The sequence below is a fragment of the Lepisosteus platostomus genome, chromosome 5 (genome assembly GCF_059453375.1).
Source record: "Lepisosteus platostomus isolate fLepPlt1 chromosome 5, fLepPlt1.hap1, whole genome shotgun sequence".
Taxonomy (NCBI): domain Eukaryota; kingdom Metazoa; phylum Chordata; class Actinopteri; order Semionotiformes; family Lepisosteidae; genus Lepisosteus; species Lepisosteus platostomus.
This window is the reverse complement of record NC_142615.1, coordinates 30,584,372-30,728,550: the sequence shown is the minus strand read 5'-3', so window position 1 is coordinate 30,728,550 and position 144,179 is coordinate 30,584,372. Positions and strand designations below refer to the sequence as shown.

Sequence of the window (144,179 nt, the reverse complement as noted above, 5' to 3'; positions counted from 1 at the left end):
TTGATTAATGTGAAAGTTCTTTAGTCTTTGAATTAAAAACAGCCTCTACTTTGCTTTCTTGAAAGTAGTCTATATTCTCAGTGTAGCTCGACCTATGGTCAATATGTGTTCCCAAATATTTAAAACTCTCTACAACATCTACAGACTGATCATTGAGTACTATTGGCTGCATCAGTTGCAACATTGGAAAGAAACTCTTTAGTCTTGGTCACATTTATTTCCAGTACATGGGATTGGCACCAGTTAAGGACACTGATGTGTTCAAAGTAAGTTTCCTCACTTAGAGGTTGGTACTTGAAATGGTACCATAGTGGAATGGCCATGTTTTAGGGGCTTTGTGTTTTTTTGGAAGGAGGTAGAATATTCTCATTCTGGGTGATTCTTCTCCCCTTGTTTCTTTGTGAGGTATTTTTGTTCTATTCATATTTATAGGATTTGCCCTATCTCTAGTGCTGTTTTTTTGTATAGGGGTTCTTCTAAACTAGCATAATGTTCCTGATTATTTAATCCTCTGTGTGCCTCTGCAATGCATCTCTCCCTGTCCATGATGACAACTGCACTCCCTTTGTTTGCTGGTTTTATGACTGTTTATTTTCCTCCTTTATGGTTTCCTCCTTTGTTATGTTGTGTGAGTTTCCTTTGAATTCTTGTTGTCCTCTTGAACTATTTCCCAGATTTCTGTTGGAAGGTGGTTTTTGCATGGTTCTTGGCTGGATTTAGAAAGGAATGGGATTTTTTCTATGTCTTTATTCTCAAAGAAGGCGGTCAGTTTCAGGTGACGGTGTTGTACGATTATATTTTGCATATCTCATTCACTAATTTTGAGGCAGAAAAGGCTTGCTGTTCCTCTTCTTGACAAGAGTTCTTGGCTCCTCAGTCTCTTTCTCCAGGTTGTCTTCCTCAACTCTTTTTTTCTCCAGCTCCCTGCTGTATTATCTACCACAGTTTTCTGCCACCATGTCCTCTATCTTCTTCAGCAACTCAGTGACCTGAGTGCGGACACCTCTGTTCTTGTTGTTGAGAACATGATACCTGTTTCCACATTTCTCCACTTGCCACTGAAGCTTCTTTCCTCCTCTCTCAATGTGCTGCTCAATGCCTGTGTCTCTCAGCTCATCCCCCCAGGTGAACAGCACTATTGTGTTTCTCCAGAATGACTCATTGAAGAGTTCCAGTTGCTGCTTCACTGATGTAACATGTTATTCTGTAAATGATGGGGCCAGTGCAGGAATCACAAGGAGGACAACATGAGGTCCTGGTGGACATAGCTGCACACTGTCCACAATCTGCTGAACCTGCTCTGGAGACCTTGAGGTACTGACCACAGTGACTTGCCTCCCAGCTACTTCATCCTGGCTCTTCACACACTGGACAGTTCCTGCTCCTCCAGTCCCAAACTCCTTTCTCCCCAGGCTGGTGTTTCCTGCAGAACTCTTTCCAGACCATTGTCCCCCGAGCAGCACAATCCTGACCTCTGAGATACACTGAGCCTCATGGGGAAACAGCCTGTGTATGTGAAGCATAGTAGAGCAGTTCTGAAACAAAAACATTTCCGAGGATTCACAAATAAATGATGTGACAGTCGAATTACATTTGTTATTTATTCTAAAATGCGACCTTTAAAATTAGTACACTATACAATTCATAACTTATAACTTATTAATATGCAGAAATGGATTGCAGTAAGCTTTTAGTATGGTAATTTTATAATTATATAGGGGTATATTCAATGGTTTCAGAAACCTGTAATTTCTGATAAAACAAAGCATTGTAACTCTGCAGAAGGGAGGATAAATGTGAATTACAGATCGCCTCAGAGTAGAATCACTATTGCTAGTGTTTGTGTGCTCAGGGATATTATTAACACAACCCCCACTTAAACCCTACAATTCTGTACTCTTCTTTCTGTACTGTGCTCAATTCCTCAAGGTTCTGACACAGGGACACAGACAATGAATATTTTAATTTGTAAAGGTTATATTTCTGCATATCCATTTGTTCCCAAATTCCACCGTGGATCTGCACTCCTGGCTCCAGTTCCACACGTGCGGTACTATCCATGTGTGTGGGTTTCTTCCCAGAGACATGCTGGTGGGTTAAATTGGGGCCTGGGGTGAGATGGTCTGTGTGTGTGAGTCTCTATGTCTCGTTGTTTCTGCCTCGTTTCTGTCCGTGTGTGTATGAGTCTCTGTGTGAGTCTCTTTGTGTGTCTCTTTGTTTCTGTGTCAGCCTGTGTGCCTCTGTGAGTGTGACCGTGGCAGTCTGTGCATCTCTGTGAGTGCGAGTCTGCGTGTGTCGAGATAGGCTGCAGCTCCCCTGTAGCTCTGGAATGGATGAAGCGGAAAATGGATGGATTTATTTAATCTCTTATCTGGGAGATGCTTCTGTGTCATTTGGTATAACAGTAATAGTATCAGGAAATCTTCATTCCTCCCTGCAGTCTCATTCTCTTACAATGTAAAATAAATGCATTATGACATTATTCATAAAAAATATATTTCTGGTAGTAGCTGATACATTAATGCTGCACACTGGTACCTTCCCAGGAGTGAATAAGATGTGCATATAAACTGGGCATCATGTGATACCTGTCAGTTACACCTTCAACAGGCTGACAGGGTTAGCTTGAGAATACCAGCAGTGTTAGAAGATGAGTGTTAGTTTTTGAGAAGCAGGGTTATGAAGTGGTTTAGCTTCTTCTACACTCTACAACAAGGTTGTGTTAAATCCTGCTGGACATTAAGATAGCTTTTGACTTGTGTTTTTGTGTGTGTGAATTCCCTGAATTAGGGTCTTGTTACAGAAGGTGAGTGTATATACAGTGCCTTCAGTAAGTATTCACCCCCTGGATTTTTTTTGCATTTTGTCCCCGTTATACCACCACATTTTAACACATTGAAATATTTTTCCTCGTTTCAATAGCACAATAAATTCAGCACATTTATGAATCAAAAATAGTTTTTATTCAAGAAGATTCGTTTTTCCAAACTGAAAGATTTACATTTCTCATTTACAAAAGTATTATATAACAAGAGATTGTTCGTGTCTGCGGTTTCTCCCATTTCTGCCAGAGAGCTCTGCAACTCTGTCAGTGTTATAGCTGACATCTTGGTCACTTTTCTGACAATCACCCTTCTTGTCCGGTTGCTCAATTTGGTAGGAGGGCCTGATCTTAGTAGTGTCTGGGTTGAGCCATGTTTTTTCTATTTTGTTACAATGGGCTTTTACGGTGCTCCTAGGAAGGTTCAAAACTTTGCCAATCTTTTTATAACCTTCTCCAGGTTTTGTCCTCCTAACAACTTCATCTCAAAATTCCAAAGGCAGCTCCTCGGTCTTCATGACAGAAGGACTAATCTGATCTGCTGTTTCAGTTGTGAGACCTGACAGTGATAGCTATTGTGCAATCAAGCAATTGAACACCAGTGAATTTGAAATGAACACAGGTGTACCTTGTTAACATATTTAGTGTGATCTCTCAAGAATATTGACCCAAATTAGGTTGTTAAAACAAAGGGAGCGAAAACTTATCAATTACATTTCCATTTTTTTAAATAGATGTCTTCAGAATTATAAATACTTAATTTCATTTTAACATTATAGAGAATTGCTTCTACAGGAGTGGGAAAAAACATTTAAATATGATTTAATTTGACTTTGCAACACAGCAGAACAAGAAATAAACAATGGGGCGTGAATACTTTCTGAAGACACTGTATATATCGCTTGTCCTGTCTTGTTTAAAAAACAATAGTTGCATTGAAAAAAAAATGGAATTATTACTAACGGTGCCAAAATAGATTTTTTTATTAAAAGAGATTCATTAAGTATCTTATTCTTTATTATTATTCTTATTTACCCTTTAATGCATACATATTTCTTGTATTTGATATATATGCTCTCTTATCCACATAAATTAAACTCCATGACAAGAACTATTTCTGTTTTAGTCAACTGTAAATAAGAGTATGGTCAGAATGTAACTGACCAGAGGAACTCAAAAGTGGGTGACTACAAAGTGACTATGGCTAATCGACATTTTGGGAACAAGTAAAGGTTTGTTCCATGCTGAAAAGAGAAGAAAATAAACGTTTCGGCTGTGGAGCCTTCTATGGATGTCACATGCTGACGCATCTACCTACTTGAACTAAAAGACATTTTAGTTGACTTGACTGGTGACTAAACTGGTGTGTTTTTAAGTTACCTGACTGGATAAAACTCTTCCACACTAACTGTAGCTGAACAGTGTCTCTCCTGTGTGAATGCACTGGTGGGCTATTAAGCTACTTGACCGACTAAAACTCTTCCCACACTGACTGCAGCTAAATGGTCTCTCACCTGTGTGTATCCTCTGGTGGGCTATTAAGCTACTTGACCGACTAAAACTCTTCCCACACTGACTGCAACTGAATGCTCTCTCCTGTGTGAATGCATCGGTGGGCTATTAAGCTACTTGATTGACTAAAACTCTTCCCACACTGACTGCAGCTGAAAGGTCTCTCTCCTGTGTGAATGCGCTGGTGGGTTATTAAGTTACTTAACTGACTAAAACTCTTCCCACACTGATTGCAGCTGAATGGTCTCTCTCCTGTGTGGATGCGCTGGTGTGACTGTAAGTGGCTTTTCAGACTAAAACCCTTTCCACACTGACTGCAGATGAACGGTCTCTCTCCTGTGTGAATGAGCTGGTGTGTTATTAAGTTACTTGACTCACTAAAACTCTTCCCACACTGACTGCAGCTGAATGGTCTCTCTCCTGTGTGAATGCGCTGGTGTGATTGTAAGTGGCTTTTCAGACTAAAACTCTTTCCACAATGACAGCAGCTAAACGCTCTCTCTCCTGTGTGAATGTGCTGATGTCGTTTTAAGTGGTGCGAGTGACTAAAACTCTTCGCACACTGACTGCAGCTGAAAGGTCTCTCTCCCGTGTGAAGGTGCTGATAGGGCTTTGAAATGCTAGACTGACAGAAACGCTTCTTCTCCCTGTGCCATAATATCAGTTTGTCCACTCCATCTGAGCAAGGCCTTGAGTGATTCTTCCTCATCCCCTGATCGTGCTGGGGTCTCTTATTCTGCAAATGCTCCATGGAATGGCCTTGCTCTGTGTGCTGAAACCGAGCTGTGTTTTCTCCACCGTGTCCTTCAGTGTGCTGCTCACCAGTGTGAATCATCTGGGGCTCCTTCTCCAGCTCTCTGAAACTAAAACCATCCAGTTCATTCAGTTGTTCCTCTCTTTGCCCAAGAACAGACATACTCTCCAGTTCGTTAAAACTTTCAACGATTTTCTCAGTAACCAGATTATTAAACCTGTGTGTAAAGCCATCAGATACTAAGGTATCATATGATTGTTTGAGACTCTTGAATGACAGTCTCTCCACTTGAACAGAACAAGGCCTAATTATTATCAAGCCCTGTAGGAGCTGCTGTTGCTCCTCCCTGTACTGACTCTTCTCAGTGTGCTGTGACTCAGTACTGTTCTCTTCACCAGGTACATCAGTCTGCTGCTCTGCAGAGTCAATCAACTTGGGCTCCATGTCCTGCTCTGTAAGATTTAAAATATCCAGTTCTTCACTGTGCTCTTGTACAGAAACACAGCCCAGTTCATTACAACGCTGTGTAATATTGTTTGTGTCAAGATTATTAATCTTCTCTGTAAAATCATCACATACTAAGAGCCCAGGTGTCTCACTCTCAGGTTCTTTCTTCATCATGGGCACAGAGTCCAGATCTTTAACAATCCGTCTGCTCTATGTGTGCTGCTCACTGAGTGTCTCTTTCCCTTCTGCGGCAGTGAGCTCGGTCTCCTGCATCAGACTGAAGCCCCACTCCTCCTCACTGTGCTGCCGTTCGCCATAGTCAGAGAGAGCACTGGCCTCTGAGCCTGTAAACAAAGGACAAGAAGACAAGACCTTTATTATAATAATAAACTTTATTTTATATAGCACCTTTATAGGTGGCTTCTCAAAGCACTTTACAGAAGGCCAACAACAAAAAATACACAATATAAGCACGATGAGAATACACAGTTAGACGGGACAGCAGATGGTGGTACTAAGTACAGTAGGAGCAGAGGGGTAAAGAACAGTTAAATAAAGGCTCTTCTGAAGAATCTGAAGAACAAGGTTTTGAATCTGGACTTGAAGGAGTTTAGAGAAGGTGACTCTCTAATATCCTTGTGGAGAAAGTTCCAGAGCTTGGGGCAAAACAGGAGAAGGCCCTGTCACCCATAGAGCGTAGAGGGAATGGGGGGACAAATAGTTGAACACAATTAGAAGAGTGAAGGTTGTGAGGTGGGGAGTAGGGTGATAACTCAGACAGGTACTGAGGTGCCAAGCCATGGAGAGCCTTATAGGTGAGCAGGAGGATTGTTAAGTCAACACGAAACTTGACAGGAAGCCAGTGCAAGGAATCCAGGATAGGAGAAATGTGAACACTTGCACTAGACCTTGTCAGGATTCTGGCTGCCGAATTTTGGACATATTGGAGTTTGTTCAATGTGGATTTAGAAACCCCAGAGAGTGTAGTGTTACAGTAGTCGATTCAAGATTAGATAACACTTTTCAGCCACAGTTAGTGACAATATAGGGCATAGTCAAGCAATATTTCTGAAGTGAATGAAAGATGTTTTGACAACATGCTGCACATGTGGGTCGAACGTCAAATATCATCCCCATGTTTTTCCAATATAGACTGAAGCTCAAGTATAAGACAATCGATGGATAGTTACAGCATTGGTTTTACAAAGTTGATGAGTGGTGCCAATAAGCATGACAGTTGTAGTTCAGGTGGGTAGCTGCGTCAGCATGCGTAGGCTGCAAAGGAAAAAGTAATAGGTTTAATCCATGCTAAAAAAAAGAAGAAAGAGAACACAACGTTTCGGCCGTGGAGCCTTCTTCAGGTGTGAGCTCATCTTAATTTTCCAATTAAGATGAAGGACAATTTGAGTCATCCAAGATTTTATATCAGAGATGCAACTAAATAGAATAGAGACAGCCACATCAGCGTCAGGTTTTGTATGGATGTATATTTGAGTATCATCAGCATAGTAGTGAAAGCTGAGGCCATGTGATCTTAAAAGCTTTAAACTACACACATGTACTAATACACTCACAACCAATTTCGGTTGTTTAAACATAGCAGAATACATGGGTATAAGGGGATGTTCTGATTTAGATGGGTAAATACAGACACTGACTGGACATAACAGTACATTAACACTGTACTAAGAGAGGTATTAATAAATGCATACTGACTGGACACTGCAGCATATTAGCACTGCACTGAAAGGAGTTAATACATACATGTTGACTGGACACTACAATGCATTAACACTGCAATGAGAGAGAGGTGTGAATACAGACAGACTGCCTGGACACTCCAGCACATTAACACTGCACTGAGAGAGACGGGTTAATACAGACACACTGACTGGACACTCCAGTATATTAACTCTGCACCTAGAGAGAGAGGGGTTAATACAGACACACTGGATTAATATTCCAGAGGAGTTAATACAGACACAGACCCTGGAGGACGGTAATATCTAAACAAATCAAAATATTTTTTATTTACACAATCATTTGTGTACATAAAAAATCTAGACCGATACAACGTGAATACAATATTTATAAATGGTGTTTCCTAATGACGTTGGATTACAAATTGATTGAGTGAAACAATTGTTGAATCTGAACGAAGTGTTTTCAGCACCGTAACCGGACAAAACAGTTCAGTTTCCACTCAAGAATCCCGTTGCTACATCACACATGTCTTTCCCACTTCACTCTGCATCTTTCCACTATACTCTCACCTCTTTCGGAAAGTTCATACACGATCTATCTGAGAAAAACCTGCATGAAAGAGTCAAGCTGGGTTTGCAGATTTAACAAGCACTCCGCCATCCTTCTTCAGAGTCGGTCAGAAACAAAGGCTGACTTGCGAAGTTTAAACAGAACAGCTTATTTTTATTCCTCACAGACTCTGTTATCAGGGCTGTGCTCTGTTCAAGCATAAACACAGCCGACGAGACGTTACGTATTCAGAACCTGAAGTCAAGAAAAACAACAACTTTCTTTATCTAAAGAAAAGAAAATGATTCAGTCACCCACATATGGGTGAATTACACGCAGTATGATGACGTCATTCGTTAGCGCGGCTGCGGCTTCAAGACAACCGAGAAGCAAAAAAAAAAAGCAAAAAAAAAAAAAAAAAAGACAACCGAGAAGCGGAGCTGAGAAAGAGGAATTTCTGCAGCCAGATATAAACTTCACTGCACCTCCTAGCGCCACCCAGAGGAGTGAATCACCTGCGACCTTCGCCGTTCGTAACGGAACAGATTCATTTTTTTGCCCTTTCACAACCCTCCTCCCCAACGAAAACGTCTCAAGCGGATTTTTGTTCTACATCTCCCTATGCAGGTTTTTGGTTAAAGAAAAAAAAATGCTGTCGTTTTCTTGCCAACTGGCAGTATTTCTCCTGCACCAATAAGCAAGATTTCTATTTCATATTTCACAAATTGTTTGAATTTTTCTAAAAACAAGTGGTTCCAAGAAAGGAAATAAATACTTGCATTTAACAAAATCGAGCCCTGTGATTGTCCTTAATGAAACATTCTGTATGACAAGACAGGAAGAAAGGCACCTCAAGATTTTGGACACAGGATCTCATTTACTTTTTAACAGTTTCAATAAGATCGATGAAAATTGTTGCCCTGCTTTTTGTCGTAAATACACAAGCTCTTTACGTCATGTGTCGGGAAAAAAAACTGCATGAAATTCGTTAAAGCAACAAAAAGCAAGCGCCACAAAGAGGTCAAACATTTGAGTTTATGGTGCAATATTATCTCGTGTCTTTAAAATGACTTTAAACGCAGTTTGTTTTTCTCTGTGGCTCTAAGGCTTTCTTATTTAGCTGTACTGTTTTCTTCTACATATTGTAAAAAAATCATACGAACAATAAAAATTCCAATTGTAAACAACTGACCATTCATATTCCTGAATTTTAAACCCATGGAGTATTCATACCTTGTCTTAGTATTTGTGAATATTACAGAGCTCCTTTTCAAAAACTGTCTGCAGTCTTGTTAACATATTATTAGCATTTTAATGTCTTTTTAAATTATTTGAAATCTCTAAATCACCCAGGCGGACTGGGTTCGACTTCTGGTATAGGAGCGCGTCTGTTGCCTTTTGGATTTCAAACGAGCAGCTCAGTGCAGAAGAGAGCCCCGTAAAACAGCATGCGGAGTGCAAAAACGAGTAATAATAGTTATCGCTTTGGTGTGTTAAGAGAGATACATTGCGTGAGGAGGGGAGGGGTGACTGGCAGAGAGTGCTGACCTTTGAAAAAAGGACTCGTCTCTGTAAATATAATTCCTCATCCTGAAGAGGAGGTTATCCCCATTTCTCTAGTCGGAATGCCTCTATTGCTAGAGAGCTGTAGAATGTGGAGTCTTCTATCCTGCTCTGGGAGTAGGGTGTACTGTCGTTTCCGTAGCGTGGTGGTTATTACGTTCACCTCGTTTCTTTGGCCTTCTGATAGGCATGTTTTTTTTTTTAAGAAACTCTTCTGTATAAAAAATAGAGAGGAGCTAAGATACCGATAATGGTTGCGATAATGAACAGTGTTTTTCTCATGCAATTTCATACTATAATGTGGCACATACTGTATTAACTGCGTTTATCTGTCCTAGTGTCTGGTGAAAATTCGTTGAGAGCAGAGTCCTTTATTCATCTACTAAAGGAAGGAAAGAGATTTGCTTCTTGATAATCATTAGTTGGACCAAATACATGCATTGCCATTTAGTGCTAGGTACCATTAAGGTGGTTAAAGACCAGCGGGAACTTGTGTAAGAAAATGACATACACTGCAGCCAACATGGGGCTGGAAACCACGACGCTGGGATTAAGAGTCTCAGGCTCTACCGATTGAGTTAGTCAGATGATGACGCCTGAGTGGATCTTCTGTCGTCACTTTGAAGAGGTAGCTGGCTTATAATTATGTGGTGATCGGGATTCTAGTGTCTGTCACGGTATGGTGTGTTGATTATTCAAAACAGAGCAAATGTCTGATTATTCAAAACAGAGCCAGCAGCTCTGCAACTCACCTTGCAACTCACAACTGGGAACCCACTGAAGCTAAGCAGGTGTGAGCCTCGTCAGTACCTGGATGAGAGACCTCCTGTGAAAAACTAAGGTTGCTGCTGGAAGAGGTGTTAGTGGAGCCAGCAGGGGGCGCTCACCCTGCGGTCTATGTGGGTCCTAATGCCCCACTATAGTTCGGCTGAGATGTAAAACCAAGGTCCTGACTCTCTGTGGTCATTAAAAATCCCAGGGCGTTTCTCGAAAAGAGTAGGGGTGTAACCCCGGTGTCCTGGCCAAATTTCCCATTGGCCCTTACCAATCATGGCCTCCTAATAATCCCCATCTATGAATTGGCTACATTACTCTGCTCTCCTCCCTACTGATAGCTGATGAGTGGTGAGTGTTCTGGCGCACTATGGCTGCCGTTGCATCATCCAGGTGGATGCTGCACATTGGTGGTGGTGGAGGGGAGTCCCCATTACCTGTAAAGGTAATTTGAGTGGAGTGTCCAGAAAAGCACTATATAAGTGTAAGCAATTATTATTATTAAATGTCAGTAGTCATTGAAATTAATGGTTGTAATCAAAAGCGGTTAATTCTTTCACACAGTAACAGATACGCATATAACGTGGGAAGGTCCTCATTGTGTTTTCTGTGTACGATACTGGACAAAATACCAAGAGGCAGCAGGCAATATGAGAAATACATTTTAAATACCGAAAGTATTACCCGGGTCACCCTGGTGAAATCGAGGAATACTAACCGCTAGACTATACGAGAGCACGCAGCCTCACCATGCCGTGCATAACGCAGGCAAAGTGTAATTCCTGTCTCTACGGGGTGCTTGTTAGAGAGCTAGCTGGCATCCAGAGGGCTGCAGGGTCTACTTACTGAGACTCAGTTAAGTACAATGTCAGGATTTTCCGGTTTTCTGTCACATGATGAGATCCCAGCATGTGTACAGTATGTCGGAAATCTCAGTAAAGTGCAGAAATTATAAAACCCTAAATATTTTTTGTACAACATACCTTTAAATAGATGTAACTGAAAATCAATGGTGCAAATTGGAGTGTAGTGAAAGATTTAAAGCACACTTTATAAAAAGTGATATACTAACTGCATGTTAAAAAAAACCTAAGTATAATTTAATAAGGTAAAAAATAGGTTTAAAATGCATGATCAATTATTAATTTATTATGATGGGTGTTGTTTGTCTTTCATGTGATTTAGATTAAAAACAATCATTAAGAAATACATTCAAAAGACAACAATGAAATGAAGTCTCTTAAAGAGACCTTCTCTTAACAACTACTCTTCTTCTAAATTTTCTCCATTCATTGGAAGTTTCATTTCACACCTCTCTACAGCCATTCTGACTTCACACCTCTTGATTGGCCTCTCTTTCTGTTCCCTGCTCCCGCCTCTCACTCCTCCTCCCTCCCAGCCTTTGTTCTCCCGCTGCATTACCTTTGCCTACTGCTTTGTCTCTCTCACACCTGAAGAAGGCTCCACGGCCGAAACGTTGTTTCCTTTCTTCTTTTTTTCAGCATGGAATAAACCTGTTACTTGTTCCTTTGCAGCCTACGCATGCTGATGCAGCTACCCACCTGAATTGTTACTGCATATATGACCTTCTCTCCTACTCTTCTTTTCTGTATTCTAACATAGTGGGTCAATATCAGCTTAAGTGTACAGATGCAGCTATTCAAAATGGGTGAGGTATTTCGCGGCATACCCCGGTGGGCGTGTCGCGGTATCACGCGGTATCACGCATTTCACGTGTGTCACGTGACTAACTATCCGGCGTCGCCTTGTAAAACCGCCAGGGGGAGCTTAACCTCTCATGTACAGCATTTGAGCCTTTAATTTTGAACTGTGTATTACAGCATGTTAATCATCAGTCATTAAAATGTTGGTATATTTTATGAAAGCAAGATTGCTCAGTTGGACAACAGTACACAACCTACCTTTATCAGAAATATTTATGCATCAAAGCCTTTACTGAAAATATTACTAATAGTATTAATAATGGATGACTTTGGACAAGCTGTATACTCAAAGTATAATTTCTTTAGCACATTTGTACAAGCACTTGGAATCTGTCCAAGCCATACTTTGTCAGGCATTTTGTTTTACTTCAACGGGCATAAAAACTTCCTTGCTTTTAACAGGGCGTTTCATAATTTCTAGCTACGAAAATGATTTAAAATGCGACACCTATCATTCAACTAGAGCTTAAAATATCACAAGGAAAAATACACACCGGTATTCCATTTCTCCCTAAACATTGTAAGCTTCGAAGTCTTTAACTAACGTGATACCGGAGTCAACAAGCATACTTTTAGAATTTGATTAAAAGGGAATATAATATGGAATCGCGTATCTAAAGAATTTAATAACGGTATGATTATATCCGTGTACTGCGACAGGGCTGTGTAGGGCTGTTTCGCCTGGCTGATTATGCGAGCTGTCTTGTAGCCTACTGGTCTAGGTGCGTGACTACCAACTGGCAGGTTGTGTGTTCGAATCCATCGGTGCTGGACTTTTCATTTTTATTTATTTATTTTTTAATCGCGTAACATAAACATATTACCGTATGCAAACTGTACTGTATACAGTATGTATATGTATATTTAATGTCTTAACTGTGCCCATTTAATTGAATTTAAAAAAAATATTTAACACGAACATTAAGCTGTTTACATCTTCCGCCTGAGAACAGTTACCCGTTGCTACCCAACGCAGAATGGTGATTCGCTGACACTATCTGACACCCCTCTGATTGGAGAAAAAAGACGTGCTGGTTTGCTATACATACTGTACCAGGAAGAGGATTTCTTTCTATTCAAAACGTGTATTTTAAAAGTTTAAGAAGTAAAAACCTTACAGCGTACACAGATTTCTAAACTGATCAGGATCGTTATCTTTGTCTTATGCATAATAATGTTCACCGCTCTGTCCAGCAAATTAATAATAAACTTTATTTTATATAGCGTTTTAAACGAATAAGTAATTCGATTGCTCATAAACCTAATCACTTGCTTTTTCTTTTTATTTAGGCTCAGATTTCAACTATAGATCGTATAATTAATAACCATAATAACAACCAACCAACAAAAACAACCATATAAACATAATGGTGGTGCTGGACCTTCCAGTTTTATTTATTTATTTTTTAATCGCGTAACATAAACATATTACCGTATGCAAACTGTACTGTATACAATATGTATATTTATATTTAATGTCTTAACTGTGCCCGTTTAAGTATTGAATATTCATATCTAATTTTACCACTGAAGGGAAATCTTAACATAAACATACAGTATATGGCTTGTCTCGGTACTTTAAAGAAAAAAATACACACCGGTATTCCATTTCTCCCTAAACATTGTAAGCTTCGAAGTCTTTAACTAACGTGATACCGGAGTCAACAAGCATACTTTTAGAATTTGATTAAAAGGGAATATAATATGGAATCGCGTATCTCAAGAAATTAATAACGATATAATTATATTCATGTTGCAAAAGAACTGCAACGGACATAAAAACTCCCTTGCATGGTTTCATTATGACCAGAATTGGTCTTGAGATATTTTTAACTTGATTTACAGTATTTGAGAGGTATGTCTTAACACCGATACTACAGTGCTTAAGTACTGCTCACGTATATGTTTCTAGGTTTATATTATGCATTTCATACAGTCAAATTACTTTTGAGCAACTAATAAGAAGCGCCAAACGGTATGCGTTTTAGTTTCGTTTTGTGCTGGGACCCGTGGATTGATTAGAGATATCAAGTACATACAAGTCATTTTTTAAATGTTGTAGTTCGTCTTGAAAAAATGTTACGAGTACATCATCTATCAACAATTACACAGGTTCTGTTTCCATATTGCCGATTTTGGTTACGTAATATTATTTTCTAGATTTCACGTTGTGAATATGATGGGATGTCTGATGGGATGTTTCTAAAAATCCATCCTCTGTAAAACGTCTTCTTTAGTTGTCCTCCATATGTATTCGCTAATGAAGCTGTGTGTTCTGAGCCTGGATCACTACATTTCTGTATGAACCAGCTTAGAGGGCTAAAGACAGCTTGTGTTTAAATTGAGTGTAAGGCAATTTATGCTTCTAAAGTCATGGTCAGCATTTATTTTTGTACTGTGCTGTAAACTTGTTCTGTGCCAAGTCACATTATTTTATAGCGTTTTTATAGCGTTATCAAATACGGTGTTACTGTAGTTTACTGAGTCCCATGTCACATGGTCTGTGATTGAAACCTGTAAAACCGGTTTAATTCGTCACAGCCAGCACTCTTCAGGTGTGAGGGTCTTCTGCTCAGAATGAAACGCTAAAATGTTTGTGTATATTCTAATGGTAGTGGGGGCGGGTTGTGTGGGAACAGGTTTGGTTGAAATTGCATTGGAGATCTATGTTCTTCACACCTGAAACATTTTCTCTGAAAGCATTTTCTTCGCAGTTTAACCGATCTTGTTACAGCATGTTACAGTTTACTATTATTAACCATATTAATTTTAAGTGCTTAATGTAAAATCTTGTAAAAATATATTTTCATTGTTCAAATATACATTAATATACATTAAGTCTGACTATCATATAATAAGTTAAATACAAAACTAAAGAAAAAATAAGGTTAAATATAATTCAAAATATTTTGCTAACAATGTTAACTGTTTATGAATAATAAAATGTATTAACTAAGGAGTAGGATGGCACAGTTGTTAGTATGTTTTTTGTTTTGTTTCTTTTTCATAAATACAACAGTAGTACCTGATGTCTCAGTGGCTTTCAAAATTAAATTATGCATGCAAACCTGTGAACTAGAAAGATAACTAAGATATCCATCCATTATCCATAATATCCATGAAATATATGGCGCTGAAAAACAGTATGTGTGACGCATAAAAGACACCAAGGGATTGGGTGAGCTCCCATCACAAAAAAAAAAAAACTGCGAACCTGCACTACAGCGACCATAGTACAGTATGGAGACCAAGGCGTTTTACGGGAAGAGACGGGGTGCTTCTGCTGCCCCAGCTTCCAAAGAGCGAAGGGTAAGCAAATACAGCAGACTTCATCTGAAATACACGATTACAGCGCATATTACAAGGTATTATTGCCGTTTTGAATTTTAAATTCAATTATAATTATTTCTTCGTAGCCTGTTCTTCAAGAAAACACCGCACGGGCGAAACGATCTACCACCAGGAAAGTAAAAAAGAAAGCGGTAAGACGGAAAAAAAGAAAAGTTTATTTTGACTTCTGTTCCGCGACTGATGAGTACTACTGTGTGACTTTATTTCTTACATGAATTATGTTATTTTGCCACAGGCCGTGGGTCTCTGCTCTCGGCCACTGGCCAGGGTGCCAACCTGTAGAAGCAGCACCTGTATGGAGACATTTCAGCAGCAGCGGGAGCATTACGATGCATTACTGGGGAGGATTGGGAGGCTAGAGTTCCAGCAGTCAAACAGTTGAGCAGCTGTCTCCCGAAAAGTGCCTCTCCCCGCCGCGCAGGCTGCAATGCCTGGCGGAAGCTCTGCCCCCCGCAGAGCACACACCGCCTCAGGACACTCCATCCCGGCCTCTCAGTTCACCACCGCGCAGGAATCTGTTGATGCTGTCCCCGCCGGCTATCTCCCCCAGGAAGCACAGCGGAATTCACAGATGCCAGTGGGACGAATAATTCTCCCAGATGTCCAACTGCTACCCATCACCCAGGAGATGGAGGGGGGGTTGTACTTGCAGTGCATCGGCATAGACGGGAAAGCAAGAGCCGACCGCTACGCCACCCTCGTGTTTCGAAATCTTGTGACTTTACTGGGGGTGGACCACGTCTGTAAATTTCGATGGGTCCAGAGGCAAAAGTGCCTTGCCTTGCAATCTCCGGGAAACAATTAGTACGATGGTGAATCGGAGATTCTCAACCCTTGCTGCGTACGACTGGAAAAGAATTCGTGATCGGATCAACGAAATGCTTCGTAGGAGGAGGCGGTCTTTTCCTCTTGTCTAACAGTCTGTCCACAAACAAAACATTCCTGTTAGACAAGGGAAATTGAAAAAAAACAATTTTGTCAATGAAAACCGGTGTGTGTGTCTCTCCCTGCTGGATGTCCCTCTCACAAACTGCTGAATGAATAAAATAATTTTATTGAAAACGAGTTTGCGATTGTCTGGTCTTTAAATTCTTGAGATACGTGATTCCATATTATATTCCCTTTTAATCAAATTCTAAAAGTATGCTTGTTGACTCCGTTATCGCGTTAGTTAAAGATTTCGATGCTTAAAATGTTTAGGGAGAAATGGAATACTGGTGTGTATGTTTTCTTTAAAGTACCGAGACCAGCCATATACTGTATGTTTAAGTTCCAAAATTAATATCGTTTATGGGCTTCACACGCGTTGCAGTATGCTCAGGCACTAAGTAAAAGGAGATGCTTCGTATTGCTGGACTAATTTTAAAAACTAAGTTATAAATGCAGACGCTCCCTCGATGCGCTGCTCTAGTGCGTCGGCTCCTACACAGTGCCTGTCTGCCGTAAGCGTTACAATATACTAAATGCTAAATACTAAAGCCAATACTGGCTCAATGGGCTTTGACGTGCTAATGCGTTGGTTTAACAGTCCGGGTGTGGCAGGCTTCCAATGTCAACTCGACTCGATTGGAAGACAATGAACGTATTTTAGCCCTAAATGAATTAATAGCAAACATGGTTTACATAAAATACATTTTTCCAAGAAAGTTTATAATAATACGATCTATAGTTGAAATCTGAGCCTACTTTAAAAATAAAGGAAAAGCATTTTCAGAGAGCAATCACGCTGTGTTTATGTAGAAAAAGTGATTAGGTTTATGAGCAATCTAATTACCTATTCGCTTAAAACGCTATATAAAATAAAGTTTATTTAGAGATGAATGATCAGTGTCGCAGTTTAAATAATGTGAGTCAGGAAACTAACACAGCGCCACCGGATTTAATAACGCAATAAAAACGCTATAAAATAATGTGACACAGTACAGCACAGTACAATAATACTGACCATGACTTTAGAAGCATAAATTACCTTACACTCAATTTAAACACAAGCTGTCTTTCTGTATGAACCTCTAAGCTGGTTCATACAGAAAATGTAGAAATGCATTAGCCTGATTATGATTAAAAACACATAATTAAACACGCGTTTGCGATTTAAATCAGAACACGATTTAAATCAATATAAATGTTTATATTGTAACGCATACTGTCCAGCCTCCATTTCTCTATAAAAATTTACTGTTGCACACACACACACAATAGAAGCAGGAACCGCTGTCAGAAGGGAAGATATGTTCAAAATATCGCAAATATCGATCATGTTGCGATATATTGAAATATAAAAGTCAATTGATTGTCCATAATATCGCTTACCTATTTTTTCAAAGAAATGTTTGTTAAAATGAAAGTCCAGCACCAGCTGGATTCAAACACACAACCTGCCAGTTGGTAGTCACGCACCTAGACCAATAGGCTACAAGACAGCTCACATGATCAAGCAGGCGAAACAGCCCTACACAGCCCTGCCGCAGTACACGGATATAATCATACCGTTATTAAATTCTTTAGATACGCGATTCCATATTATATTCCCTTTTAATCAAATTCTAAAAGTATGCTTGTTGACTCCGGTATCACGTTAGTTAAAGACTTCGAAGCTTACAATGTTTAGGGAGAAATGGAATACTGGTGTGTATTTTTTTCTTTAAAGTACCAAGACCAGCTATATACTGTATGTTTACGTTCCAAAATTAATATTGTTTATGGCCTTCACACGCGTTACAGTATGCTCCTATTCTTTTTATGCTCAGCTACTAAGATTTCCCTTCAGTGGTAAAATTCAATATCTACAACGGGCCAACGTACCACGAGTGCCCCTGTCGGTCAACCAATCACGCACCGCGGTACCCCGTGTCATCATACCTGCGGTATGTGTCTGTACCGCTCACTTTGAATGGCTGCATCTGTATGTAAGGTTTTTTGTCAACTTCTCTTTAAGCACATTTTTGCAGTTGAAAATAAACCCTGTGGATTTCCAGGTTTTCTTCCTGTTTTGTTAGTGTCACTCATATTGATAATAATAATAATAATAATAATAATAATAATAATAAAAATAAACTTTATTTTATATAGCACCTTTAAAGGTGGCTTCTCACAGCGCTTTACAGAATGACAATAACAATAAATAAGAAGACTACAACAATAAATAAGAAGAATTCACAAGATAAGACACAATTACAATTACAACAATACAACAATAACAATATACAAATGCAGCTATTCAAAATGGGTGAGGTATTTCGCGGCATACCCCGGTGGGCGTGTTGCGGTATCACGCATTTCACGTGTGTCACGTGACTAACTATCCGGCGTCGCCTTGTAAAACCGCCAGGGGGAGCTTAACCTCTCATGTACAGCATTTGAGCCTTTAATTTTGAACTGTGTATTACAGCATGTTAATCATCAGTCATTAAAATGTTGGTATATTTTATGAAAGCAAGATTGCTCAGTTGGACAAAAGTACACAACCTACCTTTATCAGAAATATTTATGCATCAAAGCCTTTACTGAAGATATTACTAATAGTATTAATAATGGATGACTTTGGACAAGCTGTATACTCAAAGTATAATTTCTTTAGCACTTTTGTACAAGCACTTGGAATCTGTCCAAGCCATACTTTGTCAGGCATTTTGTTTTACTTCAACGGGCATAAAAACTTCCTTGCTTTTAACAGGGCGTTTCATAATTTCTAACTATGAAAATGATTTAAAATGCGACACCTATCATTTAACTAGAGCTTAAAATATCACAAGGATCCTCAAGAGCACAGCAAAGAGTGTATTAAAAGACACTTGTATTTATCAACGCTTTCTTTTCCGTATACCAGATTTTATGGAACCACTTCAGAGGGGTGTCAGCCAGTCAGATTCCAGGAATCGGAAAAATACACACCGGTATTCCATTTCTCCCTAACGATTTTAAGCATCGAAGTATTTAACTTGCATGTGAAATAGCGTGTGAAAAAGTGGTAGTTTTAAGCTTTTCTGCTAATATAATATGGAATCGCGTATCTAAAGAATTTAATAACGGTATTCGTGTGCTGCGACAGGACTGTCTAGGGCTGTTTCGCCTGCATGTTCATGTGTGCTGTCTTGTAGCTGACTGGTATAGGTGCGTGACTACTAACTGGCAGGTTGTGTGTTCGAATCCAGCTAGTGCTGGACTTTTCTTTTAACAAACATTTCTTTGAAAAAATAGAATAGCGATATTATGGACAATCAATTGACTTTTATATTTCAAAATATCGCAACATGATCGATATTTGCGATATTTTGAACATATCTTCCCATCTGACAGCGGTTCCTGCTTCTATTGTGTGTGTGTGCAACAGAGTAAATTTTTATAGAGAAATGGAGGCTGGACAGTATGCGTTACAATATAAACATTTATATTGATTTAAATCGTGTTCTGATTTAAATCCCAAACGAGTGTTTGGGATTTGAACCAGCTTAGAGGTTCATACAGAAAGACAGCTTGTGTTTAAATTGAGTGTAAGGTAATTTATGCTTCTAAAGTCATGGTCAGCATTTATTATTGTACTGTGCTGTAAACTTTTTCTGTGCCTAGTCACATTATTTTATAGCGTTTTTATTGTGTTATTAAATCCGGTGGCGCTGTGTGTTAGTTTCCTGACTCCCATGTCACATGGTCTGTGATTGAATCCCATGGAACTATGACTTTATTTTTTAACAAACATTTCTTTGAAAAAATGAAACGTTTCCCTTGGTCAGAGATTAAATAAAACCTCACTCGCACCAAACAAATTTATATTTCTAAATATCACAAAATACGTTCATTGTCTTCCAATCAAGTCGAGTTGACATTGGAAGCCTGCCACACCCGGACTGTTAAACCAACGCATTAGCACGTCAAAGCCCATTGAGGGTATTGAGCCAGTATTGGCTTTAGTATCGCCCCCCTCTCGCCTGAATTAAAATTCAATTCAAGGTGTTTTATTTGCATGACAAATGGGTACAAACAGTGTTGGGTATGTTTATTGTAACGCTTACGGCAGACAGGCACTGTGTAAGAGCCGGCGCACCAGAGCAGCGCACCGAGGGAGAGTCTGCATTTATAACTTAGTTTTTAAAATTAGTCAAGCAATATGAAGCATCTCCTTTTACTTTTAAGTCCCTTAAATACATTTACACCATTTCCTTTTTCTGATCACTCACTTTCTGGATACACATCTCCCCTGTCCTGTTCTTTGTTTTCCTGGTTTGCTGATTATGCCTGCTGCGGTCCACTCCTACCCTCACACCTAAAGAGTACTATTTTAAATTTCTTGGCGCAGTTCATTAACCCTTGTATGTCCTGTCCGCGCCCAAAATGCAATTAAAAAAAAATCAAAAACCGCGCTCAAAATGCAATTTAGAGCTTAATAAGATACACTCCACAGGCAAAATTAAAGACAAAATTAAAGACGATTAAAATCTGTAATCTTTCCACTTGTACTGTGAGTCAACGGACAGTTTCTGCTTTGTGTAAGGATGGTGAGAAAGCTGTGCATAATGTATTTAAGGGACTTAAAAGTAAAAGGAGATGCTTCATATTGCTTGACTAATTTTAAAAACCAAGTTATAAATGCAGACGCTCCCTCGGTGCCCCGCCGGGTGTAAATATCAAAGTATACATTCCCAACAAGAATTGTACCCATCTGTCATGCAAATAAAACACCTTGAATTAAATTGAATTGAGGGAGAGAGTGGGGTAGTGGGACAGATATACTGTAGACAGACTCAAGGCAAATAAGATACTTATGGGTACGCAGGCATTCACCACAGCAACATACGAAACGTTTGCACGTACTGTATAGTTAAGTTATTACTTGGTTTTCAAAGTGCAATGAAATACAATATTGTTGTTGCTGCTGTTCTGGTTGTTTTTATCCCGTAAAGCGTTTTGAGAAGCCACCTTTAAAGGCGATATATACTGTAAAACCGCTGATTCTTATGGAATGTGTTCCGCAGGAGATTCAAATTTTTATTTATTTATTTTTTAATCGCGTATCTTAGGAAATTATTTATTGTCTTCATATTTGGCCAGGGCTTTAAAGAGAAGGCGCGCCAAAAAATGTCGGTGCCGTCGTCTCCGCTTTAAAGGTACCCCCGTGCTGGAAGAATTTGACCTCAGAACGTTTGCCCAGCGTAGTTATAGTGGACATAAAAACAAGAGTTCGCTGGCATTATATCCTAGAAGACACAGACCTGCGCCAGACCGGTAAATGCTTGGTGAACTAGGGATTGGACAGTTTCCAAGTGCTTGTACAATCGATGGAAATGTTCAAATAAATGTGCAAAAGAAATAAACAAAATAATCATTTATTTCTTTATCATATTGGCTAGCTAATGTCCTCTCTTTGCTAGTTAGTGGCTGTGTTTCTGCGTTGGGTAGCAACGGGTGACTGTTCTCAGGCGGAAGATGTAAACAATAATTAAATGTGATAAAGTATAGTTTGGATGTTTATACATTCATGTTAATCATATTCTTGATTTATTTCAATAAGTGTTCATGTTTCATTTGCTAACTTAGAGCATATTGTGCAATGAAGAATAAAATAGCTGCATGACAAGTGACTTCCTTCTCTCAGTGGAAATTAAAAGGTAGCCTGATAAATTATAAGACAGTAAGAAAGGTTCCAATCAGGAGGAGACAATTCTTTCCATTTTTTTTGTTTGATTGCTGGTAGCAAACTGATCTGTGGATATTCTGAGTGGGACAGATACATTTTTTTATAGCGTTTTTATTACATTATTAAATGGCGTTGTGTGTTAGTTTCCTGACTCCCATGTCACATGGTCTGTGATTGAAACCCATGGAACTATGACTTTATTTTTTAACAAACATTTCTTTGAAAAAATGAAACGTTTCCCTTGGTCAGAGATTAAATAAAACCTCACTCGCACCAAACAAATTTATATTTCTAAATATCACGACATGATCGAATTTAAGTCTTTTTAATAACAATGAATAGTCACCTATGCGTTACAAAATATACATTTTTATTGATTTGAATCGCGTTTTGATTTAAATCGTGAACGTGTGTTTAAATATATGTGTTTAAAGGCGATATACTGTATAAAAGCACTGAAGGTGTTTTATTTGCATGACAGATGGGTACAAGCAGTGTTGGGTATGTATATTGTAACGCTTACTGCCGACAGGCACTGTGTAAGACCCGGCGTACCAGAGCAGCGCACCGAGGGAGCATTTGCATTTATAACTTAGTTTTTAAAATTAGTCAAGCAATATGAAGCATCTCCTTTTACTTTTAACTCCCTTAAATACATTGAGCACAGCTTTCTCACCACTTAAGATTGTTTTTGATACCATCCTTACAAGGGAAATCTTCTGCCCCTTATGCAAAACCAAACCCTCCTCCCATCCCAGTTTACCCTCTTGTAGCGGCGAGGCTTATTAATAAGGCAGAGTTAAGTGTTTCTGAGCTTTCCCAAGTTAGGCCTCATTTCTCTGTTCATCTCTTTGGTGCAGCCACAGAGAAACCATGCAGGCTCATTTAGGGTTCCTTTGATAAAAGACAGCTCCCAAAGGGGGATGCACTTAGCTAAGCCTGGCTATCATGATCAATGGTCATCCATTGGCGCTTATCTATCTAGGGAGTGCCAGTTGGACATCTGGACTGTATTACTAAGTGTCAGGACTAAGTGACTCATATCTCACCTTGATCAACCAATCAGGGACTGGTAGGGCCGAGTAACCCACGTGGGACTCTGATGCCCATGGAACTTTCAGCCAATCAATGAGCTGAAGTTCCTCCAGGTAAAAACAGGCAACACAGAGAGCCTACAAGATTCAGATTCAACAATTCTAAAGGGAATTCAAAGGAGAATCCCAAGGGCAGGACATTCTCGCAGCGCGCCTCCTGACCATCCTGAGACTCAGCCCGGACAACCACGGAACGGCCAGTGTGTCCGAGTGCCAGAACTTTCCTTTGTTCTAAGAGTCTAGAGTGGAGGTTGCCAGAGAGTAACCAGCAGCAGGCCTCGTGAACAGGTCGGAACTGTGGAAAGCTGAATCACTATTCAGAACTAGCTCTTCATCAGGAACGAACCGGTCCTCTTCCTGACTTGCTGGGACCCACAGTCATCTTTTCTCCTGTGCACAAACTTTGCTAGTTAATGCCAACAATGAGCATCAGCAGCGCACCGTCGCAAGCCGCACAGCACAGCCTGGCACGGAGCCAGAGAGCGCGGATTGGACAGCAACAGCCTGCAACTGTTTCTTTGTGCCCGCAGGAGATCTGAATCCCCAAAGAAATGATGAGTATTCAACTTCAATGCATTACAGCTCGAGAATTCAATTGTTATCCCAACCAGTTGATATCAATTTAATTCCTAAGAGTTATGTACTTGTTTGAGTATCTAATGTAGAAGTTGTAACCAAGTTCACTTTACGAAACGGTCTTAATGAATGATATACTGAACGTACAGTATGTCCTCTTGATATGTGTAACTCTTTGTAACTGACCGAATATACCTTTTGTATTCTGATAACCCTCTCGATAAGATCTGTTAGGTTTATATGCATATTCTATGTATTATTAAATGTATCCTCGTGTATTAGTACCTGTGTGTGCGCGTTGTTTGAGTTATGTCGCATGGTTGGATTCTAAAGCCATCAAAATAATCAACTTTGCGATTTATGCTACAATTAATAATTGTATCAGTAAATGCCCAAACCCTACAGAAGTGGTGCCTTCAGAGAGCCACTATGATTACATATTTGGCGTCCCTGAACCGGTTTTCCCTACACTCTTTATCATCCTCAAAATCTACCTCGATTTTCGACTTAAAGCATTACTGCTAACTGGGTTTTTGAGGGGGAGGTGTCTTTCGCTAGAAATCTCACCTGCCTCCACTACTCAACCCCCTCCCTCCCGGAGTGCTGGCTATGACGAATTAAACCGGTCTCACAGGTAGTAGGAAGTAGGAAGTACAGTGTTAAGTGGTAGCTGGGCTACTCTCTCAATAGAATCGCTTTAAGGAAAAGCATTTTCAGAGAGCAATCACGCTGTGTTTATGTAGAAAAAGCGATTAGGTTTATGAGCAATCTAATTACCTATTCGCTTAAAACGCTATATAAAATAAAGTTTATTTAGAGATGAATGATAGGTGACTATTCATTGTTATTAAAAAGACTTAAATTCGATCATGTCGTGATATTTAGAAATATAAATTTGTTTGGTGCGAGTGAGGTTTTATTTAATCTCTGACCAAGGGAAACGTTTCATTTTTTCAAAGAAATGTTTGTTAAAAAATAATGTCATAGTTCCATGGGTTTCAATCACAGACCATGTGACATGGGAGTCAGGAAACTAACACACAACGCCACCGGATTTAATAACGCAATAAAAACGCTATAAAATAATGTGACTGGGCACAGAAAACGTTTACAGCACAGTACAATAATAAATGCTGACCATGACTTTAGAAGCATAAATTACCTTACACTCAATTTAAACACAAGCTGTCTTTCTGTATGAACCTCTAAGCTGGTTCATACAGAAAATGTAGAAATGCATTAGCCTGATTATGATTAAAAAACACATATAATTAAACACTCGTTTGGGATTTAAATCAGAACACGATTTAAATCAATATAAATGTTTATATTGTAATGCATACTGTCCAGCCTCCATTTCTCTATAAAAATTTACTCTGTTGCACACACACACAATAGAAGCAGGAACCGCTGCCAGAAGGGAATAAGGTGACTATTCATTGTTATCAAAAATGACTTAGAATCGATCATGTTGCGATATTTTGAAATATAAAAGTCAATTGATTGTCCATAATATCGCTATTCTATTTTTTCGAAGAAATGTTTGTTAAAAGAAAAGTCCAGCACCAGCTGGATTTGAACACACAACCTGTGCATTGTTAATCACACACTTAGACCAGTAGGCTACAAGACAGCTTGCATGAACAGGCAGGCGAAACAGCCCTACACAGCTCTGTCGTAGCACACAAATATAATCATACCGTTATTAAATTCTTTAGATACGCGATTCCATATTATATTCCCTTTTAATCAAATTCTAAAAGTATGCTTGTTGACTCCGGTATCACGTTAGTTAAAGACTTCTAAGCTTAAAATGTTTAGGGAGAAATGGAATACTGGTGTGTATTTTTTTCTTTAAAGTACCAAGACCAGCTATATACTGTATGTTTACGTTCCAAAATTAATATCGTTTATGGCCTTCACACGCGTTACAGTATGCTCCTATTCTTTTTATGCTCAGCTACTAAGATTTCCCTTCAGTTGTAAAATTCAATATCTACAACGGGCACAGTAAAGACATTTACAGTAAGTCTTTCTACGACAGACCAACGGACCACGAGTGCCCCTGTCGGTCAACCAATCACGCACCGCGTCATGATACGCGATACCGCAGCCAATTACCTGCGATACGTGTCTGTACCGCTCACTTTGAATGGCTGCATCTGTAGGAGACCGTGGAAGGTGGTACTAAGAAGAGCAGAGGCGTGAAGAATGGAACCAGTTAAGTAAAGGCTTTTCTGAAGAAGAAGGTTTTGAGTCTGGATTTGAAGGAGTTTAAAGAAGGTGACTCTCTGATATCCTTGGGTTAAGAGTTCCAGAACTTGGGGGCATAGCAGGAGAAGGCCCTGTCGCCCATACAATGTAGACGGGCTTGGGGGACAGTAAGGAGGGCAGAATTTGAAGAACAGAGGTTGCGAGGTGGGGAGTAGGGTGATAATAGTTCAGACAGGTATTGAGGTGCCAAGCCATGTAGAGCCTTATAGGTGAGCATGTGGATTTTAAAGTCTACGCAGAATTTGACCGGAAGCCAGTGCAAGGACTCCAGGATAGGAGTAATGTGAACACTGGAGGCATTGCACAAGACCTGGTCAGGATTCTGGCTGCTGAATTTTGGACATAACTGCAGTTTGTTCAGAGTAGATTTAGATACCCCAGCGAGTAGAGCATCGCAGTAGTCAATTCGAGAGAATACAAATATGTTGATCAGCTTTTCAGCCACAGTTAATGATAGCATAGGGCGTAGTCTTGCTATATTTCTAAGGTGAAAAAAAGATGTTTTGACATAATGCTGTACTTGTGGGTCGATTGTTAAGCCAGAATCGAATATAACCCCAAGGGTTTTCAATTTTGATTGAAGCTCAAGTACAGAGCCATCTACAGATAGGGTTACAGGACTGGCTTTACAAAGTTGATGGGGGGTACCAATAAGCATGACTTCGGTCTTGTCACAGTTAAGATGAAGGAAGTTTTGAGTCATTCAAATTTTTATGTCAGAGATGCAATTAGAATAGAGACAGCCACATCAGTGTCAGGTTTGGTATGGATACATTGTGTTTTGGCGATTTTTCAGACTATAGCATTTAGAGGGGGTCAGTTGAATTAGTTTAGAGAAAGTGCTGGTGTTTTCATTGTAATAAGAATAACGATGCACAAGAAATGTTTCCTGTTGTAAAAATATTATAATAATAACAAGAAGTTATCAGCCATTCTGACACAGTATCAAAAACACAAACCTTCTCTCTTACTGTACACACACCACCAGGAGCAATTTCATCGCACAAGGATCTTCGATCATACAAAAGATTTAATTTATATCAGGTTGGCTCTGGAAAGGGAGTGGATCTGACATCACATTTGCCACAACACACTTCATCCCCACCTTGAGTGCAATCTCGGGGTTTGAACACAGAAACGAGACACACCCCCATATAGGATTGAGCCCCAAATTCCTGTCTTAAAAGGCTAATAAACCGCCATTCAGACATACTTTTTACATCTAAGTTCTCTGATTGGCTATCTTCACCGACGTAATGAGCCAATCAGCTGGTCCTAAATCTTAATAGGCTGGATTTGAGCTTCTTCACGGAGAGCTTCTTCACGAAATCTTCTTCATGATTTGAAAGCCTCACTTATGCAAATACTAACACTTTCTGTGCTCCACATAAGAAACTCTTAAAATATTTGGACACATTCCTCTTTACCTGCAACACTCTCGTTTGTCTGCAGTATGTGGTGTTTGCATCATATTTTACCAAAGAAAGATTAAAGGGTTTTGGCAGAAGGGAAGAAGCTCTCCTGATCAGTATGGGAATTGCACCTGCACCCTTGGTGTTACTAGCACCATGGTCTAACCACCTGAGCTAACCGGCCTCAGGAAAGATGGTGCTTTCTGCGCATTTCTTTCTACTCTGAACTGTAACCCTCCTGATTAAATGTGCAGGCTCTCTGGAAGTGGACAAAATATTCTGAATTGGTGATTTTCTATCCCAGTCCTCCTTGGAAGAGGGAATAATTGCAGCTCACTGTGCAGCTTGAAAGGTATTTTAGAGCTTTTTTTCTAATAATTGATACCCTTGCAATTACGTACCCTTACTTCCTGGAGGTGGATACAAGTGGTCTAAGTTGCTTCCCTGTGAAGTGATTGGAGAAATAAAAGAAGAAATGGACACAAAACTGGAGCTGTAAGGTCAGTGTGTTTAAAAACAGTCTCTTTAACTTCCTCACTGGTGAGAATATAGTGTAGAGCTGCAGAGTGAAGTGGGAAAGACTTGTGTGGTGTAGCAACTGGATTCTTTACTGGAAACTGAACTGTTATTGTCTGGTTTTGGTGCTAAAAACATATGTAAATAACAGTAACAGGATTGAAAACACCTTTTCAAACACAATTACTGTATCAGCATTATAAAACTCAAATCATTAAATAATATTTGCATATGTTATTATTGTGTTGAAATATATTCTGTTAATAATTGCTAATTTCATTTAATTTGGAAAACTCTTTTCCCCCCAAAAGCTCGCAGCCTAACATTTTCTGCAGACAAAAGGTTAAATACATTGTTAAAGGTCCAGAGTGAAAATATATAGAATATTGTTTTACACAATCTCTTAGTTCTTCACAAATGATATTAATTTTACAGGTGGCAACGTGGTTAACATTGCTACCATGCAGTGCTGGAGCCCTGTATTTCATTCCTGACCTGTGTGCTATCTGTGTGGAGTTTGTATGTGTCCCCATGTTTGCATGAGTTTCCTCCAGGTGCTCCAGTTTCCTCCTTAACTCCAAAAACATTCTGACATTATTTTAGGAAGTGAGTTTAAAAGGCCCGTTCTATCATGATCATGAGTTTTGTAATGTCAGTTTGTCACACTCATCAAAGTGTGTATTGTTTGAGCAAACTTTTAACTCTCCTGTGTTCCTGTCATTTGAATCCAGATGCTTTAATAGATATCTGTAGTTATAACATTTCTGAAGTTTTAGATTTTGGGATTCTGTGCCTTCTTGTAGGGAAATTTCAATACCAGGTTGTCTCATGTTGTGTCTGGTTTTGTCTACAGTGTCCTTTGTGTAGATCAATTTATATGACTACGTTGATAAACATTAACATTTCCTCTTCCTGTGGGGTGGATATTATCACTTTGAGTGGCCAAGGGCTCCTTAATTTTTTATTGTTACTTTTAATATCATACATTAGAAATAACACACAGATAACAAAAATGGTTTTAAAAAGTTTATTGCAAAACATCATTTTAATAACATTTATAAAAAAATGTTACCATCAAAAGTGGTACATTCAGAATTGTACAGCAATGAATGGTTTTATTTCTAATTTCTAAAACATCAAAATAAAAAAAGAAGAAAGACTGAGGAGAAATGGGAAGTTCAAGCCTCCCTTTTCTAAAACACAAGCTGCAGGTACTGTAGACACAGACACTGAGGACAGTATGGAAACGGCTGAGTGAAGTGGACTCAGGTCACAGACAGCGTCAGTGTGGAAACAGTGGAGTGAAGTGGACTATGGTCACAGTCAGCGTCAGTGTGGAAACAATGGAGTGAAGTGGACTCAGGTCACAGACAGTGTCAGTGTGGAAACAGTTGAGTGAAGTGAACTCAGGTCACAGACAGTGTCAGTGTGGAAACAGTTGAGTGAAGTGAACTCAGATCACAGACAGTGTCAGTGTGGTAACAGAAGAGTGAAGTGGACTCAGGTCACAGACAGTCTCAGACAGTCTCAGTGCTCAGAGCTGCTCAAAGACTGTGTGACTCTGTTGGTGAAGCTAATCTGTGTCTAGACCTGCAGGAGGAGCTTCTCCCAGACAGCCCTGTCAGTGTCACAGAACCCATCCCTTCCCTGAGACTCGTCCCCAACATCATCATAGTCAGTCCTGTCTGGGGCAGGGGCTCCTTCTTCAGAGGGCAGTGTGGGCAGGACCCTGTCCACTCCAGGCAAGTGTGGGGGACACCTGACAGAGAGACAAGAGACAGGCAGTGGGCAGCTGATGGACAGGGTCGACACTCTAAGCTGATATTTTTGGTTTAGTAAGTCAATTTTTAATCATGGGTACAGTATGCATTTTTTTATTGTATATGTGCGATTTTAAAACCTATAGGAATTAATTGCCTATAAACAATGCTAGAAATAGATAGTATCCCAAAATTAATACTTTATACTAAATACTAAAATTATATTACAAATTACAAATAGGGGTTATGAAAATAGTGAATATCAGAAATGACAGAGTAGATAAATTAATAATTAAAAAAATCATAGCCCCCACCTTGTAAAAATTGTTAAAATTTTGCTAAGAATATACCCGAGCTCTTGGTATAGTTAAAGGCAGATGAGTTCTTTGTTCTTTGGTACAGCTTTGGGAAAGCAAGTTATATTTCAGACACAATGAGTTAAATATTTGTTAACAATGACAATACTCACACTAAACAACACACAGAATAAACATACATCACACACAAATTGTACAAATTTACTAACAAGGTGTTTTTAACAAATACATCTTAACCACCCAGAGAAACCACAAAGTGTCACCAAGTATTTAACTTTTACAGAACACCTACACAGGCCAAAAGAAGAGATATACAGTAGCCGCTTTTTTAAAAATCAAACAGAATATGACCTACAGTTAAATCTCTCTCTTTATGAACACGGATGCCACAAAATCAATGGCAGCCTATACCCCTGTTCTAAAATTGCTCCCACTAGTTGGGAGAGGCTGTGTTTAGCTAAGAGAATCTCTAAACAATAAATTAAAGTTTCTAAAAACAACAGAATGGCAAGCTCTCTTAATGAGGTTCAAATATTAAACTCCAACCTGGTCCTTCCAGTTGATCTACAGAAGGATTTCTTACCTTCTGCCTTTCCTGGACTGTTGATTGACACTTAATAATTTACCTGAACATAGTTAACTAAGGTAAAACAAGGTAAACTTTATGGTTGCTTTGATCATTGAATCTCACACTATATCTCAGCATACATCTCCTTTCTTTGAAGCCCCTGAGAACTGGAAGTGTTTTAAAAAATCTAGATACACCTGGCTATTGTCAACATTTCCAGTCACAATAGTATAGTGAATGGATGTCTTAACTTGCTGTAACAATTGGAAATTGTAACACTAAATTGCAAGTGTACTGGCTATCTTTTATTAACCACTCTAAATAAACAGTATACAATTTATTGATATAACATAACATGCAGAACAAACAACAAGCAACAATAGAATATATCTGAGGAATGATCTGATGTGATACAAATGGCTGTTAGTGGAGAAAGAGTTGGAATATACAGAACAGTTGTTACAATCATTTAGTCAAAAGCCTTGAATAGCACATTTTTCAAATCAAATTGTATTTTTTAGGAAGAGTTGGTGATTCGGTGCAGATTACAATTATGCTTTTTAAGTTCCAATGCTCTAAAACCAGTGAGGAAATCCTTTGACAGTATTTTCTGGACTAATTCTCTCTGCAGTCAGAGAACAGAATTCCTAGTCTTGGGGAATCCAGAGCTTTGCTCTGCCCAGACCTCACTATCTCATAATAGATCAGCAGCTGATCAATCACAAACATCTGATTGGCTGGGTGTGTCAGTTTTTGGGATTCAACGAGACTCTGATCTATGAGATCTAATCCTGTACCAGTACAGTCTCTCAGCCTGCAATGCCGAATATTGATCCCAAAATGCCTGATGCCCCCTTGTCTTGAATGAGAGTGTCACCGACATGGATTGCTGGGGGTCATCTTCCCCATCCCTGAACCACCTCGTCCATACTGAGCCCCCTGGCTGTAGTCCCCTTTACCTGAAGAGGGGTCTCCCTCACTGTCCCCCACATCACTGTACCCAGAGTGTGTCTCATCAGAGAGCAGTCTCCCTGTGAACAGAAGAGCAGGTCAGTAATGTCTCTGTCATTCTGACACAGACTGGCCTGTCAGAGACCTCTTCTCTTCCAGTTAGTGTTTATTTGCAGATATAAAATTAAGTTATTAGAGTAATTTCAAAAGACAAAGTCTACTGCGGGCGGGTACAGGGTGAACTCAAGAATCTTATTTATTTTAATTCACCTGACACAGGACTCTGGGGCACAGTGATGGCATCATCATAGTACTCTGGAGCATCTTCTTTTACAAGGGACATCAGCTCACCTGAAGCACACAGAGCACAGTGTCACTGTCACTCATCAGAACACTGACTCATCTAAAGTGCAGGACTGCTGGAGCTCATCAGAACACACTGATTAACTAAACATCATCAATCAACTGATTAAAACACCTGATTTCCTCTCCTATTCATTTCTGTCATATATTTAAAATTAATCCTAGATCTTGAACTAAGATGTTGAGGGACAACAGGGCAGTGCGGATGTATTTGAACAGAGAGCAGTAATGTGAGCCCTATAATCCAGACTCTGTGTGATGAGCTGTGCAGTGCACAGAGAGAGGAGAGAGAATCAGGCTCACTGGGATTGGTGCAGTGTTCCTCTATGGGACTGGACTGAAATAACTCACCTGACAAGGTATCTGGACTCTGAGGTACAGTTACAGCATCATCATAGTACTCTGGGGCCTCTTCTGTCACAGGGGACATCAGCTCTCCTGAACCACAAAGAGCACAGATTCAGTGACACATATCAGAGCACTGAGTCATCCAGAGCACTGGACTGCTGAAGCTCCTCAGAACACACTGATTAACTGAACATCACATTGGAACTAAAATTCCAGACTAAATATAGGAGATCAGGGAACCTGATTTCTAATCCTATTCACTTCAGTGATATATTTAAAACAATTCCTAAATTTTAAAATAAGATGTTGAAGGACGACAGGGGAGAGAAAGGTTGGTTGTATTTGGCGAGAGAGTGACACTATGAGCAACTAAAGAGGAGCTGGACAGATTCATGTGACTGGTGCAGGATAACACAGACTCCGTATTCAGAGGCTGAGATCAAAGAGAGAGTCAGACTCACTGAGATTGGTGCAGAGTTTCCCCATTTGACTGGACTGAAATAACTCACCTGACAAAGCATCTGGGGTTTGAGGTACAGTTACTGCATCATCATAGTACTCTGAGATCTCCTCCTTCAGAGAGGTTATCGAGTCTCCTGAACCACAGAGAGAGACAGAGAATTTACACTTCCGGACTCAGACTTACTTTGACCATATAGCTGCAAAGTTATTTTAAAGTGTGATTTTAAATGTTTTGTGGTGTATAGTTAAGCCAGAACTCTAGGGTCGCTGATTTATCTGATATGAAAGGCAGTTATTACAGCATGCTGTTCCCCAGTCTCCTTTTCTATCAAAACCAATTAGAGCAGCACCCTGTCTACCAGGTCTAGTTTTGCTCAGCATCTGTGATTTGCTGAGATAAGGCTAGTGTGAGGAAACACTGAAGAGCAGACTTTACAAGGTATCAAACACATATGGTTATATTTGTATAATTCAGGATTTTCTACACAAGTTCTCTAAATGTGAGCCTGTTCTGAGGTGACAGTGAGTTATGGACCGAAGACCCCCTACACCCACACTGAGCCCCCTGACTCCATCTCCCCTCACCTGATGCTGGGTCTCCCTCACTGTCCTCCTCATCATCGTATCCAGAGGGCAGCTTGTCAGAGAGGAATCTCCTTGTGTACAGGTGGACAGATCAGTAATACCTGCAGTCAGACAGCAGCCTCATTGTCCTCTACTGGAAGAGAAGCCAGGGTGTGTGTTTGTGTAAAGAAAACTCTACAAGTTTAAAAGTAAAACATACTTTTTTTATAAGACAGCACAGGGACAGCGATGTGATGATTTTCTTAACCTAACTTAACACACATCTTGAGAAAGAAAACTACTGTCTGAAACCAGTTGAGTGAGATATTCTAGTTTTAAGTCCTCAGATCTTCCTCAGAGGGTGGAGATCAATCACACCTGAAGACTCTCTCCACTCACCTCTCCTGGGAGCGCGGTAGGTTTCCTCTCTGGCCAGTTTGTACTCTATTTCCTTGTAGACAGCATCATAATAGGGGGAGAGTGCTCCCTTAGATAGGGCTGTGTGAGGAAACAGACACTCAGGGTTAACATGCAGGGAGAGGAGTACAAGATCAAACATTGACTACTAAACCTTCTTTGGACATTTGAGCACATAAATGTTATGCTTCTGGATTTCCAAATTTCCTGACATCTCCATCTGTAATTGTTGATAATCTTTCTTAAACTTCAAATGGTTTTCTCTACCAGGTTTATTCCTCACGGTAATTATATAAATATCGGTTCCATGTGAGTGACAGAACTGACCACTAGAGGTCACTATGTGGATGGAGAGTTCCCTCCCTACCTTTCCTCAGCTTCCTGTTCTGGATCCGCTACCCCACTAACAGGGCCAGCACCACGAAGAGCAGAGCCCCCAGCAGCAGGAGGACCAGGGGCGAGGCGGACAGGCATCCCAGCGGCTGTGTCTGGGGTGTTGTCCTGGTTCTGCCTGAGAGAGAGAGAGACAATGGATGAACAGGGACCAGGAGAGGTGCTCTTGGGCTCATGTACGCTTCGACAGATGGAATGTTCTGTCCTCCCCCATTTCCCATACGGTGCTATGATGGCTTCAGAATCAGGTGCGTAGGGGAAAGAGAGGCACTAGATCTACAATGGGAATCTGAAAACACTGATCTTCACTCTGAGAGAGGAGAGGAGATATTACAGCTACACTGGGAATCTGAATAGACAGAAAGACAGGAGTTATCAATGACAAGGAGGATTTCTGTTCACCTGTAGCTGTTGCTGGACTGGATGTTCTCTCTGACAAACCTGTAAAAGAGATACAAGAACTGTCATTATTTTGTCTTTGGTTTTATAGCAAGCTGAATCCAGAGTGGTCTTAATAAAATAAAAATCTTTACATGTGTTCCTTGAGGTCAAATGTAGGATTGCAGGATGAATGGTGTCTTGCTCAGAATTAAAGTCTAGTGCTGTTCACATACACAGGGCTACACAACATCCGATCTTGTGACTGATGATCTTAGCTGGTTCAGTTAGATATTAAGCAGTCAAAGAATATGTGTAACAGTGTATCTTCTCCATCAATCTCCTACTTTGTTCATCTACAGTTCTAAGACTCTCCTCACCGTTACAGGTAACCCCTGCATCCTCCTTGTGTCGACAGTCACTCTGATTCAGTCCAGAGTGACAGTAGTCCCACAGGTGAAGCTCACTGCCTGTGCAGTTCACCTCGTCCAGCCAGATGGCGCCACTCCCTGGTCCGAATGAGGCCTCTATTGCTGCACTCACTGCATCCCCACAGCCCAGCTGTCTGCAGACCACCTGGGCATCCTGCAGGTCTCAGAAGTAGTCACAGACTGTCCCCCAGGAGCCCTCGTACCGCAGCTCTACCCAGCCAGAGCCGTTAGTGCCTCCAGCCAGGCGCAGAGCACTGAGATGAATATATCCCCATTCACTAGTGGAGGGGAATTCACGTTCAATGCCAAAGTTTCTTTCTTTCTTTCTTTTTATTTTTGCTGGGATGTGAATATGTGCATTCCCAGCTGTATCATAACTATATCTTAGTCTCTTTTTACAAAGCTTTGCGTGATCTTGGCCCAAAATATTTGAGTGATCTTTTAGTCCCTTATAATCCCTCTCGTACACTTCAATCACAAGGAGCAGGTTACCTAGTTGTTCCTGGAATACGAATTGTTCTGGCAACAGAGCATTTTCTTATAGAGCTCCCCAATGATGGAATAGCCTCCCCGCAGATGTGTGGAATTAAGACGCACTCCCAGTGTTCAAATCTGGGTTAAAAACATATTTGTTCAGTCTAGCCTTCGTATAAATATTTAGGAAAAGCAAGCCACGCAACCTACCAATTTCTGTTTTCATTGTCATTCACTAATACTTTATTTCTTGTCTATCCATCCATTCTGAGGTGGACTGTTAGGAAGCCCAGGCCCAGAATCCAGCTCCTTCTACCTGTCGAACTCAACTTCCCAGAGAAATTTCAACCAAAGGAAACTACTGAACATTCCAGACACTGCTGGACCTCACTACACATTACTGAAATAAAAATACTATCTTTTTCACCATGTCTGTTCATTTTAATTAACAGAGGAGGATAGGCTCCCCCTTTCGAGCCTTGGTTCTTCTCACGGTTTCTTCCCACTATAGTCTAGGGGAGTTTTTCCTTGCCACTGTCGCCTTAGGCTTGCTCACTGGGGGTTCAGGCCTGGAAATCTGTAAAGCTGCTTTGTGACAATGTCCATTGAAAAAATACAAATAAAACTAAATTTTATTGAATTGAATTTTCCTCAACAGGATATATTTAAGCACTCCAAATGCAAACCATATCCACGTTGTGGAATTCGAGAATATGGATGATTTTTTTTTCGTTCGCTTACCTGAACACAGGATTCTCACATCCTCCTTGTATCCACAGGCATGCAGTCCCCACCCTGCTGAAGGACACTCCCACAGAGACGACTCGTTCCCCAGACAGTGCACCTCGTCCAGTCAGATGGGTCCAGTTCCCTGGCTGAAGGAGGCCGGCATGGGGCACTGAGGGCCGTCCCACACTGCAGCTGCCTGCACACCACCTGAGAGTCTGCCAGGTCCCAGGAGTCATCGCAGACTGTCCCCCAGGAGCCATTGTGATAAGCCTCCCAGCACAATCGCCTCCTGCTCCAACCAGCCTTAAGGAGCGCTGGGCTAGGAGAGAGGCAGGACCAAGTGATAAAGACACATTCCTTTAAACATAGTAGTTCAGGTGGGTAGCTGCGTCAGCATGTGTAGGCTGCAAAGGAACAAGTAATAGGTTTATTCCATGCTGAAAAAAAGAAGAAAGAAAACACAACATTTCGGCTGTGGAGCCTTCTTCAGGTGTGAATTTCTATAAACATTGCTGATACAATTACCTCCTACTGTACCTCATCTAGCCTGAGGGAGTGCTGGGCTAGGAAAGAGACTTATATATATCATAATGGCTGGAGTGGTGCAATTCAAGCTAACGTTGACTCTTAAAATAAAGTTAGGAGTCTCAAAAATATTAGTTTACAAATCTGCAGAACTGGTAAGCACAGAGGAACAAAGTGAATCTTTTGGTTTACTCAAATTACCTCCTTATTAGAGTTGTCATCAGACTAAATTCACAGGATAAAATATAAACAAAGAGAAAGAAGAGAGAGGTAACTGAAGGAAGGAAGAGAGAGGAGGCATGTCAGACAAGAAGAACTGGAGATAAAATTCTAGTTAAATAATGTGAACCTTGTTTTAAAGACATTGCAGTCTTGTAATTTAAGAACATTAAAAAAAATTCAGGTTTCCTTTATTGTGCTATACTCAGGCTAAAGGCATTCTCTCCTAGTTGGAGGTTTAGAATAGAAAGTAGATTTTCATTCACGTTTCTGCATGATATTAGTGAGAACATATTCTGTTCATTTATGATGCAGGATAATTCTCTGGTTAGCCTGTTTATGCATCAAAGAGGATTTCAGATTATAGAGTTATAAGGGAAAAACATTTTATATAACAAGGGGTAAACTATGGATTTTTACCCTGTCTTCAAACTAAGTGTCTGTTGAAAACCTGAATAGAAATAGCTATTAGTCAATGAATTCTGACCATTCGGAGGCTTAGAGAGATATCATTGCTGTTTGTGCTGTTTGCTTAGAGAGATATCGTCTGCATGTCAGTAAAGTGAAGATCAATCAGATTCTTATTTGCTAGCAATCAGTTTGTAAGAAGTCTTCTTTTTTACTGCTTAAATCCTATATATAGCCTCTCTAGCACCGCCTATGTCACTAAGACATACGAGAAATGTGATGATTCAGGTTTAATATCCAAGGGTTTAGCTTCAATTCAAGCCTTGGTCCAGGCCTCTACTGTCCATACTTCACAAGATATGGCACCCCAAGATGTTTAAGGGCACTTTCTTCCAGGCGGAAATTTCCCCTGGATTCTGTGACAACCTGAGACTCCATCTCCAATGGATTTGTTAAGATTCTGAATGTTTTCATGTTTATTTTCTTGTTATATCAATGGAAATCCAGCTCATTCAAGATAAAACATTATATATCATTAACACAACTAAAAGATTGTTTTTATGGACCTAATAAATCAGTACTTTTCAATGCTTATGATGTAGTAAGTGCATCTACATCCATACTTTCCGGTAATGGCACCCAATCATTGTTTTAAAAAAAGAAATAGATAAAATGTTTGTTTCCTTAGGCTGTAGAGTTTCATTTTTCTTAATTAATCTATTGACTTGTCATGCAAATATTCTCAGTTTTCATCTCTGTTGCTCACAACTGCAAGAAAGGAGATCAGCAGTGCATTAACCTGATGACAAAACATTGCATCTCTACAGAAAGGGATGATTGGATCAAACAATATACAGAGCCTCTTCTACAGACATGCTCAAGTTTCAGGAAACATTTATCCCAGCTTTATTACCAGTCTATATTAATGGACCAAAGACTTAAAATAGGAACAAATATCACTTCATACAATATTTTAACTCTTAACAGGTCCAGCTGTTATAATTTGTGACAAATCTTTTAGGGTTTGTCTTTTATGTCCTACATATCAATCTGCATATGATAACAGTCACAAATACTTTGAATGGCTCCTACCTGAGCAGAGCTGGGCAACATCCTGTCCAGTGTTGCAGCTGATTGTATGTGGAGATGAAGCAGTTCACCAGGTGAGACTCATCCCCGGAGCGCTTAATACCTGTCAGACACACAGCACTGTCACTGTCCCATACAGAGAGGAGTTATAAACTTGTACTACAGAGCACTGAATACCTGTCAGACACACAGCAATGTCGTCTGTCTCATACACAGAGGAGTGGTATATTTGCACCACTGAGCCACAGCCTAGCTCTCTGCAGACCATAGAGGCCTCTCTGTAGCCCCAGGAGTGCTGGAGGAGTGTCCCCCAGGTACTGTTGTAGTGAACTACCACCCGACCATCACAGTGACGCTCTCCTCCTGACAGCCGGACTCCACCATCTAGAGTTGACAAGGATGAATCTAAAAAAATGAATGAATATCACGTTTTATTGTCAGTCAGATATCAGTACCATAAAACCAACCCACGGAGATGGAGAATTTGTTTTGTCCAGGTGAAAGGATGGAAAATTTGTTCATACCTGACTGATTTCACCATTATCTTTTGGTAAAATTAACATGACACATCCATGTGTTCAACATCAAGAAGCATCGTTTTTAAATAATAATAACATCACTTTATTAACCCTTTACAATTTCTTGCATTAGGAATTATCTTTTCATATATCCCAGCTTACTCTCCATGAGACCTACAGACAGGGAGAGAGCATGGGGTCAGAGCACAGGGTCTGCCATTGTACAGTACCCCTGGAGCAGTTGGGGTTAAGGGCCTTGCTCAGGAGCCCAACAGAGTAGGATTCCTCTGCCAGCTACAGGATTTGAACCAACAACCTTCCAGCCACAGGCAAAGAGCCTTAGCCACAGAGCCACCCCTCCACCCAATGTTAATCATTAACAGTTTTACAATAAAATGTTTGGACATCATGTTTCAGTTATTGGATGGCATTGTGGTGCAGTACTGTAGTTAACATTGCTGCCTCACAGCACTAATGACCTGCATGTTCTTCCCATGTTCACGTGGGTTTCCTACCACAGTCCAGAAACATTCTGACAGGTTAATTAGATTTTGGGATAACTGCCCCAGGTATCAGTGTGAGTTTGTGTCTGTGTGTGCACTGTGATGGACTGGTATCACTTTCTCCTGTTGCTTGCTTGTTTAGGCTCCAACTCCCCCATGACCCTAAATTGGATGAAGCTGTTAGAAAATGGTTGGATTGAATTTTAATTTAAAAGACAATTTTTCACTAGGATCCAACAGATTGATGGAAGGGGAGCACCAGCAATGTGTCAAAATCACATTTACATTCTGCATATAATGGCTGCATGTGCCGAGTTCATATATTTTTAGTAGTTAACATGTTTAATTATCAAGATGTAAATTGGTTTGATAGTTGCATTCTCACCAGAGCAGATGACTCCTGTGTCCTGTCCATGAAAGCACACTGCTCCCCCCCATGAAGAGACAGCACAGTGTGAGAGACGGCTCTCATTGCCCCTGCACTCAAACACATCAGCCCATACTGGTCCACTGCCCTGTCCAAACCAGGCTGTTACGAGTTTGGTAATAGGGACCGAACTAGTGAGTGAACCCACTTGCAGGAGCGAACAAAGCAAGTCGTAAACCGAAAGTAAACCGTAATCGTAGGAACGAGCCGAGAGTCCAGGGGGAGCAAGATATCCGAAAGGGAACGTGTACCGAAGCCGAAGTGTGATCCGAAGTCGTAGTCCGTAGAGCAATCCGAGAATCCAGAGGTAGCCAGTTATCCAAGACAGAGCGAAAGTACCAATCCAAGCCGAGATCCGAAAAGCCGAAGTCCAAGACAAACACAGAGTAGAAGAAGCGCAACCAGGAAGCTCGATAGGGAAAACCAATACTGAGCAACGAGGTAGGGAAGGACAGGTGTTTAAGTAGGATGAGACGGGGGTGTGGTGGTGAATGGGAAAACTGATAGGTGAACTGATGGATAGGGGCTACACCTACTTCTGCCTCCTCCGTTGCCGAGAGGCAGGGATCGTAACACAGGCCTGTCGTTGTGCTGCTACAGCCTTCCCACAGCCCAGCTGCTGGCAGAGAACACTGGCATCTTGCAGGTCCCAGTATTGGTCACACACAGTCCCCCATTTACTGTCGTACTGCAGCTCCACTTGTCCAGAGCAGGAGTCCGACCCATTCGCCAGCCTGAACCCTGTGTATTCCGCAGATAGGAAAGAACTTCATCAGCATGACACCATAACAGGGCACATGATTACAAGATGAAAAAACTATAACATCCAGCTCTCAGTGACCAAGAGACCAACAGAAAGCTTTGACTAAGAACACATATTGTGATGGAACAAGTAATAGGTTTATTCCATGCTGAAAAAAAGAAGAAAGAGAACACAACGTTTCGGCTGTGGAGCCTTCTTCAGGTGTGAGCTCACACCTGAAGAAGGCTCCACGGCCGAAACGTTGTGTTCTCTTTCTTCTTTTTTTCAGCATGGAATAAACCTATTACTTGTTCCTTTGCAGCCTACGCATGCTGATGCAGCTACCCACCTGAACTACTACCACATATTGTGATGCCATGTTAAGGCATCTTCAAGGCATGTTACTTTTCCCAGGGACTCCTTTATTTTTGCCAAGCTTTCCCAGTACCTAAGATAGTGATGTGAAGCTCACAAGAGACAATGTGCTCCCTGCTCCAGGCCTGATGAAACCAGGAAGGACAACCAGGAGAAGAAGACGCAGAACAAATATTGCCCGATCATCAGCCTCCAGGCTGAAGGCTTCCACTTTTATTTTTCATCACTACAACCCCAGCCTTAGATCTGAAGAAGAGTGTTGTGTTATGCTCTCACCTAGCCTTCCCAAAACTTAGAGAGTGTGCGGGTGTGCCCATTGTGGCTAACAATGAACCACAAAAAAAAAACAAACAGCACTTGTGCCTGTTTTTGAAAAAACAAACCAAAGTACTAGTTTATTTGACAATCTCAGGTACAATGTTAGTTAACTAGTATCAGTTACACGTGAGGTCCTATCAATTAGAAAAATAAAAAAGTAACTAGCTGTGAAACCGAAAACACTACAAACACAAAAAGGAAAGTCTTTGGCTAACTCCCTGTCCTAATCTGACTGACAACTACGAAAAACAAAACAACTAAAATGAACAAATCCAAGACATGAATAAAAATAAAAATAAAAACAAATCCGGAATACAACAAAAACAAAGTCTCAATAAAAAAAAATGTCCTGGACACTGGTATTCTATTTTACTCCTCATGTCTCACTAGATCTCTCATTTACCTATATATAGGCCAACTGGAGGTCCACAGCTGATATTAATTAAGATGTGACCTACAGCAAATACCTAACAGATGAGAAAACAGACTGCAATACAGGCAGATAGCGAGATAAGGACGACCCACAAGTAACATTTGTATATACCTGTAACAGCCACTGCCATCACATAGACCTTTCTCAGCCTCAGGGCTGAAGAGCAGCTACCTGCTACAGCACCAGCTACTTATTTTTCCACCCACTTTGAGGGCTGAAGGACAGGCTGCTGCTATTAAAACAGACTTCAACACAGCATAGGCTTGGAGCTGTATCCAGCCTCAGGGCTGAGGGGCAGTTGTGGCTACAGCAGAGGTTGAATGTGTACACAATACAGCCTAGGGAGAAACTTCCATCACCTCAGCCATTATACTGTGCTATTTTCTTATACCCCTTTAGGGGTATACAAACCAGGCGGACTAATGGAACAGTGACACAGGGACTGTCCGACATCAGTGCTACACTAGTCCGACACAACTCTCATACACCGCCTCTCCAATACCCTGGGTTGTGTCACAAATGACAACAACCTCGCCTTTAGTCAAGTGATCTTATCTTACCTGTGCAAGTGAGACCCAGAGCTCTGCTCTGGGAGCAGCTCTGCTCTGGCCTGGCTGCAGTGGGGCAGTGCTTTAGCTTGGACTCTTGTCCTGTACACTGGAATTGCTCTGACCCGAGTGGACCCTGGCCCTGTCGGAAATGAGCCCCTCTGTGTATCACTGAAGGAGCCCCACAGTCCAGCTCCCGACAGACAACCTCTGTATCCTGCCAGTCAAAGTCAGAGTCGCACACTGAGGTCCAGGTGTTCTTGTGATTCACCTCCACTCTCCCAGAGCAGAGACTATGTCCGTTCACCATCCTCACAAAACCAGCAATAGAGAACTACAGGCTGTCAGTCTGAGCAGGTAATCTCTCATAGTGCAGCTCATTGCTCAGTGTCACTGAACGTGGTGTCTGTGAAAATTAAACTTACTACCCTATGAAAATAAATTAACTTCATGCAAAAAACAAATCTCAGTTTAAATCTTGACTTCTTATTGTTCCACTCATAAATAGATTTACACCTATGATTAGGCGTAGAATTACATTCTATAAATGCATATACTGTTACAATTATATGTACAATAATGCAGAGTGCTTTCAATAAGAATATAGATAATAGGATAGATATAGATAAGAAAGTAGATAGGCTATAAATAAAAATGAAATGAGAGAGGAGAGTCGGAAGAAAATCTGAAAGGTCAACATCAAATAACTAAACCAAAACCAAAACGTTGGGGCTGAATGTTTTTATTTAATGTAAAATTGATTAATTTCCTCCAGACATAATGTAGATACATGTTAATCTAATAATTTTAGATGAATGTTAAACTCTGTTGTGAGCAAAGACTCTAAATCATCAATCTCCACCTCTGTGCTTCAACATGTGCTTCTGAAGAAGGTGTTCAGTGCTTTATTAGCTGTACACTGGGGCAAATACTAGATACAAAAATCAGAGACAATAAATTGATCAGTTTGTCGAATATTACAAATAAAAATATCACCATCATTCCAGCTGTCCCACATGTTCATAGCAATAACCACAATGGTGAAGATGCCACCTGTGGAACACAACAGTGAGCCCACAATACCATTAACACACACCTGAAACTGGCCAGATCTACTGACGCCTGATACCAATATACAATTAGCACACACCTGAAACTACTGACCAGAAACCACTGACACCTGACACCAAACTACCATTAAATCACACCTGAAACTGGCCAGATCTACTGACACCTTACACTAAGGGTATGGGATGGAGTGTTTTATGTGGAATTGGAGAGTCACTGTATGATAACTTTCATTGATAATTTAAATAATATGCTGGAAATTTGTGAAAAAAACGGAGTAATTGAGATTTACAGTGTTTGTACTGCAAACTGTGACAGATTCTCAAGACTCTCATAGTTCATTGGTGCTCAAAAAATCTATCACACCACATAGACTCTAATTTCCACAAAGAGTCTCTGTTTCTCTCTTGGAAAAACCGGCTTCCTGTCATCAGACAGTTGTCCTTTAGGAACTGGTTAGGTGACTGACAGCTTTCTTGGAAAAATAGTTCAGGCCAGATCCTGAAACTTATGTCATCACAAAATACAAAAACATTTCTCACAGACAATACCCTAGTGTATCCTAGTTTACAATGATAGAAAAGAGGGAAACAGATGGATACATTTGGTGTCACAATTAATACTGTGAGATATATTTGGGTTAACACGTTCAGTGTTTTCTGTGTGGTCATGTGCTTGGAGTGAGTGAAGTTTTATTTGATCTCTGACCCAGGGAAAAGTGTGGACGGCTGAGGAGAGAATGCAGGCTTATGCAGGTGTCCGTTATTTTTTTTTCTTTTTCTTTCTTGGTTTGCTGGTTTTGTTTTGTTTTTATCAATAAAGCTTGATAATCGGCCAGTGAAAGCTCTGTTTTCCGTCACATGAATGCCTAAAACTCTAAACCGAACCCAGGATTTTACCATACTTATTTCGAATGAAATGAATGTACAGATGCAGCCATTCAAAATGGGTGAGGTATTTCGCGGCATACCCCAGTGGGCGTCGCAGTATCACGTGGTATCACGCAGTTAACGTGTGTCACGTGGTTAACTATCCGGCGTCGCCTTGTAAAACCGCCAGGGGGAGCTTAACCTCTCATGTACAGCATTTTAGCCTTTAATTTTGAACTGTGTATTACAGCATGTTAATCATCAGTCATTAAAATGTTGGTATATTTTATGAAAGCAAGATTGCTCAGTTGGACAAAAGTACACAACCTACCTTTATCAGAAATATTTATGCATCAAAGCCTTTACTGAAGATATTACTAATAGTATTAATAATGGATGACTTTGGAAAAGCTGTATACTCAAAGTATAATTTCTTTAGCACATTTGTACAAGTACTTGGAATCTGTCCAAGCCATACTTTATCAGGCATTTTGTTTTACTTCAACGGGCATAAAAACTTCCTTGCTTTTAACAGGGCGTTTCATAATTTCTAATTACAAAAATGATTTAAAATGCGACACCTATCATTCAACTAGAGCTTAAAATATCACAAGGATCCTCAAGAGCACAGCAAAGAGTGTATTAAAAGACACTTGTATTTATCAACGCTTTCTTTTCCGTATACCAGATTTTATGGAACCACTTCAGAGGGGTGTCAGCCAGTCAGATTCCAGGAATCGGCACTTTAAAGGAAAAATACACACCGGTATTCCATTTCTCCCTAACGATTTTAAGCATCAAAGTATTTAACTAGCATGTGAAATAGCGTGTGAAAAAGTGGTAGTTTTAAGCTTTTCTGCTAATATAATATGGAATCGCGTATCTAAAGAATTTAATAATGGTATTCGTGTGCTGCGACAGGGCTGTGTAGGGCTGTTTTGCCTGCCTGTTCATGCAAGCTGTCTTGTAGCCTACTAGTCTAGGTGCGTGACTACCAACTAGCAGGTTGTGTGTTTGAATCCAGCTGGTACTGGACTTTTCTTTTAACAAACATTTCTTCGAAAAAATAGAATAGCGATATTATGGACAATCAATTGACTTTTATATTTCAAAATAGCGCAACATGATCGATATTTGCGATATTTTGAACATATCTTCCCTTCTGACAGCGGTTCCTGCTTCTATTGTGTGTGTGTGTGCAACAGAGTAAAGTTTTATAGAGAAATGGAGGCTGGACAGTATGCGTTACAATATAAATATTTATATTGATTTAAATCGTGTTCTGATGCGTGTTTAATTATATGTGTTTTTTAATCATAATCAGGCTAATGCAACATAAATTGATACAGTATCTTTTTCTTCTAAGTATCTTAATAAACTTTCAGCATAGCTTTCTACCCGTCAAGATTTATATTTCTTGGGATTTTGGGATCAAACGTGGAAGGATTAGATTATAATCGTTTTTATTTGTCAAATACGTGATTGTATTTCTGAATGTTATGTGACACCTACAGTAGTTCACTGCTTTAAATACATCGAATTCAGAAAGTTATGTGTAGCACTTTAGATCTTTTTTCTGAACCAGGGAAAATCTGATCATGTTTCTCTATAACAATAATAAAAAACTTTATTTTACATATCGCCTTTAAAAGTGGCATCTCAAAGCAATACAGTAGATCGAAAAACAGTTAAAAGGGACCAAATTAAATACCAGACAATCGCAAATGCGTTTTCAATAAAATTATTTTATTCATTCAGCAGTTTGTGAGAGGGACATCCAGCAGGGAGAGACACACACACCGGTTTTCATTGACAAAATAGTTTTTTTTCAATTCCTCTTGTCTAACAGGAATGTTTTGTTTGTGGACAAACTGTTAGACAAGAGGAAAAGACCACCTCCTCCTACGAAGCATTAATCTAAGGAAAATTGCAGTATACCTTTGTTCATGCACATCATTATACAGTACAGTATCTCAATTTGTATTTCGATAAAAAAAATTGTTTGCCCACTCCACAGGCAAAATTAAAGACAAAATTAAAGACGATTAAAATCTGTAATCTTTCCACTTGTACTGTGAGTCATCGGACAGTTTCTGCTTTGTGTAAGGATGGTGAGAAAGCTGTGCTCAATATATTTAAGGGACTTAAAAGTAAAAGGAGATGCTTCATATTGCTTGACTAATTTTAAAAACCAAGTTATAAATGCAGACGCTCCCTCGGTGCCGCGGCGGGTGTAAATATCAAAGTATTCATTCCCAACAAGAATTGTACCCATCTGTCATGCAAATAAAACACTTTGAATTGAATTTAATTGAGGGAGAGAGGGGGGTAGTGTCTGTCTGTCTGTCTACAGAGATACTGTAGACAGACTCAAGGCAAATAAGATACTTATGGGTACGCAGGCATTCACGACAGCAACATACGAAACGTTTGCACGTACTGTTAAGTTATTACTTGGTTTTCAAAGTGCAACGAAATACAATATTGTTGTTGCTGCTGTTCTGGTTGTTTTTATCCCGTAAAGCGTTTTGAGAAGCCACCTTTAAAGGCGATATATACTGTAAAACCGCTGATTCTTATGGAATGTGTTCCGCAGGAGATTCAAATTTTTATTTATTTATTTTTTAATCACGTATCTTAGGAAATCTCAGTATAACTTTGTTCATGAACAGTGGCATGTTACATTATCATTTGTTTTTTTAACAAGGCTCGCCAGCTAATGTGAATCGAAACCTGTCTTGCTAGCTTTTAAATTCGTGCATGTGTAAACTGTACTAGAGGGCATGCAAGTTACTCTGCCCCTTACAGCTGCAGGGAGTCCCTCTGCTGCAACACACAGCAGACAGAACGGGAGACTATTGCCTTTCATATCTGACACCAGTGAAGTAAAAGGGGTGTCTAAAGGGGTGATTTCAGACCACATTTTAGTTACTTTATTTTGTTTACTTTTAACATTTCTGTAATTTACAGTAGATGTCACAATAGAAGCCCGAAGCCTATTATACTCAGTCTAGCCTTGGATCCTCTGAGTCCCATGACTGAGTCTTGTCTGCTTTCCTAGAATAAAACCAGTTAAGTCTTGTGTACTATGCAATTTATATTTTCCGATTCCATGCATTTCCAGTGAACAGTTGCTGTAATGAGTGCACAACTTCAGAGAGCTCTGGTGCTGAGATGCATTTGATGCATATATCCTCATTCTCTGTGTGAACTGTGAACAATGTATTTCTTGCCTTTACCTCTCAACATCTAAATTGAACACATGATTGTCTGATTAAATTATATTAAAGCACAACATTTTTCAACAATAGCAGTTAGGTTTAACACAGACACACATACTGTGACTATATTATTGTGATGTTGTCTTGAAAAACTGCTCAAAAAACAAGTCCTGTGGTTTTGAATTTCTAAGGAAATCCTGTTTAATTTTTATATTTTTAAGTCATATGATATTATGTATTAATATTTAATTTGTATTAACCTTACTTAGGTACTTGCATTTTATTCATTTCTGATGCACACAACAAATTAGAAAACAAGTGTTATTAAAACTTCACAATTTACCAAAAATAAGCCTTGTCACCCTGTCTTTACGTAACTAAGACACATCTAAAACAAAAAATTAAATTATTTAGCTGTGAAATTGCAGTCAAATCCTGTATAAATATAAACCACAACTTCCATTTTTAAATTCTTGTTGTAATATGACATTGTCCAGCGACTGTTATATTATTCCTTTACACATCAGTTTCTTATAAGACCCCAGTTGCTAATAATACACAATTTATATTAAATTCCGTATTTTCTAACTTCTACACCAGTAAAGAATGTGACCTTTTTCAGTACAGCATGTCTCTTCAATGTCTTAACACAGCAAACCTTGTCTGCGTGAAGCAGATAATACTAATATCAATTTTAACAGTTTAAAAACTACAAGAGCCAATTGTCCTAAGATTCCACTATTTTATATTTTCAGTATTTTATATTTTTCATGATTATATATCTGTATAAGAAGGAATATACACTAATAACTTTCCATCACAGTGGAACACAAGTTTTTATATAACCCAGAGGAAAGGTTTCTTGTTTTCACAGCAACTCAATGTTCCACACCCACACCCCTCTCTATGTAAAGAAGTGCCTCCTGCTGTCATTTTTAAATGCTCTTCCTCAAGTGTTTAATACTGTTTGACTAAGAATAAACCTGTCCCGACACACATAAACTTGGTTGGCTTCTACTGATGAGACTAAAGCAGTCAACTTGCTGACAGGTCTCAACAGAGACAGACGTGACCCTGAAAGGCCAGAGAGGGGCAACCGATACTGAGGCTGTGAGCAAAGACTCTTCCAGAGTAAGACAATCAGTGTGCTCTGCTCAGGATGATGATGGTGATGCAGATTATAGTGAAGATAATGAAGGTGATCTTGATGAAAAAGGATATGGTGATGAAGATGGTGGAGTTGATCATTTATTAGAATGGTGATGAAGATGATTGTGATGAAGATAGTAGAGATTGTGATGGTGGAGGTGATGATGAAGGTGACACAGTAATGGTTGTGTGCGAAAGGGGAGGTGGGGCTGGATGAGGTCTGTCGGAGGAAGAGGGAGAAGACTCCCCCTGTGTCTCTCCTCAGGATGCCGAGAGCTGTGAGCTGTGAGCCTGATGTGTCTGTGACATCTGTCAAAAGTTGCTCTCAGCTGTAATGATAGGGACTGTGATTGCTGGGAGACCAGGGGCAGGGTCTTGTCCTCCTAGAGACGACTCATTTGGTTTTCTCTCTGTCCTCCTCATGACATCTCTGTGCCACTTTCCCCTCAGGCCTGCCCAAAAAATCACCAGGCAGGAGACCAAGACCCAGCCAGAAGGGCCCAGAGACGAATCTCCAGAGGGACAGCCCAAAGACCTCCACCTTGGACACCCCAATACTCTCTCATGTGCACTCCGCACACACCCCCTCACACCCCCTCTTGCACACCCGCTCACCCCAGCCCGGCCCTAGCAGCCCTGTGGCGGCTGAAGGCGGGCCTGCTGCAGGTGGAGGAGAGCCAGGTGTGGACCTGGGCTCAGAACACAATGTCCTCCATCCAGCTCAACTGCCTGGAGCTGTACGATGAGGTCCTGGCCAAGTTTGGATCTGAGGCTGCGTACACAGGATTGGTGAGTCCCTGAAACCCCTCTCCCTTCTCCAGCTTGCACTGGTGTACCGGGGCGATACAGGAGCTGGGGTGACTCTCCTGTCTCCTCATCATCACCTTGTCCAGCTTGCACTGTGGTACGCAAGTCCTGTCCCCTTCAGCTTTCCAAGATACCTGCATCACCCCACTCAACTTGGTTCTGAGGAAGTCTCCCAGATCCAAGGGAAGAGAGACAGGAGCTGGGCTGGGACTCCAGCTTGCTGTTATATCAAGTGGGTGGGTGAAAGACACACCACTTACAGATCACCACTAGGGGACATCATAAACTGGGTGGTGAGACTCTTGGTCATCAATGGCAACAACAGGGCCATCCCTGGGTGGGCTCGAACCACCAACCTTTAGGTTAACAGCTGAACGCGCTCGCCAATTGCGCCACAGAGACTGATGAGAGAGGCTTTGCTCCATTCGCAAGTTTCCAATCAAAGAAAAAAAAATTGCTTGAATTTTCTTGCCAGCCAGCAATATATCTTCTGCACTGAGAGCCAAGAATTGAATTTCATTTTTCAAAAGCTGTATGAATTTCTTGAAAAACAAGTTGTTGCAGATAGGAAATTAATTAATGCGTTAAACTAAATCAAGCCCTATGTGGTTGTCCAAAATGGTACTTTCTCCACAACAAGACAGGGAAAAAAGCACAGCTGGGATTTGGAGCCAGGATCTCCCATTAACGAGACAAGTACTTAAAGCAACTAAACCACTTCGCCGGCAGAATTCTCCTCTTTTACAGCCGCTTGGACACACTGCTGAGACACCTGTGTTCAGTAAGCGCTGAGTCTGCTGGCTGAGCAAGTTGCCTCCTTTACACGGAAAAGGAGCCTCGACTGTAAGAGAAACAAAGAGAAATGGCTTTTATTGGGCACTTTTCATGTCCAATGTGCTTGACATCTCCCAAGGGCGATAGAGTTCATTTCCTTTCTTTCTTAGTTAACATGAAAAGTGACCTAATTTACCAGAGCAAATGCTCACCTAGCAAGATCTGCATTGCTACAAGAGCGAAGTAGAGTGAAAGACATGATAATTTCACGCAGTTGTGGAACAAAACGCTTTTTTCTTTGAATTCTAAATCAATTACAAATTCAGAGCGACACATAAACGCTTTGTCTGTTCAAAAGTGATGATTTTTTAAAACTGATAAAAATGTAGAAAACGCGTCTGATTTCGGTTTATAAGATTGTCGATTCGACTTCTACCGGGGTTGTGTGATTTAAATCAGGCTCCTCAGAAATAGTTATGTAAATGAACCGCACCTGAAAGCAAACGTTGGGTCTGGTTTCCTATCTTTCCTGCATGAAATAGCAAATCGTTACAAAAAACACCAGCTAATGTCCAATAGCGTTAGTCATTTAAGCAAACATGAATATACCGTAGGTCTTGGTACATGGGAGTGGATTTCAACCACAATTAAAAAAGGAAAAATTATAATTACAGGCTTCAGACACTTTTTCATACAAAAGTGACCAAATACTCCCTAACTTTCAGGTTTGCTTGAACCTGTAATAAGAAAGGGGTCTGAAAAATGTCCGTTCTCATCTCTAAAGTCGGACATGATGTTTCGCGGATCTGCAGTGTGCCTTTTCTCTTGTCGTGTTCAAGATGACAAAACAATCCCAGACATCTTTTCTCCACCATCAACAGACTGCTCAACCCAAACTGCCCTACCACATTACCTGCCTCATCACAACTTTGCAACACATTCTTAGATTTCTTTAGTTCTAAGATTGACAACATCCGGCATCACACTATCTCCACTACGGATATAATTTCCATACCTCCTCCCTCCTCATCCAACTTCTCTGGTTCCCGTCTATCCAGCTTCTCTCTTCTTGACTCAGCATCCCTAAACAAACTAGTTACTAGTTAATGACTCAAAACATCCTTCATCTTAACTGTGACAAGACTGAAGTCATGCTTACTGGTACCCCCCATCAACTTCGTAAAGCCAGTCCTGTAACCTTGTCTGTAGATGGCTCTGTACTTGAGCTTCAATCAAAATTGAAAAACCTTGGGGTTTTATTCGATTCTGGCTTAACATTCGACCCACATGTACAGCATACTGTCAAAACATCTTTTTTTCACCTTAGAAATATCGCAAGACTACGCCCTATGCTATCATTAACTGTGGCTGAAAAGCTGATCAACATATTTGTATTCTCTCGAATTGACTACTGCAATGCTCTAATCTCTGGGGTATCTAAATCTACTCTGAACAAGCTGCAGTATGTCCAAAATTCAGCAGCCAGAATCCTGACCAGGTCTAGTGCAAGTGTTCACATTACTCCTATCCTGGAGTCCTTGCACTGGCTTCCGGTCAAATTCTGCGTGGACTTTAAAATCCTCATGCTCACCTATAAGGCTTTACATGGCTTGGCACCTCAATACCTGTCTGAACTTTTATCGCCCTACTCCCCACCTCGCAACCTCCGTTCTTCAAATTCTGCCCTCCTTACTGTCCCCCAAGCCCGTCTATATTGTATGGGCAACAGGGCCTTCTCCTGCTACGCACCCAAGCTCTGGAACTCTTTGCCCAAGGATATTAGAGAGTCACCTTCTCTAAACTCCTTCAAATCTAGACTCAAAACCTTCTTCTTCAGAAAAGCCTTTACTTAACTGGTTCCATTCTTCACCCCTCTGCTCTTCTTAATACCACCTTCCACAGTCTCCTCTATTGTTATTGTTGTATTTTTGTAATTATAATTGTGTCCTATCTTGTGAAATCTTCTTATTTATTGTTGTAGTCTTCTTATTTATTGTTATTGTCATCCTGTAAAGTGCTTTGAGAAGCCACCTTTAAAGGCACTATATAAAATAAAGTTTATTATTATTATTATTATTATTATTATTATTATTATTCACTGCATAAGCTCCTGACTTTGTGTTCTGTACTGCTCTGTTATTTCGTTCAGATTACCTATGTGGTTTACCGGTAAAACACCGGGGTAAAGTTAGCTTGAAGTTCAAAAACGATTTTGGCACGCCTGTAGCGTTTACACGAAACCTCTTAGAGTTGTGAGAATACTTGCTTTGTGTATTAAATACATTGTGAATGCTTTCTCAGCCTTCACTTTGTTGTTTTTATGACATTTTTTTGACCACGCTCGAATACTCTTTTGTCCATACCTTCGCAATGGAGCCAAATGCATTTTAAATACCATGACTTGTGGCCTCTACATCAAACTATCAATGAGCTAATTATCTTTTTTTAAACCTCCGGTTTTTCATCGATGCGTAATTACACACTATCTGGAACCCGGGGGACCGCTGTGTGCACATGTTCACAATGCGAGAAATACTTGTAACGTCTCGCCTGGTGGTGAGGAGGAAGCGCCCCTAGGTGTTCGTAGTACCGCTGGGCACGCTGGGAGTGGTAGCCGGGGAGAGTCTGAGGGTCAGCACGATGACCAGCAGCTGACCCTACCTGTGTAAATAATGTCCTAGTAGTTCTAGTGCCCTGTGTAGTCTTATAAGAGTATAGCGTGTTGTTAAGTAATTACCACCCTAAATACGTGTACGTGTTCCGTCAGTCTCCTCATGTGCGTGTATAGGTTTTGTGTGGTTGTTAATGAATAAAGCTAGTGTTTGGGCAAAAAATTGTCCCAGGCTGAGACTAATTATGATGTTAGAGACTGAGACCTACTGGCTATCAAACTCGCCCTGGAGGAATAGAGACACTGGTTGGAGGGGACTTTACACCCTTTTACTATTCTTACGGATCATAAAAATCTCTCTTACCTACAGACTGCCAAACGTTTGAACCAACGCCAGGCCCGCTGGTCACTTTTCTTTTCTAGGTTCCATTTTTTCATTACTTATACACCTGGATCCAAGAACATAAAGGCTGACGCCCTATCTAGCCTCCATGATCCTCCTGGCTTTTTGAACCTATTATTCCCCCTGAGAGAATGGTTGCTATTAGATGGGACCTGGAGAACCAAATCAAACATGCACTTCACAATCAAACCATTCCCCCCCAATGTCCTCCAGACAGACTCTTTGTTCCTGATACCATACGCTCCACTGTTCTTCACTGGGGTCATGACTCACTATTTGCAGGTCACCCCGGTGTAAACGTACCTTGGAATTCATATCTAGACATTTCTGGTGGCCTTCTATTCGGACTGATGTTACTGGGTACGTGCAGGCCTGTCCCATCTGTGCCATGTCCAAATCCTCCCGTCTTAAGAAGCCCGGTTTACTCCAACCACTCCCAACCCCTAGAAGACCTTGGTCCCACATCTCAGTTGACTTTCTTACGGATCTTCCTGAGAGTCAAGGCAAAACTACCATTATGGTCGTGGTAGACAGATACTCGAAGTCGGCTCATTTCATTCCTCTACCTGCCCTTCCATCTGCTCAAGACATGGCTGACCTCTTCATTCTTCATGTCTTCAGACTTCAAGGCATTCCTGCGGATATCGTATCAGATCGAGGACCTCAATTCATTTCAAGATTCTGGAGAACTTTTTGCAAATCTCTTGGGACTTCCACATCTCTCACGTCTGGCTACAATGAGCCTGAATCCAATGGACTGACGGAAAGAACCAACCAGGACCTTCTTACTTACCTTCTATCTTACATCTCTGCTTCTCAAGATGACTGGGTCTCTCTCTTCCCCTGAGCTGAATATGCCCATAACTCTCTCTCTTCCTCCACCACTGGGATGTCCCCCTTCTATTGCTCTCTAGGATACCAACCCTCTCTCCTCCCTGACTCTATCCCTGATTTGGATATTCCCTGCCTTCAGACGCGCCTCACTTTCCTCAGGAAATTTGGAGACAAGCCAGATCCGCCCTCCTGAAGACCTCCTTGCGGCAGAAGACCACTGCTAACCGTCATCGACAACCTGTGCCCAGATTACGACGAGGACAGTTTGTCTGGCTGTCTACTAGAAACTTACCCCTTAGACAGCCTTCACATAAGTTGGGACCCCGTTATATTGGACCTTTTTGCATCCTCTCCCAGCTCACCCCTGTGTAGCGGCGAGGCTTATTAATAAGAAAGAATTAAGTGTTTCTGAGCTTTCCCAAATTAGGCCTCATTTCTCTGTTCATCTCTGTGGTGCAGCCACAGAGAAACTATTCATGCAGGCTGATTTAAGATGTTTTCTTTTGATAAGAAACAAGCTCCCAGAGGGGGATGCACTTAGCTAAGCCTGGCTATCATGATCAATTGTCATCCATTGGCGCCTATCTGTCTAGGGAGTGCCTGTTGGACATCTGGACTGCATTACTAAGTGTCAGGAGTAAGTGACTCATATCTCACCTTGATCAACCAATCAGGGACTGGTAGGGCCGAGTAACCCACGTGGGACTCTGATGCCCATGGAACTTTCAGCCAATCAACGAGCGGAAGTTCCTCCAGGTAAAAACAGGCAACACAGAGAGCCTGAGAGATTCAGTGAGATTCAGTAAGATTCAGAGGGGATTCAGGAGAATTCTGTGGACTTTTCTAAAGGGAATTCAAAGGAGAATTCCAGGGCAGGATGGCCCAGGAGCAGAAGGCTCCCAAGGGCAGGACATTCTCGCAGCGCACCTCCTGACCATCCTGAGACTCAGCCCGGACAACCACGGAACGGCCAGTGTGTCCGAGTGCCAGAACTTTCCTTTGTTCTAAGAGTCTAGAGCGGAGGTTGCCAGAGAATAACCAGAGGATCCACCGAGGTTAGCACCAGCAGCAGGCCTCGTGAACAGGTCAGAACTGGGGACAGCTGAATCACTATTCAGAACTAGCTCTTCATCAGGAACGAACTGGTTCTCTTCCTGACTTGCTGGGACCCACAGTCATCTTTTCTCCTGTGCAAACTTTGCTAGTTAAAGCCAACACTAACTAGCCGGTCAGTGAGCATCAGCGGCGCACCGTCGCAAGCCGCACAGCACAGCCTGGCACCGAGCCAGAGAGCGCGGATTGGACAGCAACAGCCTGCAACTGTTTCTTTGTGCCCGCAGGAGATCTGAATCCCCAGAGATTGGATGAGTATTCAACCAATGCATTACAGCTCGAGAATTCAATTGTTATCCCAACCAGTTGATATCAATTTAATTCCTAAGAATTATGTACTTGTTTTGAGTATCTAATGTAGAAGTTATAACCAAGTTCATTTACGAAACGGTCTTAATGAATGATATACTGAACGTATGTCCTCTTGATATATGTAACTCTTTGTAACTGACTGAATATATACCTTTTGTATTCTGATAACCCTCTCGATAAGATCTGTTAGGTTTATATGCATATTCTATGTAGTAATAAATGTATCCTCGTGTATTAGTACCTGTGTGTGTGCGTTGTTTGAGTTATGTCGCATGGTTGGATTCTAAAGCCATCAAAAGAATCAACTTTGTGATTTACTGCTACAATTAATAATTGTCTCAGTAATTGCCCAAACCCTACAGAACTGGTGCCTTCAGAGAGCCACTACATTTAATTTTGCTATGGCTATGATTACATATTTGGCATCCCTGAGCCGTTTTTTCTTACACCTGTAACTTATCGTCTTGCTCTTCCTCCAACTCTCAGGGTGCACCCCTCCTTCCATGTCTCTCTCCTGAAACCCTACCACAGATTCCCCCTCTCCCGGCCTCGGCCACCTCCGCCCCCACCAATACTCATTGACGGTCTTCCTTCCTACACGGTCAATAAGATCTTGGATGCCCGCTGGCTCCGAGGCCGCCGACAATTTCTAGTCGACTGGCAGGGCTATGATCCTGAGGAACGTTCCTGGGTCTGTGAGAAAGATATTTTGGATCGCAGCCTCATCGATGACTTCGTTCGTACTCACTCTCTGGGGTCGTCAGGAGCCGACCCTAAAGGGGGGGGTACTGTCACGCCCCACACTCTAACTCGGAAACGCCGTTCTGTCCCTGTCACATTCCACACTCTCCTTCGCAAACAACGTTACATTCCCGGAACCTCTGCTTCACAATCTCATCCCTGATTGAACCCATCACATTCTCACATGCATCAGATTCTTCAAATTCTCAATCCCTAACCAATCATCCAATCACACCCCTTTCCTTTCAATATTTAAATCCCCTTCGCACACGTGGAGTGTGCGCTGAGCCTGCTCACCGAGTAAGTTGCCTCCTTTTCATGCACTAGCAGCCCCGGAGATTAAGAGAAAGGATTAGAAATGGCTTTTATCTGCCACTCCAAGGAAATAATCTGCTTTCCGTGTACAACAGGATGTCCTCTACACCTGTCACTGAAGCACAGCACACACTTGGTGGCTTGACATCTCCCAAGGAAAATAGTGGCAAGTGGAAGAGAAAAATGTCTGGAAGAGCTGACTTTTTCGACAAGGTGGCTGAGTGGCTAAGGTGATAGACTACTAATCCATTGTGCTCTGCACACGTGGGTTTGAATCCCACCCTTGTTGGTTTGAGCATTTGACTTGTGTTCTGTTTCTAAGTTGTGTTTGTGTTCTTTTGTTACTGTAGTAGAGCAGTAATATTTCTAGTGTTGGCTGAACATGGCTGACAGCCAATAGTCTTTTAATATTTATGTTATTAATACATTTATGTTTTGTACTGCTTTCACCTGATATTAATAGTAGTCCATGGGACATGGTGCATATTGAAAAATGTTCTTGTTAATTTGAGTTTGGAAAAAATGCACTCACCAGAAACCGGAACTGGTCATGTTTACATAATGCGCAATGCCATAGCAACGTTTGGATTTGGAAACAAAAGTCTTGCTATGAGTCCTTACCTGTTACAGGAGGCATTTTAGGACTTTTTTAGATCAGATAAAGCTATCAATTCATCTTACATTTCTACTCCATCAATATTAGCAATGTTATCTTTCCTTATCTTTCCTTTCCTTAGCTCTAAATAAATAGAAATTTTAAAATATATTTTAAAATAAATGCTATTCCATATATTGTAACTTTGTGGTATTTAGTACAAAACACGTGAATCTAATTGAGAAAATGTGGACCAGGGCGATATATTACTAGAAACAGCTCTGAGCTCCGCGTGTGCAGTTGGGGAAGCTGATATGAGGTCCAGTGGTGCAATGGATAATGCATATGCTTACGGCGTATGTTTGACTAAGAATAAATAATACTACAAATCTATTGAGTTAACACCCAGATGTGGCAGAACACATGTAAGACTTACACCCCCTTTAAATATGTATTTCTTTAATATATGTTCTCTTCCCTCTCTAGGATACCTGATAATTCACTATCACATATTGAAGTCTGTGCATGCATTACCTGTAATACTACACTGAAGGACACCCTGATTGATTGTGCTAGAGAAACTGACACACATTGTCTCTTTTCTACATTCACAGGTTTTTGGCTAAAGACAAAAAAACGTTATCATTTTCTTGCCAGCTGTCAGTAATTCTTCTGTGTTTTATCTTTCGCAATGTGTGGATTTCTTGAATAACAAGTTGTGCCAAAAACGAAATGAACACTTCCGTTAAACATAATGCAGAAGCATGGTGCTGTCTATAACTATAAACTGTACCGCAAGACAGGAAGAAAAGCACTGCTGGGATTTGAACTCAGGATTTCCTGTTTACTAGGCAGCTGATTTAACCAACTAAACCACAGCACTAGCAGAAAAAAGCCCTTTTGCAGCCACTTGGACACCCTGCTCTGAGACACCTGCGTTCAGTGTGCACTGAGCCTGCTCATCGAGCTAGTTAAGAAAGGATGTGAAATGGCTTTTATCTGGCGATTTCATGACCAAGGAGCTCAATATGCTTTTGATGTTCTTCAGGGTGTCCACGGTAGCATGACATCGCAGATGGAAGAAGAAAATGACCCTTGAGTACGGGGAAAGATGATCATCGTGAGGCAACTTATACCTGGACAGACTGACTGTGGTCGAGTACTTAAATCAATGGAATGCGAATGTATTGTACTCTGTACACGTGGGTTCCTATCCCATCCTAGTCAACTTCGGGTTTCGACAAATGTGCTTTTTTAAAGTGAGTGAGCTCTCGGTTTGTCTTTCGCTCCTGTACTGGAATTGGTAATGTTTGTAGATGTGCAAGAACTTGGTATAGTAGGCTGACAGCAGGAACACGTGGCCCACAAGCATTGACAGTTTCAGAGGTGCCTGCAGTATAATGCATATGCTTACGGCGTATGTTTGACTAAGAATAAATAATACTACAAATCTATTGAGTTAACACCCAGATGTGGCAGAACACATGTAAGACTTACACCCCCTTTAAATATGTATTTCTTTAATATATGTTCTCTTCCCTCTCTAGGATACCTGATAATTCACTATCACATATTGAAGTCTGTGCATGCATTACCTGTAATACTACACTGAAGGACACCCTGATTGATTGTGCTAGAGAAACTGACACACATTGTCTCTTTTCTACATTCACAGGTTTTTGGCTAAAGACAAAAAAACGTTATCATTTTCTTGCCAGCTGTCAGTAATTCTTCTGTGTTTTATCTTTCGCAATGTGTGGATTTCTTGAATAACAAGTTGTGCCAAAAACGAAATGAACACTTCCGTTAAACATAATGCAGAAGCATGGTGCTGTCTATAACTATAAACTGTACCGCAAGACAGGAAGAAAAGCACTGCTGGGATTTGAACTCAGGATTTCCTGTTTACTAGGCAGCTGATTTAACCAACTAAACCACAGCACTAGCAGAAAAAAGCCCTTTTGCAGCCACTTGGACACCCTGCTCTGAGACACCTGCGTTCAGTGTGCACTGAGCCTGCTCATCGAGCTAGTTAAGAAAGGATGTGAAATGGCTTTTATCTGGCGATTTCATGACCAAGGAGCTCAATATGCTTTTGATGTTCTTCAGGGTGTCCACGGTAGCATGACATCGCAGATGGAAGAAGAAAATGACCCTTGAGTACGGGGAAAGATGATCATCGTGAGGCAACTTATACCTGGACAGACTGACTGTGGTCGAGTACTTAAATCAATGGAATGCGAATGTATTGTACTCTGTACACGTGGGTTCCTATCCCATCCTAGTCAACTTCGGGTTTCGACAAATGTGCTTTTTTAAAGTGAGTGAGCTCTCGGTTTGTCTTTCGCTCCTGTACTGGAATTGGTAATGTTTGTAGACGTGCAAGAACTTGGTATAGTAGGCTGACAGCAGGAACACGTGGCCCACAAGCATTGACAGTTTCAGAGGTGCCTGCAGTATGTTGGTTTGTGAGCAACGATAAAATAACTTGCCATGGAAGCAAGTGTGCCTGAATTAATACAGCTCCGTCGAGTGCAAAAAGTAACACAAGAACTGACCTAAACGCAACAGCAACTTTTGGAAGACAAAAACACAGCCAATATTACTCCAGGCAAGACTCGAACTTACAACCATGGTATGACTCCTCTGTGCACTGTTGTATAATTACCATAAATTGACAAATTGTGCTACTCAACACCCGAGCACATTTTCTCAGTGCACTCAAACAGCACTTCTTCCTTAGGCTACCCGCTTCAAGAGGTTTTTTTAAATCGATCAAAGACTCATTGGAAAAGGTTTGTCGATAGGTCAGGTGAGAATTGCACACGGATTCACTGCTTGGAAGGCAGCTATGTTCACCATTATACCCAGGGCTGGCGCCTGGGGAAAGCTCTGTAGGGGAGGTGTCTGAAATTCTGAGCGGGGCGGAGATATTTGGGTTGAAACGGACCCGTTACAACTACCCAAGCTATTTCTCGCAAGCATGCCAGTGATTAGTGTTTCATGACAGAAGATAATGACGAGCAATCTGGTATTTAGCGATGAAGTACAGTTTCACATTTATCAACACTCTAGTGATTATTATTGCCTGGAGAGACAAAATATCATACCTGTTCATTTTTGCAACTACATCGAAGTTAAAGAGGTTCTGAAAATAGTTGTAAAACCAACAGAAACACAAACTTCTGTAACTACAGTCCTAGTTATATAACGATTGTAAGTATAAGGATAAACTACTGCAAAGAATCAGTCCACCTGAGCAAACAAGTAATAATGTTGGCACCCAATAAGGTAGACACTATGTAACATGTGCCATTCCTGGACAGATAACCCTCCTGAACATCGAACAGTCCGATGTAGCAACTGTTTTAAATTTGTTATTCCTTACAAATTAAAATGAAAAAAGCAGAAGTCTTGCATTTGCAGCAGAAGAAAAGTTAAAAGATTCTTAAATATCTGGAGTGAAAGTATATAGAGCTTTGCATTTCACAATCTTTTACTATTTTGGAAACGCCATATTAACTCTAAAAGGGGCGACACAGAGGTTAGCATTGTTGCTCCATAGTGCTGTGGCTGTGGGTTTAAATGCCCACCTCGGTTTCTGTCTGTGTTTCTATTATCTCTCCAGGTTACCCTGATTCTTCCCACAGTCCCATACAATACTGACATCAGTTTGGGAGGAGAGTTTAAAAATATCTGATCCTTCAGGATCATAAGTTTTGTAAAATAAATGATGTCACAGTTCTCAAGGTGTGTTGTGTTTTAGCCAACTTTTATCTTTCCTGAGTTCTTTTTATTTGTATCCAGATGCCCTCTGTAACTATTTAGTGCTCTGTACTGGTCAGTCTGGGTGCTATAAAATACCTATGGTTTGAGGTGCAGTATAAAGTGAATATTGGGGTGTCTCTAGTGCTGTGGGATGCTGTGTTTTACATTGAGCAGCTCCTGACGGCAGGACAAGGGAAATGTAAATAACAGCCAGGTTGTCTCTTTGGTGGTGTTGTTCCTTGTGTGGATTAAGTCATACTTATGAATTGATCACAAACATTCAGGCATTCTCTCCTTCTGGGGTTGATTTTATCATTGTGAGTGGCCAAAGGCTCCTTATATATTTTATTAATAGTATTTTAATTGTACAAAATTAAGAAATTACAAATGAATGACAACATGGTTTTAAAAAAGTTTATTTTTAAAAACAAAACTTTAAGAAAATGTATACAAATTTCTTCCCATCAGAAATGTTACGTTCAGAATTCTACATCAATTAATAATTTTATTTCTGAAACATATCATATTGTACAATAAATAAGACTGAGGGGTATAGGGAACTTTAAGGTCTCTGTGTTATAAAACACAAACTGCAAGTCCTGTAGACAAAGTCAATGAGGATAGTGACTCATTGGTCAGAGCACTCAGGTCACAGACAGTGTCAGTGTGGAAACAGTGGAGTGAAGTGGACTCAGGTCACAGACACCGTCAGTGTGGAAACGGTGGAGGGAAGTGGACTCAGGTCACAGACAGTGTCAGTGTGAAAACGGTGGAGTGAAGTGGACTCAGGTCACAGTGTCAGTGTGGAAACGGTGGAGTGAAGTGGACTCAGGTCACAGACAGTGTCAGTGTGAAAACGGTGGAGTGAAGTGGACTCAGGTCACAGTGTCAGTGTGGAAATGGTGGAGTGAAGTGGACTCAGGTCACAGAGCTGCTCTAAGACTGTGTGACTCTGTTGGTGAAGTTCTTCTGTGTCTAGATCTGCAGGAGGAGCTTCTCCCAGCCCTGTCAGTCTGACAGAACATATTGTCACGCCCTCTGCAGCCAGAGGGCGCTCCTTCTCTGTCCTGTCCCTAGGTTCCGGTCTGCTGTCCTTCCTGTCCCTCTCTTTCCCTTGGGCTATATATTTCCGGGTCTTGCACTCTGTCCTCGCTCAGCATTGACGTTCGGATGTCCTGAGACCCGCCTAGCACCAGGGCGCCCCACGTCCGCTCCCTGAGGGCATAGGTTTCTATACGGCATTCCTGAACTCTTTGCACTAATGAGCCCGGGCCTTTTTCCCGTCTCGCCGCTACGCATATGGGTCTTTTTCCGCTCTCCTGCTCCCTACGGTTAGTCCCTTTGGACGTCCATGATAGAATGCTGAGCCATCTTCTGACCCCGCGAGCGGCGCTTTTTTTTTATCTTGCCGCAGTTTTTTTTTCTTTTTTTCTCTGGGCTGTTTTTTTTTTCAGTTCCTCTATTCTAATCACTGGATATCACTCCGACCTTCCGTGCCTGTGAGCGGGTCCTGCACCTGGCTTTCCTCGGGTAGATCACTCCGATATCAGTGATTGAATGTTGAGCTGGCTTGCCTATTCTTATTACTGGAGCTTCTGTGTCTGGAGCGGGTTCTCGTGCCTGGCTCTTCCTGGTCTTGCTCTCTCCGATATCAGTGATAGAATGGTAAGCTTTCTGCCGTTCCTCCATGCCTTTCGCTGGATATCACTCCGGGCATCTGTGTCTGTGAGCGGGCTTCGGTCTGGCTTTCCTCAGGTTGTCCACTCCGATATCAGCGTTAGAATGTGAACGTGCCATTTGCCCAGTCTGCGGTATTTTTCCCCGGGGTTTTTGTGTTTTTTTTTCTTGTTTTTTGCCTTTTGTTTTGATTTTTTTCTTCCTGGTTTCCCCTCCTTTTTGGTCCCCCCTGCTCTCTGTGTCTCGGAACTTTGGTTCCTATCTGTCTTGTGTGGTTTGTCTCCCTGGTCTTTCCCAGGTTTTTGTCTGTTGGGTTTGTGCTTGTGTACTTTTTTGTTTTTTGTCTCCGGAGCTCTTCTCTACCCCCCCTTCCTCCACCCAATAAAGGTTTATACCCCGGAGGAAGGGGTAGCTCTCAGCCGTGGATTCCCGGAGGTTTCCTTTCAGTTAAATGAGGTTTTTCCTCCCCCCAGTGCTGTGCAGCTTATTTATTTGTATGGGCGTCGGGAGCCACCCATGAAGGGGGGGGTACTGTCACGCCCTCTGCAGCCAGAGGGCGCTCCTTCTCTGTCCTGTCCCTAGGTTCCGGTCTGCTGTCCTTCCTGTCCCTCTCTTTCCCTTGGGCTATATATTTCCGGGGCTTGCACTCTGTCCTCGCTCAGCATTGACGTTCGGATGTCCTGAGACCCGCCTAGCACCAGGGCGCCCCACGTCCGCTCCCTGAGGGCATAGGTTTCTATACGGCATTCCTGAACTCTTTGCACTAATGAGCCCGGGCCTTTTTCCCATCTCGCCGCTACGCATATGGGTCTTTTTCCGCTCTCCTGCTCCCTACGGTTAGTCCCTTTGGACGTCCATGACACATATCCTCTCTCTGCGACTCGTCCCCAACATCATCGTAGTCAGTCCTGTCAGGAGCAGGGGCTCCTTCTTCAGAGGGCAACGTGGGCAGGACCCTTTCCACTCCAGGGCCAGTGTGGGGGACACCTGACAGAGAGACACAGACTAAGAGACAGGCAGTGGTCAGCTGATGGACAGGGATGACTCTCCTAGATGACATATTTGGTTTAGAATTGGACCCATGAATTTATATGCATGGGTACAGTATGTTTTTTGTATATGTGTGATTTTAACAACCATTAATTATATAAACAAATAATCTTAGACAGGATCATTAAATGTTATAATTAAGAAAGGTGAATATGATTTGCCAGATGAATCAATTATTGAAATTATATTATAATCCAAAGCCTTTATAGGAATTCATTTGAATTAAAATTAAAAATGTATCTTTAAGAACAAATTTATGATAACTTCAGATTTTACTTACCAACAATGTTCCAGTGTTCTAAAACCAGAGTGCGGAAAAGCTTTGACAGTATTTTCTAAAATTAGTTATTCTCTTTGGGTATCTGAAGACCTCTGTGGTCAGAGTACTCCTGGTACAGAGTGTACTCCTGAGTCTTATTTATAATAACTCACCTGACACAGTGTCTGGGCTCCGGGGCACAGTTAAAGCATCATCATAGTACTCTGGAGCCTCTTTTTCACAGAAGACATCAGCTCTCCTGAAGCACACAGAGACAGTTTTACTTTTACACATCAGATTTAAAATACAGGGGATCAGGCAACCTGATTATATAATACATTTCAACCCATTCCATTTGAGATAGTGAAAGACAACAGTGCAGCCTCTATCAGGACAGAGAGCGCAATGCTGTGAATCCTTGTGAAATATCTGAAGAGGAGCTGGACACTGGTAGCAGAATAATCAGACTCAGTGTGATGTGATCTGCAGTGCATAGAGAACGGAGAGGGAGTCAGAGTCTCTGGTCAGATCAGTAGGTGATCTCAGGCCTCTAGCAGGGCAGAAAAGGACAGGGAAACACTAGGCTGACATGTAGAGTTCAGGACTCCTGGTCTGGGATTGGCTGGACCATAACCAGAAAACACTGAAAGCATCCGATTGACAGGGTGTGACAGTGGGTGGGTTTTGCTGAGACCCTGATCTAAGTGTTTAAATCTTGTGGCAATCAAGACTCGTAATCTGTATTAGCTACTATTGGTCCCTGAACGATAAAGCACATTTTGAGCCAACGCTTAGACCTGGTGCCCTCTTGTCTTGGATGAGAGTGGCGCAGAGTTGTATTACTGGGGGTCATCTTCTCCATCCCTGAACTACCTCACTCATACTGATCCCCCTGGCAGTAGCCCTTTTACCTAAAGTGGGGTCTCCCTCACTGTCGTCCACACTGTATCCAGAGGGTGTCTCATCAGAGAGGAGTCTCCTTGTGAACAGAAGAGCAGATCAGTAATGTCTCTGTCATTTTGACACAGACTGGCCTGTCAGAGACCTCTTCTGTTCCAGGTATTGTTTATTTCTAATGACAAAGGTTAGTGCAGGCTGGTACAGAGTGTACTACTGAGTCTTATTTATAATAACTCATCTGACACAGTGTCTGGACTCTGGGGCACAGTTACAGCATCATCATAGTACTCTGGAGCCTCTTCTTTCAGAGAGGACATCAGCTCCCCTGAACCACACAGAGACAGTTTTACTGTTACACATCAGATTTAAAATATCAGTGATCAGGCAAGCTAATTATATAATACATTTTAAACCCATTCCATTTTAAATTGAGATGGTGAATGACAACAGTGCAGCCTGTATCAGGACAGAGAGCACAGTGCTGTGAATCCTCGTAAAATATCTGAAGTGGAGCTGGACACTGGCAGCACAATAAACAGACTCAGTGTCATGTGATCTGTAGTGCACAAAGAGAGGAGAGAGAGTCAGAGTCTCTGGGATTGGTGCAAGGTTTCTCTTTGGGACTGGACTGAAATAACCCACCTGACAAGGCATCTGGACTGTGAGGTATAGTTACAGCATCATCATAGTACTCTGGAGCCTCTTCTTTCACAGAGGACATCAGCTCTCCTAAAGCACACAGAGCACAGCTTCACTGTCACACAGCAGAACACTGAGATCAAAGATAAAGTAGAGAGAGTCAGACTCACTTAGATTGGTGCTGAGTTTCCCCATGTGACTGGAGTGAAGTAACTCACCTGACAAGGCATCTGGGCTTTGAGGTACAATTACTGCATCATCATAGTGTTCTGAGATCTCTTCTTTCAGAGAGGTTATTGAGTCTCCTGAACAACACAGAGAGACAGAGAATTTACACTTCAGGACTCTGACTTACATTGATGTACTTTGACCACAGAGCTGCAAAGTTATTGTTAAGTGTGATTTTACATGCTTTGTGGTGTATAGTTAAGCCAAGACTTTAGGGTTGCTGAGTTAACATCTGATCTGAAAGGCAGTTCTTACAGCATACTGTTTTCCAGTCATCAATCTGGACCTGAGGCACCACCTCCTTTTCTATTAAAACCAATTAGAGCAGCACCCTGTCTACCACCCCAGTATTGACCAGGTCTAGTGTTGCTCAGCCTCTGTGATCTGCTGGTTAGCGTGAGGCAACACCGAAGAGGAGAGTTTCTAAGGAATAGAACATATTTCGTAAGATTTGTAAGATTCAGGATTTTCTACTCAAGTTCTCTAAATGTCAGCCTGGTTTGGGATGAGAGTGAGTAGTGGACTGAAGACCCCCCACTCCCACACTGAGCCCCCTGACTCCACCTCCCCTCACCTGGTACTGGGTCCCCCTCACTGTCCTCCACATCATCGTATCCAGTGGGCAGCTCGTCAGAGAAGAATCTCCCTGTGAACAGGAGGACAGATCAGTAATACCTGCAGTCAGACACCAGCCTCACTGTTGTCCACTATGAGAGAAGTCATGGAGTGAACAGTAACACAGAGTTTGTGTTTACAAGGCAGATCAGCAACAGTGCTGATCTGATTTTCTTTACTCAGTTTGTCATACCTCTTGAGAAAGACAGCTCAGCTGAAACTGGTATGGTGAGGGTTTCTACAAGTGTAAGTCCTCAGATCTTCCTCAAGGGTGAAGACTAATCACATATGAAGACTCTCTCCACTCACCTCTCATGGGGGCGCTGTAGGTTCCCTTTCTGGCCAATTTGTACTCTATTTCCTCGTAGACGGCATCATGATAGGGGGCGAGTGTTCCCTTAGATAGGGCTGTGTAACACTCAAGGTTACAGGGACTACAAGCAAATCAATTCACTGCTAATCGTTTTTGGACATTTGGATATATAAATATTATAATTCTACACATCTGAAATTTTCTTAATATCCCCATCTGCAATTATTTATTCTTTCCTAAATTTCAACTGTTTCTCTACCCTATTAAAAATGTTCACATTCGACATCCACATTAAATTAGACATACTCAAAATAATAATTTAGAGCAGATCTTTTCCTGAAGTTCAATATAGATCAGTTCTGTGTTACAGCAGTAACCACAGTAACAATTACAGCAGTATGTGGACGATGAATGCCCTGTCTACCTTTCCTTAGCTTCCTGTTCTGGATCAGCTGCCCCACTAACAGGGCCAGCACCACGAAGAGCAGAGCCCCCAGCAACAGGAGGACCAGGGGCGAGGCGGACAGGCCTCCCTGTGGCTGAGTCTGGGGTGTTGTCCTGGTGATGTCTGAGGGAGAGGGAGAGGGAGATGGAATGAACAGGAATAAGGAGATGTGCTCTTGGGATCAACAACAAATGGTTAAGAATTCCCAATCAAACCCATAAAGATTGTCAGTAAATCAGTAAATCAGTCAGGAAAGAGAGAAGGCACTTCCTGAAAACACTGATCTTCACACAGTAGAGAGGAGACACTACAGTTACACTGAGAATCTGAAGAGACAGAAAGACAGGAGTCGTCAATGACTGTTCACCTGTAGCTGTTGATGGAGTGACTGTTGTCTTTGACAAACCTGTAAAAGAGATAGGAGAACTGTCATTATTTTGCCGTTGGTTTTAGAGCAATTTGAAACCATAGTGGTCTTAATAAAAATCAAAAATTACATTTGTTCCTTGAGGTCAAATGTAGGTTTGCAGGACAAAAGATGTATTGTTCTGAATTAAAGGCTTGTGTCGTTTACACACAAGGAGCTACACAACAGCCCAATCTTGTGACCGATGATCTTAGTTGGTTCAGTTAGAAATTAACCAGTGATAAAATATGTGTAACGACAGTGTATCTTCTCCACCATTCTGCTACCTTGTTCATCTACAGTTCTAAGACTCCCCTCACCTGTACAGATAACCCCTGCGTCCTCCTTGTGTCGACAGTCACTCTGATTCAGTCCAGAGTGACAGCAGTCCCATAGATGGAGCCCACTACCACTACCTGTGCAGTTCACCTCGTCCAGCCAGATGGCGCCACTTCCTGGTCCGAATGAGGCCTCTATCTGTGCACTTACTGCATACCCACAGCCCAGCTGTCTGCAGACCACCTGGGCATCCTGCAGGTCCCAGGAGTCATCACAGACTGTCCCCCAGGAGCCCTCGTACTGCAGCTTCACCCTGCCAGAGCAGTTCATGCCTCCAGCCAAGCAGGAAATCCAGCTTATTTCCTTTAGATACCTTTCAGGTCAATAGAGTCAGGTGTGATTTATATAATCTGAATTCCATTGCCTCTACTAATAATAATAATTAAGTGAACCTTACTAGAACAGGTGATGTCAGCAGCTTCAGTGTTCCAACAGTCATTCTGACCCCAGGGTGAAGAGGGACACTGGCACAGTGTGGAATCATGTTTTTGACAGTGAATGTTATCCAGCCACCGGGGAGCAGCACTGAGCCCCCCTGTCTCTTTAAAGTCACCCTTGTCTCCATAGCCCAGCTGCTTACAGATCACTGCAGCTGTGGTGTCCGTCATGTCGTTGGAACAGATGCTGCCCCAGGTGCTGTTTTAGTAAACCTCTGCCTGTCCTGAACAGCCTGCAGACAGCCTCAGCTGCTTCTGCTCTGGGAATGAAACAGGAAACTGTCAGAGCAACTGAACCATTATGTATGAAAGACAGTTGTTTAACATCCTTTCACAGAACACCAAGAACACAGCACAGACTGAATATGAGAAAGGTTATAAATAGGAGCCCTTCAGTTATTTCTGATCCTATACTTAGTTTTCATTTGTGTCCTCACATCCTTGATTTGATGTTGATTTCAGCACTTTGGGATATTCAGTAGTCAATACGTGAATCAACACTCCATATGTATTTCTACACTGCAGAGAAAAAGTTAGTGATAATGGGAATTATTAATTTCTTAATATCATATTTTTTATTTTATTATTATTTTTTCTAAAACCTCAATTTTTTTAGATTTATCAATTGATGTTTTTGTATAGAAGTGCATTGCTGCCACGAAGAAAAAAATGCCCTAATTAATTAATGTCATAATTAGAATTAAGGAATTATCTCTGAATTAAGAAAAAAAGTATCTAGTAATTTCGAAATAGTAATTCTCGTGTACTTTATGAACTACAGGCGGACTTACAGTTTTAAGCTGTGGAACTGACTGCAAGTAAATTGGATATAAAAAGTCTACACAACCTTATTGAAATTGCAGGTTTTTGTGATGTTAAGCCAGAAATCAAAATAAATAATGCCAGACATTATTCCATCTTTAATGTGACCTTGCACCCAACAAAATACAAGAGAAAAACAAATCGATAATTATTAGGAAAAATAATTGAAATAAAAAAACCTACAATACTCTAGTTGCATAAGTGTGCATATTCTTTTATTTCAATAGGGGTGTGTAGACTTTTTATATCCACTGTATAACTGTTCATAATCATCACTGCTTTTATCTCTAAACTCCACAAAACTGGCCCTTATGCTTAAAATTATTATGTTTTTCTTTGATAAAAATGGCAAGATTCCATTATGAGTAAACACCAGTCGAAAGTAAATCCATACAAATTCTGCAGTGCTGGACATTGACACGATCATTAAACCGAAAGTGTCAGCCAAGTTCACAATAGCTTCTAGATGGATTCACTGCACAACGAAACAGGTTGTATATACACTGAAGTAATCATTGCTGTAATTATGAGGTAATTCATTATCTCGTAATTATGAGATAAGGGGATATATTTTTTTCCCTTGGTAGCAGCGATGCCCTTCCATATTTCTTAGATAAAATGGTGAAAAAAGTAGAAAACAGTGAATAATGAAAGGTCAAGCCTGTGAAATTAGTGTTACCTGAGTTTATTTGCCACAAAGGAATAATTAGAATCAGGTGGTTAAAAAATCAGGTAACAAGTAATAAAGCAGTTACATTGGACAGGACTGTCCAAACTATTGGACAAGAGTTGATATTTATCAGTCTGGACATGATTGCAAAACCCTTTCTAATCATTATGGACATATATTATTGACCACCGAGACACTACCCAGGAGCTACCAAGATATCCCCAAGAGTAGCCCAGAAAATCACCCAGGAGGCTTTTTACTCAAAGAACTCTAGAGTAGTATCTGAGGATCTGTAGGCCTCTCTCTCCTTGCGGCTAAAGTTAGTCTCTTCACCATCAAGAAAATTCTGAGCAGCAATGGTTTTTATGAAAGGATAGCCAGGAAGAAAACATCCATCCATCTTCCAAGTTTCCAACTGAGGGTTGCAGGGTGCTGGAGTCTATCCCTACAAGACACAGTACACCCTGAATGAGACACCAGTCCATCACAGGGAAAGGAAGAAAACTTTTCTCTCTAAAAAGTATGGTGCTGCCCATCTCAAATTCACTAAAGAGCACCTGGATTACATAAGACTATGGGAAGTATATTTTCTGCACTGAAATGTATGGACCCATTAAGAAATGTTTAGTGTATTTCATATGTGTCAAGAAATGTTGACTGTTGACTGACTGAAGCTGAGAAGAAAATGCGTCAAGAAAGGTATGCTAAACAAACAAGCAGACTTACGACACAGTGGCTAAAGCAGAAATGTCACGTTTCAGATCGGTCGAGTCAAAGTCTGGATAAAAATCTCTGAAAAGTTGTGGCAGGACCTGAACTGAGCTCTATAGGAAAGACAACTCTCAAACATCACTAGTTTGCCTGAAAGCCAATGAAAGAAACTGATAAGAGGTTGGTTATAAGAAACATCTAGATGAAACTGTTGCTGCTGAAAGAGGTGCCAGTAGTTACGGAATTTAAATGTTTGTAAGTGCGTTCACACCCAGATATTTACAATTGGAGCATTTTGTTAAATAACTCAGATATTTTATGTCTTTGCATTATGTATTTAATTTTTTGTGAACATTTTTATACATACACACCTACACTACTTAATATACTCGATATAGACCTGAGCAAGATGGCCGCCAAGGAGAACCAGCTGACCTGCTGTTGGAAAAGGCCTGTGCAGTGAAACAATGAGACACAGGTGAGCTACATCAGGAAACAGAATATAAATGCCCCAGAAGCTGTGAGTCAGTGCGGAAGCCAATAAGGTTTTGTAGGAAGAAGAGCATTAGGATTGTGGTTGAAAGGGTTAAGGAATAACGGACTACGGTTTATGGTTTACGACTACGGTTTACGGATTACAACTTGATTACGGTATGGATTTGGGTGTACATACGGACTTTGGAATTTGGATTGTTTAAGGATACTGGAAACGGATTACGACTCAGAATTGGAAAACATACAGATAAAGAAACGGAGAAGATCAGTGTGGTGTGAGAAACATCCCTTTTACACCTGCTTTTCCCCCGGCGACACCACATCTGGAACAGCCTACAAGTACAATCAGACAGTGGATTTAATCTGATGCGTGCCAAACACCTCACACCTCTCAGGTCACAGTCATAAACCAGATGCCCAGACAACACTAGTTAGTGATCTTGGGATAATTGAGAGTTACATCACTATCAGGCCAGTTATATTGGAGCCACATGTCATCAGAATCTCATCTCCTTGTTGAAATAAACCAGTTTGGTATTCTATACCTGAACATAGGACTGTCACGTCCTCCTTGTGTCCACAGTCATGCAGTCATCACCCTGCTGAGGGACACTCCCAAAGAGACGACTCGTTCCCCAGACAGCCCACCTCATCCAGCCAGATGGGTCCAGTTCCCTGGCTGAAGGAGGCTGCCATTGGGGCACTGACTGCCGCCCACACTGGATCTGCCTGCACACGACCTAAGAGTCTGCCAGGTCCCAGGAGTCATCGCAGACTGTCCCCCAGGAGCCATTGTGATAAACCAGCAGTCTCCCAGCACAGTCACCTCCTGCCCCAACCAGCCTGAGAGAGCGCTGAGCTAGGAGAGAGATTGCATCAATTGATACAGACACATATTTTAACATGCTGTGTTGTGTGTGTTAAGCTGCTGTTGCATTGCAATTTCCCTCACGGGATCAATAAAGTATCTATCTATCTATATTTATAAACATGACTAACACGTATGTTTCCTGTCTTTACATTGTGCACCAAAGGATCACTGGAAAAGTGATTCTGACTCCAATACAGTTGTACACATATGCTTCAATACACAACTAAAACACCTGATCGCCATGGACCTAATAAAAAACTAATGAAAAAAATCAAATAGATTGAATAGCAGAGCAGAGAAGGGTCACATCCTGTCCAGTGCTACAGCTGAATGTCTGTGGAGAACTGCAGTTCACCAGGTGAGACTCATCCCCAGTGCACTGAATACCTGTCAGACACACAGTACTGTCACTGTCCCATACAGAGAGGAGTTATAGACTTGTACTACAAAGCACTGAATACCTGTCAGACACACAGCACTGTTGCTTGTCTCATACACAGAGGAGTGGTATACAGTATTTACACTACAGAGCCACAGCCCAGCTGTCTGCAGACCACAGAGGCCTCTCTGTAGCCCCAGGAGTGCTGGAGGAGTCTCCCCCAGGTGCTGTTGTAGTGAACCTCCATCCGGCCATCACAGTGACTCTCTTCTCCTGACAGCTGGACTCCACCATCTAGAGCTGACAAGGATGAATCTAAAAAAATGAATGAACATCACGTTTTATTGTCAGTCAGATATCAGTACCATAAAACCAGCCCACGGAGATGGAGAATTTGTTTTGTCCAGGTGAAAGGATGGAAAATGTGTTCATACCTGACTGATTTCACCATTATCTTTTGGTAAAATTAACATGATACATCCATGTGTTAAACATCAAGAAACATTGTTTTTAAATAATTATTAACAGTTTTACAACAAAATGTTTGGACATCATGTTTCACTTATTGGGTTGCATTGTGGTGGTTAACATTGCTGCCTCACAGCACTAATGACCTACATGTTCTTCCCATGTTCTTCCACAGTCCAGAAACATTCTGATAGGTTAATTAGATTTTGGGATAACTGCCCCAGGTATCGGTGTGTTTGTGTCTGTCTGTGCACTGTGATGGACTGGTATCACTTTCTCCTGTTGCTTGCTTGGGTAGACTCCAACTCCCCCATGACCCTAAATTGGATGAAGCTGTTAGAAAATGGTTGGATTGAATTTTAATTTAAAAGACAATTTTTCACTAGGATCCAACAGATTGATGGAAGTGGAGCACCAGCAATGTGTCAAAATCACATTTACATTCTGTATGTAATGACTGCATGTCCCGAGTTCATATATTTTTAGTAGTTAACATGTTTAATTATCAAGATGTAAATTGGTTTGATAGTTGCATTCTCACCAGAGCAGATGACTCCCGTGTCCTGTCCATGAAAGCACACTGCTCTCCCCCATGAAGAGACAGCACAGTGTGAGAGACGGCTCTCATTGCCCCGGCACTCAAACACATCAGCCCATACTGGTCCACTGCCCTGTCCAAACCAGGCCTGTCGTGGTGCTGCTACAGCCTTCCCACAGCCCAGCTGCTGGCAGAGAACACTGGCATCTCTCAGGTCCCAGTATTGGTCACACACACTCCCCCATTTACTGTCGTACTGCAGCTCCACTCGTCCAGAGCAGGAGTCCGAGCTGTTCGCCAGCCTGAACCCGGTGTATCCTGCAGATAGGAGAGAACTTCATCAGCATGACACTATAACAGGGAAATACAACAATAAAAACATCAATAAGATGAAAAAACTATAACATACATATTCTCAGTGACCGAGAGACCAACAGAAAGCTTTGACTAAGAACACATATTGTGATGCCATGTTAAGGCATCTTCAAGGCATGTTACATGTTACTTTTCCCAGGGACTCCTTTTTTTTTGCCAAGCTTTCCCGGTACCTAAGATAGTGATGTGAAGCTCACAGGAGACAATATGCTCCCTGCTCCAGGCCTGATGAAACCAGGAAGGACAACCAGGAGAAGGACAACCAGGAGAAGAAGACGCAGAACAAATACTGCCCGATCATCAGCCTCCAGGCTGAAGGCTTTCACTTTTATTTTTCAGCACTACAACCCCAGCCTTAGACCTGAAGAAGAGCATTGTGTTATGCTCCCACCTAGCCTTCCCAAAACTTAGAGAGTGTGCAGGTGTGCCCGTTGTGGCTAACAATGAGCCGCAAAAAAAACAAAAACAGCACTTGTGCCTGTTTTTGAAAAAAAACAAACCAGAGTACTAATTTATTTGACAATCTCAGGTACAACGTTAGTTAACTAGTATCACAGTTATATGTGAGGTCCTATCAGTAAAAAAAAATAAAAAATGTAACTAGCTGTGAACCTGAAAACACAACAAACACAAAAAGGAAAGACTTCGGCTAACTCCCTGTCCTAATCTGACTAACAACTACAAAAAACAAAACAACTAAAATGAACAAATCTAAGACATGAATAAAAAAAACAAAACAAAGTCTCAATCAAAAAATTTTCCTGGACACTGGTATTATATTTTGCTCCTCATGTCTCACTAGATCTCTCATTTACCTATATATAGGCCAACTGGAGGTCCACAGCTGATATTAATTAAGACGTGACCTACAGCAAATACCTAACAGATGAGAAAACAGACTGCAATACAGGCAGATAGCGAGATAAGAACGACCCACAAGTAACATTTGTATATACCTGTAAGAGCCACTGCCATCACATAGACCTTTCTCAGCCTCAGGGCTGAAGAGCAGCTACCTTCTACAGCACCACCTACTTATTTTTCCACCCACTCTAAGGGCTGAAGGACAGGTTCCTGCTATTAAAACAGGCTTTGGCACAGCACAGGCTTGGAGGTTTATCCAGCCTCAGGGCTGAGGGTCAGTTGTGGCCACAGCACAGGTTGTAGGTGTATATTTCACAGTACAGCCCAGGCAGAAACTTCCATCACCTCGGCCATTATACTACGCTATTTTCTTTAGGGTTTACACACCAGGCGGGCTACTGGAACAATGACACAGGGACTGTCCAACATCAGTGCTACACTAGTCCTACATAAGTCTCATACACTGCCTCTGCAATACCCACAAATACTCACAAATACTACAATACTCACAAATGATAACAACCTTGCCTTTAGTTAAGTGATCTTATCTTACCTGTGCAAGTGAGACCCACAGCTCTGCTCTGGGAGCAGCTCTGCACTGAACTGGCTGCAGTGGGGCAGTGCTGTAGCTTGGACTCCTGTCCTTTACACTGAAACTGCTCTGACCCGACTGCACCCTGGCCCTGTCTGAAATGAGCCCCTCTGTGTATCACTGAAGGAGCCCCACTGTCACGCCCGACATCCCTCCCTAGAGGGCGCTCCACTGCTCTCATTATTGTTCGTGTCATTTAGCTCTCCAGGTTTACCCTTTTAGTTTTATTATTTAAAGACCAGCTCCTCCAGTCCTCGGGGCTCATCATTAGGGTAAGATGTCGCTAGGCTTGCCTAGCACCAGGAAACCCTACGTCCGTCTCCTGAGGGCATAGGCCTCATCCCCGACACCTCCCGTTTCCTGAGCCCGGGGTCTGGAGGATCTCGCCCCGTCACCCTTGGACCTCCATGTTTCGTTTGTCCGTGTGCTCCCCCCTCCCAGGGATTTTAACTTTGTCGCGTCCCAGGATGGATTTCCAGTTGATGGACTTTCGGACCGTGCTTTGAACTGCCCTTGGACCCGTTTGGATTTGGATGCCGTTTTGTCTTCCCCGTACACTGTCTCACGGACTGTCACTATTATTTTGTGCACTATTAAACCCCCGTGTGTTCCTTTTTACCACGCCTCCTGTTTTCTCCAGCTCTTACCGCATCGCATAGGGTCTTCTACAAGATCTGACACGGATTGCAGTCCGTGTCCGTTACAGAATGATGAGCCTACGCTAGACCCCGCGAGCAGTAATCTGGAACACCCTGACCCTCATCTGGACCTTTTTCTTTTCAAGATGCCCTTCCTGTTTTCCTGTCAAGATCCATTCCTGTTTCACTGGACAAGGTATTTTGTGTGGATTTTTTTTTTAAAGGAATTCTTGGATTTTTTTTTCCTGGACCGTTTTGTTTCTCCGTTTTTTTTCTTTCCCCGCTGGAACTATTTTGAGAGTGGACAGCCCTACCGTTTTGTATATAGTATTCTCCAGTTTTATCTCTTGTGTATATAGTGATTCTGAATTTCCTTCTCTGGTTGTATATAGTCTGTGCTTGTGATATTCTTGTTGATATTCACTGTCTCACGGACTGTCACTATTATTTTGTGCACTATTAAACCCCTGTGTGTTCCTTTTTACCACGCCTCCTGTTTTCTCCAGCTCTTACCCCATCGCATAGGGTCTTCTACAAGATCTGACACGGATTCCAGTCCGTGTCCGTTACACCCACAGTCCAGGTCACGACAGACAACCTCTGCATCCTGCCAGTCAAAGTCAGAGTCGCACACTGAGGTCCAGTTGTTCTTGAGATTCACCTCAACTCTCCCAGAGCAGAGACTGTGTCCGTTCACCAGCCTCAGGAAACCTGCAATAGAGAACTACAGGCTGTCAGTCTGAGCAGGTAATCTCTCATAGTACAGCTCATTGCTCACTGTCACTGAACCTGACATCTGGGAGAATTAAACTTACTACCCTATGAAAATAAATTAACTTCATGTGAAAAAATAAATATCATAGATTCTCAATTTAAATCTTGACTTCTTATTGTTCCATTCATAAATAGATTTACACCTACGATTAGGCATAGAAAAATACATTTTAGAAATACATACACTATTACAATCAATTGTACAATAATGCAGAGTGCTTTCAATAAGAATATAGATAATAGGAATAGATATAGATAAGAAAATAGAAAATAGGAAATAAATAAAAAAAAAATGAAAGAGAAGAGAGTCGGAAGAAAATTTGAAAGGTCAACGTCAAATAGTTTAACCATAAAATCTTTTGGGGCTGAACGTTTTTACTGAATGTAAAATTTATTATTTTACTCCAGAAATAATGTAAATAGATAATTTTACATGAATGTTAAACTCTGTTACAAACAAAGACTCTAAATCATCAATCTCCACCTCTGTGCTCCAACATGTGCCTCTAAAGAAGGTGTTCAGTGCATTATTAGTTTTATACTGGGGCAAATACAAGATACAAAAATCAGAGACGCTAAATTGATCAGTTTCTGTCAGTGCCCAAGTGAGACAGTCCTGCTCCAGCAGTGCCAGTCTGTGACAGTCCTGGTCTTGTCCAGAGTGTCTGTTGGAGCAGGACTGCCTGACCTGGGCACTGACACACACTCTGGACAAGACCAGGACTTTCACAGCCTGGCAATGCTGGAGCAGGACTGTCTGACCTGGGCACTGACAGACACTCTGGACAAGACCAGGACTGTCACAGCCTGGCACTGCTGGAGCAGGACTGTCTGATCTGAACACTGACACACACACTGGACAAGCCCAGGACTGTCACAGCCTGGCACTGCTGGAGCAGGACTGTCTGACCTGGGCACTGACAGACACTCTGGACACATCCAGGGTTGTACTTCTTCAAATGAAAGCAGATCTCAGAGAATGACACACTCTCATGGAGTTCAGCTCCACGTACACACAGCTGGGTCTAGAGTCAGCTCCTGGCTATAGTGCATCACAAGAAAATACATGACCATCAGTGCCTTAAAGAAGGCAAAATATAGCAGAGCAGTTAAGAGGTGAGAGATCTAATGTGAAATATCAAACCTAACATAATTGTATTACATAGATGAGCCAACAGAACTATTCTCTTTCTTCTCTATTTATATCCAAAGCTGCATTGAAATCTCACATTAAATTCTTAAATTCTTAAATTCTGGACTCATCTGAATCAGACTGACAGTCACTCCACCACCAAGAATCAACCAAGAACTCCACTACAGCACTGAGCCCCACAAGACCATTATAACACACCTGAGACTGACCAGATCCACTGACACTGACACCAACATACCATTAAAACACACCTGAGACTGACCAGATCCACTGACACTGACACCAAAATACCATTAAAACACACCTGAGACTGACCAGATCCACTGACACTGACACCAAAATACCATTAAAACACATGAAAATGAAAAGGCATTTCACCCAACAGCACAGTGGAACCACAGCAGATTGTCACTTCACCAGTGCTAAAACAGTAAAGACACAGTGAAGTAGATACAGACTCACTGAGCACAGCCTGCCTGTTTAAACTGAACAACACTGAAGTGCCTGGATAGAGAGGATGAGCTACAGGCTCAGTGAGACTGTATAAACACAGAGGAAACACAGAAACAAGACACTCTAATCAAATTAAATATATTATGTTTATAACATATATTGCTTTGAATTATTATTATCATCATATTATCAATACTAGATTTTAATTCTTTTAATTTTAATTAAATGGATCATGATTATGGACTCTAGATCAGTGGAGGAGTTTTCATTGTCCTCAGTGCTGGAGACAAGTCTGTGTCTCTTACCTGAATACCTCACTCCAGCATCATAGTCATGAGGAACGCTATACTGTTTCATTTCTTGTTTTTCACAGTCCCTCAGCGCAGACTCTGACCCACTGCACTCGATCCTGCCCAGCAGGACTGATCCAGACCCTGGTCAGAAGTGAGAGCTCTTTGGTGCTGAAACAGCAGATCCACAGCCCAGCTGTCTGCACACCACTGCAGCATCATTGAGATCCCAGCCACTGTGATAAACTGTCCCCCACTCTCCTTTATACTGGATCTCCAGTGTCCCTTCACAGGGACTGGCACCATTCACCAGCCTCACATCAACACTGCCTGTAGAGAGAGAGAAACAAAACTTATCGTCATGTCTACTGGATATTTTATTTTAAGACATTTTAGAAACACACCTGCTTTTTTTATTTTGTTTTACCTGTTTGATTGGATTGCTAGTCCCTTCCATGGGGAACAAGAGACAGTGGCGTGACAGGAAGTCCATCAGCAGCCATCTCACCTCTCCCTGCACACACCTGTGTCCAGATCATGTTATATATCTCTCTGTCCATATCACTGTGTGACTGCAGAGGGCTGTTCCGCTGTGGTCAGTACAGTGGACAGTGGCTGTAAAGACTGTGCTCATGTGTTTCTGGAAGCTGTGGTCAGTATAGTGGTCAGTGCCTGTAATGACTGTGTTCCTGTGTTTCTAGAAGCTGTGGTCAGTACAGTGGACAGTGGCTGTAATTACGGTGTTCCTGTGTTTGTAGAAGCTGTGGTCAGTACAGTGGACAGTGGCTGTAATGACTGTGTTCCTGTGTTTCTGGAAGGTGTGGGCAGTACAGTGGACAGTGGCTGTAATGACTGTGTTCCTGTGTTTCTGGAAGGTGTGGGCAGTATAGTGGACAGTGGCTGTAATGACTGTGTTCCTGTGTTTCTGGGAGCTGTGGTCAGTAGAGTTGACAGTAGTTGTAATGACTGTGTTCCTGTGTTTCTAGAAGCTGTGGTCAGTACAATGGACAGTGGCTGTAATGACTGTGTTCCTGGGTTTCTGGGAGCTGTGGTCAGTAGAGTGGACAGTAGCTGTGGTGCAGAACCTGGTTTGGTGTATCTGTGTCTCAGGCCCCACATGTACTTAACAGTGGACACTGACCACATGTCTGTATCAATTAAGAGATTTAAACACTAATAAGTCTTTTCAACATTCTACTTTGAAAATAAGTTATAAAATCCAGAACAGAATCAATAAAAATATTTTCTTAATAGATGGGTGCTTTACAAGCTGAAATATGTGAAGTGTGATGCTGCAGAAAGTTGGAAAATCTGTAGCAGGAGATATAATTGAAACCCAGGCGCAGGACTTTGAGCTCTTTCAGAGTTTGAATGATCAGGGAGTAACAGATCGAATGCAGGCTGCTGGGCTGAATGAAAAAGGTGAGCAGAAAGAAAACATAAAGAAGGAAGCCCATCTTCCAGCTGAAATAAAGAAAAGAGAGGCTGGCGAGTCAGAGCAGAAAAGGGAAAAAATTAAAACAGAGAAAATATTTCAGGATCGAAGAGTAGTGAGATATGAAAATAACAGAGTAATAAACTTGACTATGAGAGGAATGCAACCGCTAGGTTCGCAAGGTTTAGCTCTAACGATGGAGATTCAGTGTTCTGAACAGTTTCAAATAGAGAGGTGATTAGTGTGACTGGGAGCCTGATTGAAAAACTGAAGGTTTAATTGAAAGACATCCCGACCCAGTTTCAATGACAGGGTAAATGTCTGAAAGAATGTCCAGTTTGAATGACAGGGTGAGCGCTCAAGGGAATGTTGCTGTTGATGCGAGTCAGTCCCAGCCCAGTCTGTACATGAAGTGTGTATACTTACTGTCCAGGGCACATTTACAGTACCTAGATTTACAGTACCTAGATTTGTTCTTTTTGATTAAATGTTCATCCACCGTCAGTTTGGAGTGTGAAATATTTTTTTCCATTACACACTAAAATTCATTTTAACACTACTTTTTATTCATACATGTTTTTAGCTATGATAACATGATAAATATGTGAACAATGTGTTTTAGCTTTTACCTCTCAAGATCTTAATACATAATTTACTGATTGAATTATAGTTGCATTTAATAAAATATATTCTAAAAGCACACAGATAAAATTAAAGGTTGTTTTTATTAATCATTCTTTTTAAAATTCCATGATGTAAGAAAAATGACCCCTATTATTAGTTATCTAAGACTTAAAAACAACAACTCATTTACCTGTGAAATATCAGTCAAATGCAGAATAAACATGGAACAAGAATTAAACCTTTATCTCCTTACAATGAAGGACTTCCAGGTCAAATACATATTTCTTCCGACATAACAGACCAATTTCTCTAATAAAACTCCAGTCTGAACAGATCCCAGTATCTAGTAACTGCCAGAGGAAATATTTGTTTTCACAGCAACTGAGTCTCACACAGCTTGAGGAGAAAACTTTGGGCTGTGTGAAAACACAGGAGCAATAATCAGAGTTAATAGATCTTAAAACAGTTGTTTAAATAACTACAAGATTTGCCTCAGGACTCCTGTGTTGTTACTGGAACTGGACACTGTTGTCTAAAAGCATCCAGTTTGGATTTAGGTCAGCAAACTACAACACACTGCAATACAAATACCTATCACCTGAACTTGACGGTATAATATTTATAACAAATAAACACAACCATATGTCTTGTCCTCAGTCATGTTACAATTTTAGATAATTCTGCAATAAAATAACCATAGTCTCTAAAACTACTGTAATAAATAACCCTGGATAAAAATATTTGAACAATACATTTGCCTTCAATATTCCCATTTGTATTAGCACATTCACCTCCAATAGGGCCACACTTTCTAATATTATTTCTTAATCAGAAACAGTCTCAAACATACCTTTATCTCTGATCACCTGGCTGTAATAGTTCTTTGCGCTAAAAATGTCACCTTCTCTCAAACTACTGTAATCTTTAATAATGAAGAAGATAAGAGAGACAACAACATTTCCATCTCTAATAATAAAGTAAAAATAAACTTTGTCAATAATAATAATACTGGAGTCTCAATAATACTCCACTGTTTAATAATACTTATAAATTATTTTATTAATTCCTTTAATAAAACCTATAATTATTAGTATGTATAATAAAATATGAGTCTGATCAATACATTAGTGTTTAAAAACACACTGATCTCTGTTAACACACTAGTCTGTTATTATACCCTTCAGAGAGGGCAGAATTGAACACAATGGAATAAACAACCTCTTGTAAATATCGGTGAAGACGCTGTATTATTGTTGAAACATTTTTACTTATTTTTGTAAGTAAGAAAATTTCCACAAGTTCTAGCACATGACCCAAATTACAGCCAATAATTTTAATTTTATTATTATGGTTAAGGGGTTGTCAAGTTTTATAACATTTTTGTTAAGGCTTATCAATATCTACTATTATTTGTTATATTAATTATATGTTAGTACAAAAAACATTATCATACAGTAATACTGTATGTCTGCATATAACACTATTAATACACCTTTAATAGAAAATAATTTACAAACATATAAGCTGAATTGACATTATGATTATTTGTAGATTGTGGAGGTGAAATTCTTGTTAATACTACAAATTGTTGTTGTAACAGAAGAAATAAGGTTCTTGATCCCGAGATGAAGTAAAACAGATGAGTTTATTGCATGCAAGGAACAATAAAGCCGAAGTCTTGTTTCCCGCAAGAAACAACAAAACCGAAGTATTGTTCCACGTACTGTTACAAACTTTTAGGTTATATACAGTTTTCTTCTCCGTTTCTGACGTCACTCGGTCTGATGGTAAAGAGGGGGGTTCATGGTATTTGGCCAGTTTACGATGTTCTGGGCAAATGGTCAGTTTAACATTACACCCAGGGGGGTTCCTAGCTTGCATCTGCAATCCTTATCAGTTAACCCCCTTTCCTGCCATAAACCCCAGCTTGTGACTTAGAAGTCTAAACCCCCTACAGAAAAGATTAAATTCAAACCCCCGTCTTCACATCTTTCTTCATTCCCCCCTTATAAAATATGGCATACGTCAGTGTAGCCTATTTTTATACATACAATGTCAGGGGAGATCTTTCCTTTCTTGGCGAACAGGTATGTATTGCCATGACATTGTACGTTCCACGGTTATGGCAAGATGTGATACAAGATGTGTTCCGTCCGGAGTGCCTGTATGTTCACTGTGCAAACTGAAATAATCTGAAGAGGTTTTTCTATAGCCCACTCCTCCCTTTGCCCCAGGGCAGCTTGACGTGCTGTCCAGTCTGCTAGCTTATTGCCCCTGGCCTCGGGAGTGTCCTCTCTGCTGTGGCCCTTACATTTGTCTACAGCTACCTGCTTTGGGAGTTGGAGAGCCGCAAGCAGCTCAGACACCAGATCTGCATTCTTTACCGGAGTGCCAGCAGAGGTTAAAAAATCCCTATTACTCCATAACCTTCCAAAATCATGGCATACTGCTTTGGGAGTTGGAGAGCCGCAAGCAGCTCAGACACCAGATCTGCATTCTTTACCGGAGTGCCAGCAGAGGTTAAAAAATCCCTATTACTCCATAACCTTCCAAAATCATGGCATACTGCTTTGGGAGTTGGAGAGCCGCAAGCAGCTCAGACACCAGATCTGCATTCTTTACCGGAGTGCCAGCAGAGGTTAAGAAATCCCTATTACTCCATAACCTTCCAAAATCATGGCATACTCCAAATGCGTATCGTGAGTCTGTGTATATTGTGGTGGTCTTGCCTTTTGCTAATTTACAGGCTTCCACCAAAGCTTTCAGTTCAGCTCGCTGTGCTGACGTGGGTACCTCAAATCTTCCCCCACATTGGATATCATGTTCTGTAGTCACAGCCCAACCCGCTTTCCTCTCCCCACTAGAATTTATGAATGAGTTCCATCAGTGAAGAGGATGAGGTCTTCATTCCTTAGTGGTTGCTCGGCTATTTTGATGCCCTCATCTTCTCCCATTGCCCAAACATCACAGCTGTGTTCTAACATGTAGGCTTCTGATGGGTCAGGTAACAATGTGGCTGGATTTAGAGCTCCTTCACGTTCAATGGTAATATTTGGAGCCTCTAACAAGACCTACCACTTGCTCCATCGTATCGCATTAACCTGACTGACCCGATTCAGGGACATGAGGGTGTGTACCGCATGTGGGCATCGAACAATCAGTTGTTGATCTAGCACTATGTTATTGACTGCCTGTACTGCTAGACAGACGGCCTGTACGGCTCGTACACATGGTCCCCAGCCCCTGGCTACCTCATCCAAGGATCCAGAGTAATACCCTACCGGGCGGTACCTACCCCCATGTTCCTGTGTTAGTACAGCTGTCCAGAATCCATTACGTAGAGGTAGAATGGTTGATCTGTCTGAGGAAACCCCAATGCAGGAGCCTGTAACAGAGCTTCTTTTAAATCATTAAAAGCATGTTCAGCTTCAGGACTCCAAGCAATAGGATCAAGGGACCTCCCTCCCCCTTTAATAGGTCTGTAAGTGGTTTGGCCCTTTAAGAAAAAGCATCAACCCAATTTCTATTGAAATTGCACAGACCCAGAAATGATTGGAGCTCTCTCACCGTATTGGGACTAGGGTGTGTTCGGATTGCCTGGGCCCGATCTTCTGTCAATTCCCTTTTTCCCTGACTAATCTTTTGTCCCAAGTAAATTACGGTGTCTAGGCATAACTGTGCTTTGCTATAACTAGCCTTGTGTCCTTTTTTAACCAAATGGTTGAGAATAATTTGGAGGTCCTTCTTGTGGGTTTCCTCGTCAGGAGACGCGATTAAAATATCATCCACATATTGGATAACGACGGAGGACACTTGAGGCAGCTCCCGGAGATGCCTCCGAAGTGCCATGTGATACACGGTGGGGCTGTTATGAAACCCCTGTGGTAACCTGGTCCAAGTATATTGTTCTCCATCTACAACAAAAGTGAACCAATCTTGTACCTCTGGGTGTAGAGGAACAGACCAGAACCCATTAGCCATGTCAATTACTGAAAACACCTGGTGCTCAGGGGTCAGTAGTTGAAAAATAGCAGAGGGATCTGCTACTAAGGGGGTGAGACGGTTGATGTGTTGATTAGCTTTTGAGTAATCAACTGTGAATCGCCATGCTCTGCTGGCTTTCTTTACGGGCCATATTGGACTGTTGCTTGTACTATGTGTTTTTCGTACAATGCCTTGAGTCAATAGTTTTTGTATTACTGGTCGAACCCCTTCCTCCGCCTCTTTGTTGATTTTATATGGCTTTGTGTATGGCAGGGATTTCCCAGTAAATGTGGCGGGTTCCATATCCAGAAGCCCGCATTCGTCCTTATCCATAGTCCAAATTGAATGCCCTTTTAGTTCGTCTTCTTGGAGGGACCAGATGTTTACCTCCACCCTCTCCTCATGTACGGTTAATGTAACCCCTTGTAGGTATTTCAGAGTATCCCATCCCAACAGATCTGGGGTAGATCCTACCCACATGACAGCATTAAATGTTACCTCCCCATCTCCTAGTCTAATCTTGAGTTTTTGAGTTTCTCTGAGTGTTATTCGATTACCCCCTACACCAGTGGCCTCCAGCTCCCTCCCTGTGAACATGACACCACACCGTTTGGGTGACTGTTCAGATAAACACGATAATTGAGCCCCAGTGTCCCATAAAAGTGACATTTGAATCCCATTAATCGTGCATTGTAATTTGAGCTCTTTTTCACTCAGTTCCTGAGATAGGCGTAGGGAGGCCACTAGGGGGAGTCCTAGTTTAAAAGCTCCCCGATAGCGCGTTTGTCTGCTTCGCTCAGATCCTGTAATTGTGACAACAGTTTTTTTTGCCCCTCTCGATTCGAGGGATTGAAAGGGGGATCTCGGTATCTTCCAATCCTGCCCTCACTGGCTAATCGCTTTTTGCAATTCTTTTGCCAATGTCCGAAATGTTTACAATAATGGCACCGAGTTGTAATTTCGCCTTTTGGATTTCGTCGGGTGTCAGAGCCAGCTCTACCCTTCAGTATGGGGGGTGTCCACCCTGTTTGTATTGCCCGCACCTTAGCATACATATTTCTCTCGATTTGCCGTGCCATTTTAACTATTTCCTCAAATTGTTTAGTCGTATCTTTTAACTGAAGGGCTTTGGCTATATCAGGCTTAAGACCGCCCAAATAAATTTGTTTAATCACAGCAGAGGCGTCGCTATTCACATCATCTTCGTCACTCAGTCCTGAGCATTCCAGCCAGAGTGTGACGAAGCGGTCAGTGAAGTCAGCCACATCCTCGCTTTCTTTTTGCTGACACGCACATATCTTTTTCCAATCTGTCTTTGGTGGATAATTTTGTTTAAGCCATCGCCAAACCCATTCCCATCGCCCTCCCCTGCCGTTATCCTCACACAATTGTTTAAGTTCTCCGACACGCTTTTCCCCTGTCCTTCTGAGGAGAATAGCGGCAGTCATGGGGGGAGATACCATAAGTATCTTTTAATTCCTGAAGCGCACTCCAGGTTCGCTGCATCCCTAATTTTGGGTGCGGTACTTCTCTAGCCCACCGGTCAATATCCTCCGGTTTTGGATTTGATCGTATTGGGGGTTCAGAGAAGGTAGGTGCGAGAACGGACCCCCTCGGCGGGGTGCGAGACGGAGTTAGAGTGGAGCTGTCATCAACGGCACCAGCCCCTGCTACATCAAGTCCTTTCCCACTTCGAGTGAGAGTACAGACCTGCGGGCGCCCTCCCTCTAACAGGGGAGACCCTGATCCGTCTTTATCACACTCATACCAAGTATTATCCCAATCAGACCCCCCATCTCCATATGGCCACTGTGGGAATTGATCCCAATTATTTTCGTTTCCTGCCTGTTTGTTCCCCTGTGGGAGAGCAGGATATAACTTAGTCGCCGGCTGTAGCACATTAACCAGTGCAGCGTGACCAGGAGTTAATTCCTTCTTTAGTTTCTCATTCTCCTGTACTGCCTCTTTTAGCTTTTTTTCTAGTACCTCTTTTGCCGCGAATAAATTATCTTTCCTCTCATTTAACGCTTTTATTTTTTCTGTGAACTCCTTCTCTTTTTTATCCCATTCTGATTTCTCCTTCATGCTAATCTGCCACCTCAGGTGTCGGCCGATCACCAGGGCTGCAGCTAAATCTTTGTTTTTGTTCCAATGTTCATACGCTCTTTTACAGGCATCTTCGCCCCAAACTCCTTCTGACAGACTCAGCTTCTTCCTATATTTCTCTTCCCTTTCAGTCAATTTACACTTTTCCGATATGTAATCAGATACTTCCACCACATTCTCAAACACCCAATTAGCACACATGTTTGGTTTCTTTAAGATTTACTTTTGTCGTGTGTGAGGTAACAGCTCATTCAGTAGGGGGATGTTTTCACTTGGAAAAACCTGTGCATTACTGCACTCATTCAGCTAAGGGCGTCTGTTACCTCCAGATCTAAATGCCTCTCCGAGACTTTAGAGAGGACTTACACCGCACTGTTCACAGGTAAGAAACGAGACCTCGAAAACCCCCTTTCTTGATCAGTAATTCACCATCCCCAGAACGCCAGCATCGCTGCTTTTGCCCCGGGGTGGACTTACGCACTGAGCTCAATCAGGGCGATTCTCGGGTCTCAACGTCCTTTAAATCCTGCTACTTAATGCTTCGCTCTTTTATTATGAGGTGTGTTTATGTTAGTGTCGTGCGTGTGTATATGTATTTCACAAACAAGGAAAACACCAAAAACATACATACATATATCTCTTCTACTCCTGTTTCCTTTAAAACAAAAAAAAACCACGCCACGCCAGAAACCACGCCACTCCAATCTGTGCACGATCAAGGCGTAGCTAATCTCAGGACCCCGGGCGTAATTAAAGCCCACACCAATCCTGGATTATACGTGCATTTAATGCACCACTTGCTCTAGAACCCCGGGCCCAATTAAGGCCCACACCGATTCTGAGCCTCAGAACTCCGGGCGCAATTAAGGCCCAAACCAGTTCTGACCTTCAGAACTCCGGGCGCAATTAAGGCCCACACCAGTCCTGAACTTCACGGTAAGGGTCCAAAACCCGTTCAAAACTCCACGCACATTTAAGGCATACACCAGCTTCGAACGCCTGTACACAATACCGCGGAACCCCTGCCAGACCAAATTCTGGGCTTACAGCAAACAACCCATTACATACACTGGTGTCTTCCCCGGGCCAGAGGAATTCAGAAACTCACGTTTACTCCATCATCTCGGGCGATTCTCGCAGGGAGCAGAGATTTCCCAATCGGTCAGGGAGAGTCGGGACTTTTAAATAAAAGAGGAGTCCTTACCTCTTAGTTATGTGCGCGCTGACCGTCTCTCCTGCCGCTGGGAAGTTCTGCGCCTTCTGGAGCATCCGCCGACTACGCCAAATTTGTTGTAACAGAAGAAATAAGGTTCTTGATCCCGAGATGAAGTAAAACAGATGAGTTTATTGCATGCAAGGAACAATAAAGCCGAAGTCTTGTTTCCCGCAAGAAACAACAAAACCGAAGTATTGTTCCACGTACTGTTACAAACTTTTGGGTTATATACAGTTTTCTTCTCCGTTTCTGACGTCACTCGGTCTGATGGTAAAGAGGGGGGTTCATGGTATTTGGCCAGTTTACGATATTCTGGGCAAATGGTCAGTTTAACATTACACCCAGGGGGGTTCCTAGCTTGCATCTGCAATCCTTATCAGTTAACCCCCTTTCCTGCCATAAACCCCAGCTTGTGACTTAGAAGTCTAAACCCCCTACAGAAAAGATTAAATTCAAACCCCCGTCTTCACATCTTTCTTCATTGTTTACTCATTATTTTTCCTTATTTATAGCACCAGAATAAAATCAATTATAATTTTAATGACATTATAATTTTATGGAATATCCATAAACCTGAGTTTTAAATTAAACAGAAAAGCACTTCTGGGTGCTGTGGTCACTACGTTGGGCAGTGGCTGTAATGACTGTAGAACCTCAGATGGCTGGTCCTGGGTTCCAGGATGCTGTGGTCACTATACTAGACATTGGCTGTACTAACTCCAAGTCCTGGAACCAGTGTTTCTGTGTTACTGGAACCTGTGGTCACTACAGTGTTTAGAGGCCAACATGTGCTTCACATATTGTGCTGAAATGTATGTGAGGTGTACAGTATATTCCCATTGTCTTAACACATGATTATCTGATTAAATCATATTAAAGGACAATATTTAAAAAAATACCAGACAGGTTTAACATATAGACACAAATACTGTACATTTATTGTGATGTTGTCCTAAGAAACTGCTCACAAAACTTGAGTCCTGTGATTACGAATTATTTTTTAAATATTGCATTTGTAATGATAATATGTAATTAAATATTTAAATTGTATTACTCATACATATAATTGCATTTGATAAGAATTAAAGATTTCTACTGTAGAAAAAAACAATAATGCATTCTTATTAAAACTTCACAATTTACAAAAAACCCTGTCATTAGATAACTAACCTAAAAACACTAATTAAATTATTTAGCTGTTAAATAATAGACAAATCCTGTATAAACACAAAACACAACTACCATTTTTAATTCCTCTTGTAATGGCACAATGTATTGTAGCTGTTAAATTATTAATGTTACACCTCAGTTTCTGATGAGACCCCAGTTAATAATAATACACCTACAATACTAAGAATTTCCACAATTGTGTTAATATTTTTCATTTTATAACTTATAAAGCAATAAAGAATGTAACCTTTATCAGCCAGTCCTTTTCAATGTGAAAACAAGCAAACCTGGTCTATATGAACCAGGTAATACATATATCAATTTTATTTTAACACTATAAAAATATAAGAGCTAATTGTCCTATGAATGAAAATGTTTTTTTCAAAATGTAATTGTAAGTCTTTAAAATGAAGAATTCACACTCATAACTTCCTATCATATTGGAACACATATTCTTATAACACCTAGAGGAACTACTTGTTTTCACAGCAACTGAATATCACACAGCTTAGCGATAGAAACCTGGACTGTCCGAATACACCAAAGATATAATGGCAGCATTAAAACTCCAGTCTTAATTATCACTTATATATAAAGTTTATTATTACTGTAACCAGTAAGTTAAATAACTTTTTAAAGATTTTATACACTTCATGTTTTCACAAATATGAATAGAGGGTGATAATAGCCAGCCTCCGCTCTATCCATCAAAAACATTATTATTATTATATAACATTTAGAAATCTTAATAATATTTTAATAAAATCCAATAAAAATTAAAAACAACTAATTATATTTCCTTATTTACAGACCAAGATAAAATACAGTTATAATATTTTTGATGAATACTCACAAAGCTGAATGTAAAATAAACATTAAAAATTGTTCAACCCACTTATTGCTCCATTTACATAAAACATCTAATTAATTTAATTCCAGTTGTCTGTCTGTCTGGACAAAAGAAGACTGGACACTTACTGGCTGAGCTGTGCAGCACCAGGACAGCGAGAGAGAAGATGGACAGGCAGCTCTCCATTGTCATCAGGACAGAGCGCAGCTGAGACCCCTGTCTTCACCCCTGAGCCCACAGGGCAACTGAACTGCTGTTTCGCATCCCGGACCCCCGGTAACAACACAGCCCCCCACCCCGCCAATCACACACAGCACTGCCTTTTCAGACTGACAGCAGGAACCTCTCACACAGGCAGGACGCCAATCACAGAGGGCCCTTTCAGTCTTCTCCATATATATCAGAGACACATCACTGTTCTCCCTGAAGACACTCCCAGCAGTGTGGAGGAGAGGAGAGACAGGAGCAGCTCTGTGTCTCACTGGAGGAAACACAGATACAGATACAGACAGCATTGGCCGCAGGTGCTGCAGGGGCAGGAAGAGGTCAGATATTGAACTAAAAAAAATTGTAGACAAGTATTATATTTTTAAATCAGTATCAAGATAATCAATTATGTATACATGGTCCTGTAATTCTTGCTGTCTGTACTAGGAAGTGTCTAGAATGTGGTCCTGTCTTGCTGTCTGTGTCAGGCAATGTCCAGTGACTGGTGTCCTGCAGTGACTCACAGAGTTGTTGTGTCTCCAGACAGTAATGTCTTCTGGTTCTGGTCAAGGACAGTGTGAGGAGAGCCTGTGCTCAAGGTGGCAGTGAGGTCACTCAGGTCAGCATAGGAATACAGAGACAAGGTGGACTGAATAAGAACTGGCTGTCCTGTGACTGTGATCAATAATTTAAATGAAAAAGAATAGCCAAGCAGTGACTGTTCCCTCTGTACTGAGCCTGTTGGACAGCAGCTCTTCCAGTTGGCTCCCTCAGACCCTGAGTCTGTCTCTGTGCAGCTACAATCCAAACAGGTGTTCCAACCCCTCCAGTTGTGACCCCAGTGTCTCTCTGTGTGGAGCCGACTGTGTGACTAAGACTCTCTAACAGCACAGTGGAGCTGAAATGATACTGAAAGACTGATGCACCACCAGGCTGAACAGAGTGAGGGCACAGCTCATATCCTCTTCCTTATTATTATAGGTAGTAGTAGCAGTAGGAGCAGCAGTAAAATAGTAGTAGTAGCAGTAGTATCAGTGGCAGCAGCAGTTGTGGTAGCAGTAGTAGTATTAGCAGTTATATAGCAGAGTTATTGTGTTACAGCTTCACCATAATAGCTGCAACAGCAGGAGCCTCAGAGCAGGAGTCAGTTTCAAATTTGAAAAAGCAACAAAATTATGAAAAAAAAGTTTAGTCCTTGTTAATACAGCAGTGATTTAAGGCAGAGCATCACTGGAGCTGCAGGTCAGACTCTGCAATCAGTCTGCGGTTTGTGCTCCTCCGAGCTCCTCCAGCACAGGAAGCCAGGCTGTACTGTGAGGCTGTGGGTGTCAGTGTGATGAGGCAGCTGAGAGCTGAGCAGTACAGAGAGACACACAGGGAGTCCAGTGTTCAGAGCTCTAGTGCTGTATAAGGACACCCAGGGAGCCCAGGGTTTAGTGCTGTACAGGGTGACAGGTCCTCTCCCAAAACAGCTCTCTCACTGTGTCTCGCAGGGCTGAACAGGAGGGGCTGTTCCTGTCAGAATGGAGGCTGACTCTCAGAGGCAGCTGAGAGCTGAGTAGGGAGACATACAGTGCAGCTCCTTATTAGTAGTAGTGGTAGTATAGGAAGTGTCAGTAGCAGCAGAATTAGTAGCAGTAACAGTACTACTAGTAGCTTTAGAAACATTAGTAGTAGCAGTAGGATAGCTGTAAAATCTTATTAGTTGCTGTTGTATCAGTGGCAGCAGTAGTAGTAGCTGTAGTAGCAGTAGTAACACTAGAACCATGAGCAATAGTAACAATAGTAGTAGTAGAAGTAGTAGTAGTTATGCTGTATTTAAAATCTTTAGTTCAACAATATAGTAGAGCTGTGTTGGAGCTTCACTTTAATAAATGCAGCAGCAGGAGCAGAAAAGCAGGAGTCAGTTTCAAAGTCGGAAAAACAACAAAAAGAAAACATCAGTACTTGTTAATAGACCGAGGCTGAAAAAGTGAAAACACGGCTCTCATCCTCCTTTTTAATAGTAGTAGAGGTAGAAGCAGTGGCAGCAGTAGTAGCAGTAACAGTAGTACCTGCAGCAGTATTAACAGTAGTACTAATAGCTTTAGTAGTAGCAGTAAAATATTACTAGTTGCTGTTGTATCAGTGGCAGCAGTAGTAGTAGCTGTCATAGTTGTAGTAACAGTATTAGTAGTAGTAATAGCACTAGTAGTGTTTGTTGCAGCTTCACCATAATAACTGCATGAGTCTGTTTCAAAGTATTAAAAAACAACAAAATGAATAACTAGAAACAATCAGTTCTTGTTCATACAGCTGAACAGCTGTGATTTAAAGCCACAATTCCTGCTGGGCTAGCATGAAAAATGTTCATATAATGACATGACAGCATATTTTTAGAGAGGGACATATTATCTTCAGTAAAACTGCACTATCTCTTCACTCCCCTGTCTTTAGGAAATGGGCCTGTTGCAACAGAGCTTTGCTGGAACTGCAGGTCAGACTCCACAGTGAGTTTGTGGTTTGTGCTGTGATGTGCAGTGCAGTGTGATGAGGCAGCTGAGAACTGAGCTGTACAGGAAGACACATGGGGGAGCCTTCCTGCTTCTTCTCCTCTCTCTCCCCCTTCCTGTCTCTCTCGCTGTGTGTGCTTTTATCTGTCAATCTCTCTCTCCTCTTCTCTCACTCTGACAGTCTGTGCAGAGTATCTGAAGGGGATGGAAAATCACTTGGCAAAGGAAAATTATCTGAGACAGAATTAAAAAAAACATTCCCTTCTCAGTCAGATTCACAGCTCAGACTCACACACAGAGCTCTGAGTCCCTCAGTACTTTACCCAAACTCCTACCTCCTGAACAGACAGAAGCTCATCTCCATCATTCTCTTTATCCTGGTAATCCAGAACCAGAGGACATTCAGACAATCAGTGCTGCTACATGAACGATATCAGACAGAACAGCCTGGACTCAGGTTACATCTCCCCTTTTTCTCCTTCCTCACAGCCTCTTAGAGACAGAGCAGAGCTCCTGGTTCTCCCGTCTGTGAGCTGGGCTCAGGGGTCACTGATCTGGCAGCTGTGGCCTCTGTTCCAGGTCAGAAGCAAGGAGCTTCTATTAATCCTTTCCAGGACCTCCAGCCCTTCAGTATTACTGCCCTGATTCATTGTCTTTACTGTAAGTCAGCCTCCAACCATCTGTCAAAAGTGTTTTACTGAAAATTGAGCAATATGGGATTACAGATGCAGCCATTCAAAGTGCACGGTACAGACATGTACCGGAGGTAATTGGCTACTGCGTCGTGCATCGTGACGCAAGATGACGCGGGGTACCGCGGTACGTGATTGGTTGACCGACAGGGGCACTCGTGGTCCGTTGGTCTGTAGTAGAAAGATTTACAGTAAAAGTCTTTACTGTGTCCATTGTAGTATTTAATATTTATATGGAATTTTAACTCTGAAGGGAAATCTTAGTGCCTGAGCATAAAAAGAATAGGAGCATACTGCAACGCGTGTGAAGTCCATAAACGATATTAATTTTGGAACTTAAACATACAGTATATGGCTGGTCTCGGTACTTTAAAGAAAACATATACACCAGTATTCCATTTCTCCCTAAACATTTTAAGCATCGAAGTCTTTAACTAACGTGATACCGGAGTCAACAAGCATACTTTTAGAATTAGATTAAAAGGGAATATAATATGGAATCGCGTATCTCAATAAATTAATAACGATATCATTATATTCATGTTGCAAAAAAACTGCAACGGACATAAAAACTCCCTTGCTTTTAACAGAGCGTTCCATAATTTCTCACTACGAAAATGATTTAAACTGCGACACTTCTCATTCACCAAGAGCTCGAAATATCACAAGGATCCTCTAGAGCACAGCAAAGACTGTATTAAAAGAATCGCGTATCTCAAGAAATTAATAAGATATAATTATATTTGTGTACTGCGACAGGGCTGTGTAGGGCTGTTTCACCTCTGTCTTCATGTGACTCGATTCAAAAGCCATTTAGCAAAGAGGGGATGAGAAGAGTGACAAACTAGTATACGGTACAGTACTAGTATACGGGGAAAATCTGATCATGTTACTCTATAACAATAATAAAAAACATTGCCACACCCAGACTATTAAACCAACGCATTAGCACGTCGAAACCCATTGAGGAGCCGGGCGCAATAACTGTTTTGTCCCTTGATTTACTGATCTGCATTAATTACAGAAATCAAGTTCCTCCTCTTTGCAGAGGAACTGGTCCTGCTGTCGCCCAGAGAACAGAGGCTGGAGCAGCACTGTCAGACCTGGGCGCTGACAGTCAATCTGGACAAGACCAGAGTTATGGTTTTCCAGAAAAAAAGCCAGACCCCCATTAGTCTTCCTGAGATCGTCGGATTATGAATGAATAAAAGTATCTTATTAAAAACGCGTTTGCTTTTGTCTGGGTATTTACTTTGTAATAGGCTGGGCAAACGATTTTTAAAATTTAAAAAAAATAAATAAATAATGAGATATAATGATGTGTTCCTGCTTAACTTAGACATTGCACGACTTTAAAACACATAAAAACAGGTTTCGAGAGTGAAAAAACACTTTTTATGCGCAAAAAATGGGTGATTTTTCTTCCTCGTGATCAGCTCAGAATCTTTGTGTACGCTGTAAGGTTTTTACTTCTTAATTAAACATTTAAAATACACGAATTGCATAAAGACAACATATGTTTCGAAGAGAAAAAATCCCATTCTTTTCTCTTCCTGGTGTGTGAAACTGATCAGCAGGTCTTTTTTTCCCAATCAGAGGCTCTGAAAATAGCGTACCGCCCACTGGGCTCCGTCAGAGAGGGGCGCGGCACCGAGAGAGGGAGGAGGCGCGGAGCTCAGCAGTACAGAACGAACGTTCTACTGCCTGGAGCGCTTATGGCAGCAATCGCGTCTGCATTTATAACTTAGTTTTTAAAATTAATCAAGCAATATGAACCATCTCTTTTTACTTTTAAGTCACTTAATTATCATTAAGCACAGCTTTCTCACCACTTAGACTACTTTTTGATACCATCCTTAGACAAAGCAGAAACTTCTTGTTCTGTCTAATGACATTACAAGTGGAAAGATTACAGATTTTAATCGTCTTTAATTTTGTTACGTTATACATTTTAGAAAAGTTTCATCCATACAAACACCACAAAACTATTCTCGATTGTATTTCTGAATGGTATGTTACACTTAGTTCACTGTTTTAAATACATCTAATTAAGAAAGTTAGGTGTTAGCATAAACTATTAGCAATCAATATTAAATTTAGCACTGTAATAATTTGTTGCACTTTCCCCCGCATCTTGTAAAAATATATTTTCATTGTTCAAATATACATTAAATCTGACTATCATATAATAAGTTAAATACAAAACTAAAGAAAAAATAGGGTTAAATATAATTCAAAATATTTTGCTAACAATGTTAACTGTTTATAAATAATAAATTGTATTAACTAAAGAGTAGGATGACACAGTTGTTAGTATGCTTTTTGTTTTGTTTCTTTTTCATAAATACAACAGTAGTACCTGATGTCTCAGTGGCTTTCAAAATTAAATTTTGCATGCAAACCTGTGAACTAGAAAGATAACTAAGATATCCATCCATTTATAATGGTGGCAAAGTGGTTAGCATTGCTATCATGGAACACTGGGGTCCTAGGTTCAATTCCTGCCATCCTATGTGTGTGGGGTTTGCATGTTCTCTCTGGGTTACATGGTTTTTCTCCATATGTGTGATATGACGCCCTCTCGCACTCCAAAACATACTGGTAAGTTAATTGGTTTATGGGAAAACTGTCCCTGGTATGTGTGTGTTTGTGTCTGTCTGTCCTGTGATGGACTGGCGCTACAGATGCAGCCATTCAAAATGGGTGAGGTATTTCGCGGCATACCCCGGTGGGCGTGTCGCAGTATCACGCGGTATCACACAGTTAACGTGTGTCACGTGGTTAACTATCCGGCGTCGCCTTGTAAAACCGCCAGGGGGAGCTTAACCTCTCATGTACAGCATTCGAGCCTTTAATTTTGAACTGTGTATTACAGCATGTTAATCATCAGTCATTAAAATGTTGGTATATTTTATGAAAGCAAGATTGCTCAGTTGGACAAATGTACACATTCTACCTTTATCAGAAATATTTAAGCATCAAAGCCTTTACTGAAGATATTACTAATAGTATTAATAATGGATGAATTTGGACAAGCTGTATACTCAAAGTATAATTTATTTAGCACATTTGTACAAGCACTTGGAATCTGTCCAAGCCATACTTTGTCAGGCATTTTGTTTTACTTCAACGGGCATAAAAACTTCCTTGCTTTTAACAGGGCGTTTCATAATTTCTAACTACGAAAATGATTTAAAATGCGACACCTATCATTCAACTAGAGCTTAAAATATCACAAGGATCCTCAAGAGCACAGCAAAGAGTGTATTAAAAGACACTTGTATTTATCAACGCTTTCTTTTCCGTATACCAGATTTTATGGAACCACTTCAGAGGGGTGTCAGCCAGTCAGATTCCAGGAATCGGCACTTTAAAGGAAAAATGCACACCGGTATTCCATTTCTCCCTAACGATTTTAAGCATCGAAGTATTTAACTAGCATGTGAAATAGCGTGTGAAAAAGTGGTAGTTTTAAGCTTTTCTGCTAATATAATATGGAATCGCGTATCTAAAAAATTTAATAACGGTATTCGTGTGCTGCGACAGGGCTGTGTAGGGCTGTTTCGCCTGCCTGTTCATGTGAGCTGTCTTGTAGCTGACTGGTCTAGGTGCGTGACTACTAACTGGCAGGTTGTGTGTTCGAATCCAGCTAGTGCTGGACTTTTCTTTTAACAAACATTTCTTCGAAAAAATAGAATAGCGATATTATGGACAATCTATTGACTTTTATATTTCAAAATATCGCAACATGATCGATATTTGCGATATTTTGAACATATCTTCCCTTCTGACAGCGGTTCCTGCTTCTAGTGTGTGTGTGTGCAACAGAGTAAATTTTTATAGAGAAATGGAGGCTGGACAGTATGCGTTACAATATAAACATTTATATTGATTTAAATCGTGTTCTGGTTTAAATCGCAAACTCGTGTTTAATTATGTGTTTTTTAATCATAATCAGGCTAATGCATTTCTACATTTTCTGTATGAACCAGCTTAGAGGTTCATACAGAAAGACAGCTTGTGTTTAAATTGAGTGTAAGGTAATTTATGCTTCTAAAGTCATGGTCAGCATTTATTATTGTACTGTGCTGTAAACTTTTTCTGTGCCTAGTCACATTATTTTATAGCGTTTTTATTGCGTTATTAAATCCGGTGGCACTGTGTGTTAGTTTCCTGACTCCCATTATTTAAACTGCGACACTGATCATTCATCTCTAAATAAACTTTATTTAATATAGCGTTTTAAGCGAATAGGTAATTAGATTGCTCATAAACCTAATCGCTTTTTCTACATAAACACAGCGTGATTGCTCTCTGAAAATGCTTTTCCTTAAAGCGATTCTATTGAGGGAGTAGCCCAACTACCACTTAACACTGTACTTCCTACTTTGAATACCTGTGAGACCGGTTTAATTCGTCACAGCCAGCACTCCGGGAGGGAGGGGGTTGAGTAGTGGAGGCAGGCGAGATTTCCAGCGAAAGACACCTCCCCCTCAAAAACCCAGTAAGTAGTAATGCTTTAAGTCGAAAATCGAGGTAGATTTTTAGGATGATAAAGAGGGTAAACTGGGATGGGAGGAGGGTTTGGTTTTGCATAAGGGGCAGAAGATTTCCCTTGTAAGGATGGTATCAAAAGCAATCTTAAGTGGTGAGAAAGCTGTGCTCAATGTATTTAAGGGAGTTAAAAGTAAAAGGAGATGCTTCATATTGCTTGACTAATTTTAAAAACTAAGTTATAAATGCAAACGCTTCCTCGGTGCGCTGCTCTGGTACGCCGGAGCCTGTCAGCACAGTGCCTGTCGGCAGTAAGCGTTACAATATACATACCCAACACTGCTTGTACCCATCTGTAATGCAAATAAAACACTTTGAATTGAATTTAATTGAGGGAGAGAGGGGGGTAGTGGGACAGATATACTGTAGACAGACTCAAGGCAAATAAGATACTTATGGGTACGCAGGCATTCACGACAGCAACATACGAAACGTTTGCACGTACTGTATAGTTAAGTTATTACTTGGTTTTCAAAGTGCAACGAAATACAATTTTGTTGTTGCTGCTGTTCTGGTTGTTTTTATCCCGTTTTGAGAAGCCACCTTTAAAGGCGATATATACTGTAAAACCGCTGATTCTTATGGAATGTGTTCCGCAGGAGATTCAAATTTTTATTTATTTATTTTTTAATCGCGTATCTCAGGAAATTATTTATTGTCTTCATATTTGGCCAGGGCTTTAAAGAGAAGGCGCGCCAAAAATATCGGTGCCGTCGTCTCCGCTTTAAAGGTACCCCCGTGCTGGAAGAATTTGACCTCAGAACGTTTGCCCAGCGTAGTTATAGTGGACATAAAAACAAGAGTTCGCTGGCATTATATCCTAGAAGACACAGACCGGCGCCAGACCGGTAAGTGCTTGATGAACTAGGGATTGGACAGTTTCCAAGTGCTTGTACAATCGATGGAAATGTTCAAATAAATGTGCAAAAGAAATAAACAAAATAATCATTTATTTCTTTATCATATTGGCTAGCTAATGTCCTCTCTTTGCTAGTTAGTGGCTGTGTTTCTGCGTTGGGTAGCAACGGGTGACTGTTCTCAGGCAGAAGATGTAAACAATAATTAAATGTGATAAAGTATAGTTTGGATGTTTATACATTCATGTTAATCGTATTCTTGATTTATTTCAATAAGTGTTCATGTTTCATTTGCTAACTTAGAGCATATTGTGCAATGAAGAATAAAATAGCTGCATGACAAGTGACTTCCTTCTCTCAGTGGAAATTAAAAGGTAGCCTGATAAATTATAAGACAGTAAGAAAGGTTCCAATCAGGAGGAGACAATTCTTTCCATGTTTTTGTTTGATTGCTGGTAGCAAACTGATCTGAGGATATTCTGAGTGGGACAGATACATTATTTTATAGCGTTTTTATTGCGTTATTAAATCCGGTGGTGCTGTGTGTTAGTTTCCTGACTCCCATGTCACATGGTCTGTGATTGAAACCCATGGAACTATGACTTTATTTTTTAACAAACATTTCTTTGAAAAAATGAAACGTTTCCCTTGGTCAGAGATTAAATAAAACCTCACTCGCACCAAACAAATTTATATTTCTAAATATCACGACATGATCGAATTTAAGTGTTTTTAATAACAATGAATAGTCACCTATCATTCATCTCTAAATAAACTTTATTTTATATAGCGTTTTAAGCGAATAGGTAATTAGATTGCTCTAAGACCCGGCGTTTCAGAGCAGCGCACTGAGGAAGCGTTTGCATTTATAACTTCGTTTTTAAAATTAGTCAAGCAATATGAACTCCCGGAGTGCTGGCTGTGATGAATTAAACCGGTCTCACAGGTATTCAAAGTAGGAAGTACAGTGTTAAGTGGTAGCTGGGCTACTCCCTCAATAGAATCGCTTTAAGGAAAAGCATTTTCAGAGAGCAATCACGCTGTGTTTATGTAGAAAAAGCGATTAGGTTTATGAGCAATCTAATTGCTACAGATGCAGATGCAGCCATTCAAAATGGGTGAGGTATTTCACGGCATACCGCGACACGCCCACCGGGGTATCACGCGGTATCACGTGTGTCACGTGACTAGCTATCCGGCATCGCCTTGTAAAACCGCCAGGGGGAGCTTAACCTCTCATGTACAGCATTCGAGCCTTTAATTTTGAACTGTGTATTACAGCATGTTAATCATCAGTCATTCAAATGTTGGTATATTTTATGAAAGCAAGATTGCTCAGTTGGACAAAAGTACACAACCTACCTTTATCAGAAATATTTATGCATCAAAGCCTTTACTGAAGATATTACTAATAGTATTAATAATGGATGACTTTGGACAAGCTGTATACTCAAAGTATAATTTCTTTAGCACATTTGTACAAGCACTTGGAATCTGTCCAAGCCATACTTTGTCAGGCATTTTGTTTTACTTCAACGGGCATAAAAACTTCCTTGCTTTTAACAGGGCGTTTCATAATTTCTAACTACGAAAATGATTTAAAATGCGACACCTATCATGAAAAGAAAAAAATACACACCAGTATTCCATTTCTCCCTAAACATTGTAAGCTTCGAAGTCTTTAACTAATGTGATACCGGAGTCAACAAGCATACTTTTAGAATTTGATTTAAAGGGAATATAATATGGAATCGCGTATCTCAAGAATTTAATAACGGTATGATTATATCCGTGTACTGCGGGAGGGCTGTTTCGCCTGCCTGCTTACGTGAGCTGTCTTGTAGCCTACTGGTCTAGGTGCGTGACTACACACTGGCAGGTTGTGTGTTCAAATCCAGCTGGTGCTGGACCTTTCAGTTTTATTTATTTATTTTTTAATCGCGTAACATAAACATATTACCGTATGCAAACTGTACTGTATACAATATGTATATGTATATTTAATGTCTTAACTGTACCCGTTTAAGTATTGAATATTCATATCTAATTTTACCACTGAAGGGAAATCTTAACATAAACATACAGTATATGGCTGGTCTCGGTACTTTAAAGAAAAAAATACACACCAGTATTCCATTTCTCCCTAAACATTGTAAGCTTCGAATGAAACCACTAAATAAAGACATAAATATAGAAATCTTAAGATTTGTTTTATTTAATGTTGGTAGCAGGATGAACTGTCAGAGTGTATATTTTGTCGCAAAGTTGCTACAAGATGTTAACAGTGAAAAAGGTATTTAGAAATGAGTTATTTCAAGATGAAAAAGAAAACATACACGAAACATGGTTTCATTACGACCAGAATCGGTCTTGAGATATTTTTAACTTGATTTACAGTATTTGAGAGGTATGTCTTAACACCGATACTACAGTGCTTAAGTACTGCTCACGTATATGTTTCTAGGTTTATATTATGCATTTCATACGGTCAAATTACTTTTGAGCAACTAATAAGAAGCGCTAAACGGTATGCGTTTTAGTTTCGTTTTGTGCTGGAACCCGTGGATTGATTAGAGATATCAAGTACATACAAGTCATTTTTTAAATGTTGTAGTTCGTCTTGAAAAAATGTTACGAGTACATCATCTATCAACAATTACACAGGTTCTGTTTCCATATTGCGGATTTTGGTTAGGTACAGTATTATCAAATCCAGTGGCGCTGTGTGTTACTTTACTGAGTCCCAATCTGTGATTGAAACCTGTAAAACTGGTTTAATTCGTCACAGCCAGCACTCTTCAGGTGTGAGGGTCTTCTGCTCAGAATGAAACGCTAAAATGTTAGTGTATATTCTAATGGTAGTGGGGGCAGGGAGTGTGGGAACAGGTTTGTTCTTCACACCTGAAACATTTTCTCTGAAAGGATTTTCTTCGGAGTTTGACCGATCTTCTTACAGCATGTTACAGTTTACTATTATTAACCATATTAATTTTAAGTGTTTAATGTAAAATCTTGTAAAAATATATTTTCATTGTTCAAATATACATTAATATACATTAAGTCTGACTATAATATAATAAGTTAAATACAAAACTAACGAAAAAATAGGGTTAAATATAATTCAAAATATTTTGCTAACAATGTTAACTGTTTATGAATAATAAAATGTATTAACTAAGGAGTAGGATGGCACAGTTGTTAGTATGTTTTTTGTTTTGTTTCTTTTTCATAAATACAACAGTAGTACCTGATGTCTCAGTGGCTTTCAAAATTAAATTATGCATGCAAACCTGTGAACTAGAAAGATAACTAAGATTTTAATACTAATTAAATGACCGCGGGCACTTCCCACCCCCTCTACATTCTCAGAGTAGAACAGACTAACCTTCTAATGAAAGACGGTCCACCCCCCACGGACAGGAAAAGTGCCCACAGGCACAGTAACATGGTAAGAAGGAGCACGTCCAAACGTTTTCGAAATAACCACATGTAAGACTCTGATCCTAAAAATGTTTAGGGAGAAAGTGGAATACTGGTGTGTATTTTTTCTTTAAACTACCAATACCAGCCATATACAGTCTGTAACGTAGGGATTTCTATATGTCTTTATTTAGTGTTTACATTAGTGACAAAGGCTAAACTTTTAGCTTCAGTAACGTGTACATATCTCCCCTTTTTATAAAACGACTTGGTTGAAAACTGTTCCAGAGCCACTGTTGTTTCATCAGTGAAAAGTACATCATGAAATGCCTCTCCCTGTTCAATCCACTGGAAAGTGTTTTTTTTTTACTCCCTGGCAGAAACTGGCTTCCAGAAGAATCAGTATGGCTCAGAGATTAAATAAAACTTCACAGACATTAACGAAGAGCATAACGCGTGTACTGTATACACTGCAAGTACAACCCAAATCTCTGCAGGAGTGCTGGCTGTGACGAATTGAACCGGTTTCACAGGTATTTTCAAAGTAGGAGGCGAGATTTCCAGCGAAAGACACCCCCCCCCCCCCTCAAAAACCCAGTAAATACAGTACTTACTAGTTAAAGGCTAGGCTCCCGACTACGGCAAAAGGAACCCTTCTTTCATTAGAAGACAATGAACATATTTTAGCCCTGAATGAATTAATAGCAAACATGGTTTACATAAAAGACATTTTTCCAAGAAAGTTTAGCCTTTGTCACTAATGAAACCACTAAATAAAGACATATATAGAAAAATCTTAAGATTTTTAAAATACATGACTTTGCTAAAATTTATTTGAAAATAAAAACAATTACAACCACCAGGGGAGAGAGAGAACAGGGGAGGGATGTTGGTTTTGCATAAGGGGCGGGGCTATGGAAAGTAGGTATGTTTGGGAATGTGTAGTTACATGTTCTGGCTGTTTGTGAATTATCGTTGTTGAGTATGGAGTGTTGAGGTATTGATTTTGTGTAATGCTTTATGTTGAAAATTGAGGTGGATTTTGTTTATGATAAACAGGATAAACTGGGATGGGAGGAAGGTTTGGTTTTGCATAAGGGGCGGGATTATGATAATTGTAGGACTTTGCGAGTGTAAAATGGTTTGATTATTTGATTTTGTATTGTGGTTGTTATCTATGTTTTTGGTTGGTATTATGTTTATATGGTTGTTTTTGTTGGTTGGTTGTTATTATGGTTATTAATAATACGATCTATAGTTGAAATCTGAGCCTAAATAAAAAGAAAAAGCAAGTGATTAGGTTTATGAGCAATCTAATTACTTATTCGTTTAAAAAGCTATATAAAATAAAGTTTATTATTAATTTGCTGGACAGAGCGGTGAACATTATTATGCATAAGACAAAGATAACGATCCTGATCAGTTTAGAAATCTGTGTACACTGTAAGGTTTTTACTTCTTAAACTTTTAAAATACACGTTTTGAATAGAAAGAAATCCTCTTCCTGGTATAGCAAACCAGCACGTCTTTTTTCTCCAATCAGAGGGGTGTCAGATGGTGTCAGCCAATCACCATTCTGCGTTGGGTAGCAACGGGTGACTGTTCTCAGGCGGAACATGTAAACAGCTTAATGTTCGTGTTAAATATTTTTTTTTAATTCAATTAAACGGGCACAGTTAAGACATTAAATATACATATACATACTGTATACAGTACAGTTTGCATACGGTAATATGTTTATGTTACGCGATTAAAACATAAATAAATAAAAATGAAAAGTCCAGCACCAGCTGGATTCAAACACACAACCTGCCAGTTGGTAGTCACGCACCTAGACCAGTAGGCTACAAGACAGCTCGCCTGATCAGGCAGGCGAAACAGCCTTACACAGCCCTGTCGCAGTACACGGATATAATCATACCGTTATTAATTTCTTGAGATACGCGATTCCATATTATATTCCCTTTTAATCAAAGTATGCTTGTTGACTCCGGTATCACGTTAGTTAAAGACTTCGAAGCTTACAATGTTTAGGGAGAAATGGAATACTGGTGTGTATTTTTTTCTTTAAAGTACCAAGACCAGCCATATACTGTATGTTTACGTTCCAAAATTAATATCGTTTATGGCCTTCACACGCGTTACAGTATGCTCCTATTCTATTTATGCTCAGCTACTAAGATTCAATATCTACAACGGGCACAGTAAAGACGTTTACAGTAAGTCTTTCTACGACAGACCAACGGACCACGAGTGCCCCTGTCGGTCAACCAATCACCCACCGCGGTATCGCGTGTCATCTTACCTGCGGTACGTGTCTGTACCGCTCACTTTGAATGGCTGCATCTGTACCTATTAGCTTAAAACGCTATACAAAATAAAGTTTAGAGATGAATGATCAGTGTCGCAGTTTAAATAATGGGAGTCAGGAAACTAACACACAGCGCCACCGGATTTAATAACGCAATAAAAACGCTATAAAATAATGTGACTAGGCACAGAAAAAGTTTACAGCACAGTACAATAATAAATGCTGACCATGATTTTAGAAGCATAAATTACCTTACACTCAATTTAAACACAAGCTGTCTTTCTGTATGAACCTCTAAGCTGGTTCATACAGAAAATGTAGAATTGCATTAGCCTGATTATGATTAAAAAACACATAATTAAACATGCGTTTGCGATTTAAATCAGAACACGATTTAAATCAATATAAATGTTTATATTGTAACGCATACTGTCCAGCCTCCATTTCTCTATAAAAAATGTACTCTGTTGCACACACACACACACTAGAAGCAGGAACCGCTGTCAGAAGGGAAGATATATTCAAAATATCGCAAATATCGATCATGTTGCGATATTTTGAAATATAAAAGTCAATTGATTGTCCACAATATCGCTTACCTATTTCTTCGAAGAAATGTTTGTTAAAAGAAAAGTCCAGCACCAGCTGGATTCAAACACACAACCTGCCAGTTGGTAGTCACACACCTAGACCAGTAGGCTACAAGACAGCTTGCATGAACAGGCAGGCGAAACAGCCCTACACAGACCTGCCGCAGTACACGGATATAATCATACCGTTATTAAATTCTTTAGATACGCGATTCCATATTATATTCCCTTTTAATCAAATTCTAAAAGTATGCTTGTTGACTCCGGTATCACGTTAGTTAAAGACTTCGAAGCTTACAATGTTTAGGGAGAAACGGAATACTGGTGTGTATTTTTTTCTTTAAAGTACCAAGACCAGCTATATACTGTATGTTTATGTTCCAAAATTAATATCGTTTATGGCCTTCACACGTGTTACAGTATGCTTCTATTCTTTTTATGCTCAGCTACTAAGATTTCCCTTCAGTGGTAAAATTCAATATCTACAACGGGCACAGTAAAGACGTTTACAGTAAGTCTTTCTACGACAGACCAACGGACCACGAGTTCCCCTGTCGGTCAACCAATCACGCACCGCGGTACCCCGTGTCATCTAACCTGCGGTACGTGTCTGTAACGCTCACTTGAATGGCTGCATCTGTATGTCCAGGGTGTATTCTGCCTTGTGTCCGTTGCTTACTGGGATAGGCTCCAAATCCTCTGTACTGGATAAAGAGATTAGAAATGGATGGAAGTAAAGGCACTGTGTGGATGGAACTATACACAGTGTTAGAAACCCACTATGAAATGGCAGCATCTCACTGAGAATAAAATATTTTATAGTGCTGGCTTAAGGAAACAGCCTTTCCACCTCTCTTGCACATCAGTATCCATACCTAGTTATTTAAACAAATTGCCTCTAATTATAAACATTTTAATATGCTGGCTCTGTGGATCCGCATCAGCTATGTTTGCCCATTCCTTCAATTCATGTGCATCCAACACACAGTTCAATGCTAGCAACTACACAGAATCTAAAATACAATCCTCATTTCAGTATCTATGTAAACATACAGTCTGTTAACTTCATCATCTTCGTCAAAAGTATGCCTTACCCCATTAGGAAGTGTTCTTGTTATCAGTGTATTCCTCAGCTATCCCAAAATGATCTTCTTACCAACATCTCTAGTTTTTTTTTTCCTGCAATAACTCAGCCAACACTTAAATCTCCAAAAGCTGCTTGTGTTCATTTCTTTAAATCACAAATATCATGTGTAAATACTGGCTATGTAATACTCTGCATTGTGGAATAATAGTTTATTTTAAAGGGAACTAGAGAAACTAAGAACTAGAGAAATCAAGAAAGGCTTTTTTTTCTAGAATTAATAAATGCACATCCTGTTCACTGGGGAAATTAAATCCACACTGAGCAATCTTCAATATGTTCAGAATATGACAGCGAGAATCCTATCAGGGATGCATTACACCTGTTTTCAAGTCCTTGCATTGGTTACCTATCAGGTTTCGAGTCAACTTCAAAATCCTCATCCTCATTCAGTGCCTACAGTATATGGCTTATTATCTGTCTACTCCCCACCTTTGTCCGTCTGACTCTGGTCTTCTAGCTGTCCTCAAGAACATCTACATTCTGTGGGTGACAGGGACTTCTCTAGCTGCACCCCAGAGCTCTAGATTTGTATCCCCAGTGATATCAGAGTCACCTACCCCTAGTGCATTTAAATCTTACCTCAGAACCTTTCTTTTCAGAAGACTTATTGTCTGTATCTGCTTCATTTTCTAATTTTGGTAGCACCTCTAACTGCTTGTCTTTCTTATATGTATTTACTTTGTAATCTGTGGTCCTTTTATCTGTTTTTACATCTACTGTATTGCTTTGAGATGCCACCTTTAATGGTAATATATAAAATAAAGTTTTTTATTATTGTTATAGGGAAACATGATCAGATTTTCCCTGGTTCAGAAAAAAAGATCTAAAGTATACTAGTTTGTCACTCTTCTCATTCCCTTTGCTAAATGACTTTTCATACTAATCTGATCAATCTAACTGCCAGTTTTCTGTGCTTTCTCTATCCTGCTAGATTTGCAATTATTCTGAAAATTTTCATCTTGAAATAACTCATTTCTAAATACCCTTTTCACTGTTAACATCTTGCAGCAACTCTGCGACAAAATATACACTTAGCTCAACCTGACAGTTCATCCTGCTACCAACATTAAATAAAACAAATCTTAAGATTTCTATATTTATGTCTTTATTTAGTGGTTTCATTAGTGACAAAGGCTAAACTTTCTTGGAAAAATGTCTTTTATGTGTTGCGGAAAAAACTGACTTGCTTTAACAAAATATGTTTACAAGTCCCTTCACCTGGCAGTTTACCTAAATGCCCAACTATCTGAGAAGCCCTCCATGAAACAATAGTAGCTATTAATTCATTTAGGGCTCACTGACAGAATTGCTGTTTTTTATGCATGCTAATTTCTGATTCCTCACTCTTCTTTCATGTTTAGAGATAAGACTATTGATCGCGAAGGGAAATTGATGTACATGTTTGCATGTTCTTTTGTAACATACACCTTTTTGTGATTTTTTTGTATATCTAAGCAAGTGTTCCTGCATCCCTCTTCTGCACTATAGGCATGGCTTTTATTCTGTTTGCTCCATTTCTAAAACTTTTTGCTCATGTGCATTTTTGTATTTTTTTACACCTCTAGCACTTTAACGTCCTGAATTTTCATTTGCCTTAATTTGTAGAATGAATTTGAGTTTTAGCCTTAAAAATCTTAAGTTTTCACTATCTTTTGTTTCTTAATTTGTAGAATTTTCATTTGCAAATTAATGCAAATTTGAATTTTCATTTGCCTTAATTTGTAGAATGAATTTGAGTTTTAGCCTTAAAAATCTTAAGTTTTCACTATCTTTTGTTTCTTGTCCTACAACTGTTATTATTGATCACCGAATTATTGTACTTGACATGACTTCATTCAGCCTTTCCTTAACGTCTATGACAGGCAGAGAGAGTGCTGTTTCTGGTGCGATCTTTTGCAGCTGACATTTCACTGTTTAAAACGAACAAGAAATTAGATTGCTCATAAATCACTTATTCTATATAAATACAGCGTAATTGCCCTCCGAAAATCCTCTTTTTCTTGTTCGTTTTAGAGACCTTGACCGAAGCTGATTTTAGATGTCAGAAAGGATTTATTTTCTCTGTATTTCCTACATTACTTTGTCGACATTTTAACTTTATATTTAGGCTCAAATTTCAACTATAAATCGTACACTAATTAATAGCAGTAAATACTGATGTTTTGCTCCCTCTTACCACAAAAATATATCTGTTTTGTAGCTGGGATGAACTTTATTTCGTACGCGTAGCTTCTGCGATTTGGACACGAAGCGGTTAAAGATGGCGGCAAATCAGACACCCAGAGAGGGGGGGGCGTCCTCTCGTCTCCATAACTAAAATGCCAAATAGGAGTGGCTTAAGCGACATACACAGTCATGTAACTGACAGTTTGAGGTAGCCTATCGTGTAAATTTCGCTTTGTTGCTGATAGGTTAAGCTTTCGAAACTCTGCCCCAAAGTCATGTGACTGATTTTTCGCCCTGTTTCGTTGGTTAAACGCAATGATCACAAGCACCACCATGGTAACTGGGATGTGTAGTTTTTAATTCCATTTGAATTATAACTGTACGTACTGTCTTCATATTTGGCCAGGGCTTTAAAGAGAAGGCGCGCCAAAAAATTCCGGTGCCGTCATCTCCGCTTTAAAGGTACCCCCGTGCTGGAAGAATTTGACCTCGGAAAAACAGATTCACAACGCAAAGCTGTATCGCTGTGTAAAAAAACCCGGTTTGTAATGAGCTGCTGAGCTAAGAATAGGAATGTTCTTGCTGGCAGAGGGGGTGGAAAGTGCCTGCGGTCATTTAATTAGTATTGCAATTCGCACTGATTCCCTTGCGAAAATATGGACTTAAGAATATTCGTGCCTGGTCAAAAAATGGCATTAAGCACTTAAAATTAATATAGTTAATAATAGTAAACTGTAACATGCTGTAACAAGATCAGCTAAACTGCGAAGAAAATGCTTTCAGAGAAAATGTTTCAGGTGTGAAGAACATAGATCTCCAATGCAATTTCAACCAAACCTGTTCCCACACACCCTGCCCCCACTACCATTAGAATATACACAAAGCACTGAAATCTTTCGAGCTAATGATCAGGTGACCTGAGAGAGAGCGAGAGAAACACCAAGGGGTGCGGAACCAGGGAACTATTTACATGGAAAACGGGCGATCTCCCCAGACTGTCTGCCCGTTTCACTGTTACCTGGATACCTCTTTATTTAGAACTCACTAACACTGATTTTTAGTTTAGAAGGATTCAAGTAGGGTTTTAGATGAAAGGCAGCGACCTTAATCTCTGACTAAGGGAAACGTTTCATTTTTTCAAAGAAATGTTTGTTAAAAAATAAAGTCATAGTTCCATGGGATTCAATCACAGACCATGTGACATGGGAGTCAGGAAACTAACACACAGCGCCACCTGATTTAATAACGCTATAAAAACGCTATAAAATAATGTGACTAGGCACAGAACAAGTTTACAGCACAGTACAATAATAAATGCTGACCATGACTTTAGAAGCATAAATTGCCTTACACTCAATTTAAACACAAGCTGTCTTTAGCCCTCTAAGCTGGTTCATACAGAAATGTAGAGATCCAGGCTCAGAACACACAGCTTCATTAGCGAATACATATGCAGGACAACTAGAGAAGACGTTTTACAGAGGATGGATTTTTAGAAACATCCCATCAGTGACATCACTGAAGTCAACTCCTAGGTACTGTAACTGTCGTGTGGATAGTTTCACAAGAATCAGACAAAGGTTTAAGCATCGCTTGTTCTAGATAAAACTGCAAAAAAAACAACAACCCATAATGTACTTCTTTGCGGCTCTGTTTGCCCAAATCATATATTCACAACGTGAAATCTAGAAAATAATATTACGTAACCAAAATCCGCAATATGGAAACAGAACCTGTTTAATTGTTTATAGATGATGTACTCGTAACATTTTTACAAGACGAACTACAACATTTAAAAAATGACTTGTATGTACTTGATATCTCTAATCAATCCACGGCGACATTGTTAAAAGCAGAGTCCCAGCACAAAACGAAACTAAAACGCATACTGTTTCGCGCTTCTTATTAGTTGCTCAAAAGTAATTTGACCGTATGGAATGCATAATATAAACCTAGAAACATATACGTGAGCAGTATTTACGCACTGTAGTATCGGTGTTAAGACATACCTCTCAAATACTGTAAATCAAGTTAAAAATATCTCAAGACCGATTCTGGTCATAATGAAACCATGTTTCGTGTATGTTTTCTTAAAAGTACCGAGACCAGCCATATACTGTATGTTTATGTTCCAAAATTAATATTGTTTATGGCCTTCACACGCGTTGCAGTATGCTCCTATTCTTTTTATGCTCAGCTACTAAGATTTCCCTTCAGTGGTAAAATTAGATATGAATATTCAATACTTAAACGGGCACAGTTAAGACATTAAATATACATATACATACTGTATACAGTACAGTTTTCATACGGTAATATGTTTATGTTCCTAAATCAATCTCTTTTATGAGCATGTGAAAGGCATGGTGAATCGGAGATTCTCAAAAATTACTGTACTTTGCATTTGGAAACAAATGCGTGATTGCGAAATGCCGTGGTGTTACTTTTACAAAGACGGTCAATGAAAAAAAGAATGTTGACCAGGGCAATACTTTGAGTTTACACTTACAGCTTGTCCAAGGTCATTCATTATTAATACTATTAGTAATATCTTCGTTAAAGACTTTGATGGCCACAGCTCAAATATGAAAGGTTGAGCTTTATTAGCTCCACCATGCGGAAATTCCAGCCACTATTTTTACTTATTTAATGAACAGCAATGAACAGCAGTATTGCCACTCTTATAAGTGTAATATGATTATCAGCAGCAGCAGACTGATGGTCTTGTCTACAATAGTGACCAGTTGACCAGTCTGTACCTCTGAGCAGTGAGACTCAGATCACACAGAAGACCTGTATGTGTGTGATTCCACATCAACCCTGGGATTCAGCATCTCCCTCACATCTCTCACAGACAGTCTTATAAATATACAGTTAAATAGAGTTTGATAACAGTTATATAGTTAATTAAATCATGAGGAACCGAGAACTCGAGTGGAAATAAAACCAGGAGATGCACTTCTACCTTCAGGATCAGGAGTCTGATCCTCCTGGCTTCTATTATGTGGAGATTCGTGTAAAACGCTAAAAAGCGCTCAGTACAGGGACTTGTGCTCTTTCTCTTCTGCTCTACGGGAGTACGCTATACAACGCATTATCTGTGAAGTAAACTATTTTTTTCTGTTTAATGAATTTCATTTCTCGGTTTGTCGCTCTCCTTCTCCAACTGTTATGAATCGCCTCTCTTCGCAGCCCGGTATGTTTTTTTTTTGGAGATGTTATATTTGTAAGAAAAGCCCCCTGGGCTCTGGACAGGAGTCTCCTCCAGCACTGCTCTGTCAGAAAGAGCGCTATGACATCACAGACACCAGCCAGAGCGCCGGGATCAGAGAGCGAGACCGCGGGAGGCGTGCGCGTGGAGTGCACGGAGGAGAGTTATTGATCACTTATCTATCGACAACCAATTAATTCAACTGAAGAACCGTAGAATAAACGATTAACTTCACCGATTGTTGGGTACTGATTCTTTTCCCGTTATTGACCCTGTTTAAAATATCTAAAAACAGTCAATACACCCTGTATCGATCAATTACCATAGTGTGTTTAGTGTGAATAATATTCAATCCGAAATTAAATAATTATTATTCAAATTACTATTTAGTAATTGTATCCTAGAGCTAGAAAATTATATTCCAGGTTGATAAGTTTGTGTAGGTAACAGTTTAAATGTATTTTCCCACTGTTTACAATCATTAAGTATGAATCTTAATGATACATAATCAATCATTATGTATCATTAACACTGCAACAGGCGCCACGTCACTTTGTCCGGCTAGATGTCCCGCCTTCGTCACAAAGAGCGGTGTGATATCACGTACAGCAACTAATACTAATGCTAGTGTATTCATGTTAATATAAGTGAGAGTACAACTGGTAGTTTTAATATTAATGCCAGTGTTCATGTGAGTATTAATGATGATAGCGCTACTGATAGTTTTAATGCTAATGTATTCATGTTAATATTAGTATAGCCCGGGAAAGAACACACCGTACTACAATAAACTTAAATGAGGATTATTTTTATTCTGGATCTGCATGAAATCATACAAATGAGTGGTTGTATTATTTTTTGTTACAGAACTTAGATTGGATGCAGTATAACCTTTAACCCGAAAGATTCACATATATATACATGGAGATATACACACACCAAGATCTACAAAGTGCTACTAAAATAACAGACAAAGAAAAAAATATGGTAGTAGCAATTTCCCTAAGGAAAGAAATACTCCACATTAGTCTGAATGCCACATTCTTCACAGAAATATAAAAACAAAACTACTCACTTTAATCTCGTCTAACCCAAGACACAGAATATCACAGTCTTCTTTTAACATGCTCTGAACAAATTAAACAGAATAGGGTCATCCTCAAAGAACAAAACAAATAATTTTCTCCACAAACAATGGTTAAAGAAATGCAAACTAACAAAAATGTATGACCATTTACCGTTACGGACATTATTCCCGCAAACCCGCCCACACAGCACTGGAACCTCATGGGAGTCGGGATCACTCCATCTCTAAACATCCATCAATTTGGCTAACTAATATGTCACCCTCCCCTCATATATCAACAATATACATCTCTTTCAAGGATATCCAAACTTCATTTTTGATAGCTACACCATCAACTAAATTCTGAACATTTACCTCTGCATTCACATCACACGGAGCCACACACCAAGCTCAACTTTATGATGTCCACTTCCACAATTACTGGTGCACTGACATCACTCATACGTGCGTCTTAAAGCGACAGCTACCAATTTCAGTGTCAGATTTAAATATCCACTCCGTAACCACCTGGTTACATTAGTGATAATAATAGAGATAAGGTTAGGTTATTTACACTCATAGTCATGTTAGTTTTAGTGACAGCATCACTGTTGTTATTAGTATTATTAGTGTAATAGTAGTTTGTGTCAGTGTTAGTGATGATGATAGTGTAAGTCTTAGTGATAAGTGTTACTGTTGTTATGTTAGTGGAATTTGTGTTAGTGCTAGCTATAGTGTATTTGTAGTTATGAGTGTATGTGGAGTGTGTCTGTGTGTGTGTGGTGTTTGTGAGTGTGTGGTGTCTGTCAGTGTGTGGATGTGTGTCTGTGAATGTGTGTGAGTGTCTGTGTCACATCCGCCATTAATCGGAACCATCCTCACAAACTTCCTAATTAAGCACCAGGTGGAGGCTCAACAAACACTGTAAACACCGCAGGTCTATCCCTCCATCCAGTCTGAACACCTCACTTGTTAACACACCCCCTACTTCCAGACCTACTTAAGCTTTTCATGGAACACCACTCGGTATTGTTAATTTCTTCTGAACTTTTCGCATTATTCTCTTGCCTTTATTGGATACTCGAACCCGGATCTCCCCTTCTGACCTCGACCACATCTAACACTTAGGATTTGTCTGCCTCTCTCTCCATTTGGATAACCTTTGCTATCGAACATAGAATTCGCCCTCAACCACATCTCGGTCTTACGTTTTGGACTCGTCAGAAAGCTCTCCTGCCTCGGCTTCCCTGCTCCGCATAGGTTTCCTCACTCAAACAACAACGTGGCCTGTTAAAGTCTGATTGTGTGTATAAATGTGTGGGGTGTCTGTGAGTGTGTGTTATGTCTGTGTGTGTGTCTGTGAGCGTGTGGAGTCTATCAGTGTGTGAATGTGTGTCTGTGAGTGTCTGTGTGTATAAATGTGTGTGGTGCCTGTAAGTGTGTGTAATGTCTGTGTGTGTATCTGTCAGTGTGTGATGATGTGTGTGAGTGTGTAGGTGTATATCTGTCAGTGTGTGTGTAGGTGGGCTTGGGCTCCACTGTTGAGTCTGACAGAATTGACTCATCAACAGGTGTTGAGGTCCAGAGTCGCCTGCGAATGGAACCACTTTCTAGAGTCCAGACCAACGTCCAGAGATCTGTGAGTCCTCTGTTTTTATCACTATCAGTAGTAATGACAGCAGTAGTAGTAGCAGGAGTATTAGTATCAGAATTAGTATTATAATTTGTAGACATGGTCAAGTAGTAGCTCATAGCAGCAGCAGCAGTAACAACAGTGGTATTTGGGTTATTCAAGCAGTTACTTCATAAACTACAGTATTACACATTTATACTCTTTTTTTCTAGGCATGTTTTGTAAAGTGCGTTGATGCTCTGGATTAAAAGGCAAAATATAAGTGTGACAGTGGAACACCTCTCCAACTGCACTTTCTACTCAGCGGCGCATGGGAATGTGCAGCTTCCACACCTGACACCCATCAGTGCTGCGATTTCAGATCCCCACGTGCCCACAGCCGGCATTCACGATAGAACCGAATGTGTTCCCTTCACAGGTGACACAAACTAATTTCTCCTTAGAGAAAGATCTCCCTCCTGTACGAGAGAACCGAAATCTCTGCAGATGACTACACACCGGAACACCACAGGGAAGACATCACATGCTCTGCCTCCTAAATCTACCGACACTATTACATTTGGAGCCCAACGTGGGGCTACCTGGTTTTGTAGCCATCATGGCTGATTGTCTGACCCTCATGGAAGAGGCAAGCCGAGCCCTAACTGCCTCTGTAACAGTACAATGGGAAACCAATGAGTTACAGCGACAAGCCCAGGGCACCCTCCAGGCTCAGATCTCCACCGTCCAGGAGTGAGCTTCTGCTCGGACCAGATATTTACAGGACCAAGTAACTGCTTTACAGGATCTTTGCCGACAGATGGGAGACCGAATTCAGATTTCACCCCCCCACCAGCGCCCGCATCACCGGCACCAGCCCAGGTCCAGCCCAGTCATATCCTGCAGAAGATGATGCCTGAAGACAATGTGGAGGCTTACTTGAGAGCCTTCGAGCAGACAGCAGAGTGCCTGCAATGGGACCGCAACCTACGGGCCAGCATCGTGGCTCCCTTTCTTTGTGGTGAGGCCCAGAAGGCATATTACGATCTGAACAGCGCGTCTGCCTCTGACTGTACCCGCCTGAAGGCAGAAATTCTCGACCGGGAAAGGGTCATGACTCGCGTCAGAGCCCTGCGGCTCCATCAGTGGTGCTATGATCCCCGGGTTTCCCCCCACTCCCAGATGTACTTGATATATCTGGCCAAAAAATAGCTCGAGCCAGACACCCTGTCTCCGGGTCAAATAGTCGAGTATGTTGTCCTAAACGTGTACCTGCAGCAATTGCCCCCCAAGCTGCAACGTTCAGTGGCCCAGCGTGACCCACAGACAGTGGACGATTTCATGACCTCACTGGAGAAACACCTGGCTGCAGCCAATCTTGCAGGGCGGGATGAGGATGCCACCACAGGTGCAGGTACACAGCAGGAGGGGAAAACATTAGAAACCTACTGAGGGGTCCGCCCCAAATTCAAAGTGCACTCAACCCCCGCGGACCGGGCCACCAGGAGAATTCAGGGGTCATCTCTCTATACCCGATGTGCCATAGAGGGACACGAGTCCGATCAGTGTCTTGCTGAAGATACAAACCTGGACTGTAATATCGTCCACTCCTCCCGTAATTGGCATAAGGGGACGGTGCATACGAATCCTCCGGTAGAACTCATCCTATTTAATGGACAGTCCCTCCTAGCCCTCGTCGATTCTGGAAGCGCTCTCTGTTTGGTCACCCCTGATGTAGTCCGACCACACCAGGTCGAAAAAAATCATGAGATCTCTGTCGGCTGCATTCATGGGGAGCAACGAGAACACCCGGTAGCCCGCCTACGGCTTTGTCTTAGAGGGCCCACAGTAGTGATCACAGCTGCAGTAGTACAGGGCCTGCCACACCCCCTACTTCTCAGAAGGAATTTTCCCCTGTTCGCTGAGCTGTACTCTGGAAACAGCTCTGAATCGAACTGCGACTCCGCAAAGAATCAAAAACGCCAACAAAACTTCAAGCCAGATGTAGGCATTTGTGCCCTGGGGAAGTGCAAAAGGAAAGGAGGCGTTACCCAAATTAATACTAATGCATCTGCCTTGCCGTCTTTGCCCCCCGGATCTAAGCAAGCTGGGCCGTCTACGGACCCCCTTGACAACTGGGAGATGGGCATCCTCACCACAGACTTCCCCCGGAGGGGATCCCTACCCTGACCCATGCCCGAGCCCAGGCAATTGAATTGAAAGGTTAACCGGTGGAGGCTCTTCAGGGACGCCAAAATTCTTTTATTATAAAGAATGACCTGGTATACCAATGTAATGGTCTCAATCTGGAGTGTCTTCTGGTTCCTTCGAAACACCTGGCGCGCACACATCTGCTGGGGGCGCACTTGGGCGTAGACAAAACCCAGGGGTGGGTCTGGAAAAGGTTCTTCTGGCCAGGAGTATACACTGACATCAGGCGCTTTTGTACATTTTGCCCTGACTGTCAGCTAAACTTCCTGAAACTGCAGTTCTGAGCACCATTACAGCCCTTGCCTATCATTGACGAGCCCTTCGATCGCATCGCCATGGATATAGTAGGTCCCCTTCCTAAATCCGCCCGGGGACACGAATATATCCTAGTGATTGTGGATTACGCTTCCAGGTATCCAGAGGCGATACCACTACATAGGGCCCTCAGCACCAGCATCGCTTAGGAGATGGTAAATCTCTTCACCCAATTTGGCTTACCAAGGGACTCCGTTCACTTCACGCCTGATGCAGGAGATAGCTAAACTCCTGAACATAAAATTCCTGAGAACTTTAGTGCAGCATCCACAAACAGACGGGCTGGTGGAAAGATTTAACAAAACCCTGAAGCAGATGCTGAAAAAGGTCTCGCAAGCCGACAGGAAAGATTGGGACTTAATCCTCCCTCTCCTGATATTTGCCATCCGAGAGGTATCAAAAGCCTCCACAGAGTGCTCCCCTTTCGAGTTATTATATGGGCGACAACCCCAAGGAATCCGCTTGTCTTCCCACAATGTGCTCGACTATGTCAATTCCCTTCAGGACAGGCTTGCACAACTGAAGCCACCAGTGGGGGAACACGTACAGTGAGCTCAAGACAGACAAAAGGAATACTATGATCGTACAGCGCAGCAAAAGAATCTTTCGCCCTGGGGATCCCGTAATGGTGCTACTGCCCTCACCAAAATGTAAGCTTTTCGCGAGATGGCAGGGACCCTACGAAATCTAGAAATGAACAGGGCCAGTCACATACAAGGTATACCATCCAGACCACCGTAGAAAAGAAAAGATATACCACGTGAACCCCCTGAAACCTTGGAGAGAGCCCCTGTCGGAAGAGGCCATCCCCGCATTACTGTCCAGCAACACTTCCTCTTCCTCCGTGGACCTAATTTCCCTCTCTCCAAACCTCTCCCCCCCTCAGATCAAGGAAGCCCAGACACTCCTACACTGGAACCGTCACCTCTTTTCAGATCTGCCCAGGCGGACATGCTTGGTACCGCATCATGTGGAGACGCCCCCTGGAGTTGTTGTACAGGTGCCCCTTTACCTGGTACCTGAAGCGAAGCATGAAGAGAACCGAAAGGAAGTCCAAAGGATGTTGGATCTGGACGTCATCAAGGAAAGCCACAGCCCCTGGTCCAGCCCCATTGTGGTCATCCCAAAACCTGACGGCTCCTGGCGTTTCTGCATGACTTCACAAAACTCAATGACGTCTACCGTTTTGTTGCCTACCCGATGCCCCGGATAGATGAGCTCCTGGAGAAGCTGGGCAAGGCCAAATTTATTACCACCTTAGACCTTACAAAAGGTTATTGGCAAATCCCCGTCTAGCCCGACAAAGCCGAAGACCGCTTTTTTGACTCCCATAGGGTTTTACCAGTACAAATTGCTGCCCTTCGGACTCCATGGAGCCCCCGCCACCTCTCAATGCCTGATGGACTGGCTTCTGAGACCCCATCTCCACTATGCGGTTGCCTACCTGGACGACCTGGTAATTTTCAGTGAAACTTGGCCAGTGCATTTCTCAAGAAATTAATTCAACTTCCCAAAGATAAAATACAAATCAATGCAGAAGATATATTGTCGATTGGCAAGAAAATGCCAGCTATTTTATTTTTCTTTGAACAAAAGCCTGCGGATTGAGAAGCCCAGCCGTGGAAGTCTCTGTTGTGCAATCGGTTAGCATGTTCAGCAAAATGTATAGTTTGTATAGCAGGAAATGTGTGTCCAACTACAAGAAGTAAATAAATAAGTTCAGACATCACCAGGAATGCCAAATAATGTCCCAATATTGGTATCCTCTAAAAAAAATCATACTTACCTATGTAATTTGATCTTCGAATGGGGCACAGGAGAATTCATTTCTACTCACGTTGCATCCTCAGCTAAAATATTTTAAAATTCTTTGGGGAATTCGACAAACATGAATGTAAACATGAATGATGTTCAGTATATGGTAATTTTGTTATATTTTTTATATGTATCATTGATGAAATTGAAAATAATCAAAGAGCAAATTTCTTTCTTTGTTTGAATAGATGAATCAAAAACTCTGCATTCAACATATTCGCAACAGGCACTCAGACACAGATAAACCCAGAGAAAGTCTTTCCGCATTTTAATCTGTAACTGCAAACGTAAACAAATTGTTAATGATCTCAAACATCAGACTTTACTTACAATTTCTCTGCTTTGGACGACATTTGACTCTGGCACCCCACAACGCTAGTTATTGAAACTCAGCTATTAAACCTTTACAAAGTGACGATAACACCTGCCAGCCAGCACTCAACTGGCTCATTTGTTGGAGCTTGAGGCTCTGCATCTCATGGATATCGATTTGAACCATTTACAACAGACTAAATTCTTTCTTGTACGTACTACATCTTAATAGTACCTGGCACTACATCACAAGACACCCACTGTGACTCTGTGCACAATAAAGACACAACAGGCACTTGGGTACTGAAAAACACAGTGAAAATCTTCCCCCATTATAGTATGTTACTGCGTGAGGGCATTAGGACCCACCTCTTGCTGGCCCCACTAATACCTCTTCCAGTAGCAACCTAAGTTTTTCTCCCAGGAGGTCTCCCATCCAGGTACTGACCAGGCTCACAGTTGCTTAGCTTCAGTGGGCTGCAGAGTGATATGGGTGCTGGCGATAAGAAGCTCTAAACATTTTTTTTTTATTTCAGGAAGTTTTTCAAGTCTTGCATTAGGTTTGTTTTTTCTAGCTTTTAAATCAGAGATACGAAAATACTAAATAAGTGCTTCGACCCTATTAATTCACAGCTTTACAAACTAGAATATTGAGGAAACACCCATACAAGCTGTGCAATTGGGAAGAAATCAAAATCCTTGTCTGTGTTGTGAAGGAGATTCTCAAATGCTTCCATCATATTGTTTTCACGCTAGGACACGAGTGTGCATATGTGTTTGGTTTTCATTTTACCGATTCTCATTGAAGATTTGGAGATTTAAAATTAAAGAATCGGTAGGCTAGGAAAGTTAAACTGCAGGACTTGAGGTTTTCTTTTCATTGCGGTTGTAAGAGCATAAGTCAAATCAAAGGCAATCCCTGCCTCTAACATGACTATAAATGCTATTCAAAATACAGCAGCTTCTGAACACTTGTCCACATTTCTCCGTGGGTGACTTTTTTCTAACAAAGTTCCATTTTCCATTTCCGAACAGAGAGACTTTATCATTCCAACTGTAAAGAACTTTAAATCCTCTGGAGCGTCCATCTGTTAGCATGTATTTTGTAAACATTTTTTTTTTTTAATGGAAAGCGACTTTGAAAAGTGTTTCCGCCACCACCTCGCACTCCATGTTAGATTGTAGCAAGCACTTGCCGTACACATGGTTGAGTGGTTAAGGTAATAGCCTAGAAATCCTTTGGGTTCTCCTTGTACAGGTCTAAATCCTGCTAACTCCTAACCCAGCAGCCATATCACTGCAACTCACAACTGGCAGCCCACTGAAGCTAAGCAGGTGTGAGCCTGGTCAGCCTGGATGGGAGACCTCCTGGGAAAAACTAAAGTTGCTGCTAGAAGAGGTGTTAGTGGGGCCAGCAGGAGGTGCTCACCTTGCAGTCTGTGTGGGTCCTAATGCCTTAGTATAGTGACGGGGACACTATACCGTAAACAGGTGCTGTCCTTCGTATGAGATATAAAACTGAGGTCCTGACTCTCTGCGGTAACCCCGGCATCCTGGCCAAATTTCCCATTGGCCCTTACCAATCATGGCCTCCTAATAATCCCCATCTATGAATTGGCTTCATCACTCTGCTCTCCTCCCCATTGAGAGCTGATGTGGGGTAAGTGTTCTGGCGCACTATGGCTGCTGTTGCATCATCCACGTGGATGCTGCACATTGGTGGTGGTGGAGGGGAGTCCCTATTACCTGTAAAGCTCTTTGGGTGGAGTGTCCAGAAAAGCGCTATATAAATGTAAGCAATTATTATTAACTTCAGCAGCCTTCTCAAGGTGTTGTGTGGCTCCACAAATAAGGAAAAGCGCCCTTTCTCTTTTCCTGGTCCTTTTAAAATGCTAAATTGTTTGGACCTGCTGCCTTGGAAATAAATTCTTCACCATCTACGAACAACATTTCACAGCTGAAAGGAGATAACAACACTTTTTGCGTCTGTGTGTCTGGTGCCCTACTTCCAGCCTTTGAAAACCTAATTAATAAATCTGAAAGAACCAACTCCATAGGTGTTCGTAGAGCACAAGGAGGAGCAGTGACAACAGCAGAGGAAGAGTGGGGATGGCACAGATGGAAACTTATTTTCTTGCACTCCTCTGGAAGGAATGAAAATGAATTTTGAAAACGAGCTGTACGAGGAAATGCTTCCTAACAGCAAGCAAGTGCTCCTTGTTAGTATAGTGGTTAGTACCACAGCTGACATGTGGGAGACCAGGGCTTGATTCTCTGATAAGGAAAGGGTAGCTTTTCTCCAATCAGATTCCCATCTCTCATGTGGTATGTAAGAGCTTTTTTTGTTTTCCTTTCCCGTCATTATCTGACAGGTGTTCCAAAGGGGCAACCTGTCAACTACTTGCATGACTGGAACTAATTCCATTTTAGTCAAACACAAGAGTAATTATATTCAAAATTTATTTCACTAGACTCAAAAGTAGGTGACTACAAAGCTACTATGACTACTAGACATTTTAGTAACAAGTAAAGGTTTATTCCATGCTGAAAAGAGAACAAAGGAAACAATATTTCGGCTGCGAAGCCTTCTGTGTGTTACATGCTCGCTCAGCTACCTACTTGAACTAATAAACATTTTAGGTGACTTGACTAAGACTATGATTAAATGAAAAACTGGTGACTAAATTGGTGTTTTTAAGTCACCTGGCTGGACAAAACTTTTCCCACGCTGACTGCAGCTAAATGGTCTCTCTCCTGTGTGAGTGCGCTGGTGGGTTCTTAAGTTACTTGAGCTACTAAAACTCTTCCCACACTGACTGCAGCTGAATGGTCTCTCTCCTGTGTGAATGTGCTGGTGGGCTCTTAAGTTACTTAACTGACTAAAACTCTTTCCACACTGACTGCAGACAAATGGTCTTTCTCCTGTGTGAATGCACTCATGGACTCTTAAGGTGCCTGATTCACTAAAACTCTTTCCACACTGACTGCAGCTGAATGGTTTCTCTGCTGTATGAATGCGCTGGTGGGTTTTTAAGTAATTTGACCGACTAAAACTCTTCCCACACTGACTGCAGCTGAACGGTTTCTCTCCTGTGTGAAGGTGCTGGGTAAGGTTTTGAAATGCAAGACTGACAGAAAGGCTCATCCTTCCTGTGCCATAATGGCAGTTTGTCCACTGCATCTGAGCAAGACCTTGACTGATTCTTCCTCACCTTCTCATTGTGCTGTGTTCTCTTATTCTGCAAATGCTCCATGGAATGGTTTTGCTCTGTGTGCTGAAACTGAGCTGTGTTTTCTCCATCGTGTCCCTCAGTGTGCTGCTCAGAAGTCTGAATCATCTGGGGATCCATCTCCAGCTCTCCAAGACTAAAAGCATCCAGTTCATTCAGTTGTTCGTCTCTGTGTCCAAGAACAGACACACACTTCAGTTAATTAAATTCAATGATTTTCTTAGTAACCAGATTATTAAACCTGTGTGTAAAGTCATCAGATACTAAGGGATCATATGACTGTTTAAAACTCCTCTGCAATGACAGTCGCTCCACTTTAACAGAACAAGGTCTTGTTATTATCAAACCCTGTACTTGTCGCTGTTGTTCCTGCCTGTACTGACTCTCCTCTGTGTGCTGTATCTCAGTACTGTTCTCTTCACCAGGTATATCAGTCTGCAGCTCTGCAGGGTCAATCAACTGGGGCTCCATGTCATGCTCTGTGGGATTAAAGTTATCCAGTTCATTACAACTGTTTTTGAAAAGGTTTGAGTCCAGATTATTAAACTTCTCTGTAAAACCCTCAGCTACTAAGGGCCCAGGTGTCTCACTCTCAGACTCTGTCTTCATCATGGGCACAGTTTCCAGATCCCCCACACTCTGTCTGCTCTCTGTGTGCTGCTCACTGAGTGTCTCTTTCCCTTCTGCAGCAGTGATCTCTGTCTCCTGCATCAGACTGGAGCCCCACTCCTCCTCCTCACTGTGCTGCTGTTCAAGATGAGCCCTTTCCCCAGCATCAGGGAGACCACTGGCCTCTGACCCTGCAAACACAGGACAAGAGAACAAGGCCTTTAACAAGGGTTTTGAGTAGAGTTCTCATGAAAAAAGAAAATGTAAAGTACCATCATTGTAAAAAAAACAGTCTGTTCACCACGTTCTAGCAATAATTTTCAATTCTGAATAATAAAGTACTTCAGAAATCGTGATGATAATTATGAGTGATAGAAATTTAAAAAAAATTCAAATCTTTCAACTGACAAGTCAGCCAAATGTCAATCAATACCCGGGTTATCTTAGAAAATGGAACAAATACAAATGCAATACATGCATTCGCCTGCATTCATGGATCCTCACCAACTTCTACAGATGTACAGTGGAGAGCATACTGACCAGCTGCATCACAGGCCAACTGTAAGGCACTGCAGCGGGTGGTCAAAACTGCCCAACACATCATCGGCAGTGCCTTACCATCCATCCAGGAAATCTACAACACCAGGAGTCTGAAAAAAGCCACCAAAATTGTCTTACCCCACTCACCCCAGTCATAACTTGTTTGTCCCCCTACCATCTGGAAGAAGGTTCCAATGCTCCAGTCGCACACAACTAGACTCCAAAATAGCTTCTTCCCCAGAGCTGTCAAACTGGTGATTCCCCCACTGCCTCCCATCATACTATGATCTGTTCTCACTTCTTCTTGTACCCACAATGACTGTACTCCAACACCACTACATACACAACAACTGAATGTAAGCCATAATTGTACAAGTTGTACTATTTAATAGTCATATTATTTTGGCATTGTCTTTAACTAAAGAGATACCGGAGTCAACAAGCATACTTTTAGAATTTGATTAATAGGGAATATAATATGGAATCGCGTATCTAAAGAATTTAATAACGGTATGATTATAGTCGTGTACTGCTACAGGGCTGTGTAGGGCTGTTTCGCCTCCCTGTTCATGCGAGTTCCCCTGTAGCCTACTGGTCTACGTGCCTGACTAACAACTCGCAGGTTGTGTGTTCAAATCCAGCAGGTACTGGACTTTTCTTTTAACAAACATTTCTTCGAAAAATAGAATAGCGATATTATGGACAATCAATTGACTTTTATATTTCACAATATCGCAACATGATCGATTCCAAGTCATTTTTGATAACAATGAATAGTCACCTTCTTCCCTTCTGACAACGGTCCCTGCTTCTGCTTCCTGCTTCTATTGTGTGTGTGTGTGCAATAGAGTAAATTTTTATAGAGAAATGGAGGCTGGACAGTATGTGTTACAATATAAACATTTATATTGATTTAAATCGTGTTCTGATTTAAATCGCAAAAGCGTGTTTAATTATATGTGTTTTTTAATCATAATCAGGCTAATGCAACATAAATTGATACAGTATCTTTGTCTTCTAAGTATCTTAATAAACTTTCAGCATAGCTGTCTACCCGTTAAGATTTATATTTCTTGGGATTTTGGGATCCAACGTGGAAGGATTAGATTGTAATCGTTTTTATTTGTCAAATACGTGATTGTATTTCTGAATGTTATGTTACACCTACAGTAGTTCACTGCTTTAAATACATCGAATTAAGAAAGTTATGTGTAGCACTTTAGATCTTTTTCTGAACCAGGGAAAATCTGATCATGTTTCTCTATAACAATAATAAAAAACTTTATTTTACATATCACCTTTAAAAGTGGCATCTCAAAGCAATACAGTAGATCGAAAAACAGTTAAAAGAGACCAAAGTAAATACCAGACAAATGCAAACGTGTTTTTAGTAAAATGCTTTTATTCATTCAGCAGAGAGTGAGAGGTACATCCAGCAGAGAGAGACACACACACACCGGTTTCCATTGACAAATTTTTTTTTTTCAATTCCTCTTGTCTAACAGGAATGTTTTGTTTGTGGACAGACTGTTAGACTAGAGGAAAAGAGAGCCTCCTTCTACAAAGCATTTCGTTGATCCGATCACGAATTCTTTTCCAGTCGCACGCAGCAAGGGTTGTAAAGCGCGAAGTAACGCGCTGATTCTTATGGAATGTGTTCCGCCGGGGATTCAAAAAAAAAATTTTTTTTAAACGCGTATCTAAGGCAAATTGCAGTATACCTTTGTTCATGCACATCATTATACAGTATCTCATTTTATATTTCGATAAAAAAAAACATTTGCCCAGACACTATTGTTGTTATTGTTTTTATCCTGTAAAGCGCTTTGAGGACCGCCACACCATCCTTACACAAAGCAGAAACTGATTGTATTTTCCGATAACATACAAGTGCAAAGATTACAGATTTTAATCGTCTTTTTTATGAACCAGGGAAAATCTGATCATGTTTCTCTATAACAATAATAAAAAACTTTATTTTACATATCGCCTTTAAAAGTGGTGTCTCAAAGCAATACTGTAGACCGAAAAAACAGTTAAAAGGGACCAAAGTAAATACCCGACAATCGCAAACGCGTTTTTAATAAAATGCTTTTATTCATTCAGCAGAGAGTGAGAGGGACATCCAGCAGAGAGAGACACACACACCGGTTTTCATTAACAAAAAGTAATTGTTTTTTTTTACATGTTTTGTTTGTGGACAGACTGTCCACAAACGTGAGTCTGTCTTTCTCTGACTTACATTCCCGAATGTCCCCCGCCCCGGTCAACAATCCTAGGAAGAACACGAAACAACAGCCTGTTAATTGTTGTAAAATTGTTACAATTTTGTTCGGTCAGTTCTTCCTCCCAGAATTTATAGATCGCATCGATCAGTTCCTGCTTTGTGACGGGCTTAGCAGTTTTCCGAACGTAGTCTTTCAACGAATGCCAAACCATCTCTATCGGATTTAGATCTGGGGATTCGGCTGGAGTTTTCACCCAGTTCACTCCTTCTGCTATAAGCCTCGCCCTTGCTGCTGTGTGTTTCGGATCGTTGTCTTGAAAGAGACGGTGCCTTGATCCAAACTGCTCCCTGATACATGGGGCAGCATGCTGTGTGACCACGACTTCCTCGAAGAATACACGGTCCATAATTCCTTCGAAAATAAGAAGTGGTCCCGGGCCTCTTCTAGATATACCCCCCCAGACGTGAACCTTCAGTGGATGTTTGGGCTTCGGCTTGTCCACATGTCACATGTCCCCTGTTCAATCCATTGGAGCGCTTGCTTGAGTCTTTCCTCTTTGTTTTTTAGCCTTATCATGGGGCATGTGTTGGTTTTTCTGTATCTCCATCCAAGCCTCCTGCGTACTCTTCTTATCGATGTCGGGCTAATATTCACACCGAGGTCAGCCCATAGCCGTCTTTGGACTTGCATCGCCGGTAGCTCATCATTTTCATCAGTCAGTTTGTCGATAGCTCGCACAATAGGAGTTGAAAAAAAAAGAGATCAGCAGTTAGTTTTAAAAATAATGTGCGTAGTTGTATTTACATGCAAGAAAGGTATTTTTAGAAATGTATTTACCTTTGAATCGTCCTTGGTTTAGATTCTCTTTGCCGCCTCTCCCCTTTATAATGCCGTCTCACTGTGCTTTCACAACTGAAGATGTCCATCAAAGCCAACTGCTGTACAATGTCCCGTGTTGACTTTCCGTTTCTTTTCATCTTCATTATTTGGTGTGAGAGAGTCTTCGTGATTTTGGTCATTGTCCGTCCCCTTACCGAAGCGATACAGTGGTGCAGCTTGAATTCTGTACCTATATACTGTATGGTATGGTACAGATAAAACTTACACCATACCAATGAGCTAATGCCAGGGAAAGACACTCCTATTTTATGTAAAACACAATACGCCCGGAAATGTGTATGATGCATTAGCAAGTTAAAACAATTGGGTCGAAAACCTGGGCATAACACCATTTCCTTTTTCTGATCACTCGCTTTCTGGATACACATCTCACCTGTCCTGTTCTTTGTTTTCCTGGTTTGCTGATTATGCCTGCTGCGGTCCACTCCTACCCTCACACCTAAAGAATACTATTTTAAATTTCTTGGCGCAGTTCATTAACCCTTGTATGTGCTGTCCGCGCCCAAAATGCAATTTAAAAAAAGTCAAAAACCGCGCTCAAAATGCAATTTAGAGCTTTCTGGCAAATAAGATACACTCCACAGGCATTCACAACAGCAACGTATGAAACGTTTGCACGTATAGTTAAGTTATTACTTGGTTTTCAAAGTGCAATGAAATACAATATTGTTGTTGTTGCTGTTCTTGTTGTTTTTATCCTGTAAAGCGTTTTGAGAAGCCTCCTTTAAAGGCGATATATACTGTAAAACCGCAGATTCTTATGGAATGTGTTCCGCCGGGGATTCAAATTTCTATTTATTTTTTAATCGAGTATCTAAGGAAATCTCAGTATAACTTTGTTCATGAACAAACAGTGGCATGTTACATTATTATTAGTTTTTTTTGTTAACAAGGCTCGCCAGCTAATGTGAATCGAAACCTGTCTTTCTAGCTTTTAAAGTCGTGCGATGTGTAAACCACAATTCAAATAGAGAAAAAAAGACCTGACTGACAAGATTTAAGATGTGGCTGTCAATGTTGGATTAAAAAAAACACATTGCCCGACGTTTGTTGCATTGCTTGAAAAATAACTATTTCGAGAGACTGGATAAGTAATTCAAGTGTTTTTTTAACTTCCTGAAAAACAACTAATAATTTAACTATATGTGCAAACGTTTTATGGTATGTCGCTGTTGTGAATGTCTGTGGACATGTGCTGGCTGGACAGGAGGCTCCACTGTACACAGAGAGGGGCGGGAGGAGGGGACAAGCCGATACATACTCTTAGTTTGATTAATAGGGAATATAATATAAAAATATAGTACTAAAAATAAGATACACTCTACAGACATTCACAACGGCGACTGTCAGAAGATAGGACACAGCGCCTCAGGCACCTGCTGAATGGAAAAGGGGCACTTTAATGTTCTGTATGGCTAATACTAAAACCAATACTTCAATACTTTAATATTCTTTTCTGTATGTTTAACAATAGTGGGTACTGGCCTAATTCGTCCCTGCTCCCGTTGTTAGGTGTTAATGTGTTGTTAAGTGTGAATTTGTACCTGTTTCCCTGAAGTCTGGCTTTTTTTCTGGAAAACCATAACTCTGGTCTTGTCCAGATTGACTGTCGGTGCCCAGGTCTGACAGTGCTGCTCCAGCAGTGCCAGGTTCTGGCGCAGCCTCTGTTCTGTGGGAGACAGTGGGACCAGGTCTTCTGCAAAGAGCAGGAACTCAATTTCCATAATTAATGCAGATCAGTAAATCAAGGGACAAAACAACTATTGCCCGGGTCCTCAATGGGCTTTGACGTGCTAATGCGTTGGTTTCTGTTCCGCAACTGATGAATACTACTGTGTGACTTTATTTCTTACATGAATTATGTTATTTTGCCACAGGCCGGGGGTCTCTGCTCTCGCCCACTGGCCAGGGTGCCAATCTGTAGAAGCAGCACCTGTAGGAGACATTTCGGGAGCAGCGGGAGCAGTACGATGCATTACTGGGGAGGATTGGGAAGCTAGAGACACTCCTGAAAATGCAGAGGAAGGAGACAGTATGTTCCAGCAGTCAAACAGTTGAGCAGCTGTCTCCCGAAAAGTGCCTCTTCCCGCCGCGCAGGTTGCAATGCCTGGCGGAAGCTCTGCCCCCTGCAGACCACACACCGCCTCAGGACACTCCATCCCGGCCTCTCCGCTCACCACCGCGCAGGAATCTGTTGATGCTGTCCCCGCCGTCTATCTCCCCCCAGGAAGCACAGCGGAATTCACAGACACCAGTGGGATGAATAATTCTCCCAGATGTCCAACTGCTACCCATCACTCAGGAGATGGAGGGGGTGTTGTACTTGCAGTGCATCGGCATAGACGGGAAAGCAAGAGCCGACCGCTACGCCACCCTCGTGTTTCGAAATCTTGTGACTTTTGAAATTTACTGGGGGTGGACCACGTCTGTAAATTTCTATGGGTCCAGAGGCAAAAGTGCCTTGCCTTGCAATCTCCGGGAAACCATTAGTAGCATGGTGAATCGGAGATTCTCAAACCTTGCTGCGTACGACTGGAAAAGAATTTGTGATCGGATCAACGAAATGCTTTGTAGAAGGAGGCGCTCTTTTCCTCTAGTCTAACAGTCTGTCCACAAACAAAACATTCCTGTTAGACAAGAGGAATTGAAAAAAAAAAATTTGTCAATGGAAACCGGTGTGTGTGTCTCTCTCTGCTGGATGTCCCTCTCACTCTCTGCTGAATGAATAAAAGCATTTTACTAAAAACACGTTTGCGTTTGTCTGGTATTTACTTTGGTCTCTTTTAACTGTTTTTCGATCTACTGTATTGCTTTGAGATGCCACTTTTAAAGGCGATATGTAAAATAAAGTTTTTTATTATTGTTATAGAGAAACATGATCAGATTTTCCCTGGTTCAGAAAAAAGATCTAAAGTGCTACACATAACTTTCTTAATTCGATGTATTTAAAGCAGTGAACTACTGTAGGTGTAACATAACATTCAGAAATACAATCACGTATTTGACAAATAAAAACGATTACAATCTAATCCTTCCACGTTTGATCCCAAAATCCCAAGAAATATAAATCTTAACGGGTAGAAAGCTATGCTGAAAGTTTATTAAGATACTTAGAAGACAAAGATACTGTATCAATTTATGTTGCATTAGCCTGTTTATGATTAAAAAACACATATAATTAAACACGCGTTTGCGATTAAAATCAGAACACGATTTAAATCAATATAAATATTTATATTGTAACGCAAACTGTCCAGCCTCCATTTCTCTATAAAGATTTACTCTATTGCACACACACACACAATAGAAGCAGGAACCGCTGTCAGAAGGGAAGAAGGTGACTATTCATTGTTATCAAAAATGACTTAAAATCGATCATATGGTGATATTTTGAAATATAAAAGTCAATTGATTGTCCATATCGCTATTCTATTTTTTCGAAGAAATGTTTTTTAAAAGAAAAGTCCAGCACCAGCTGGATTTGAACACACAACCCGTGAGTTGGTAGTCGGGCACGTAGACCAGTAGGCTACAGGGGAAGTCGCATGAAGAGGGAGGCGAAGCAGCCCTACACAGCCCTGTTGCAGTACACGGATATAATCATATCGTTATTAAATTCTTTAGATACGCGATTCCATATTATATTACCAATTATTCAAATTCTAAAAGTATGCTTGTTGACTCCGGTATCTCTTTAGTTAAAGACTTCGATGCTTAAAATGTTTAGGGAGAAATGGAATACTGGTGTGTATTTTTTACTTTAAAGTACCAAGACCAGCCATATACAGTACTGTATGTTTATGTTCCAAAATTAATATTGTTTATGGCCTTCACACGCATTACAGTATGCTCCTATTCTTTTTAAGCTCAGCTACTAAGATTTCCCTTCAGTGGTAGAATTCAATATCTACAACGGGCACAGTAAAGACGTTTACTGTACTGTAAATATTTCTACGACAGACCAACGGACCACGAGTGCCCCTGTCGGTCAACCAATCACTTACCGCGGTACCCCGCATCATCTTGCGTCATGATGCGCAACGCCGCAGCCAATTACCTCCGGTACGTGTCTGTACCGCTTACTTTGAATGGCTGCATCTGTACATGAATATAAATAAACAAAATGAGAAATTTCAATAAATGTTAACTTTCAGGTAATTGAAAAACCATAGATTGCCAAGTTTAAAGTGAAATGATAACAAATGAAGACACAAAATGTTTCTACTGAGTCAATGTTAAAACTATGCATCCAAATATTCACTTCCCATTCAAAAGTAAAAATAAAAGCCATACTGAATCGAAGACACAAATTGTATTTAAAAGCAATTTCAATTAAATTACAATGCAATTGCATAATAACACATTTATTACACATCATCATACATCAAATACATCAAAGCTGATTTATTGTATACCAATTATTTTAAGTTGTTTAAACATCTACAGATATTACAAAACACAACGACAAACAGAACATCTACAAAGGTAAATCACACATAGACAGAAGAATACACTAACCTATTACGCACTGGAGCAACTCAATTTCTTATTAAATAATAACTGATACTGATACTTGCACACAGTCATTACAGATATACTGACAATGACACAGAATGAAGGACTGGTGGGAGAGAGATGCGAACAGCTGTAGGAGTGTTGTATACAGGCTAGTGACGTGGAAGAGAGATGGTGAGGGCTGTAGGAATGTTGTATACAGGGTGGTGAGGAGTGAGATAGATGCTGAGCACTGTAGTATTGTATACAGACTGATGGGGTGCGTAAGAAACGCTGAGGCCTGCAGGATTGTTGTATACAGGGTGGTGAGGAGTGAGATAGATGCTGAGCACTGTAGTACTGTATACAGACTGATGGGGTGCGTAAGAAACGCCAGCAGGATTGTTGTACTCAGGCTGGTGAGGTATAAGAAAGACGCTGAGGGCTGTAGGAGTGTTGTAGACAGGATGGTGAGGAGTGAGATTGATGCTGAGCACTGTATTGAATACAGACTGGCTGGGTGCGCAAGAAACGCTGAGACACTGAGGGCTGTAGCAGTTATGTATACAGGCTAGTGAAGTCTGAGAGACGATGAGGGCTTTAGGAGTGTTGTATACATAATGGTGAGGTGTGAGAGAGATACGGAGGGCTGTAAGTGTGTTGTATACAGGCTGGTGAGGTGTGAGAGGGATGCCGAGGGCTGTAGAAGTATTGTATAGAGGCTAGTGAGGTGTGAGAGAGATGCAGAGGGCTGTAGGGGTGTTGTAAACAGGCTGGTTAGGTATGAGAGACATACCGAGGGCTATAGGAGTGTTGCATACAGGCTGGTGTGGTGTGAGAGAGATGCCGAGGGCTGTACTAGTCCTGTATACAGGCAGGTGAGGTGTAAGACAGACGCTCAGGGCTGTAGGAGTGTTATATACAGGCTAGTGAGGTGCGAGAGATGCTGAGGGCTGTAGGAGTGTTGTATACAGGCTTGTGAGATGTGAGAGATGCTGAGGGCTCTAGAAGTTTTGTATACAGACTGGTGAGATGTGAGAGGGATACTGAGGGCTGCAGGAGTGTTGTACACAGGCTGGTGAGGAGTGAGAGAGATGCTGAGCGATTTAGTATTGTAAAATACTAATGACCTCTAAAATCACTAGAATCATGAGAGCAGCTCAATCTCACCTTCAGAGTCCTGGACTGTCACAGTGAGAGACACGACTGCATGTTCATGACTGTTAATAGGCCTTGTTTCACCTGGGACAGCGGTAAAGTCATAATCTGTTAGGTTTAGTTTCGCAGGAGAAACTCCTTTCTTTTTTGTAGCGTCAGGTGGAAATATCACACGTCATTCACATTTTTTCCAGTTTCTTCACTAGACAATATTCCTCTTGACAAAAAAAAGGATTATTGCTCACTTCATAAATGGCTTAGACATTTTTGTTATTTAATCACGGGCTAAAAACACAAAAGTTATATCACATGTTCACAGGGTAATGAGTTCATTTTGCTGGTCATTCCGTGTCGAGTGCATATCGGATCCGTTAAAAAAATAAAACACCAATAATGCCCCAAAAAATCAAATACATTTTATATTCGTTGATATTTTTACAATTACATAACCTGGACCTCAAAAAAGAGAGTTTGACACCCCTGATTTGCAATGCTTCGCTAATAAATAAACATTTCAGTTAAGCCAATTTAAGTCTGAAGAGGAGTTTGCAGAACTGTTGCTGTATCACAGTTGGTGTTTTGCACCGTAAGCGAACAACAGCGAGGAAGTTTCAAACACTATTTTTAAACAGGGATATTGAAAACTCTACAAAAAAAATTGGTTAGCAATATCTAGATTATTTCTGATATTTATGCCCTGTTCGAAGTACGTTTATCTCTAAACTAAACCACCGTAACGAGAGTTTGAAACGCCTGATTGAATTAATAAACACCCGGTCATTGTGAATATAAAGAAGGTGTTTTCAGCCCTTCTGTAATTGCATGTGTTTTAAGCGCCATAACCAGACAACAACAGTTTTGTTTCCAGTAAAATAATCCTATTGCTACGTCGCACAAGTCTTTCCCACTTCACTCTGCATCTCTCCGTTATATTCTCACCAGTGAGGAAGTTAAAGACACTGTTTTTAAACACACACTGACTTCATACAGGACACCCCACTTACCTAATAGCCCCAGTTTCGTGTTCATTTCTTCTATTTCTCCAGTCACTTCACAGGGAAGCGTGTGTCCAACACGATCTGTTTGTCCCCGATCTCCTGCTCCCGGCTCCTTCTTCCACAGCTGCAATCTCCACTTCAAACTCTCGTTTTCCTTCTTCAGCTGCTCCATTTCACTCCCGACACTGTCCTCCACACACTGTGTGATTTTAAACTCGGCCCGTCTCACCAGGATCTGGGAGACACCGCGGAGTTTCTCTTGAAACTCGTCCTCAGAATCACACATCGTGTTTCGGAAAACGTCTGACACTTCACGCACGATCGAATTGAGCAAAACCTCTAGGAAACAATTAAGCTGGGTTTGCAGACAGTCAGAAACAAAGTCTGACTTGTGGAGTTTAAACACAAGACCTTCCTTCTATATTTTTTATTCTTCACCTGATCAGTCCTGATCAACCGGCAATACAATTATTTTTTAAACAGAATTACTTTCTTCTTTATTATTTATCTGAAGAAACCGGTTCAATCACCGCAACACGGGTAAAATAACTTCACAGCCGCGCAGCATGATAACGTCATTCCTCAGTGCCGCCGCGGCTTCAAAACAACTGAGGAGCAGAGCTGAGAAAGACTTTCTGCAGCCGAATATAAACCTCACTACAACTGCGAGCGCCACCTAATCAAGAAAAGTGAATAGTCTGCGAGTTATGCTGTTTGTTTGAATTTTGTACAAATTCAAATTTATTTCTACGTTTTACTTACAGGACATAATAATGCACGTTCTGAACAACCCAGGATAAAATCTTCGTTCCAAATCTAAAATAAAATCTTAAATCAAAGCACACATCACTCACCAGCTGCTCTGCTCAGTTTTGTAATAATCAAATATCAGTTCAGTTACAGGTGAATACAGTCTCTTGAAGAAACACTACTGTGTGCTGCTCGGGATCAGATAAAACAGTTAAATTAGCACCAGGGCTGAGTTAGGGGTGGAGACTGTGGAGAAATTGCAACTGGTTCACATCATGCTGTATAAGGAAAGTGTTGGGCCATGGAAAACCAGGGACTGAGGTGGACCGATTTCACAGACGTCTGCTCTTTATTTTGCATAACTCGGCACTGACACAGAATGGCAAAAAAAACACCAAGGCATCCAAGTGCTGTAAAGTGGCAACAGCATTGTAAACCCCAAACGGACGCTGTGTGCGCCATAACATCCCCCCTTCAGAAAATCAACAGTTTTTCCAGACAGCAAAAAGCACTGCTTGAAGTAGGGCACAATAAAAGCATCATAAAGTCTTTAAGCCAGGCTGGTCTGGATCTGACACTGGTTGGCCATGGAGAAGGGACTATGGGCTGCTCTCACACAGGACAGGACAGCTCCACCAGGAATTCGACCTCGCCGCGATCCCAGGCGGCTTCACCCTGTGCAACCTGTCATACCCCCTTTTCATCTGATGCTAGCTGCACAGCACTGGGGGGAGGAAAAACCCAATTTAACTGAAAGGAAACCTCCAGGAGTCCACGGCTGAGAGCTACCCCCTCCTCCAGGGTATAAACCTTTATTGGGTGGAGGAAGGGGGGGTCGAGTAGAGCTCTGGAGACCTAAATCAAAAAAGTATACAAGCACAAACACAACAGACATAAACCTGGGAAAGACCATGGAGACAAACCACAAAAAACAGATATGAACCAAAAAACAAAAGGCAAAAAACAAGAATATAAAACAAAAAACCCTGGGAAAAATACCTCAAACTGGCAATAGGCATGTTCACATTCCAATGCTGATATCGGAGAGGACAACCTGAGGAAAGCAAGACTGCAGTCCGCTCACAGACACAGATGCCCGGAGTGATATCCAGCAAAAGGAATTGAGGAACGGCAGAAAGCTCACCAAACTAATGCCGATATCGGAGTGGACAACCCGAGGAAAGCCAGGCACAGGACCCGCTCACAGGCACGGATGACCAGAGTGATATCCAGCAGTTAGAAAGGAAGAGGAAAAAAGCTCAGCATCTTATCACTGATATCGGAGTGATCTACCTGAGGAAAGCCAGGTACAGGACCCGCTCACAGACACGGAAGACCAGAGTTACAGTGCCTTGCGAAAGTATTCGGCCCCCTTGAACTTTTCAACCTTTTGCCACATTTCAGGCTTCAAACATAAAGATATAAATTTTTTATTTTATGTGAAGAATCACCAACAAGTGGGACACAATTGTGAAGTGGAACGAAATCTATTGAATTTTTGAAACTTTTTTAACTAATAAAAAAATGAAAAGTGGGGCGTGCAAAATTATTCGGCCCCCTTGCGTTAATACTTTGTAGAGCCACCTTTTGCTGCGATTACAGCTGCAAGTCGCTTGGGGTATGTCTCTATCAGTTTTGCACATCGAGAGACTGAAATTCTTGCCCATTCTTCCTTGCAAAACAGCTCGAGCTCAGTGAGGTTGGATGGAGAGCGTTTGTGAACAACAGTTTTCAGCTCTTTCCACAGATTCTCGATTGGATTCAGGTCTGGACTTTGACTTGGCCATTCAAACACCTGGATACGTTTATTTGTGAACCATTCCTTTGTAGATTTTGCTGTATGTTTGGGATCATTGTCTTGTTGGAAGATAAATCTCCGTCCCAGTTTCAGGTCTTTTGCAGACTCCAACAGGTTTTCATCCAGAATTGTCCTGTATTTGGCTGCATCCATCTTCCCCTCAATTTTAACCATCTTCCCTGTCCCTGCTGAAGAAAAGCAGGCCCAAACCATGATGCTGCCACCACCATGTTTGACAGTGGGGATGGTGTGTTGAGGGTGATGAGCTGTGTTGCTTTTACGCCAAACATATCGTTTTGCATTGTGGCCAAAAAGTTCGATTTTGGTTTCATCTGACCAGAGCACCTTCTTCCACATGTTTGGGGTGTCTCCCAGGTGGCTTGTGACAAACTTTAGACGAGACTTTTTATGGATATCTTTGAGAAATGGCTTTCTTCTTGCCACTCTTCCATAAAGGCCAGATTTGTGCAGTGTAAGACTGATTGTTGTCCTATGGACAGACTCTCCCACCTCAGCTGTAGTTCTCTGCAGTTCATCCAGAGTGATCATGGGCCTCTTGGCTGCATCTCTGATCAGTCTTCTCCTTGTCTGAGCTGAAAGTTTAGAGGGACGGCCAGGTCTTGGTAGATTTGCAGTGGTCTGATACTCCTTCCATTTCAAGATGATCGCTTGCACAGTGCTCCTTGGGATGTTTGAAGCTTGGGAAATCTTTTTGTATCCAAATCCGGCTTTAAACTTCTCCACAACAGTATTACGGACCTGCCTGGTGTGTTCCTTGGTCTTCATGATGCTCTCTGCGCTTTCAACAGAACCTTGAGACTATCACAGAGCAGGTGCATTTATACAGAGACTTGATTACACACAGGTGGATTCTATTTATCACCATCAGTCATTTAGGACAACATTGGATCATTCAGAGATCCTCGCTGAACTTCTGGAGTGAGTTTGCTGCACTGAAAGTAAAGGGGCCGAATAATTTTGCACGCCCCACTTTTCATTTTTTTGTTAGTTAAAAAAGTTTCAAAAATCCAATAGATTTCGTTCCACTTCACAATTGTGTCCCACTTGTTGGTGATTCTTCACATTAAATAAAAAATTTATATCTTTATGTTTGAAGCCTGAAATGTGGCAAAAGGTTGAAAAGTTCAAGGGGGCCGAATACTTTCGCAAGGCACTGTATATCCAGCAATAAGGATGGGAGAGCCAGCTCAACATTCAATCACTGATATCGGAGAGATCTTACCCGAGGAAAGCCAGGTACTGGACCCGCTTACAGGCACGTAAGATCGGAGTGATATCCAGAGTGATACAATAGAGGAACTGAAAAAAAAGGCCCAGAGAAAAAGAAAAAACTGCGGAAAAGGTGCCGCTCGCGTGGTCGAAAAGGGCTCAACATTCTGTCACGGATGTTGGAAGGGACGAACTGTGGAATGAAAGGAGAGCGAAAAGACCCTATGCGTAGTGGCGAGACGGGGGTTAGCCTGGACTCAGCTGTTAGGGAATACCATATAGAAACCTATGCCCTCAGGTAGCGGACGTGTGGCGACCTGGTGCTAGGCAAGTCTCAGGACATCCGAACGTCAATACTGAGCCAAGGCAGAATTAAAGACCCAGAAATATATAGCCCCAGAGAGAGATAAACACCGGAAGGAGAGCAGAGAACCGGAAATGAGAGACAGGACAGAGAAGGAGCCTGTCCAGGGGCAGTCGTGGTGTACTGTGTTGCACTGGGATAAATGTGAGGAGGAGCTCAGCTGAGAAGGAACAGCCCTCGGACTGGTGGGCTCTGATGCCATTTTTGAGAGTTTGCTTCAGTTGTTCCACAACCCCATTTGCCTATGGGTAATAGAAAGCAGTACAGATGTGTCGAATGCCTCGTTAGGCAAAGAAAGACACAAACTCACAAGACACAAACTGTGGCCCATTGTCAGTGGTGATGATGGTTAGCAGCCCCCAGTGGGCAAAGAGGTATTCCAGGAAGTCTGTGACAGCTTGAGTAGTGACCGATCCTGTGGAGGCTTCTTCTAGCCATTTTGAATGGAGGTCATAGGCCACTATGTGAAAGCGCTGATGGGGCAGGACTCTGTGCAGTTCCCCACAGATGTTCAGCTGGAGGTGATCACAAGGGTTTGCCAGCCATTCTAGGAGCTAAAGAGGAGGACCTCCTGTTTTCCTGCTAAGGAGGCAAGCATTGCAGTTTCTGACCAGTGCCTCTATGTCCCATTCAATTCCTGGCCACCACACCAGATCCCAGCACTGTTGCTTGACTTTAACAATGTTCAGGTGGCCTGCATGTGTCATGTGTAGGACATGTGCTTGGAGGCTGGACCGTACAGGTCCACCCGGCATCACAGGAGTCGTTCCAACAAGAAAGCTCATCTTTAATGCAAAGGAAGAGGACCAGTTTGGCAGAGACTATGGAGGGCTAGCCTGAGCATTTAAAGGTGCAGGGCTGGGAAAGCACTGGGTCCTGTTCTGAGGCCCCCTGTAGGTCCTGGAGAGAGACTATGGCCTGAAGTGAAGTGTAGAGCATTTGGATGAAGTTGGGCTTGAGTGTGTCCGAATCAGGGCCTCCAGGTGGGTAGGGAAAGTAGTAGGACAGTAGTGTAACTTTAGTGTAAATTGGTATTGATGGAGCCTCAGACCAGCTGTGGTGTAGGCTTGGGCGATGCCCTTTTCCTGAAGTGGCGAGCAGTGTGGTGACGGCCTCGTGGTCCATCCGTAGTGTGAACGCATGACCATACAAATACATGTGCCACCTCTCACATGCCCAGACTCAGGCCAGGGCCTCTTGCTCCCCCACAGAGTACTTCTGTACCATAGGTCTGAGAGCCCAGGAGTCAAAGGCAATAGGTTGTTTCATCCCATTGTGAAGCCAGGCAGTACAGCTCCCATGGCAGTGATGGGGGTGTTGCAGGTGACGAAGGTGGGGCTGGAGAGGTCAAAGTGTGTCACAACAGGCGAGGAGGTGAGCTGAGCCTTCAAGAGACGGACGGCTTTAGAGCAGGCAGGATTCCAAACCCAAGAGGCTTCCTTCTGCTGCAGCTGATGCAATGGGTCTGTAGTGGCTGAGCAGTGTGGCTGAAACTGGAGATAGTAGGCAGTCATTCCAAGGAAGGAGGTGACCTGAGCTGGTTTGGTAGGATCTGGGATGCGGTAAAGGGCCTCGATGTTGGACTGCAGTGTGGTGAGGCCAACAGCTGTAAGACGAAAATCCAGAAACTCAATGGTGTCAGCGGCAAACACAGTTCTCTCCATTGAGGGTGAGGTAGTTGTAGTGAAGCACTTTGAACATCCTGTGGAAGCACTCATCATGGCTGGCAAGGGTTGGGCCATGAACCACAATGTCATTGAGATAGATGACTACTCAAGTGATTCCAGCGAAGATAGTGGACATCACTTTCTGGAAACAGCTGGAGGATGGAGCTCAATCCAAAAGGCACCCTTGTGTAGAGGAAGACACCGATGTGTGTGATGACAGCTGTCAAGTTCTGGCTATCAGGGTGGAGAGGAATCTGGAGGTAGCCCTGTCGAAGGTCCAATTTCGTAAACACAGTGGAACCAGAGAACTACGAGGTGAGCTTTTCCACTGTCGGGAGGGGGAACTTATCTGGTATTACAGGCTTAGTTCACTGCCTTCAGGTCCATGCAGACTCACTAGCCCCCGGACTTCTTCTTCTCAACCACCAAATTGGACACCCATAGGGAGGCATTGACCAGTTCAATGATGCCCCCCACCTGAAGTCTCTGGAGTTCAGCAGTGACCTCATCGCGGAGGGCCAGCAAGTTGCAGCGCATTGGCTGGATGACTGGGTGCATGGTGGTGTCAGTCAGGGGCTTGTGGTTAAAAGCAGTGATGCAGCTGAGACCATGGAATGCCACAGGCCACTGTGTCTGACAATGACTTGAGCCGCTGTTATCAAGCAGAGTGAACCAAAGGTGAGTGAAAAGGTCCAGTCCCAGGAGATTGGCCCTGTGGCAGAACACATGGAATTTGAAGGCAGAGAGAGAGACCTGGAGCCATAACACCTGTATTTGTTCCTGTTCCCGTTCCCGTGCCGGTCCCGACCTGGTTCCTGTTTTTATCCTGTTCATCTTGGACGGACCGCCCAGCCTTGGACTTTTGCTCTGTCGCGGATTCCCCTTTTTAGACTCCTCTCTGGATTGTTTGGCTCGGCCACACCTCCCCCGACCACCAGCACACCTTGGACACGCCCCCCTGCTTTCATTCCCGACTCCCTCATGCTTTCTTCCCCGTGTTTCCTCACTCTACCCCAGACTGTTTGGTCTGCATAAGTCCAGAAAGAAAGCTTCCCTGACAACAACAGCGTCATAAATACCAAACAGACACTGTGTGCGACATAATACCAAATTATCTCCTAATTACGGTTCATAGATTATCTCAGAATTACAAGATGGCAACATTCCTGTATGTATGAACAACCTGTTGTATTTGCAATGACAGTACCTCCAAGATAGCGATAGGTTTGGTGTTCCTGACAATGTGCACGCTGCCAAATGCGCACAGACGGACTTTCCCCTTGGGTTTATTCTGAACAAAATGTTTCCATCTGGAACTCATGTAAACACAGTTTTAACTATTGGCACACTCACGCATATCCTGAATCAAGAACAAATGTGCCCTGGAATCCATTGTACTGCTTTAAACTAAAAGTCAGATGTTAAGATAATTTAGAATCTCGTAACTCAACATTGGCTTCCATAATTTAGATACTTAGACACAGAAAGACGCTTTTTAATAATGTTCAGATGGACCTGGATTATCATTTAATTGCTAGGTACCATTAAATTGTAAAATGGTCAAGGATGAACGGGAAGTTCCTTCAACTAAGAAAACACACCGCGCCCAACGTGGGACTCAAACCCATGACCCCAAATCTCATGCTCTACCAACTGTTGGGCTAGTTGGGCACAACTAATGATGCTGATCATCTCTGCTGATGTCTCCTTGATGAAGTATAATGGCTGGCTTTGAATTATGTGGTGATACGGAGTCTAGTGTCGCACACTGTGGTGTGTTCATTATTAAAAGCAAGGCAAATGTCAGTAATCATAGATATTTGTGGTTGCTATAAAAAGCGCTAAAGTCTTTTATGCAGTTACAGATTAGAACATATAACGTGTGAAGGTTTTCACTGTGTTTTTTTTTCTGTGTCTGAAGGCCATTGAGGAGCTTTCTTCAGAAGCGACAGCACCACTCCCACTAGAATTGGAGACAAATACAGCATGACATGGGTAGTCAAGGGGCTCACTTGCACAAACCCTGTGTGTTTTACCCTGTGTTTGTGCATGTCTTTAGCTACTGAAAGTAACTGCTGATTTTACGTCAGATCTCCATACTCTTTCTGCTTGAAAGAACTGTATTAATGCAGGCACACCTGTTTCCACAGGAGAGGACTGCTGCTCCTAAAACAATACACTGCATCCACATCTGATACTGATACTGTCTCTGCTTGTAGGCCATGAGTTCCTGCTGTCAGCCTGTGATACCATGTTCAGCCACCGTTAGAAATATTACTGCTCTAGTACAGGAGCAACAGGAGCAACACAGGGAAAGGACACATACCAAGTTTACAAAGGGGCCACCAGTCACACACTGATCACGATGAGGATGGGATTTGAACCCATGCGTGCGGAGCACAATGGATTAGCAGTCTGTCTGCATTTTTTCTCCATGGATCTTATATGCTTCCTTATATATGAGTATTTAGCGGCACAGTTTATTTTACATATTGTTAGCATTTTAATATGATTTTTTAAATTATTAATAATTCACTAAATCATATGAGACATAAAAACACAAACAAACACACATTATACACGACTGTATAATTCCTGAATTATAGTTAATTCCTGAACTTTAAACACATGGAGGTTTTATTTCTTTCTTTTTTTCATATTTGTGAATACTACAGGGCATGCTGTAGGACACGGGAATCACATTGAGATCCTTGGACCTACCAAATAAAAGCCATTTCTCATCCTATGTAAGGAAATTAATACTTTCTGGGACAACTTTTTTTTCTAGAAAGTCATAAAACACGTAAAAGAAATACTGCAATTTTTTTTCTTTTCTTTAAAAAAAATGTAAAAACCTGCAAATGGAGAAAAGTGATGTGCGTTAGTTGCTGGGGGGGCAATCAGTTAGTGCATTTGGCTATGTTGGTGGGTCCACCCAGGGACACAGTTGGAAGCTTTTTTTTTTTCACTGGTAAAGGGCTGTCGATCCGTTAAGTGGGAAGCACAGCCGGGTCAAATGCCCGGAAGGCATTTTAAGAAGTGTTGCAGTTCCTTTTAACTATAGAGGCTCCTACAATGCAGGGTCCGAACCAGGGAGCTTCGGTTTACGAGGCTAATTAATTATTCTGAAATTGGTTTCAATCGCACACAGGCAACAACAACAAAAAGTGATTTTCAACAAGTAGATATTTGGCAGCGGTGGGATTCCAATTCATGCCCCTAGAGAAACTGGAGCTTTAATCGAGCTCCCTTGAACGCTCGGCTGGGTTACCCTTGATAGCAGCTCTTCAGCTCTTGTCATCCAACCTAGTGGTGTTTTGACGGTTGGAAGCGACTGCACCTTCGTTTTCTGAGATGTATTCTGCTCACTTGGAGAAATCTCTAGTTCTTTAGCAGCTCTGGATAAACAGTGCCTTCAGAAAGTTTTCACCTTCCATTGATTATCGTCACGGGGGACCGGACTTCAGAGGATTGGGATGCTATACGAGGCTCTACACTAAGGTAGGTTTGGAGTAGTGGCGGGATGCAAAGACGTGGTCAAGTAAGTAAGCAGGGTCCAAAATCTGAGAAGGCGTCTAGGGTGCGTTGGTGCCAAATCGGGAGGCGAAGGCATAGTCAGAGGGGAGTGTAGGGTCAAATTGCCGGGACTGTAATAAGTAGTTTTTGAGGAGACCTCAATCGTGAGCAAGGAAAGGAAGACTAGTGAGGGTTTAAATAGTGCTGAGAAGATTGGTGCGTGAACATTTTGGGAGAGAAGAGCTCGTGGGAGTGCTTGCATGCGCGAGTGCGTTTCGTGACAGTTATTTCTCATTTTGCTGTGTTGCAAAATCAAATTAAAGCATATTTAAATGGGATTTTTTTCCTCTTCTGTAGAAGTAATTCTCTATAATGTTAAAATGAAATGAAGTATTTAGATGTCTTCAGAATTATATTAAAAATAAAGATCTAAAAAAACTTAATGGATAAGTATTCACCCCCTTTGTTTTAACAACCTAAAAAGGGTGAGGTGTTCAATTATCTTGAGAGATCACACTAAATACACCTGTGTTCATTTTGAATCTACCTGTGTTCAATTGCTTGATTACACAATAAATATCACTGACTTTGTGAGGTCTCAAACTAATACAGCAGATCAGATCAGTCCTGCTGTCATGAAGACCAAGGAGCTGCCCGTGGAACTTTGAGATGAAGTTGTTAGGAGGTAAAAAGCTGGAGAAGGTTCTAAAAAGATTGGCAAAGCTTTGAACCTTCTTAGGAGCACTGTGAAACCCATTGTAACAAAATAGAAGAAACATGGCACAAGCCAGATACTACTTAGATCAGGCCTACCTACTAAATTGAGCAACCAGACAAGAAGGGCAATTATCAGAGAAGTGAACAAGAGGCCAGCTATAACACTGATAGAGTTGCAGAGCTCTTTGGCTGAAACAGGAGAAACTGTCCAGACATCAACGATCTCTTCAGCACTTGACAGATTTTGCCTCTATGGGAGAGTGGCTAGAAGAAAGCCACTTCTGAGAAAGGCCAACATGGACTCACGCCTGGAGTTTGCTAGAAACCATGTGACAAAAACTGAAACATTTTGGAAGAGAATTTTGTGATATGATGAGACTAAAGTTAAGCTCTTTGACCTGAAAGCAAAGCGCTATATTTGGCGCAAACTAAATACAGCCCCACACCCAGGTAACACCATCCCATCCCTGGTGGTGGCAGCATCATGCTCTGTGGTTGCTTTTCAGCAGGAGGAACTGGAAAGCTTGTTACCATCAAGGGCAACATGGCTGGAGCCAAATACAGGCAAATCTTTGAGGAGAACCTGTTTCAGTCAGCTAGAGATCTGTGTTTAAGGTGAGGAATCAAATTCCAGCACAACAATGACCCAAAGCAAACGGCAAAAGCGATCAAGGAATGGTTTTAAAAAAGGGAGACTGGTATTCAGGAATGGCCCAGCTGTGTGCCTATGTCTCATGGAGAGTAAGCTGGGGTATGCAAAAGGACAAATTCTTAATGTAAGAAATTGTATATGACCAATAAAGTGATCTTATCTTAACTGTAGTTCTTCTGTGGAACAGTCTTCAGACCTCTGCTTATAGAAGTCTTGAAGTCATTTAATTTTCACGGTAAGACACATTCCAAACCCGTTTTCCTCTGTTTTAAAAATGCTTTGAGTGACGTGTCTTGTACAATGCTCAAACAGTTTTCTAATAGTAGACTGCAGATCTGTGCAGCAATCGTACTGGATTTGACTGGGCTTCTGAAACATTTTTTGCAAAGGTATTCAGGTTTCCTTAAACCTGTAATATAAAAACTCCATACCTTCCAGTCTCTCTCGTCATTGTCTATAAACTCAGACGTGATGTTCCACAGATGTAAAGTGTGCTTTTACTCTTTTCGTTATCAAAACAACCTCAGTTGTCGGGAGCAGTTGAAGTTGACTGCATGGAAAAATACAGAATGATAAAATGTTTCTATGGCTCAAAATGTACCTTTAGACCACCTTGTGGGCAAACTATGGCCTGTTTTAACTGGCCCTTGAGGTAAAAATAAACGAGTCAATATTAGCCATAGTCCACCATGTTCGGTGCTATTTTTCTTACATTTCACTATTCTTGCCGTTAGATGGTGCACGAACGCAAAGGAAAAAAAATATTACAAGCAAAACCCGCTGTTCATGCACACAGGATGTACGAGTGGCGTGATACCTAACTAGGTTGTGTCACATGACCCTAGGCAAGAGAGTCGGCAGCCTGTAAGCAGCGTACCAATTTACCACAGCTTCAGTGTTTCATGGTTCTATAAGTGGTTATTTTGTGAGTTTTTTGTTACCTTATTTGAATGGAGAGGTTTTTAGATATGAGTACAAAAACGTGAAGGACATGGAGTAATGTAGCAAATGGGATTTTT

At 41.3% G+C, this 144,179-nt stretch overlaps 2 protein-coding genes, 1 non-coding gene and 1 pseudogene across 5 annotated transcripts; 1 reads left to right on the top strand and 3 right to left on the bottom strand.

Moving 5' to 3' along the window:
* Positions 1–4,239: 4,239 nt before the first annotated feature.
* Positions 4,240–5,055, bottom strand: LOC148665510 (uncharacterized). The gene has a single exon (XM_088632385.1). It carries the CDS (start codon positions 5,040–5,042, stop codon positions 4,377–4,379), a length of 666 nt encoding a protein of 221 aa, XP_088488511.1. The 5' UTR covers positions 5,043–5,055; the 3' UTR covers positions 4,240–4,376.
* Positions 5,056–56,389: 51,334 nt separating this feature from the next.
* On the top strand, positions 56,390–56,471 carry trnas-acu (transfer RNA serine (anticodon ACU)). The gene has a single exon. It is a non-coding gene; the product is annotated as a tRNA-Ser (tRNA).
* Positions 56,472–63,083: 6,612 nt separating this feature from the next.
* Positions 63,084–71,247, bottom strand: LOC148665508 (antigen WC1.1-like; annotated as a pseudogene). The gene is made up of 10 exons (XR_015936278.1): positions 71,200–71,247; positions 67,809–68,111; positions 67,398–67,719; positions 67,039–67,077; positions 66,651–66,794; positions 65,873–65,944; positions 65,289–65,375; positions 65,074–65,160; positions 63,705–63,790; positions 63,084–63,209 (listed from the first exon to the last, which is right to left on the bottom strand). The product of XR_015936278.1 is annotated as an antigen WC1.1-like (transcript).
* A 338-nt stretch (positions 71,248–71,585) lies between these two features.
* Positions 71,586–133,040, bottom strand: LOC148665507 (scavenger receptor cysteine-rich type 1 protein M130-like). 2 transcript variants are annotated; one of them, XM_088632382.1, is made up of 5 exons: positions 129,821–129,920; positions 77,962–78,276; positions 75,790–75,987; positions 72,811–73,125; positions 71,586–72,116 (listed from the first exon to the last, which is right to left on the bottom strand). In XM_088632382.1, exons 2-5 carry the CDS (start codon positions 78,011–78,013, stop codon positions 71,941–71,943), a joined length of 741 nt encoding a protein of 246 aa, XP_088488508.1. In that variant the 5' UTR covers positions 78,014–78,276; positions 129,821–129,920; the 3' UTR covers positions 71,586–71,940. The 2 variants fall into 2 exon arrangements, with proteins under 2 accessions (XP_088488508.1, XP_088488509.1); XM_088632383.1 differs by lacking the exons at positions 71,586–72,116; positions 72,811–73,125; positions 75,790–75,987; positions 77,962–78,276 and adding exons at positions 111,771–122,339; positions 132,473–133,040 and having other exon boundaries at positions 129,821–129,914.
* Between the last annotated feature and the right edge of the window lie 11,139 nt (positions 133,041–144,179).

Bases quoted from the DNA above. Each gene is read 5' to 3' on its own strand.
- LOC148665507 (XM_088632382.1), bottom strand. From the start codon at position 78,013: ATGAAACAGTATAGCGTTCCTCATGACTATGATGCTGGAGTGAGGTAT. The intron at 75,988-77,961 runs GTAAGAGACACA...TCTCTATTGCAG, and splicing joins TGCTGGAGTGAGGTATTCAG to GTTTCCTGAGGCTGGTGAAC. The intron at 73,126-75,789 runs GTAAGAGCTGGA...TCCTATCTGCAG, and splicing joins AGAAGACCCTATGCGATGGG to GATACACCGGGTTCAGGCTG.
- LOC148665510 (XM_088632385.1), bottom strand. From the start codon at position 5,042: ATGAGGAAGAATCACTCAAGGCCTTGCTCAGATGGAGTGGACAAACTG.